This window comes from Phyllostomus discolor, chromosome 10 (genome assembly GCF_004126475.2).
Source record: "Phyllostomus discolor isolate MPI-MPIP mPhyDis1 chromosome 10, mPhyDis1.pri.v3, whole genome shotgun sequence".
In the NCBI taxonomy this organism is placed as follows: domain Eukaryota; kingdom Metazoa; phylum Chordata; class Mammalia; order Chiroptera; family Phyllostomidae; genus Phyllostomus; species Phyllostomus discolor.
In genome coordinates, this window is record NC_040912.2 from 6,687,752 (window position 1) to 6,831,418 (window position 143,667).

The following is a 143,667-nucleotide window of genomic DNA, read 5'->3' on the forward strand; positions in this document are numbered from 1 at the left end:
ATTCTGGGGGTCAGTGAGGAGAGATTGCATCAAAGTCAAGTGGATCCTCAGCGTTCACAAGCTCTACGTTTGGGAACTCATGTGCTTGCTCTAACTGATTTGTAACGCCCCATCCACACTCATGGTGCTTTTTCGGTGGTTCACAGACACATGCCACAAAAACTTCCTGTCACCTTACAGGCACATGTGTTCCCAGACTGCAAAGCAGGGTGACACTCTGTCTTCTTTCAGCTCCCACACTGTAAACAGCATGTGGTCTATTAGTGCCAGTCTTTTCACAATTTTGTGCTTTTTGTTGGTGGTTTTTAGTTGTTGAAAATGTCTCCAAAACATAGTGCTCCAAATCATAGTAAGAAACACAGTTTCTTACTTCCTGAGTGCAAGAAACTGTGACGTGCCTTACAGAGGACCAAAAAAAAAAGCTTTTCTATTTTTAAAAAGTTTATTGACTTTATTGGGATGACATAGGCTAATAAGATTATGTGGGTTTCAGGTGCACAGTTCTGTAACACACCACCTGTGTATGGCACTGTGTGCTCACCACCCCAAGTTGAGCCTCCTTCCGTCACCATATACTTGGCCCCTCCCCCTTTTCTACCTTCCCTGACCCCCTTGCCCTCTGTGAACCATCATACAAAGTAAGCTTTTCTCAATCATGACTTACAGTTCTGTTATGAGTTCAATGTTAATGGATCAACAGAATATTAAATAAGGTGTCTATAAACAGAAACACACACACAACAAGGGTATATATTGATTGGTTGTTGACCAATCAATAATGTTATGACCAGAGGCTCATAGGAACCCCACCCTGCACTTCCCCCAGGTGATTTTAATGGTTCAAAATTAATTAATTCAGGGATCGCAGCAGCTTTACAGAATATAACTAAGACCAGTAAAGAGAATCGACTGTATAACACAAAGAACTTCAGAAGAGATGTTGAACAACTCAGTTACTCAAAGTCTCTCCACCACACATTGCATGGGGAACTTTGGGGAAACTGTCTTGTGTCTCCAGCTTTCAACCCCCAGCTCTCTCCCTGGGCTGATTCTCTCAGACTCTGCCATTGTCCCCGCTCCCACCTCCCTACCCGGGGACTGCTATCCTCCCTCTGGAGACTGTGCTGCAAACCCAAACCTAGATTTGTGAGGCCGAGACGCCTGTTTCTCTCTACCTCACACGCTCTCATGCTGTGCTCTTTGGGGTCTTTTTCCAACCAAACGGTCCTGCAGGGCATCGCATGAAACAGACAGGTTTTCTCCAGGCAAATTCTGCCAACCATAACATTCACTTTTTTCTGCCAGACACACACGTCCGTGCGTGTATCTTCTGACTCTTATCAGATGAGTCCTCTGGTGGTGCTGTAGGCACAATTGCACTGTGGGTTTTGCTGGGAAATAAACTTCCAAGAAACACATTCAACCGACTTCATACTTTTGCCAGTGCGAAGGGTAAAGGCAGTGAGGAGGTAAGAGTGAGAGTCCTAATTTCCTCGTCAATGCCTGTTTTTCAAGGAGGCAGAGGGAGGTGATTTAGACAAGGTGATTTTGCCCCAGGCAAGCAGGGGAGGGGCTGATTGGATAGTTTTGTTTTGTTTTTCTGAACTAGTCCTAAGAAAAAGTTGACAGTCTCCTCTGAGGGCCCCCTTATGTCATCACCAAACCACTCCTGCCTCCGTGGGGAACTTAAGCAGGATTCCAATCTGCTGCACAGACGTGAGCTCACAGGGTTGCAGATACAGGGCCTCCCTCTTTTCCTTTTGTCTTGCCATGTGAGAAGTCTGTTCTTAGAATGCCTGGCTGAAGATCCTTGGCTACTCCTTATTACCGTGGCTTCTCAGAGACCTGAGAAAACATGATCACAGCCACTGTTCAAACAAAGAAAAACATCAGATTTAAAAACAGGAAATGCAGTAGTTTAGACCCTGGTAACTGCTTTTCAAGAAGTAAAAAGAGGGCGAAGAGAATGGATCAATAAGAGAGCAGCTAAATGGGAATGAAAAATGTATCACTATATACAGCTGTGGCTTCTGCTTATTTTTTTTAAATGGGCATTTCTCTGCCGGTGGTTCTGTAGCCGATGGAGGGCCCACAGCTTTGATTTTTCAGCTGTGAAGGGAGGCGCTTTGGGATGGTTGAGGTCAGGGTGTAAGACAGGATGATGGCAGATGGTAAGCCAGAGTTTTCTGATGTTTGGCAGGATTCTGTCCTGGGAGGAAAATACACACTTATCTACAATGTGTTTATCAGTTTTTGTTTTGAAAATAAATTCTTTGACATGTAAGAACTGCAAAAAATTCCAGTGGGAGGAACCGCAGCCTAGAAATAGATTGTGCTGGACTTGGAGCTCAGCAAGTGCTGTGACAGATAGTGTAATGAAAGACGGGGGGCGGGGGGAGGGGGGTTGCTAATTGGACTGGGGATTCACGAGGGGGTGGGGTTGGTAACTCTGGAGTGAGCTGGGAGAGAACAACATGTTAGCTTTGGAGTAGGATGAACATATGAGTCAGCATAAAGTGATTTTGGAGATCATCGGCTATGAATATGCTTAGCTGGGATGTTACTTTTGGCAACAGCTGCTATTATTTTGCTGTAATAAATATTTATAAATCGTTTCAAAAACCCTTTATCAGCTCTCCGTGGCGAGTGCACAGCGTATTCCGTTTGGGCGAGTTTGTGTGTGAGAGTGTGCGGGAGGAGGCGCACGCCACCCAGAAAACCCGCGCTGTGCCCTCATTCAAAGCGAATGCCCTAGATGCCAGCTGGATTTTTAAAAAAATTCTAATACTTTAAAAATATACTGGAAATGGAGTTCTAGCTCAAAATGGTGTTGGCCAATAGCTCTGTGTTTAATATGGTCTAACTCCTCGGTAAATTAAATAGGAATCCCAGAAAAGTGACGAAGTGACACTGGGAGAATGGAAAAATGATACTGCATTTTACACCGCCCCCGACTCAGAGACCTCGGTACGTTCCACCCAGAGAGCTGGGCGTAAGTCTTTCCTTCGGTGACCGAACACAGGTGGGCTAGTGTTCCCATCTGCCCACAGACCTCTCTGCTCCGCCTGATGCTTCCCAACAGTCAAAGAGCAAATGCCGAGCACCACCCGGGTAGAAGGCGCAGGTGGGAAACCCCTACGTGGGCATTGTGCGTGAGATAGGTACCCACCCCGAGAAACCATCGTGGATGTGCACAGACCTAGGGGGAAAGTGGACAGCGTGGGAATGATGCCTGTTCGCGCATCTCATAAGTTCAGGGCACCAGACAGGCGGACATCGGACACCGGGAATGGTGTCAGCTTAGTAGAAAAGAGACGCGTTAACTAAAACCCCGGGAATTAGATGGAAATCTCTGCATCTCACTTAGTACGATCTGAAAAGGGAATCAGACTATCACACAAGCAGGGGAAAAGCAGGGCCAGGAGCCATTCACACACCCAGATCCAGGAAGATGTCGCCTTCCTCACAATTCATTCATTAAACAAATGTCCGTGAATTCCCTGTTGGGGGCCAGGCCCTGTTCTAGGAAGTGACTGAGCAAGAGAAGAAAATCAATATTTTTTTAAAAAGCACTGTACAACAAAGGGAAAAGGACAATGTAATAAAGACTCAGAAGAAAAGTATGAACCTAGGAAATATCTACTGTAAGTTTCAGGGGAAACATTCAGAAAATGAATTGGCATATTCAGAGGAGCACAAGGGGAGATCGCCTCAGTAAGTAAAAACAAATCTCTTTCAGAAAAATCCGAAGTCAGGAAAAGATGGAATTAAAAAGTAGTAAAATCAGGTATTACAGATTGCAGAGAAGGAAGTAAGAAAAAAACGATGGAAACAAATGCAAGTCAATAGAAATACAGAACAGGGAATCACAAATCACCATTTTAATAATAGTATTTACAAGGGAGAAAACAGCACTATTACATGATCAAAAAAGTCACAGAAGGCAATAATCAAATGTATGTGTCATTGAATACAACTTTTCTGAGCTAAAGAAAGACCTGGAAGTGTCCCAGGTTCGATTCCCAGCCAGGGTACATGCCTGGGTTGCAGGCCATAACCCCCAGCAACCGCACATTGATGTTTCTCTCTCTCTCTCTATCTCCCTCCCTTCCCTCTCTAAAAATAAGTAAATAAAATCTTAAAAAAAAAAAAAAGAAAGACCTGGAGATTAAATGAACTGACTACCACCCAGGTAAAAAGGATCAGTTGACCCCATACTGCTTGCAAAATTAAACAACAAAAATAAAAAAAAAACTATGATTATCAGGAGAAAAAAATCAGTTTCCTGTGGTAGAAGACAAACAAGGCCAGCCTCAGACGCTTCTACATTTCTAATCCTGGATGACATGAAACCACATCAACAGATTTTCAAAGGAAAAATGTTGTAACCTAAGGATTTTATACCTAGTTAAGTTGGCTTTCTTGTATAACCAGAGAGAGACGTTTCCATGGGTACAGGGCTTCAAAAATTATATGACATATGTAGTATTTTTCTTGAAAATAATTGGTTGGAGACAAACTACCAACATTCAAGCCTTGAAACAAAAATAGGTGATTAAGTATTGAGATGTGATAGCATAACAATTAAAATTAGTGGTGCCTGAGTAGAGGAAAGACAACAATTAAGACAAAAGCAGAAATTAATATAAGTGAAAAGAGAGAAACATTAGAGAAGATCAATAAAAGCTTTGAAACAATAATTGTGTTTATAAAGCTACAGGCAGTTTGACAAAATAAAGAAAACACTAATTACTAACATTAGAAATGAAGAAGAGAGTATCACCATAGACCTAATGACATTAAAAAGATAATACAACAATATTATAACAAGCCCTGGCTGGTGTAGCTCAGTGGATTGAGCACAGGCTACAAACCAAAGTATCACAGGTTCGATTCCCAGTCAGGGCACATGCCTGGGTTGCAGGCCATGACACCTAACAATCACACATTGATGTTTCTCTCTCTCTCTCTCCCTCTCTCTCTCTCCCCCTCCCTTCCCTCTCTAAAAATAAATAAATAAAATATAAAAAAGAATATTATAACAGTCCTATGAATAACGTAGGTGAGATGGTCCAATTCCTTGGGAGATAAAAACTACCAACATTCACCTGCAGGGAAATAGGTAATCTGACTAGTCTTATATTTATTCAAAAAATTGAACATTTAGTTTAAAGCCTTTCCAGAATGAAAGCTCCAGCCCACATGACTCTGTTGGCATATTCTAACGAAGACTGAAAGGGGTTCTACACACTGTCTCCTGGAGGTAGAAGAAAACCCGTCTGAGTCAGTTCATGCAGCAGCAGCAGCGTCACGATGCCGACAAGACAGAGAGAGCCCAGGTGGAGAGAGACCTATGTCGGTCCCCTATGAATACAGGCAGAAACCCCTAAGAAAACATGATCAAGTCAATCCTAGCAATCTATGAAAGAACTAGTATATCACAACAAACGGATCTCATCACAGAAGTACAAGACTGGTTCAACATTAAAAAATCAGTCTATGTCATCTACCATATAAACTGACTAAAGAATAAAAAACACATGATCACATATCAACTGATGTGGAAAAAGCATTTGACAAAATTCAAAACAAAAAAATACCAGGACTAACAAGTGTGTTTAGCAAGATCACAGGATACCACTCAGGATACAAAATCAACCGTGTTTCTATGTATTAGTAATCAATGCCTGGGAAGTAGAAAAAAATTGATTGTCATTTTAGGAGCTTGAAAAAAGAGAAACACTTAGGTATAAGACTAACAAAACATGTGTAGGACCCATATCTTAAAACCAACAGAGTCCTGATAAAATATCAAAAGAGACTTAAGATAAAAAAAAATCTACCTGAAATTTATAGCAAACATTTTATATAATAATGAACAAGAAAGATTTCTCTCAAAGTTAGAAGTAAGACAGTAATGCTCATTATTACCAATATTAATGTTGTACTCAAAATTACAGCCTGTCAAAGGCTGGGTTCTCCGGAAGCAGGTGCCCAGGTGTAGGGTGTGGGGTACAAGATGTTTCTTAGGGGTCACTCTTATGCTGGACATCTTGTCTGTCCACACAAAGGGCTCTGGATGGCACATTTTCCAGTCTATAGCAGGGGTCATCAAACTCGTTCAGTCAAGAGCCAGAGGGTAAATACCGTAGGCTTTGTCTGCTAAGAGGCAACATGGCAGATACTGTGCAGGCACTTACATGACAACTGTTCTGAAGTGTAGAAACCAGTCTTAGCTCATGGGCCACACAAAAACAGGTGTAGCTGAATTAAGACTGTGGGCCCTAGCTTGCCAATCCTTATTCAAAAACAAAGCAATAAGAGAAGAAAAATAATAATCACAAAGTAGAAAGAAGGAGGAAAATTATATTTCTGATGATATGATTATCCTTCAGGAAAACTCAAGGAACTAACTATTCAAATTTTAGAATTCAGAAATAAAGGTAATTATTAGGTACTCACACATTATAAAACACCACTAAACATGGACCTAGGTCCATTTAAAGCCAGTGGATTGCAAATTTTAAACAGCATCTTCCGGAAGGCTTCTTACATGCAGGCTCTGGGGCTCCCACTCCAGATTCTTTCATTCAAGAGTTCTGGGTTGAGGCCCGAGGACCGATATCAAAAACAAGCCCTCTGGTTGATCCTACTGTAAACAGCCTACATTTCTGTTTTAAATCTTCATATTAATCTCTTCTAAATTGATATTTCCCACCTCTTGGGGGGGTGCTTAAAATGACTGTGAGAATAATATAAAAGTTATGAACACCCCCATTCACCTACATATTGTACAGGAGGGAAGGAAAAGTCTCCTACCGCAATGGAATCTTCAGAAGGCAGCTCTAGCCCGGCTTCCCTTACACAGGGGACTTGGGCTAAAGAACTGGGTTACACTTGCTCAAACTCTAAAAAACTATTAGGAAAAATTTTGGAGGGCGGCAGAGAGTAAACAGAGAGAGCTGGTCCACGGTAGAGTTGGTCTCTGTGCAGACAAATTTGGGTCATCAGGAGGCAACTTTCTCTGCTGTTGCGCCTCAACACCCTACCTAGTCACCCACCCACCAACGCACCGCCACCGCCATCCATAACCACAGGATCTCTGTCCGTCTTGGATCTTACAGGTATCTTCCTCTCTGCGTACCTGAGGGCACGTTCGGCCTGTGAGCGGAAGGTCCAGAAGGAGGAGAAAGTGGCAGATACAGCCGGAAATCGTATATGGGTGGGGATGAGAGTCAGGGGGGAAAGTTTTGAACTTTATCCTAAAAGTGATGGAGAACAGTTCAATGAGGGGGGGAAAGTAGGGTGATGAGGAGAGAGTTTTCATGTCACTGTAATGTCTTTTTAAATGAGTAATGGGACGTTTGCATGTTTTTGATGATTATTACTTGGGCCTTCGTTCACATCATCTCACAGTTGACTGAACACTCCCCTCTGACCTCTCCCTCCTCAGGGACCCACTCAGGTTTAATGGAAGCTTTTGTCTCTATCTGCGCCTTTGACAGCTGGGAGATTAGCAGGGACTTGGCTAATTAGGATTTAACTGTTCGCTAATGTTCCCGTGGGTTTGTCGATCACAATCTCGTTTCAAATGGATTCAAAAGTTTTCGGAATCTTGAGAAAGGATGCTGTGTCAGGACTGATTCGATTTTCTTACAGCATTAAAGCCAGAATCGGACTCACCGGATGGTCCTCTCAGCCACATTCCCTAACAAAACGATAGTCTGGACTGAAAAGAGGCCTCAGTCCTCTTTAGGCGCGGGGGCCACGGAGTGAGAGGAAAGTGAATTGAAAGGTCTCCATGGAGACACGAGATTCTCATGGGTCTCTGTTTAAAGCAACCCTCCAGTGACATGCTCCCACATGCTCCCAGGTGGCTTAGGGGACACATGAGGAGATAAGCCTCATGATGTGACCTTTAGCCCCTGAAATTCACTGAAAGGTACCATTCAGCTCGACTGCCTACTTTTTATTCATTCAGGCAGTCCGTCTTTCCATGAAATTTTCCTTTTTGGGGCGGGGGGCAGGCAGTGAGCTGGGGCTGAGAAGAAAGATGGTAAGGTCCCTCGGGCGGCTGACGTGTTAGGCTGGCAGTCGGGCATGGGGACAGTGGGCGTGCTATGTGTGACACACGTCTTAGTAAGGTGCAGCATGGCACAACAGGGGCACAGAAGGGAGACCTACGTCATGAAACCACCATTCAGGAAAGACTTCAGAGGAGGTAACACTTTGACGGGGTCTTGAAGGGTGAGCAAAGCTTCCCAGAGGAAAGTAGGGACGGAGAATCCCAGGTGGGGGAACAGTGTTTTCAAAGAGTAAATCATGGGTGTTTTTTATGCCAGGTAAAAAGTGAAGAAATTTAGATTTGTGTTGTATTATAGCAATATGCTCTAAAGTCAAGACATGCCGCTCTACTAGCTCTGTGATCCTAAATTAATGATGTAACATTTCTGAATCCTGGGGTCTTCATCTGAAACAGGGCAACCAAACGTTCATGTGCCGGAGGGGTCTCACGTGTACCAGGTGCTTGAATCGTATTATATATAAGATTAGTTCGAATAAAATAGTCATTTATCTCTCTTCCACATAAAAGTCCAGATGCAGGCATCCCGGAACGGATTCAAGGGCCCAGGCCCCTCCGCCTGGAATGTAGCTTCTATCTGCAGGTTCTTCTCCTGTCCAGGGTGGTCACCAGAGCTGCGCCTGCGCCCTCAGCAGCAGGAAGAGGGAAAGGGGGGACCTCCCAGCAGGATCAGCCTGAACCTCAAAGCAGCCTTCCTCGAAGCCCACATGAACCTTCCACTTGAATCCTATTGGCTGTCACGTGCCCTCATACATTGCTTCAGGAAGCCTGGGGTATAGAGTCTTTAAGGGGGTCCCTTCTCCATACAAGTGAAATCAGGGGTTTGCTATTAAGAACGACGGGGAGAGTAGACATGGAGTGGCCGCTGAAGGTCACGGCCACAGTGCTCAACCAGTGTTGGTTCTATTCCAACTTTGGCAAGTCCACACGGTTTAAGAGGCAAAAGCAAGTTTCAAAATCAAACACAGTTGGGTTCACACCCCAGATCTGCCTCTCGTTCGCTGGATAAACTCAGGCAAGTCACTGTATGCGCTCTGAGCTTTATCGTGTATGTAATGAAGGCAGTAAGGCTGGCCTCCCAGGCGTCAGGGCAGCTGATGCAGGGAGGCTACTCGGCAGATAGAGGCCCTGCCTCCCGCGCGTCCCCTCTTGCCCACCTGCAGAAATGCAGAGTGCCAGGCACCAGTCCTGCCTGCCAGCCAGCTGCCCTCTTCCATCCCTGGGACAGAGACACCAGGGGCAGGGTTCTGTGAGTTGGTCAAAAGCACAGTCAGATGGAGAGCTCAGGTTCAACATCTGAAAGGGGAAAGGCAGAGAAGGCGCAGAGAAGGAAGGTCAAGGTGTAAGTCAAGGGAAAGCAACCCATAAAAACAAGAGCATGGCGAGGGGGTGTGGAGATAGAATCTAGGGATATTTGTGCCCCTAGAGAAGCAAGAAAGGACATCCCACAGGCTGAGGAAACTCTGAGTTTGAAATATTAAGGGGGCAGTGTTAAGCAATAGATAATGGTTTAGAAAGCCTGGACCCCATATGAAATGATCTGATATTACATGTAATTAGTAGGTGTATGGTGTGTGATCCGTCCAGTGTGAGCTCCCCGGGAGATGGCTGAGTGGCCCGAGCACAAAAGCATCTCACAGTGGTGTCTAGAATCTGGTGACCTGGAAGAAGTCTGCCCACAGCACGGACAACAAGCAATTCACTTTGCAAACATACTAATTTCTGATATTTGGTTGCAAAGAACAGCAACCCACAGAAAGTAATTCAAATAAAAGGGGGGGTTTCTGGAAAGAACAAGACTGGCCATTTCATGGCCATCTGAGATCAGAGACGTGGATGGTCTCTCTGGACCTTTTCAGCTGGGAAGGAGGTTGCTGGCTGCCTCGTCTTGCATTTCTATGGCCCTGCTTCATTTCCTGTCTCCCTTGGCATGCTCTCTTTTCCCGCCTTCTCCTCACTCGCGAGCTCCTGCTTCCCCTGCACCCTCCGCAGCATTTCATTGACGTGGTGATGACTCAGACTCGGGCTCCACAAGTCTGTGCAGTTCAACTGTCCATTCCTCATAACAATGATTTACCAGTCTCCCATTTAAATTTAGAGGCTGGAAATCTCACTCAGCCCAGCCAAGCATTGTTTCCCTGAAGGAGATGTCCACGTGTCACCTAATCAGCTGTCACTGCAAGCAGGGCAGAATTACGGAGCTCCATGCATAGCTGAACCTTCTCCTACTCTCCTGAATTCATGAGGAGAGAAACAAGAGTAAGCTCAAGACGCACAGTTGCATAGCCACCGTCATCATCACCACCACCACTGTTACTCCCGCCACGACTGCTCCCCTCATCACTTCAGCCACCCCCACCGCCAGCACCACTACAGTCATAGTGTCACCGCCACCTCCGTCCTCATCATCACTGGTACCGCCACCACCAGCGTCCCCACCTCTGTCCCACCAAAATCATTTGCCACTGTCACCACCACTCCCTTCATCGTTAAAACCAGCCACACCTTCAGCACCATCATCGCACAACCATGAACACCACCCCCATCACCAGCATTTCGACCACCTCCATCGCCATCCCCTCCATAATGGCCATCGTTAACACCATTGCCACCCACTACTGCTGCCACTAGCACCACCTCCGTCACCACCACTACAATGACAACACCACCACCACCGCCGCCACCTCCACCACTTTGCCGCACCCCCACCACAGCCTTCACCTCTGTCACCATTTCTACCAGCACTGCCACCACCGTCAACATCCCCATCGGCACTATCAGCACCCCCACCCCCGCCACCGTCTCTGCTGCTTCCGCCATCACCGCTACCAGCACCGTCGTTGCCGTCATCACCGTCACTATCTTTGCCATGGTCACTGCCACCGTCACCACCGCTAGCACTACCTAGACTGGGGAACAAGGACTCTACTGTGGACAACCTACTCTTACTAGAAAGGGGGTCAAAGGAGGATAGGTGCCTATGAGTTTTCCAGCTACAGCTATGCCCACAGTTATCCATAGTTATTTAGCCCTGAAACCATATAGCCGTCTTGTCCTCCCTACCCTACTGCTCACCAGCTACTACAGATTCTTCCAATTCACCCACATCTCCTCCTGCTCTCCCGTTTCTGCTGCCATCACCCCTCATTTCACAAATGGATGAGCACGGCTGTTTCCTAACTGGCCCTCTGCCGCCAGTCCCTCTCCCTCCAAAGCATAGCTCGTGTCCTGCCAAATGAATCTTTCTAAAATATTGATTTCATCGCTTTTCAACTCTTCTCAAAACAGCCAGTTTTTTTTTTTTTTTTTTTTCATCCAGAACGAAAAGCCCTGGACCCAGAGGAGTTTTTCCATCTCATTTCCTGTGACTGCCCCCTGGCACTTAGGGTCCTGCTTGGCCGACACGCTCGTTACTCTCCCAACCTCACCTGGTCACCCCCATCCCCACACGGCCGCCCCAACTGGCCCTTGGCTCTGTCTGCTACAGCCCCCTGTGTCTGTACGGATTCTACGTATTCCCGAAACTGGGCTTAAGTCCGTCATCTTCCATGGCATTTAAGGAATTCCTCTTAAGTATTGGTACAGTACAGGACTCGGCTTCAGGATGACAGACTAAATCCCCACCTTCATCTCCTTAGCCCTGAGAAAAATGATGGTAAAGCCACAAAAAGGCATAAACCTACAACGGCCTGTGACTAGAAAGAGGCTAGCTAACAGACCCAGGATTTTAACAAGTTCCCAGGCGACAGAGAGTGAACGCAGAGGCACCAGCAGTGGCTTGAGGCTGAGCAGGGGGAACAGCGCATGTGCAGAACGAGGGGGCTAGAAGCAACAGAGCCAGAGCCTCCGGGCTCTGGGGGAACCACAGACACACCAGCGTGGGACTAAGAAGCAGGGCTGAGACCAGGGAGTGAATGAAAGGACTATAAACAAAACAGCAAATGCCTCCCTCCTTGCGGGAAACTCAGGCAAGCGGGCATTTCTCCTCGGCCCCAAATCAAGGGCATTTTCCTTAAAAAGGAAAGAAAAAAGTTATATGTACTTGAAGTACATTGAGGCTATGACTGAGGTGTTAGTGCCTAAAGGTGGAGCAGCCCTCACCCTGGCTTCTGGACGGCTGTCAGCATAATAGTTAGCTCCCTATTTTCCACCTTAAAGCGATGGCTGCTTCCAATAACAAGCCTGCCCAGGGCACGGAGAATTCCCATTCGCCTTCCTGATCCACACTCTTGGATATCAAGGTACGCTCCAAGGTGTTCAAAACACGTTAAGGTGTTTATTAGGACATTACAGGCAAAATGGCAGTTTGAAAGAGACAGCCCAAGCTCAACATGCACATAATTCAAATTCAGTGATTTTTTTTTTTGAAAAAATCTAATCAGTAGCTACTGTGACATTTGAGGAGCTATTTAACCCACAAAACAAGAGTAGGAAACAATGCAAAGGAATGGTGAAGGGTACAAGAAAGTCGTTTTGGAAATAAAAAATATAATTGGTGAAATAAAAGTTTAATAGAAGCCTTAGAGGGAAAGTCTGGAAGACCTCTCGGAGCATCAAAGTAAAAAGGCACAGAGGTGAAAAGCAAGAGCAGGAAAGGCAACAGACACAGAGCATCCAAGCTGGAGGCCTGACATCCAGCTGAGAGAAGCGCGAAATGAGGTATCACAGGTAAATGCAGAGGACACCGTAATCGAAGGAATAACCGAAGACATTTTCCAGAGCGAAACAGGGACCTGAACTGCAAAACAAAAAGGTTTGCAGCATGCAAAATGGAATGACTGAGGAAAAACTCACACCTAACACCCCATTGTCAAAAATAGTTGTTTTCATTTATAAAGCCAGATAGACAGGGCTATATAACTTTTGAGAAAATATATACATATATAATGCTTAGTCTTTATAGTCATATATATCTTTAATAAAATATAAAATATATATTACACATCCCGTCAATAAAAATAAAAACAAAGACGATGGTGGGAAATGGAGGCTTAAGAGAATGCAGGACTAATACTAATTATGATGACAAATGACACTGGTCACTTTGATGTCTATCAGGGTAAGTTCTCTAGCTTTGTTCTTCAGGATTGCTTTTTCTGTCTTTATGTCGTTCTTGGCATTTCTTTATAAACTTTAGAGCTATCTTACAATTTCCAAAGGGAAAAAACATGGAAAAGCTGGAATTTTGCTTGGGATGGCATTGGATCTGTGGGTCCGCTGGACGGGTGCACACGCCTTCCAACAATGCCTGGTTTTCCAGTCCACAGACATAGTACAGTTCCGTCTGCTAGGTCCTGTCTAATTTCTTGCAATAATAGATTATAGTTTTCTCAGTAATAACCCTGAATATCTCATATCAGACATAACTCCAGGTATCCAATGTTATTTTTACTCTATTGTAAATGCTAGATTTTAAAAGTTCATTGTCTGCCCTGGCTGGTGTGGCTCAGTGGATATAGCACAGGTCTGTGAACTAAAAGATCGCCAGTTCGATTCCCAGTCAGGGCACATGCCTAGGGTGCAGGCCAGGTCCCCAGTAGGGGTTGTGCAAGATGCAACTACACATTGATGTCTCTCTCCCTCTCTTTCTCCTTCCCTTCCCTCGCCTGTAAAAATAAATAAAATCTTTTTAAAAATAATAAAATTTTATTGTCTAACAATCTATTCAACTGACATTTATAATGTTTTGTAATATTGACATTGTAAACCACCTTACTAAATAGATTATTGATTAATTCAAAGCTATAGATTCTTCTGCATTTTCTATACACAGTAGTATAGCCTCTTGCTAATAATGGTAGTTTTAAATCATTTCACCTTTCATTTCCTTTTCTTGCTTATTATACTAACTTGAAACCCTAGAACAATGTTGAATAGAGGTGAGAATGGTAGTATTTTTGTCTGCTTCCTAATCTCAAGGGAAATAATTTTTCAACATTTTACCATTTAGATATAATTTTGCTGCAATTTTTGTGGGTATCATTTTATAATATTAAAATGATAAGAATACTTCTTATTCTCAGGTTGCTAAGAGTTTTTATCTGTGTGTTTTGTTGTTGTTTATCATGAAAGGGTAGTGAACTTACATGATTTTTTTGTGCCTGTCGAAATAATCATGATTTTCTTCTTTTATGCATTGATTTTGGAGTGATAAACTAAACCTGACTCGGTGGAAATGTATTATCCTTTTATTTATTGTTGGATTCAGTTTGCTAGCATTTAGTTTGCATCTATTTCTATTTTTTAATGTATTTATTACAGGGAGATTAATGTACGATTTTCCATCTGCACTGCAGCTCATCTGGTTTCCATTTTCACGCTGGCTGCTAGGAAGCTTAGAGCTAATCCGGAACAGCACAGCAGATGGGAAGAAAGCAAGGGCGTGTAGCTCCAGAGGGCGGCGGCTCCACTACTTCCCAGATTAAATGGTTTCATCCCCCTACAGAGCTTAGAACGGCGGTGGCTGGTACACATCAGAGTTTAACACAGAAAGTTCTTCAACATCCATCTTTGTGTTAACCTCACTCACAGCTCCAACTCATGTTCTTACCTTCATTCTATCCTTTTTCCACATCATCTGATTTCACTGCTTCAATGGTTAGTGTGCCATTGCAAATGCATGGTGATCTTTAAAAAATATCTCTAGTGTTGGATCTTTGGGTTGTTAGTAACGCTTTCCTATTGCATATTTCACTGCAGTTGGTGTCTTTGTGTGTCATGCCTTGATATTTCTGGTATTTCCTGGGAATAGGGTGTGCAGGGTTAGGATTACTGTGTCAAAGGGAATGAATGTATAGAAAGTTTTTTTGCTTTAAATCTTCCAGCAATAAATAAAAGTGCTGATGTTATCATATTCTCAACACTGTTGAGAATTACCTTTTAAAAATCGTATAAATATCATAAGTTATTTTTAAATAAGACTTGTATCCACTGTGGTTAGTGTTGGTCTTCAACTTTGGAAATGCTGAAGTTCCAGAACTTTCTTTTGCTCACCTAGAAGATACGTGTCATGCAAGAGTACTTCCAAAGAGATGGAAACCCAAAGGGTGTTGTTATCAGTTGGCTGTTTATACTGTTACATAACTTCTGTGTACTGCTACTTTCTAACATTACTGTATTAGCATTTGCCCAGATGCTTATAAGCACTTTGAAGAGAAAAAATCGGCATTAATGGTATAATACTCCACCAGGTGGATATGTCATATTTTACTTAGTCATTCCCATGCTCTTAGTCGGTTTATTCAAACTGTTGCTATTATAAATAATGCTTCGATAGACATCTTTGTGCATCAAGTTCTTCCACCATTTGTATAGTTTTCTTAGGCTAGGTTGCCAAAAGTAGACTTACTGGGACAAAATGGGAGGATTTTCAGGCTCTTGATACACTGTCAAATTGAGCAAAGGTCATTTGGAAAGCAATTTTAGAAATGTCACCCTGGCTGGTATAGCTCAGTAGATTGAGCATCGGCCTATGAACCAAAGGGTTGCCAGTTCGATTCCCAGTCAGGGCACATGCCTGGGTTGCACGCCAGGTCCCCAGTAGGGGGCATGTGAGAGGCAACCACACATTGATGTTTCCCTCTCTCTAAAAATAAATATATAAAATCTTATTTTTAAAAGCCAGATAAATAAGGTTTAGGGGAAGGGAAGGACGGGTTTTCATTGTCTTAGGGAGAAAATATTCCTGCAGAGGCCAATTCGCAGGAGGCTGCTGAAGCGTGAGCCACTGGCCCCTCACTGGCGTGGGCTCCTGCCAGGCCCGGGCCCGCGGTCAGTGATGTGCGCACAGGGGCAGAGGCTGTGTGTTTGCTTCCCAGGTCACTAAAGCGGACGCTGCGACCCAGTTTGCAGGACTGCTGTCCCTTCCTCTCCGTCTTCTACTTCATCATGCCTCCCATCACCTTGGTGGTTTTGACATGTCATGGGCGTTTCGGGGACATGCCTAAGAGGACGTTACATGGTTTTTCTTAACAGGAGCCCCCCCAAATTGTACAAATTTTCAAGCTTCCCAAAACTCACATCTGCTCTTGAATTTCTGCTTAAGGTAGAGATGTGGAAAATGCCAGGATCCGTACACTGAACTTGGGAGTTCACATTCCCAGCCTAGCAACGCTGTTGGTTTTGAGAAAAGTCAAGAGCTGTGCTGGGGGCCAGCTCTTGGATACGAGAGCAGGATACATGCTCTTAAAACTGTTTGTTGAAAGCTGGCTTTCCTGGACAGAGGGAAAAGAAGCCTGCCAGAGGCGGGGCCTCTCTGAGAGGAAGGAAAGGGCTCCATCAGGATCCTTGCTCCGGATTCCAAGAATGGGATCCAAGTTCCTTTCATCTGGGTGGCTGTGCTCACAGCCCTCGACACCGCTCCAGCGATCAGCCAGAAGGCAGGGCTCACCAAGGCACGGCGGCAGGGCCAGGGCCCAGTGGCACCAAGATGCCAAACAGACATCAGGCAACTGCCCTAAGGTGGCTGGGATGCTCAAGGCCCAGGATTTGTCTACTGGCACCCACCAACTCCACCCTTCTGGCCTTAATTAGGGAAAGGGAGGGAATACGAGACAAAAATATGTTCTCACACACAACTCTAGCCTCCAGCCAAAGTCGTTTATTTTTCCTTTGCTCTTGTAAAAAAAGTAGATACGGCAATAATGACAGACTGAAGAAGAGAAACTGAGGCCCCCCAGAAGTGGGGGGCAGGAGAGAGGTCCTTACAGCTGGCCAAGGGGCAAACGTAGGTCCTCGATGTGGAGGGGATCTGTCTCATTTCTCGGTGTCCCCACCTCCTGTTTGGATTCGGGGTTCTGGACTGATGGGTCAGGCCTTGCTCCCTCTCAGAGCCCGTCTTTGCTGTTGGAAAGCAGGGCTGTGCAAGACAGACACGGGGTCGGAGGTGCGGGGGGAAGAGCGGTGAGGGGAGTGGGACGAGGCTGAGGGCTTGGGGGCGGGGTCACCGTCCTCACAAAGTGCAGTCAGAAAGCCACTGCTCCTAACTCCTGAATTTCGATTCTCACATGAAAGCAAAAGGGACTTTGAGTCTTTAGGAGAGAGCTTGGTGTGTACAAGAAGAGTCAGTAAAGAGTCCCCCCGTGCCCGCCCGCCTGCTCTGTCCACAGGGGCCCGCTGCAACACCCCAACGCCACGTCCGAGGGAGACCCTCCGCCCCGACGCTGCGTTCCTCCTGGCCCTTGGAGTGGAATCACCATTAAGGTTGAAAAACGAGGGCGATGAGCAGTCATGGCAGGCTTGTCCAAGTTTACGTAAACACTGGCCGCGGAGAGCCAGCTGGGACATCGGAATCAAAGCCTCCTTGTCACATCAGTGCTTTAAATCTCGAAGCAACTCCTGAGGGTCATCTGGCCTCTGTGAGCACAGCAGCTGATAAAGGGCCCCTCTGAGCTCATGTCTTATCTGCTCCCACGGCACAGGCCGCCCCAGAGCTGCCTGCTGGGGAGCCTGGCCAGCGGTGCACGTGGCGAGTGCCTTCGAGTCCTGAGACGAGATGGGGAGACAGGGCGGCCTTCCAGGGCGGAGTGGGGGGGTCCTGCAGGTGTATGGGGCTCGGGAGGGACTGCGGACTGCAGACTGTGAGGTTCCCCCGTGGTGGTGTTGATCCCCCGCGGGGCCACATTTGTTACATGCTGTCAGATGCGCTCCCCAGGCTGCAGGAGGGCAGCGGGCTGCCTGTGGAGACTGCGGAGGACGAAGAGGGATGAGTCTGTGGGCTTTGTCTTAAACACCCGGGATCCGTGACTCGGGCCCAGCAAAAACTGGGCCCAGGAGGTCTTCCCCGGGTCTTGTCCACCGAGGAGTTCTCCGAAGTGCTTTCGCTTTTGAACAGTGGATGTTGACGGGAGCCCGGCACCCGCCGTGGGCCTCGCTGGCTGCTCTGCTCTTGAGCAGGACGCTGAATCATGGACACAGATATGCAAGGGGGGGCAGCGTTCCTTAGCTTCCCACCAGCAAGCCGTGAGTAGCCATGGAGAGGGTTCCACGGCGGGATTTCAGTCCCCAAACCAAGTGTCCTCACCTGGAGGCCATTCCAGACAAAAGCCACCTATGTGGATTGCCTAGGACAGTGCCAAACATGTCATAGTCCATCAGTAAAGGTTGGGCACTGTTTAACACCCGCCCTGTGTTTCTTCAGGGTGGGTGGCTCTGAACCACCTGTGCTCCAAGGAAGGTGTAACATCCAGGAAAAGGTGGGCCAAGAGGCCGGGTCTCATTCCAGCTCTCGAGATGGCAGTGTTAGGTCAGTGCCTAAAATAATCCTTGGGGAATTTTCTAAAAATGAGAGAAAGTAAAAATGAGAAACAATTTCTTTACAATGATGCGACCTCTATTATTTCTAATTGAAAAAAAAATGTGAAAAGTTCCTGGTGACACTGGCAAAGCAGAATGCAGATGGCATTAGGTTTTTCCAGGAAGCTGCGATTGCAACTTGGTAGATTCTGTTTCCACACGGTGACATCCATCCTTGCCTTTGAGGCCTGAAATCTGAAATCGTGTATGGGACTTCACCTGGGCCATCTTCTTACCTTCTTTAGGCACTACACCAAACCCACACCAGTCGTGAGGTCTGCAAACATCCTTAAGCAAAGCAATCAGTGTAATGTAACCTACCAAACTAATCCAAAAGCAACGATCACAAAATGATCACCAGTTTTGAGCTCATTTATCCAGCCTAAGCAGGCGAGCATTGGTTCATGTGTGCATCCACTGATCTGTTCATTCAGTATGTTCTAGGAACTGCCTCAGGTCTTGGACACAGAGGTAAATAAGACCCAGTCAATACTCACTGTGTCCCACCACCACACCAGCAAACACACATATGCAGGATCCGACAGTCAAAAGGGGAGACATTCAGTCAAAGGAAGAAGCCACAGCACCAATCTGACAAGTAGCCCAGCAGAGGGCTGCCCACAGTGTTGCAAGATCGCAGAGACAGGATTGTCCCCCTCTATCAGAGAAGGCTTTCCGGGAGAGGGGCGCTTTGTGCGGGTCCTTCACTGAGGCTGGCACGTCTCAACGCCAGTGAGCCAACCAGACAGGGGAGGCCTGGTGTCCGGGGGCAAACTCACCTGATGAGAACCTCACCTGATGATGGCAGAAAGAGAAAGAAACCGAGAGGGAGGGAAATCAGAGAAAATGTCTTGTCATTTTAAAAGTACCTTCTAAAAACACACTAATGGCCGCAACTTCCTTGGAGATATGTTTTTTAAAAAATAAGAATTTATTGATGAGAAAAGGAATGCTAAACAGGACACATAGCAAATGAAGTTCAACGTAATTGTCAAAACTAAGTATGTGTGTATGTGGGGTTGCTGTATAATTCTGTCAACTTTTCTGTGTGTTTAAATTTCTCAGAATATAATGCTGGGGAAAAGTCACTTTGCATGAAGTTTCCCTGAATGGCATGTGCATTTATATTTTATTTATCTATTTTCAGTTGTTCATTGTCATTTTAAGTAGAACATGAAAAATGTTTTTGAAGGGCTTTATTCTGAAACACACTAAAGAATAGATTGGGACCTATTTAGGAGCACAGGAATTCATTGATCCCTAGGATGCAAATTCCTACCTTAGAGATTTTATGTTGAAGCTAAGAGATAATTGAAGTAAAATCTGAAGAGCCCGTAGAACCTTAACTGGATCAAAACTAGGTGAAGACTTTCATATCAATATGGCGGGCTGAGCACACACATTCACCTCCTCTCTCTGCCAGACTCTGGTGGAAATGGCACAAAGTATATCATTAAAGATAAATTCAGAACAACCTGAGAAACAGAAAGGAGTATCGCTAATAGATCATATATATTTTCCGGGATTCCTAGAAGTTAGAGAACCAATAAGGTCAGATTAATCGGAACCCTGGAGTAGAACAAACTGCAGCACAAAAGAGGGGGGTGGGGGGAAGGCTATTTCAGAGGAGAGAGCTGTTCTTTCCCAGAGTTCTAGAATCTCCCACTCAGAAAACACAGATATGGAACTGGTGGCAACCCTGGCCACGGGTCACCCTCAGGACAAGTAAGAAAGAAACCACCTGCTGGGAGGCTGGGTCTGCTTTCCCCTGTTGCCCCCACCCCCCAGCACACAGGCGTGGTGATGCCCCCAGGGCAAAGCCTGGAGAACACTTCCAATGGAGGTCAGTCCCCCTTTGGGGCCCCAGGGAGAGGGTGCACTACTATTTTTTTTTTTAGTTTGGAAAGAGAAAAGCAGAATAGCACTCTAGAAAATTTTGGTCCTCCATAATAGCCCTGTGGGAGACGTGGGTGGGGGAAAAAGGTGGCTCTTCCAGAAGCAAAAACACTGAAATACTCTAGGAGCAAGGTCAAGTCTAAGTCACTTGATGAGCTGTGGGACCCCAGACTGTCTTCTGCGATGAAGAGAAACATACCCATCAGCAGGCTCAACCTGCAGCTGTGTCTTCTAGACAGGGAGAAACCTATTATGAAAAGAGACTCTCATGAAACAGAAGTGCACACCAGCCTCCAACACCCATCACCATGGTCCTTCATGCACGAGTACCAATGAGCAGTTAAAGATCATCAGACGTTTGAGAAAAAACCCAGAGTAACCAAGAAAGCCAAGATAAACAGACAGGATGATCAATGTTGAAGAACACCAAAGTTACGAAACATGGAAATTGAAAAATTTTAATTAGTGTCCTCCAACACTTTCAGGAGCCTATTTCATCCATGAAACAAGAGCAAGAACAAGGTGCTGTGGAGAGCACGGCTCTGCGATCTCTTTAGAACATCCACAGTTGCAAAGAATAGCCTCGTTCGTGCCCCCATGGGTTTGGCTCTTCGTGTCATTTTATTTGTACAAATGCTTTCCCTTGCCAGGAGGTCGACCCAATGGTCATCCTTGACTCCTTTAGTGATGGGACTCTGATAGATATTTGAGGATCCCGGAGTCCCATCCTGTAAAACATCAAGTGCCTTGTCCCCGTCCTGCCCGTGACTCATCACAAGTATTATTACCCCAACGAGCTCATGATCGATGCGGACATCTTCCTGTGTGTGTAAATGACATCCGTCTTCTGGGGCCTGTGCTTTCTCTCACTCCTACACCTGCAGGGACTTAAGGAGATTAAGTGGGTCTTCTCCGAGCAGCCCGTGAAATATTGATTAAAGGTCTGGTTGAAATAAGTGTATTAATAGAGACTTAGAGCACTCAAGTGAGGAAGAACACCCCGGGGGGAAACGTTCCTACCGAGCGGGTGAGACGAGAATTGGATACTTTGGAAATGGTGAGAATGTTCCTGGGTACACAGATCCTTTTTGCAGTGTCACACGGCCAAGGCAGACTTTTATCAAACGACCCCTGTGATAAAAGCCTGGCTCTTGGAGGGGCAACCAGGGTGCAGGAGGGGAGGGGATGTTAAAAATGAAATAAACGGGATGCGAGCGATGACATCGTAAATTATTTCTCATCAAACTCGGCTAAAGTCACGAAACTTTTCCTCTCCCTTTTTATTGGACCTCCTTCCCATTCCCACCCAATATCAGTAAAAACGAGCCACGGTTTCCTGGGGGGAAAAGTAAGGAGGAAAAAGATCCGCACACGTCCCCAGGGCCTGAAACACCTGCCATTCACTGCCTACGTTTTGTTTCTTTGGGAAAAAAATCCTCTCAAACTTAGCTTTTTGGTGTGGTTTTGTGGGTAAACTTCGTCTCTTTTTTAGACTCCAGGGAAGCTGGTTATATTTCTTTTACTTAAAATTATGGATGTAGTGAATGTAATAGCGGAAAGAGATCTTAAAGAATGTCTGATCCTTTTAGTCCTTCAGATCCACATAAAAAGCCTTGTGTGAGGGCCCACAGTGGGGCAGGAGCCAAGCCCAGGCTAGATGCTGGGTTTCAGCACATCTACCAGTGGCCGCCTGCAGTCGGGGACAGTGTCGTCCCCCTAGGAAGCATGTAGAAGAATGCAGGAGCCTATTTGATGATTGCGCCCTGGCCAGGGGTGCCAGCGGCCTGAGAGGTAGGTGGCTAAAGGTCCCACACTGTTCGGGGCACTGCCCCTGAGAGGGCCTGTCCTCCCGGAGATGCCCACGGGGGTCTCAGTGGGGAGAACAATGACACGTGTAACCTTACCTTCATCACCCCGTGCTGATTTCCTGTGACCATGGTCCCTGGGTACACCCATGGGCACTGGGCTTACAATGTCCTTGCTAGCCTGCTGCTTCTCTGTAACGCTCTCTTAATGTCTCAGGGCCCAAGAGCAGGTCCCTTCTCCTCCTCCTCCACCCCAGGAATGAACTCCCTGCCTCTAACCGCCAGGAGAGAACTGACTCCAAAATAGTTCCCGTGGCTCACAGAGCCTTAGACCCCTACCGGGCAGGCCAGCCCTGAGGATGTTTCTGAACTTTATCCAAGACGTCAGTTTCTGTCCTGAAGGAATAAAAATACAGGCTATGGTGAGAGAGATGGACAACTTGAACATGACCGTGGCCACAGCTTGTCCCTTCAGCTTTGAAAAGTGAAACTGCCCCTCTCCTGCAGGTATTTAATAAGAAATCATTTGGGGTGGGGGTCTGTGAAGATAAATATTTTCTGCCTCAAAGATGATGTATAATTAAGAGCAAGGACAGAATATTAGAAATCTTGTTTTCGGCTTTGTCGCCACCAAATTACAGCATCAGTGTATTAGAATAGTTCCGCTAGCCGCTGTAACAAGCAACTCCCCAAACGTCATTGGCCTAACACTGTATTTCTCACCCATGCCCCAGTCCAGTCAGGTATCTCACCATCAATGTGGTACTTCAAGGATGCCAGTTCTCCCATGTTCTGGGATTTCCCAAGTCCACCACAGGACCCTTTGCATTCAGAGAATGAGTGAGAGAAGAGGACTTTCCCAGGCTTAGGGCGGGCACATCTCTTGTGCTCACTTCCCACGGGGCAGTCACAGAACTCTGACCCACCAACAAGTTTGGGAAATGCAGTCTTCCCAGGGACCCAGGACAAAGACAGGAGACCGAGGAGCACCTAGGCAGCCTACTGTCCTTCAAGCTCTCTGCCACTCATGGATAGAGCAGCAGGATCTCCAAGTTCACACCCAGTCTGTGACTCTGGACTAGGAGAATGGCCCTAGCAGGGCCCACAGACATGGTCTGCCCATACAGGGTGCACTGCCTACTGCTCTGCTCTAAGACTTTTCTTCTTGTTATGGCATTTTATTTATCTTTTTTAGATTTTATTTATTTATTTTTAGAGAGGGAAGGGAGGAAGAAAGAGAGAGAAATATCAATGTGTGGTTGCTGAGGGCCGTGGCCTGCAACCCAGGCATGTGCCCTGACTGGGAATCGAACCTGCGATGCTTTGGTTTGAAGCCCGCACTCAATCCACTGAGCTATACCAGCCAGGGCACATTTTATTTATCTTTTGCGCTTTCAGTGGTGCCCCCAAACAGGGAAGGGCAGCCCTTGATAAAGCTGCCCGAGCAATCGTTAGCAAATCAGGGTCCCTTCTAGCCCTGATATCCTGTGACCCACTGAGTTGTGCCCTTCTGTCAGCAGAAGGGCTGTCTCAGAATTCCCCGGGTTGGAGGAACCACGCAGGTGTCTCTTCATGGTTTCGGCTTTCACGCGGGCTGAGCACCGTGGTCATCGCTCCGGTTGTCAGAGAAATTGAGACGCTAACATTGTTCCTGAACTTCATGCATGTGTTTTCCTGAAGGTTCCAAAGCCTGGTTGGCAAACATTGCTGAAATGAGCATAAATTAATAATCCATCACTGATGTGTATCTGAGCATTACTATCAAGATTCGAGTAAGCATTTAAATCAACAATAAATTTGAAATAAGCTGATTAACTGTCAAATAAATCAGCCCCGTGCCATTTCCCTTGGTGTCTTACTTTCTCTGCTTTGTTTTACATTAAGATAAGAGATATAGAATATCAGTCCTCATGATTTTTTCCACTTTATCGTAATAATTAGTCCAGCTCTGTCGTTAACATATTCCAAAAGTCAATCTGAGAAAAAGTTCAGATAAGATACCACATTTTTCAGCTAGTATCTTGTGACAAGGAACAGGTACATGCACTTGTTAATGGAGATCAGATGTGATGTTTTCACAGCTATGGCTGTAAATGTGTGTCGGAAAAAGAATTTTTATGTATAAATACTTTATTAAGTGGTTAGTAAAGAATTCGCAAAAGGTAATCGCTAACATGCCTTTTAAAAAATCCCTCTTCCATGGCCTCATTTTATAATTCGACTCTAAAAAACAACTCTTTTTGTAACATTTGTTGTTCCTACAACTAATATATCTAGACAGATGTGCATGGCAGAATTTTTCTCTAGAAGACCCTCTCTGGAGACTGTGCATGGTTCATCATCCTCTGTGTATGCTCACCGAACATTCCAGTAGATTAACAGTTGACTGGTATCGCCTTGAACCAGAGCTGGGCAGCTCAGGTATGTAAACAAACCAAAGGATGCTGGCATAATGTGGTGAAATAATCAATAGCACAAATCTGTTTTGTTTTAAGTGTTTTTGTCATATATGCATCTAATTACAGTCAGCTGAAAGCCAGCAATTATATTCAGCTGACATTCTAAAATAAATTAACGCATCACACTAGATCATTCATGACCAAGTTACCATTACCCTAAGATGTAAGGGTAATTTCATCAATGAATGCCATTTATTAAATTAATCAGTCAAAGCTAAAAGATGGCATAACTATCCCCAGAGAAGCCAAAAAAGATTTTGTTAAAAGTTACTAGCTCTTCATGTTAAAAAAAAGTCTTTAAGAACTAGAAATGAAAAGGTGTTTCCTTAACATGCAAAAGGGCAGCTTTCTTAAATCAACAGCGAACACCCATTTAATGGTGAAATACTCCAGCATCTGCATTCAAGTCAAAAGCAAGCCGTGGATCCCCACTATCACCACAATTACTCAACATTGTCCTGTTACTTTGTGCTAAGGAAAGAGGACAAGAAAAAAAACTAGATTTAAATATTACAAAAGAAGAGAAAAATATCAAGCGGGGGGACATAAACCCAATAAGCGCATCTCTTTTCCACTTGTCTCTGGTGCTAGAACGACCCCTCCGGGTCGGCAGTTTCTTTAAGTGGCAGGTCTCACCCCTAACCCCTGGAGGTTTCACACCTGAGATTTTTAAATACTCTTTGTATTTATTTGGTCACTAAGTGTCAGAGTTGAAAAACAAAGAGATGGGGCACTTGGACCTAAGTCACCCAAAATGGGTTCTTGGGAGATGTAGGACCGATAAGTGTGCCGTGGAAATGGAGTTTTATGCCTGAATAAGGGGGGTGAATTCTACATAAAACACCTTTTTGCTGCAGGACCTTGCAGGTCCTCCAATGTGCGGCTCTGTGTTCTGAGTCCCCAAGAGGAAGGCTTGCGTGGTGTCCCCGAATGTGCCTGAGTCCCCCCTTTTCTGGGAAGTGTCTGAAGGGATCAAAACTCCACGAAACATATTTTGGGAAACACTCTTCCAGGCTTAGCCCCTCGTTTCACAGAGGCGTAAACGGATGTCCAGAGAGAGGAGGGGACTTGTGCAGGGTACTCAGTGACTCCGTAGCCAAGGAGGGACTAGAGGCCATGAGAGCCGTGTCTCCTGCTCTCAGGACGGTGTTCGTGCCCCTGCCTCCGGCCGCCGCTCTGTTCCATGTGCTCCTGTGTGACAGCTTCCTCCTGACCCCACTCGGCAGGGGTGGGTGCTGTGTTAGTGCACCCAGCCTGCAAATATCACACAAATCATCACACATGGGGTAGCTTAAGCAACAGATTTCTTTCCCCACAGTTCTGGAGGCCAGAAGTTCGAGATCCAGGTGTCGGCAGATCTGGTGTCTCCCGAGGCCTCTCTCCTCGGCTTGCAGACGGCCACCCTCTCACCGTGTTTTCACACGGTCTCCCCGCTGTGTCTGTGGCCGGCCTTCTCTCCTTGTAAGGGTGCAAGTCATTTTGGATTAGAACCCGACCACAGGACCTTATTTTCCCTTAACTACTTCTCTGAAGGCCCTACCTCTAACTACAGTCACATCTGAAGTGATGGTAGTTAGAACTGTAACGTATGAATGTGGGGAGGATGCGGTTCAGCCCGTAAAAGGTGCCACGACTGTGTCTACAGTGCCCCGTGCCTCCCTTGGTCGTAGCACGCATGTCCCTGAGAGTATGCAAATGTGATGTGTCTCCCCTACCGATCTGTGGACAATTTGAGAACAGGAGCTGTGTTTGTATTACCGTCAAACAGCACAGCTCCCAGACTACCGTAGCTGTGCAATGAATGTTTGCTGAGCACGTGAGTTATGAAGTCAGAGGACCCCACCGGGCGCCTATGGTCCCATTACCAGCAGTGCGGTTGCTGAGACAAATGGGGGTGACAGGCACCTGCCTGGGTTTTGGTGCGAATTCAGTGAGCTCTGTCCTTGGCAAAGTGCCTGGCCCATCAAGAAGCTCCATAAATGTTAATTGAATCTGAGGTTGTATCTTCATCCAAGATATCTATAAAAAGCCAATTAATAGCAGTGATTACAAAGGCTTAGTAATTAAATTGCTTTATGAAAACAATAATAATGAGGCATGCTAATCGAGGCCACATATTATGTAAAGGATTTGCCATCAACAACAAGAGCCCATAAATTTTTTCTCACAGGCTGAAGCCAATTGCGAATCTAGGTAATTAAAAGCCTGTTAGCCAAGGACTCTGTTTCCTCCTGGCATGCCACGGAGGACACCGTGTGACATTATTTTGCTTCTTGGGCAAAATAATGAATAAAATAATGCCCTCTAAGGGGGTAGGTCTGTTGCAATTTTCTTAGGACACTCGAACCCTACACGCTGCAGTTGGCCAAGAGCATTTTAGAACGTCAATGCTGTTCAAGGAAAAGATTCCACTCTAGTTTTACTCAAAGAGACGTGTTTAGGGTGGTGACAGGTCCAGCTCAGGGCACGACAAAAATCTCTGGAGGCACCAAAATCGATTTGCCCCACATGTATCAGTTACCTGTTGCCCTGCCAATGCTGCGTAACGAACCAACCTGTGCCCCTCAGACCCCGGCTCTGGGGAGTGTAACTGATTTACGTCCCCAGGTGCTGCCCTTCTGGACCCATCCCTGAGTCAGTGACGCCCACACTTCACTCACTGACCATGGTGGGGGTACTACACAGGCCTGCTTCTGTGGGAGGTGGGGTTCCTTTCCCAATGTCTTCGGTGCCAAGGCTCCCCCCATCAGGTGGGCCAGAACTTCCTTAGCCTTGCACTGCAGTCTGAGACTCTCCCTAGTCAATCCTCCCCCTTTCTTCCATGGAGGTCAGACCTGTGTCTCAGTCTGAGGGCTCTCCCTGCCTCCTCTGTCTCCCTCCTCTTTGTTCTTCAACGGTGTTTCATCGGGTGAATCTCCAGGACGTCTCATGCCATCTGGGCATCTGCTTCTCATAGGACCTGAACTAACACACACACATCCAAAGTTTAATCACTTAAAAGAATGAGCTTTTTTTCCCCTCATAAATTTACAGAGTGGTACTTCCAGCCTGAGCCAGGCTAGGCTGACCCGGACACAGGTGGGTCTTCCAATGTGTCACCGTCAGGTGGCGGGCCAGCTGGGCCCAGAATGATCCAGGATGTCTTCCAGTGAGATGCTTCAGCTTTGCTCATGCAACCTCTCTTCCTTCCATGTGGGCTCATGGCCTTCTCTCAACAATGCAAGTGCTCAGGCCTCTGGCGATCTGGGCTTGGAACTGATATAAACTCACTTCCGCTACGTTCAGTTAGTCGATGCCACAAGGAGCCCAGAGTTCAGGGCAGGGAAACAGAGCCCACCTCTTGATAGGAGGAAGGGCACGGCGGTGGGGAGGGGTAAAGAATTGCAGCATTTCTTGCAATCAGTCTCTTGCATCCCATCTCCTGGGGGTCATCCCCGTTAACACATTGCCGCATCTGGCCAATAACTGCCTTGGCCTTTGGAGAACCACCCAGGCCGACTTGGCCAATAGGCATCCCTGGTCTCTTCACCAGCGCTTAGCCGCCCCTCACAGAGGCCAGTGCTCTCCTGGGCAGAGCCCCAGCTGCCGTGAGCCGGGCAGCTGCTCCCAGCAGTCCAGTCCTCCTCGTGGGGAGCTTGAAAAGGTTTACCCTGAGTGCAAGGAGGGGTCCCTTTCCCGTCTGTTCCCTGTCGCCCCGCATCAGTTTCAGGTCAGGAATGCTAAAAGAAAACAGGGCACGTAAGCATTTGAACTCAACCTCACTTTTCCAAGGAGCAAACTGACAATTAGGACCAGGACCCGCATCAAAAAAGAGCAACCCAGCGTGAAGTCCATCTAATTAGTCATATGAACGGAGAGCTTCCCCTCCGCTTCCTCCGGAGCGTACGCTTGTCAGATCTCGTTAGGGAGGCTGTGCCTCCTGACATGCTATTGAAAGGGGACCGGGTCCAGGTAGCTTCCCATGAACACCAGGAGCGCCTCTCTCCGGGCCACACGTGTCCCTCTGAAAGTCCCTTTCAGACTTCCTTTTGGCCTCTTCAGCTGCACACGGAGCCGTGGGGTGAGGCCTCTAATTGCCCCGCAGTGATGGGCCCGTACAGAAAAGCAAGCACACGGTCTTTGGTTCAAAACCCTGACCTGCTTAATACCTTGTCTCGTGTTAATGGGAAACTGAACACGATGAAGGATTCAAGGTGAAGGCTGGACATGGTCTGCTAATCCTGGGAACTGGATTGTTCAGGCTCCTGCACTTTATACTTTTCTCTCCTTAAAGAGTCGGCGTGCCATGGAAGGTCACCAGGCCTGTCATCAGAACAGATTAGAGGAGACATCCACACAGCACCTTGCTCCAGGCATGGAGGAACCCCCTCCCCCGCAGAGGGATTGTCCAGGCCCAGACCTGGAGGAAGACAGGCTCGGCTAGGCTGCTGCCCGGATTCGCGCCGTGGGACGGCCTGGCCTTCCGCTCTGCGTCTGCCTTCCCTTCTGCTCCACGCCGGCTCTCTGGGCACGCCATGTCTCTCTCTGCAGGCGGCTCCTGGCCCGAGCCACTGTGGCCACGTGACGAGGAACGTCATCTGAGTCCCTCATTTTCCCGTTCGGAGTCCCTGACCGTGTGTGTGAAGTGACTGTCTCTACTGTAGCTGCGTCCACAGAGCCCTGCCTTCACTTTCTCAGAAACGGGTGGTGCAGAGCTGCGTCCGGCACGTCCGATGGCGTGGGGAACGCCCCTCACTTCCCTAACTCTCTCTCTCTCTCTCACCTAAGAAGGGAACTCGTGTTTCATCCACTAGCCGGCTTCATTCCTCAGCTGGGTTATGAACTCCTCTCCACTGCTCCAGAGCTTCTCTAGGGAGCCTTCCCAAACCACGTTCCCACGCCACCTCCCCCACCCTCTAGGACGTGCCACCGTGCTGTGACCGTTCCCTTTAGTGCCCGGCTCATCTGTGTTCTTTTTAATGTGTTGTCTATCACTGTTAATTATTATGTTCTGCGTTATAATATGTGAGCGTATGGACTATGAGGGTGATCAGGCTGGAGTTTTTATTGCCCTATTGATCCATAAGATTGATTCCCATAAATAAATTATGTCATCACTTAACACAAGCTTGTTTTACAAAATACCTTTCCTGACCACTGGTGTTGACTAAAAGTATGTGTTGGCCATGACCACGACATTAAACCAAACATATCAGTCTGCCTTGGGTCAGTTTACGAGTCAGATTAAGGTAATAATAATTCCTTTATTTCATAAGTTTTCCATTTATTAATTCTTACTGTTGGTTATAGAAGGGAGATCTGGATCCAAATTGGTAGACTTACTATAGCAACAAGACTTGCCTTTGAATGATTTTTTTTAATTGGAAGTATAACACACATATAGTACAGTGCACAAATCACAGGTGTACAGCTCACGTGACTTTACCTGATTATGCATCCGTGTCATCGCCACCCACACCCATACATCATGTGTACAGGGAAACCTCGTCTTATTGCACTTCGCTTTGCTGCACTTTGCAGAGACTGTGTTTTGTTTTGTTTCTGTCCTCACCCAAGGATGTTTTTTCATTGCTTTTAGAGAGAGTGAAAGGGAGAGAGAATGTGGAGAGGGGAGAGAGAGACAGAGAGAGACATGGGTGAGAGAGAGAAACATCAATGGGTTGCTCCCTGTTCTCACCCAGACCGGGGATGGTTCGTACCAAGACTGGGGATCGAACCCGCAACCTAGGATATTCCCTGACAGGGAATTGAACCTACAACCTTTTGGTGAATGGGATGACACTTCATTCAACTGGCCGGGTCCAGATACTCTGTCTTTTTCACAAATTGAAGGCAGGACCCTCCAGCAGCAATAAGATTACAACTCTCTGAAGCTCAGCCGATGATAGCACTTTTTTAGCAGTAAAAATATTTGTTAATTAAGGTCTGTATCTTGTTTTTTTTACACAAATGCTATTGCACACCTAATGTAATACAGCATAGTGTAAACATAACTTTTTAAAAAAGATTTTATATATTTATTTTTTTAGAGGGGAAGGGAGGGAGAAAGAGAGGGAAACATCAGTGTGTGGTTGCCTCTCATGCGCCCCCTACTGGGGACTTGGCCCACAACCTAGGCATGTGCCCTGACTGGGGATCAAAACCGCAACCCTTTGGAAACAGATTCACAGGCCAGCGCTCAGTCCACTGAGCCACACCAGCTAGGGCTAAACATAACTTTTTTATATGTTTTGGGAAACCAAAAAATTCGTGTGAATCATTACATTGTGATACTGGCTTTATTGCGGTGGTCTGAAACCAAACCTCCAACAGCTCCAAGGTCTGCCTGTAGAACATTTCTAGTTGGTCGTGACTGAAATCATCTAGAAGCTTGACTTGGATTTCTGCTTCTAAGCTTAGTTGTTGGCAGAAGAGTTCACTTCTTCCCAGCCACATGGGCTTGTGTATAAGTCTACTTAGAACACGGTGGCTTGCCTCTCCCAGAGAGAGAGAGGCAGAGGGATCAGAGAGAGAGAAACACAAAGAGAGACACACACACACACACACAAAAGCTTCCTACTTTATCACCCAATCGTGGAAGTGATGCGCCCTCGCCTGGGTTGTATTTGGGGGTCACGCAGACCAACCACGACATAGTACAGGGGGGCGCTACACGAGAGCGTGATACCAGGAGTGGGGCTCCCTGGGGACGGTCTTGGGGACCGGCTATCCCAGGATTCTAGAATCAGTCGTCAAGAAAGATCAGTTTCCTTCCCTTTCTAATGTTGTGTATATAATTTTCACCAAGAAGACCGAGGCTAGGAGGGGAGAGAGGAAAATGGAACATGGCATGATGTTAAAGTAACCGTGTAAGTATGACAGCCTCCATACGCCTACTTCGACTTTCCAAGGTACTTTTTGTTAGAATTTATTATTTTCAAAGGGGGGATTTTATATCCTCTCTTTTATTTGTATCTCACAAAAGCCCCAGGAGTAACTAGAAGGAAAAACAATACCACGGAGAATGCAGGGCACACATTTTTCTCTGTTTTCCGAGGGTGAGCATGTCGGCCGCTCACAGACCCGCTGAGCTGACTCAGGAGTCAGGAGAATGTGCTCTTCTGATTCCTGGTCTGGCAGGCTCTTCACGACACTTTGCTGCCTTATCTTTGAAATGTAAACAGATCCCGAATTCGTGTGGTTTTTGCTCTGAAGCAACACCTTGTGAAGGGCCCAAGCTTGGTTATTTTTACCAGCGTAGAAATCACTAATGTGTAATAAGACTCGCCATTGGCCTCATGGATTCTCTTTCCAAAGCAACAGTTAAGTGGTCATCTCCCTTTTAAGAGGGCCGGTCTGTGTACTTAGCAAATCCACGTAATTTATTCTAAGAGGTCTAGGGGGATTTCCATTTTCGGGTTTCTTTTACTCTGGGGCCTTTTAAGCTAGAAAGCTAATCATGCTGCATTATGGTAAGCCCTGAGTCAAGGGTGGAAGGCTCTGCGTATCCACCAGCCCCAGCCCTGACAAGTTAGGCATTTGGGGTGGTTGTCATGGGATTTTTTTTTAAGGAAAATATTGCTTTTCTCTATCACCATGACTTGGTTAAATAAGAGTTTCACTATTTAAGAACATTCGAGATATCCCTTCAAAAAAATCGTCATCATTCGCTTTGATCTACTGGTTAAATAGTCGGTCAAGACCGATGTCTTCTAGCAGCTTGACTTGGATGGGGGGATCCACTTGTAAGCTTAAATTTCTTAGGAAAAGAGAACGTCTTTTAATGAGAATAAAAATTTTAATTTTCAGCCCTGGCTGGTGTAGCTCAGTGGATTGAGCACAGGCTGTGAACCAAAGTGTCGCAGGTTCGATTCCCAGTCAGGGTACCTGCCTGGGTTGCAGGCCATGACCCCCAGCAACCACACATTGATGTTTCTCTCTCTCTCTCTCTCTCTCTCTCTCTATCTCCCTCCCTTCCCTCTCTAAAAATAAATTTTAAAAAGTTTTAATTTTAATGAAAAGAACATTTTATGCTAATTTTAACGAAAACAAAAATACCCATCAGGGTGCAACGTGAAGCAGCTACAACTTAAATTAATCATATATCAGGCACTCCTCCAGGTGCCCGGGACTTCTGGGCAGGCTTTGAATGGAGAGTTCCCCGCCACCCACCTTCTCATTCACGGGGCCCATCCCTCTCCCAGCAGCCGGCGGCACTACCTGGCCTGGACGATATGACCAAGTACACAGATTGGATTATGAAGCCGGCTTTGAGTCACCGGAAGGTACGGAAAAGAAGAAAACGAATGGTGCTGTTTCGCTCAGGTGACCCACGCCTCGTGCATGCTGTTTGAACAAACAGGAATGGTCCCGTTTCCACAGCTGCCCAGGCCCCACCTTCCTGGGCTCCCAGGTGAGCTGCTCCCTGCTGTCTAGCACCTGAGCTCTGACTCCCATCCTGTAAGCCCCGAAGCCCGCATCTGCTAAAGATTCCCCATTCCTCAGTTTTTTTTCCTCGGCTCGAATATAAAAGCTGCTTGTGTTTGGGAGGTTCATTCTTTGGAAGTTTACTCAAATTAGGAACCAAAATAAAAAATTCAACATGGATGGCGGTCAAGGAAAGAGTGAAGGGAAGAAGTAAAAAGGAAGTCAACAGAGAAAGGGTGGAATGGAGTTTTCTAGAAAGTTTGCCTTGCTACTATACGCAGAATAGATAAAAACCCAATCCTGCTCTTTAGCCCTATCTGTGCGCAGTTAGCTCCTGCAGGTCGTAAATGCACAGCTAAAGTGGGGGAGGGGGATGGTACCAGTTTGCTCGCAATCAGTATCCCTTACATCACTGCCTTCAGGTGAAATCAAGATGCTGTAAACAGCATTCACTCCCTGGAGATTAACCAACAACAACAACAACAACAACAAGTCTTTATGCTAAATAGTTAGATGGTTCATGGCATCTTAAAAAACACAGTACTCAAGCCCTGGCTGGAGTAGCTCAGTGGATTGATCTCGGGCTGCGAACCAAAGTGACGCAGGTTCGATTCCCAGTCAGGGCACATACCTGGGTTGCAGGCCATGACCCCCAGCAACCGCACATTGATGTTTCTCTCTCTCTCTCTCTTTCTCCCTCCCTTCCCTCTCTGAAAATAAATAAGTAAAATCTTTAAAAAACAACAAAAAACACAGTACTCATCCTCTGTTGGACAAACCCCACGGAAGTTCCGCCAGCTCTGAGGTCAATGGCTTGGCTGCTACTCAGTCCTCGGTGAATCGGTCCCTGAATCTCTGTTAGATCCCCTACATCAAAGGTTCTCAGAAAGAATCTGCTTATTTAATAATGCAAATCCCGCTGCAGAAATGATCCTAGTTCCAGTGCAGGTGGGGCAAGAGAGGAGATCCTCTGACGTTTCTGATGGAGACCAACCAGAGAAAAATGGCTGAAAAAGCCACCTCGGAAACTGTTCAGATGCAGACCCTCTGGATGGACCCAGACTTCCAGGGTCAGATTCTGCATTTTAATAAGATCTCCGGGTGCTCTGTGTGCAAATGAAAGCTGGAGAAGCACCATTCTAGAGTAAGCGGCAGCAACCCTTGTCTGCAAACAACCGACTAGTAAACATGTTGGCCTTGGTGGGCCACGTGGTTTCCGTCACAGCTACCTAGCTCTGCCCGGGTACTGCAGACACAGCCGGCCAGCCTGGGGTCTGCCGAGGATGGTCCTCGGGGCAGATCTGGCCACTCACCCATTTTTTATACAGCCCACTCGCTGAGAATGATCTTTACATTTTTAAGTGGCTCAAAAATATCAAAGCAAATATTTTGTGACACGAACATGATGTGAAATTCAAATTTCCGTGTGCCTAAACAAAATTGTATCAGAACCCAGCCAAAGTCATTTGTTTACATCTTGTTGACGGCTGTTAGGGTGTCACAGTGGCCACGCCAAATGATTGTGACGGAGACCACATGGCCTGCAAGCCTAAATATTTACTGTCTGACCCTGTGCAGAAAACGTTCGCCAACCCCTGCCACAAAACTTTGCGGACACTGAAATTAGAATTTCAAGTAACTTCCGTGTTACAAAACATGATCCTTCTTTTGTTTTTTTTTTCTCCCAAGCATTTGAAAATGCGAACACCACTTTTAGCTCTCAGAATGCACGAGAACAGGCCGCGTCAGAAGCAACCTGTGCTCTGCACAGCCTCATTTGGGAAACACAATCCAGGTTTCCTGAAAAGAAAAAAAAAAGTGTCCTGAGCAAAGGTTTCCCAAGCCCGTGCATGGCCAATAGGAATCTCATTTTTCCTCAGTGAAGTCACCCTTTCCCTGGTCTCAGTCATCTGGTTTGGGAGGGCTTCCGCTAGCCCCAAACTCAGGGGGTGGAGCCCTGAGTTGGCTAAGCCAGTGTGCCCTAATCATTGGATCACGGTTTTGGGGTCAAGGCACATGATCCTAAACCAGGGCCAATGAGATGTAAAGACAGTTCCCGGACTCCTTTCTCCGCAGGTGCAAGGGAAGGAGAGAGACTATTTCCTAACGGAGGAAAGCAAGGAAGGATGTAGCCATGAGACCTGCTGATGCTGACGGCCCTCTTGTGACCCCAGGGGCAAGCTTGCCCAAAAATAGAGACAACACCAAGAAGCCAGAGACGAGACATAAAGATTTCCTTCGCATCTTGGATCACATGTCACCTGAAACTAACCCTAAACTATTGAAGTGGGTGGGCCAACAAACTCCTTTACGTTTAAAGTAGATCGAAGAGAATTTCCGATTATTCACAACGTAAAATCTTAATTGATGCACACATTATCTCAACTTCACTCCCTTACAATTTTGTTTCTAATCCTTGCATGTTACCAGGTCATGGGTAAACTCTACCCCTACCCCCAAAATAAAACAGCAAATCAATCCTGCCGGTCGGTCCACCTTCAGGTCCAAAGACGACTCAAGCCCATTCTTAGCATCGCTGTGTAGGCACCGTGACTGTCACCGAAGAGCCCAACCTGTATGGGTCACGACTCTGAGGGTGTGTTTGCGTAAATCAGGGCGCCAGCTTTAGATAACGAGACTGCGCTCCCACCCCTAAGGAGAGGCCCTGAAAAAGAGGCCCGTGTTCACTCCAAGTCAGGCAAACTGGGTTCGAACCTGACCAGCGGCGTGAGTTTGGGTACGTCACTCTGGACCCAGGCTTCGACGTTCAGTTTGAGGGGGTGAGTTTTAGGGACCCTGCTCATCTTTTCAAACACTTTGAAATGTCTTGGTCTCCGCTGTAATACTTCAAGCTAAGGACCTCGCTCCGACAGTGCCCTCAGTATGATGGGTTTGTGTGGGGTGAGGGTGGGTTGGGTGGGGGGGACTTGCTGGCGGCTTTTGTCTTTTCCAGTCATACATGTCGGTCATGCCGTCCCCATATTCACCCTTGAAAGCAACAACAGACACGTCAGATCCGGAAGCCACACTTCCAGGTAAGGGTATGGTAGGGAATTATGAAAGTCACAGGTTTCAGTGTGGGGCTTTTTGATTAATCACTGATGGCTTCTCAGAAGAGGTGGGAAGTTCTTGTTTCTCTTTGCTCTGGTCAAGTCCAAAGCTAAATGCGGCCACCAGGAAGACCGCAGTGCCACGAGGACTCGGGGGGAGCTCAGGGGTTGCTGGGAACAGAGGCACACTCCTCCCCAGCGCCGCCACCCCTGTTGGGCACCAGGGGCCCTGCGTGCAGTCACTCTGGATGGGGCCCAGAAATACCCAGAATTCCTCAGCACTCTGGAACCAAGTAAGTAGACTTGGAACCACACATTGAAAACTTACTGTTTGAAGCTATCATTTTTTTTCCCAGAATGTTTCAAATAAATAATAGTCATTTCTAACAAAGTCTCGTTTCTTTAATATTTCCAAATAATTCGGCTTGCTGAATCATCACAAAAGCCCTGTGAAGTAGACAGTATTTATTATAAAATAAAATGTATCAAATTTATTTTACAATGAAATGACATATATTCAAGTACCTACCAATTGGACATATACAGACAGGTCTCACTGAATGTTATACAACACAGGATGGGTCCAAAGTCGGTTTACAGGTGTGAGTATGTGAAACACAGGGTTCGTTCTTATACAAGCATTTATTAATTATTGTGTTATTTCCCATACGAACAACTACCAACCTAACTTTGTCCAATCCTGTACCACTCACAGTTACACGATGTAAAGGAGCACGCAGGCCTTGTGCAGAGAGTGAACTGTGGCGTAGAGGAGGCGTGGCTGGCGAGAAGGGACCCTCAGCAGTGACGGTCCTCAGACCCCTGGTCCTCAGACCCCTGCCAGGAATTTATCGTGGCCTCTACTGCTGGGTGCGTCCCCTGCTAGAAGCAGAGAGTTTTCTCAAAAGTCTTCTCTTTGCTTTCCTCTGGGCAGGGGCATAGGGGCCTTGGAAAAAGGTGGACAAGAGTTCAAGCCTACCCTCCACCACCTATTAGCTGTGTGATTTACAGTAAGTTACGTGACCTCTTTGTGCCTTACTCCCTCATCTGGAAAAGGAGGATAATCAAATAAAGTGCACAGGTAGGGTGCTCCGGCTGTGTGACCAGGCAGACACAAACACTGGAAATCAGTTAACCATTATTATGAGCCATTTGCTTTATTTGTTAGAGGAAGAAAGTCATTCCAGAAGTCAGACTAGGCTTTTGGGGGAGACTGGAGAGCCAGGGCCAGAGCTGGCTGACTTTGAACGCAGTCCTTCAGGGTCGGGCTATGTGCCCGGCACATCCCACTTAAGGACCCTTCGCAGACACTCTCTACTTCGAAGGTCGCTTTAATAATGAGTTTTGCTTTGCTAATTACTCGGCACTGATTAGAAAGGACCGCTAACAATGAAGCGGGGGGGGGGGGGGGGGGGCGGGGTTGCTGGAGCACTAATCTTTTCGCAGCCATCGGAAAACAATGGTGACTGATTTCGCTGTTGAGCTTTTATCTTTCAATGGTTGTGTCAATAGCGCGTTGTGATGGGAACGCGGGGAGGACGCGCTGGAGCCGGAAGCCGCCGCTGGGCCTTCCCCGCTCCGCCCTCCCCCACCTCCCGCCCCTCTGCATTGAGCTCTGAGCCTGAGCCCCTCACCTCTAGAAGACCCCTTAGGATCGGGACGCAGGAGGCTGCTCCTAGGGAGATTTTTGTTTTTCAATCTAAAGTCTGTGGTTTGTAAAAAAAGTCTTTGCTAATAAGAATTAGCCTGTGCTTCCAGGGAGCCTGCCCTGAGCTCAGTGTCTCCAAGAAGCGGCTCATGGACGCGCAGGAGAGTGGGTCAGTGCGGGAGCTGGGGTTTTGCCCGCTTCACAGCCGAGGCCGGCGAGGCACGGAGAGGCCGCGAAACGCCCAGAGCCACGCAGGTGGCCACTGGCCGAGGTGAAACAGAGTCAGGAAGGCATAGAACCAGCAGGTCCGTGAGTAATCTCTGGACTTCTTTTCTGAACTATTCAAACTTGGGTCCCTCGCTTCACCTCCTTTTCAATAATAATTTTTTAAAAAGCAGAATAACGGTAGTAATAACACCGTTTGTGCGAGTTAGCTCATCCTGGGAACACTGAATGTGCATCATTTTAGTTCATTTTCACGACACTCTAGAGTTAAGTCCCCATTTTACAGATCAGAAACTGAGGCTCGGAGAAGTTCGGTGACTCGCCCCAACGCCACAGCGCTAGTAAGGGTCGAATTGGTAGCCAGAAAATAAAAGTCTAGTAAACTGTCGGCCTGGGAAAGGCTGGGTGGAAACGGCCCGAGCCGCCGCCGCTAGCCAGACAGCGCGCCTTGACTTTTCCCCCAAAGCGCTCCTGAAGCGCCGCAGCTGCGGCCCCGGCAGGCGGCGGCCTGGGGACCCAGCCCCCACCCTGCCCCGCGCTAATGGGGGTAAAGCTCGGACGGCGCCATCCTGCAAGCCCAGTCTGATAATAGCCCTGATTAAATGGCAGCACAGCCAAGAGAGGGCCCCGCCGCCGCCAGCATCCCGGCCACCGCGCCGACTAAGCAGGGACCGGCAGTGGCGAGGGCTTTAACTTGGACATCTGCGTCCCAGTCCCCGGGAGGGCGGGCCGGAGCCGAGGGCACCGTCCCTGCCTGGCCTCAGGTCCTGGGCGAGGGTCGCGTGTGTCCCGGGTTGTGGGGGAGAGGGGGGGAGCCGAGTGCCCCGAGCGGAGAAAAGGGTTTGGGTCTGCCTCTCCAAAAATGCTGTGTTTCGCAGGGACCACGATAGCGTCACCCTGGGAAGTGTTCAGGGGTCGGAATCTCCCATCTGGAGCCACCAAGTGGGGGAACTAGGTGGAGCCCGGCTACTGCGCCGTCGTCCCCAAGGTGAAGGTCTGGGGCCCACGGCGGCTACTAAGGATGGGGTGGGTTGTTGGGAGAGAACCAGCGGGTGCCAGAGGGGAGAACGCCTGGCAGACCCCTGGGCTCCACGCTTCCGCGCCTCCTGATCGCTGGAAGAATCCGCTTCCTGCCGTGGCAGCGCCCCGGCTGGCGCCGCGGCTCCCAAGGCACTGCGCACGCCCAGGGCGCGGTTCAAGCCACGCTCTTCACAGCTGGGGAAACTAAAGGCTCAGAGCAGCGCAGACAGCTCAGGGTCAGGCGGCCAGCAAAGGACGAGTCTGACTTCGAACCTAGAAAACGTGGCCGTCTGGCAGCCTGTCTCCAAAACTTGCGGGTTCGCGGGCAGTGAGCCGTGCAGACTCCCTCCAAGCCACATGTGACCCCCAGGCCGACCGCCTAGACGCCTCCCGCGCCTCTGCGGAACCTGCAGATTACTGGGTAATTACACCCATGGAAGAAGAAACAATTATAAAGGCCACGGGGCCCGCGCTCCAAGTGCGACACTGAAATAAACTTTATTTGGCTGGCCTTTCGGCTTTGCGAGCCAGGAGGGTGGACATCTGCCCATGTTGAGAAGAATAAGGTCCCTGCTTCCGGGGCACAGACAACAAAGACAGGCACGTGTTCCCGGGTGACCCTGTCTTGACAAACAGACCAGAGAAACCCAGCCCTCTCTGAGCTGCCTCCGCCTCCAGAACAGGAAACCGACCAAGTTAGCGCTAGACTCCCATAGAGGGTGGGGCTTAAGGTTGAGGAGCAAAAAGACGTGGGTTACAGGGCCCAGGGTCGCCCCTGCTCCGCCATGAAACTATCCATGTGCCTTTGAGCAAGTGAATTAGCCTCCAGAGTCTCATTTTCCACAGCTTTAAAATGCACATGCTAATGCTACCCAACCGATACTATTATCAACATCACATACTTCTTGGAACGCCCAAATGCGGCGCCTGGCACACATTAAATGCGCAATAGCTCTTTTTTGCGATGCGTTGAAAAACTAGCATCCAGAGCTTGAAATGTGCTCAAAGCGCCTTCCAACTACGTGAGCTGGGAGGAGACAATGCAGTGGAGAGGCCCCTTGTGGGCCTTTAGCCTTTCCAGCGAGCTGGTCTCGGCAGAGAGGCACATGGTCCAGCATCTGTGGGGACGGCCCCCTCCTCGTGGTGGCACGTGAGCCCCAGAGTGAGACCCCTAGCATCTCACTGACCCCAGAGAGAAAGCTGTTCCTTACATCCCCTGACTGTGGAATCTGGGGCTCTTGAAGACACCCCTTGATCGGCTCTCATTTGTATCCCCCCTAAACTGAAAAGGAGGATTTCCCCCCAGGTTTCACAGCTGGCTGACAGCAATGCCTATGAAGTCCTTTGCTCTCACTGGGATGTTACTCCACTTAATCTCCACAACAGACGCCTGTCGTAGGCATTGTCACCAGGAACCGTATTTTACAGACGTGGAAACTGAGGCAACACGACTTGCTCCAAACCCACGTTTCTGCTGTCAGACCTCACACCGTCCTCTGCAAGGGTTTTTATTAGTTATTTGTTCTGTCTGATTTGCATTGAACATTAAGTCATTCTGCCCCTACATCTTAAGAGTTACTTTAGGTCAATGCTGAGGGGAATGAATGTGCATTTTTTTATGTCCCTGGTCTTTGATCCGTCTCTGGCTGGACTTGGAATCCTTGATGGGCAGAGATCATATGCAAATGATGTAGCCACACCCCTACCAATAAGCCAGTGCCTGGTCCAGGATGAAGGAATGCCCCACATAGGCTGAGCTTGCCATCTCCACTCCTTGTTCCTCCCATCTTTGTCATAAGGTCTATTTCTTGTGGTGTTTGCATGCCCATTCAAGTGTGTCCCACCAGAATGGGGGTTGTCCCAGGCACGAGTTTTAGGGTTCTGATTGCTGGTCTGTTTCTGGGAACCTGCAACGTACCCAGCCCAGAGTGAGGACCGGACACCACCGGACAAATGAGCAAACACTTGGCATTCCACCTTCTGTCAGACGCTTATGTCTTTGTCCCCTGGTGTGACGTGTGCTCCAAGTTGTCTGGAGCAGTGTGCTCCAAGTTGTCTGGAGCACGTTGACGCTTGGGAAGAGGCACCCAAGCCCTTACTGGGTATATCTTGCCCTCGGCAGGAAATAAGATGAGCTTCCATGGGTGGCTTCTGGGGTGACTCACAATGAGAACTGGTGGCAGAGACCTCGGATGGCCACCTCTCCCCTGTGTCTCCCTCACCTTCATCTTCCAAACCTCCGCATACCACACGGAATAGGTTACAACCAGAGGGCTCCACTCTGGCTCCTGAAGAGCAAAGGCGGGGGGCAGACGTACCCCAGCAATCACCAGAGAGGACAGGGTGCAGTCGGTTGGCGGATCCTCTCCCCAGGTGCTGCCGTTGCTGTATGTTTAGCTGGGTGGCATCTCCAACGCTGGAGCCACTTTGTGGGGGGAAGGGCGCTGCTGGCAAGATGGCTGTGGTTGCTCATCTATGGAAGTTGTCTCATTTAGTTTTGAATTTCTTTTTTAAAAAAATATTTTATTTATTTATTTTTAGAGACGGGAAGGGAGGGAGAAAGAGAGAGAGAGAAACATCAATGTGTGGTTGTCTCTCATGTGGTCCCCACTGTGGGGAACCTGGCCCACAACCCAGGCATGTGCCCTGACTGGGAATCAAACCTGTGATGCTTTGGCTCGAAGCCCTTGCTCAATCCACTGAGATACACCAGCCAGGCTGAATTTCTTTTTAAACACCTAAGAAATTGCAGCTCCAGAAGCATGCTGGGGCCGCCTGCCTGGCTGTATGGTGCCCTGTCCATGCAGGCCCCATGAGTTTGCACCCGAGGGCTGGGCCCCTGTCTACAGGGCATTCACCGGAAGCCGAGGACCGTCCTCTGTCTGCTTTCTTCCTCCTCCAGGGAGTTCCCACTTAAGCAGGGTAGTGCCTGAGGTGATGGCAGGAGCCACGCTGCTTTCGAAGCTAGCGATTTACCTTGGAATCCTCGCTCTACTGCTTAGCACCAACGTCATGTCGATCAACTTCTTAACCCTCTGACAGGCGGGGACTAGGGTGAGAGCCCAACATTTAAGGGGAGGCAAAAAAAAAAAAAAAACTCTTCAGTAATCAAAAAACAATATTTTAATGCAGTAACTTTAAAAAAAGCAAAACTCATGCAACAAAATTCACGATGGACAAAATATCTGAGCTTTAAAGAGGGATGGGGTCCGTGGGCAGCCTGGCGTGGGGAGGAGGAGGCAGCGGCGTCCCAAGAGCTGGGTTGGAGAAGGAAGGCGGGAGCACGCAGGGAAAAGGAGGAAGGAGGGCAAGCGGCGGCGGAGAGCGGTCTGCACCCCGGGCTCACTCGGTCAGAGGCGATCTTTCTTCGCGGTTCTCGGGGTCACGCTGAGTTTTGCACCCAGCTGTAGCGCACGGGTTCTTCCCGGATCCCAAGGCGTAGGGAGCCGAGGGCAGGTCCCTGCATTTGAGAGCTCTTGGAGGAAGAACCGGGAAGCTTGCGGTCGCGGGGTGGAGCGGGAGGGCCACAGCCTAGAGGGGGCATCCTGGGAGGAGGCTTTGGGGCCTGGCGCCTGACCTCTGCCCCCAGGCCAAGCACTGCCTCCGGTGGGAGCCGGAGGAGGCCCAGGGCACGGAATGTCGCAGTGCCCAGGCTCCGGTCTGAGTGACCCTTTCCCTTCACCACCTGAGGACAGGGCTCTGGAAACGGGTGCGACCTGCTCTACCCACACGATGTCCCGGTTCTCGGTCCGACAGCTGGGCGTGAAGCTGAGGTCCCGGGCGGAACGCGCGCGCACAGACCACCCGGATCGTCAGGTGATGCATTCGGGCGGTGCCCGCAAGGAGCTGATCTTTGCCTCGTCCTTGCAGCTGGCATTGGGCGGGGACACCTCGAGAGACCCCACCCGGGGCCTCCCTTCTGCGCCAGTGCTTGCTGCCTGCGCTGGAAGGGGCGCATCTCGGGGACCACTTTGGGGGTCAAGGCAACTTAACTAACCCCGCTAGCTTTTGCATTTGAGCCTTGGCCTCGGCTCCTCAGAGGCAAGGCTGGGACCCGCCCTCTCCGCCAGCGCTGAAATCCGAGGCCGCGCCGCGCGCTCCCTGCTGGACCCGGCGACGCGCGCCGCTCTCTCTGCGCGCCACGGGGACCCGCAGCAGCAGCAGCAGCAGCAGCCTGCGGACCCTTGCGGCCTCCCTCCCACGCCGCTTCGGCAGTCTTTCCGTGCGGCAAACCGAATATAGAAATCCAAAGACCCCCGAGGCCCATCACTCTGGCTTTAAATCGTTTACCGGAAAGAGTGAAAGAGAGGATGGGGACGGGGATGTCCCTCCACGACCCGGAGCAGCTAGCTACCCGCGTGCTGGGAAGCTGGTCTTCTCTCCCACCTTCTGTCCGGCGCTCACCGTCGGGTTCCGGACGGTGCTCTGGATCCCGCACCGGGTCCCACCGCCGAGCACGGCTCCCGCTCCCAGCCGGGGACTGGCCCCTGCCGCTGTCAGCGAAGGGTTCCGCTTTAGCCATCGTTAAGCTAGGGACCATTGGCCAAAAGCGGGAAAACTGTTGCTTCTTGGACCGTTTTCGGGGCCGAGGAAGCTTTGAGTTCCGGATGCTACAAATGAGAACTTGAAAGGGTGGCGTGTATAGGACATCCTGCAGTCCTCCGTAAAATCGAAGTCGGTGTAATCAAACTCAGACGCATGCCCCAAATTTTAAATTTCCAGGCTGCAAAGTTGAACAGGATTTAAACCATGGCCCGTTTTACCACCCCGTGACCCCAGTCTTCTGAGCACATTTCAAAATTGTCTTCGGCTCTGTGGTCGCAAAGTGGCAGTTCAAAAATTTAACAGAACAAAATCCCGTACTTAGCGTGCTACTTATATCGGGGTGACTTAAGGCTGCTAACGGTTTTGGGCGCTTTCTGCCTGTTCCCTCGTTAATCTATAGAACCGTTTTCCAGGCAGGAGTAAATGGTTGGCCCTATTTCAGTGTGGATGGTGAAGCCGAGGCTTTGGGGAGTTTAGGGGGCCCACCTGAGGTCTCCAGGCTAACCCCGGGCGAAAGTCAAGATTCAGAGTCTTCTGGAGTCGAAGGCACTTTCTGGCGTAGCGGGAAGCGTCACCGGCCTGTCCGCCGTCAGCCCGCGCAGGGCCCGGAGGGAAGTGTTAACGGGGTTGCTTTATTTCCCGCCTCTTCCGTGGCTTTACCTGCTAACCCCCCCTAACGCAGGGGGTGCACGGGACCTCAGAATTCCGCGTCCTCCTCTTGGGGATGTCTCGAAAGCACCTTTTGACAGCCTTTCTCGGCTAAGCTCCGTTTCCCTAGTTGTTGCTGGTTTTTTTTTTTTTTTTAATATATGGCACTACCGATATATTGATTGGCAAAGGCAATAAATCTAAGCGAAGGGGCACTGTGCCCTTGATAATTACGTTGTAGTATACATTCTACTGCTGCCGTTTCAACACCGGAAAGATGCATCGCTTGTCAGGCGTCCCCGAACCGCTCACCGCCGGAGCCCGGATCTGCGCGGCCTTTGCCGCCTGCTCGCTTAGCTTTTTTTTTTTTTTTTCCTCTCACCTGTAATAGGATGAACAGCCAGAAGTTCCCTACCCACGAGAGACTCAGAGCTGGGCTAAGGCCCGGTGGGCGGTGAGAAAAGAAAGTGGAAACAGACTGGGGGCCAGTCAGCCCCACCCGCTGCTCTGCCAGTTCTCCTACAAACGTCCTCACGGCATTCTTAAAGGCCCAGCTGGACCATTACGACAATTAAGAAAAGGCACAGCATGCCCTCTGTGTAGAAAAGCAATGACAATTTTTTAAATTGAGGTACAATCCCAGGGTAAGTTTCCGATAACCCAAACCTGCAGACAAGACCTTCGACACCCAGCTAAAGCATGCATAGTTCTAGATTAACTGTGACATTTCCCCATCACACCCCCCCAAAAACCCAAACACATACCACCACCACAACTCCCCCTCCCCCAAAAAACCCAAAAAACTCTTGACATCCATCCTCCTTCCCGGCCAAACTCTAAGCATCTGCGGCAGGAGAGGAACCAGCCTCGCCCGCGCAAGAATGTCGCTGCTGCGTTGAGGGGGAGTCAGCAGGGAGTGGGGAGGGAGGTGGGAGGTTTTAGCAACCGAAGGGTTGGGTCGCGGTCCTCCAAAAACAGCAAAGGACGAAAAACTAAAGGAAGGAAACTGACCCTCCAGTCTTCACCGCGGTGCGATGGGAAAGCCCTCTGCTGTCAGCGGGCGTTGGCTCTGCCATCGCCCTCGCGGGAGCAGCCCCGAGTCGCTGCCGGGTCAGGCGGGGACCAGGACAGCGGCCCGGGGTGCCGGCCTGAGCGCCAGTCTGCCTTTAGCCGGCTGGGCGCCCTGCAGAGGGGCACGCGCCCTCCGCCGCGCCAGATCGGGTTATTCTCTCTCAAAAGAAAGCAGAGATGGGCCAGACGGCGGCATACACCCCTTCCCGGGCAAGAGTCCACGACTTCATGAACCTCCCCAAACATCTGCACAGACACAGGGCGCAGGGAGGCGAGTCACAGAACGGGTTTCTTGGTCACCTCCAGGCAGCGCCGTGTTAGAAGCTATTGATAGGCGATGACGAGGCGGGTTTGAATCGCGACTCTGCCCCATGACACCGTTTTCCTTAATAAATGTCCTCAACCTTAGGCTCTCAGCTTTCCCCCGTGAGTTCAGTGCAGGAGCCAGGGAGGGCTCCTGGAAAGGAAAGTAAAAGTCTGGTGGGAGATGGGGGCTGCTGTCTTTCCTTCTCCCCCACGCCGCCCATGTAAGACCCACCAAGAGGCTCCTTCATCGCCAGACCGACTGGCTGAGAAGGAGCGCAAATATTTACATGTACAGCTCGAGTGCGTGTGTCCGCCTGAGTTTACACCGCTCAGAGCGAAGCGGATTACCCTGCGAATTCGGAGAATGTGAGTTATTCAAGCTGAACGCGGCCAACAGGACGACCCCCACCAGGCCGTGGGAAGTCCCGGTCGCCGCCCAGGCTGCGAGGGCAGAGGGCTCCGTGTCCGCCGAGCCCAGGCGCTGCAAGGCTCCCACTTCCCCACTGCGCGTCGCGTGTCCCTGCAGGGTGCCGCGCCCCCCCACCCCACCCCACCCCCGCACTGCGCCCGCCCCTCGCCTTCCCTGTGGTCGGAGCCCCACCTTCCCGAGTCCCTCTCGGGAACACGAACCCCGGGTGAGAGGCACGCCGGTGTGCAGCAGAAACCTTGGTTGCGAGGGCAGCGTCCTTTGCCCGATGCTCGCAGCACCGCCTTGGAGCATCTTTTGAGGGGCTGCGCCTCTCAGTGCCACAGTCAAGCAGGTAGATAGTGGAGCCCCCCTCCCCCCCGCCCCAGTATGGGGACTCAGCCCAGGGGGCTACGCGGAGCATGGGATCTGGCCCTTGGGCACCAGCGCTGCTGCGCCGCTCTCCTCTCTACTTAGCGCTTCCCAACTTTCTTTTGGAACTTTGAGCGCCGGTAAGAAAAACACTGGACGAAGCAAAAACTCCAGTTTTCCTCCAGTCGAGGTTCACGCACTGCGCCACTCCCGGGATCCTGGATTTTAGGTTGCGACAGAAATGCCCCCTCCCGACAGTGCTCACCACCCTCCCGCCCCGGGACTGCAAGGCCAAGAGGGAGGCGTCCCAGGCGGCTGCGCCAGTCTGACGGTGACACCCCTTTCCCCCAGCGGGTGCCAGGTTTGCAGCCGATTGCGGCAGGAGGCCACGAGGGCGCAGCGCCCCGGGCGCAGGCCCCCCCTCCCGCGCCCAGCCCAAGGCCCCGCCCCCGGCGGCGGAATCAGGAAGCGGTGACGTGGGGCGGCGCTGACTGGCTGGTGGCCGCGGGGTTCGGCGCCGCCAGCAAATTAAGGCGCGGGGCTGGGAGCACCCGGGCGCAGTGTCCTCGGTGCTGCGCCGCTCCGCGATCGACCTGCCTGCGGTGGGTCCGCGCCCTCTCAGCGGCGCTCCGCGGATCCCCACCTCCCTGCCTCTTGGGCCACTCCACGCGGAGGGGATGCTGCCGGACCCCTGGGCTTTGCGCAGCTGATGCTCGCCAGCAGCTTCCAGCGGCGCAGCCTGTGGTCTTGCGGCGCGCCCTGGTGCTTGCGCACCCGGTGGAGCCCGCAGTTGGTCTTCTCCGGTCCTCTCCGGCTGGTTCGAAGTCTCTCCGGCTCCAGGGCTGTGCGGTGGGGTAGTGGAGAGGCCCGTGTGGAGCTCTTGGGAGGCTGGGGCTGACTCATCTGGAGTCCCCGGCTGCTGCGCTGTGATTGCATTCGGAAACTTTGCGCTGTGTTTCGGTTTTGTCTCCCTTGGGGAAACTGGACGGCACTTCGGCAGGCCCGGTCCCTGGCCAGGACCGCGTACTGGGGGTCATGGAGTTTACCGCGTCGCCCAAACCCCAGCTCTCCTCCCGGGCCAACGCCTTCTCCATCGCCGCGCTCATGTCAAGCGGCGGCTCCAAGGAGAAGGAGGCCGCGGAGAACACCATCAAACCCCTGGGTAAGTCGGGCTGCCTGAGTGTCCTGGGTGGGCAGAGGCGGGGCGCTGCCTGTCCCTGTGCCCCTCTGTCCCTTGGCTGCGGGAGGCTCCTGAGTGCGGCCTCCCTTCCCAGCTCGCGCACCGCAGCTTCTGACCTTAAGGCCACGGACTTTACGTCGTGGGGAGGGGGAGATTTTTTTCCTTTAAGGCCCACTTTTTCTTTTTGGAGGGGGACGCTCCACAATCTGCTAATACAACCGGTTTCGCATCCCACATACGCGGTAGGCGCTCTCTGTACTTGTCTGGACTCCCAGGGTGTGTGGGTGTGTAACTTTGTTGGGAAAGAAACTTTCAAGGATAAATAATAATAAAGCCCCCTCCTAAGCCTCAACGGGATTTATGATGCGTATAATACCTGCTTGTGCAGTGGAAACCAAGGCCACTCCCAGTGACATAACAAGAAACTAGTTAAATGTCGTCTTCCCCCGATTTGATAGGCCACACAGGGCCAGCTCTTGAAAAACACCGTCAAGGGCTGTGGAACGAGCCAGCTCTCCCCGCGCGAATCGCTGGCCTCACAGAAGCACTGGACGTATCAATAAGACATCATTGTATAACTGCCGTCCTTTTCAGTAGAGGTTGGCAAAAACATCAGCCAGCAACCATTTCCCAAATTCCTCAACTTTTAGCTATACTGTTTATTTAACAACCTTTACCATTTATAGAAGACTCCAAGGCTCGGAGTAAAGGGAGGAAAGGGATTATGTTCCCCGTAGCACGAGTGAATTATGTGGGAAAGAAACTGCCGGAAATGTGTTTCAGCGTCCCCTTACCACGGAGAAGTCGTCCCCTCGTCACCACCTCTTGGGGCCCCAGGAAATAGTTATTTCATATCCTGATCAGCTGGAAACCCTGAAACAGTGAAAAACATCACAAAAGCAAACAGGGTAATGTTTATTTTGAACTCTCCCCAACTTTTCCTTCCTTCTCCCGGTCCTTCCCCATAATTTAATATCCCACATCCAGAACAACAATAATAATGCGAGAGACGAAGCCCTGGAGATGGAGGGAAAAAAAAATGAGCTGGGCAGAGAGAGAACCGGGAATTAAAATCCCCGCGGCAACTCAGAGCCGGGGAAAGAGAACGTGGAAGGTTTCTAGAAAACGTGAAGTCGAAAGTCTCCCCTTCGAGACTTTCACTCCCTGCCCTGGCTCCCCCCACCTGCCCTGTGGTCTAAATCTAAACCCGCCAGAGAAATGGAAACAACCTCAACTGTGCAGGAAAAAAAAGTTAGCCACCTATTTCAAAGTTATGTTCCGGGGGGACCTCCCTACATCATCCGCTTCTGTCCTGGGGGCTTCCTGATTCTTTGCAGATGTCCCCTGTCGGGTGGGAGCCCACAGGGAAGGCCAGCTGCAGGTTGTGATTCCTGACCCCCGTACAGCCAGCGGGCTGGGACCCAAGCCAGCTTCAGCGCCACTGTCATTTCAGTGTTGCTTCCTTGCCTGTTGATTTTCCTGAGAAAAAAAAAACCACCTACCTAAATTCTAAGCTGTGGACCGGCCCCCAGCTCGGAGCCACCGGCCCCCCTTCCTCAGCACACATGCAGTCTGGAAGTCTGGAAGTAAGCACCCGTCCGGAAGGACCAGAAGGCCTTCCTGTCCCTTTTAGGGGTCGGTCCGAGAGAGCACGATTAGTAACCGTAGGCCGGGGGGGAGACACACCTAGAGGTTCTGTGAAGAGCGGGTGGGGTGTGAAACCCCAGTGAGACGTCCAAGCGAAGTAGGGCGTCCCCTGACTGCGTGCTGGAACACACTAAGTCGGTTCAGAGGGACAGCCTGAGACCCCTAGAGCGTTTCTCTAAAAACTTGATTTGAGATGTATTTGACACGTCACCTCGTGTTAGAGCACTTCTGAATCACTTTCTTCTTCCGGTGGCTTGGGGCTTAGAGAGTTTGCATTTTTCTTTTTGATGGTCAGAAAATAATATTCCCAAGGCTCCTTGTTAATTCCTTAGGAAGACAGTGTGTGAACGTGCTTCTGAAAATAGTAGTAGAAAATACGCTGCGGCCAGGGCATGGGTCTCTTGCTTTGAACTGAAAAATAGAAGGGTGAGATAATTAATGTGACAATTCTTCATTTAAAACACTTCCGGGAGCTGGATTGTTATTGTAAAAGTAGAAAAGGTGAAAATCCTCTATTTCCTGACCTAAGTCAAGGAGAACTACAGAAAGAAAACCATTTCGTATGAGATATATATATATATATATATAGTAAATATATAATATATACACACATCCCTACATTGAGAACTTGTTTCAGTTCCTTGGGGGCACTCAGAATAGAGTTGTTTGGAGGTCAGTTTCACATTGCAGATTCAAGTAGTTTCTTTTTTAAGGGATGCGAGATAATTGGGATAATTACAGAAGTCCCCCTGTATTCCATCAAAGTGACTGGTGGAGTCCCGGGCCCTTATCAGCCACACTGCAGCCTCCTGCTGGATGGCAAAGCTGCCTTCCTGCTTCAGTACGCCTGCTAGCCTGGTTTTCCCATTGTTTTCCTCGCTTCTGGGACCTTTTTGTCTCAAAATGGCCCAGAGCTTGCACTCCTGTGGTTTAACAAGCTAAATGCTAGTCTTTTTTTAAAGATCTCAGGCTGGGAGGTGCGTTGGACAAAACCCCTAGGCTAGCCTCTTTAAAGCCTAGGACACGGACAGCCAGGCAGAGAGGAGAACGAGAAGTGACTTGATTTTTTTAGCTGCCTGTCTACTCTCTCTGGCCCACGGTTCATTTTCTCTCTGGAGAGGGGGCTCATCTCCCCACTTCCCTGGCTTTCAAAGAGGCAGGACCGGCTCCAGATCCTAGGAGATCCCAGGAGTCTAGACCCTGGGAGGGATAAAAACAGGAACGCTGGCTTTTTGTCCATCACGATCACCGCCTTTCCAGTCCGCACGGGCTTGTTCCCCCGCGCGGGGTTCAGAAGCAGTGGTCAGGAGCCACGGCTCTGGAACTCACTCGTGTGGCTCAGCCAGCGAGCGGTGGATACGTGTCTCTCCGTGGGAGTCGCACGCTTGATTTAGAACACGGCACGCTCTCAGCTGCCTCCCTGGAGTTTCTGAGCCCAACTTTTCCAAGGTCAAACCAGGTACCTATCTATGTTCGCCGTGGTGCTCTTCCCGTGGCTTCGCCGGACGGCGCTGGCTGTCACTGCCCCTTCTCTTGCAGAACAATTTGTGGAGAAGTCACCCTGCGCTCAGCCCCTGGGCGAGCTGACCAGCCTGGATGCTCACGGGGAGTTCGGGGGCAGCGGGGGCGGCAGCAGCCCACCGTCCTCCTCGCTGTGCACCGAGCCGCTGATCCCCACCACCCCCATCATCCCCAGCGAGGAAATGGCCAAAATCGCCTGCAGCCTGGAGACCAAGGAGCTCTGGGACAAGTTCCACGAACTGGGCACGGAGATGATCATCACCAAGTCTGGCAGGTAGCGGGGCCGTGGCGGGGAGAGGCAGAGGGTGGGAACGCGCCCTGGGTGGCGTGGGTCATTTGGGGGAATCGGGGGAATCCCTGCTGGTCCTGGGACGCAGCGGCAGCTTTGCTCAAGGGGGGCTTGTTTCCACCGGTTCACTTTGGAAACCGCTGCTGGTCTTTTTAATTTCTTGAGCTCTGGCGGTGGGAAAGCTCACCTCGGTCTTGATGAGAAAGGCACAGGGACCAGGGGCCTCTGTCCCCTGTAGCCCCGGAGGGTTTGGGGGTTCAGGCTTGGCACCTGGAGGGTAGGAGGGACTCGAGCCCAGGAGTACAGGGCCGAGGCTGGGTGCTTGGAGAAAAGCCGGTAGCTTCCTTTCTGTGGGCCTCAATCCGCAGAAGCCTCCAGCTCCCATTAAAACTAAAAGTCAAACCTGAGTGGCAGAATGCAATTCCCAGTGACCACGCTCTAGGGAGGAGGGGGTACTGGCTCCGAGGGCCCCCTGGCGCCGCAGCTGGGCGGGCTCAGGGCTCGCGGGAAGCCAGGGTGCCGGCACTCCCAGGGCCTGGGGCAGAGGCTCCGGAGGTCGGTGGCCCTGGGTGCCTGGTCTCTCCCTCCAGCTCTCAGGGACTCCAGGAAATACCTTGAGAGTCCCCTGAACTGAACCCTAGAGTCCCCCCACCCCCTCCCGCTTTCTGGGGAGGGAGCGAGTTTCCTCCCAGCAAGGCCAGGAAGTTGCTGCTCGGGGAGCTAATGGGCTTGCTGATGCGGGTAGGCTTTTCCGCAATCGCAGACCTGCAGGTGTTCTCATCGCAAGGAAAACACAACTTGCCCCCAGCCACGAGGACGCTTGTAAGGCGACACTTAAAATTATCTAGACCGTCGGTCTCTAAATTCCCATCTCCGTGGCTTTCCAAGACACAGAAAGGGCCGGGCAGGGAGGGGAGGCCAACCCTCGCTTCCCTCTCTCCGGCGGGCGTGTGAGCTCAGGCCGACTCTCCTTGTCTCCCTGTGTCAGGAGGATGTTCCCTACCATCCGCGTGTCGTTTTCCGGCGTGGATCCCGAGGCCAAGTACATAGTCCTGATGGACATCGTCCCCGTGGACAACAAGAGGTACCGCTACGCCTACCACCGGTCCTCCTGGCTGGTGGCTGGTAAGGCGGACCCGCCGCTGCCGGCCAGGTTTGTGCCCCCAGACCTCTCTCTGCCTGACCAACGTGCCTGCGAGCCCTGCTGGTGGGAACCCTCGGGGGTCTGTTTTTAAGGCTACGAGCTCTGGTGGGACCCCAGGGCCAGATGCTCCGGCACTGACCACACAAACCTCGGGCGGGTCTCCGAGAAGGGTGGGGGGTGTGCCCAGACCCGGCCTCGTCTTTCTCTTCCCTCTCAGTCCATTTCCAAGGTTCAGGGCTCCCTTAAACGGCAGGTAGAATGTTGGCTAGGGACCGGGACCCATTTCGCAGGGCATTCATATGCATTTCCAGTTGGCTGCCTGACACCGGGCCTTATAAATCTACCGACCAAGTGGTTGCCCTAAAGTCCTTCTTAAAAAGTGCCTTTTGGTGCAGTGCTTGCTTGTAGTAAATATTCGTTAACAGTGTGCTTAAAGCTGCACATAATAAATATCATTTTGGTAAAATGTGCTTTTTTTTTTTTTGGCCAGAAAGGGCTCAGAGATTTTTAAGTTTAATTTTTAAATGGATGAATGTATTAGTCAACATCAGGTTAACACTTTTTTTTTTACATGAAACATTACTCAATGAGTATCGTAGGGATCATATATGTTTACTTTTGTGCTATTCGTTGGTAATAATGTTTTTCTAGTAGAACCCCGTTTAAAATCCCACCTGTAGACCTTGAGTATTGCTGCTTTGCCCAGTTGAGCGTGGGGAGGGTGCAGCAGGGGGAGGACATGTATTTTATTTATTTATTTATTTATTTATTTATTTATTTATTTATTTATGTGAACGGGAACAGCTGTCGTTGTGGGAATCTAAGGGCGAACTTTAATGCAAGGAATATTAGCACTCAGGGTTCTACAGCCGAGTCTCACAGCTTTTAAGTTGTCTTACAACCAATTTTTGTAAGCGACCGAAAGGCCATCTCAGAGCTGAAAACTGATTTAGATGTAGAGTTCTAGGAGCTTTGGGGTTGCAGCTGGTTGTGTGTAAGGGGGCGGTCTGGAGTCTTAGTGGCCGCGCAGGACCCACACCGACAATCTGCACACACAGTTCAGAGGGAGCGTAGGGCTTGTTTGGTGGTGGATCGCGTTACCGAGCCCAGGGTGTGCTGGAAGCGCTGGGGAGGAGAAGGCAGAAGCCTCTCCCAGGTTCCCACTCCCGCAGGGGACCAGGAAGGACATCCTCCCGGCCCTGCCGAGCCAGTGCATGGAACACATACTCAATGACTGAGACAAAAGACTGTTACTTACGTTTTAATTGAGCGAGCAAGAGTCACCAGTGCCCAATAGCGATTAAAATGAGTATAATTCGTGTTTGCTACGATTTACTACTAAATAGCTGCTTCGCATTACTCTCCAGCTTTTTAAGGAAGGGGGGATGTTAGCAGACTCCTAAGCATTTTTACAAACAAACCCTCTTTTTTTTTCTCCTTTAAAGTCTTTCCTCTAAGAAGTTAATCAATCTTACTTAGCGTGTGTTTTGTTCCTATCTGAAGGTATGGGGGACTGGTGCAGGCCAGCAGACCTTTGGAAATATGACAGTCTTTGTTTATGTTACTAATCTCTTCTGGTTGCAGAAAGAAAACACGTACCAATACGCTATCTTAACTGAAGCATGTGTAAGCTATTGCTGGAATTTTAAGTCCCCGGGACCGTGAGAGGGGAGGGGCTTCCTGTAGCCTTCTTCATTCATCTTAGCTCGGCTTATTTATGTGGATATTAGATAAAAGTGTTTAGCGTGTTATAGGATGGAAATGTTCTGGATAATTTAAGCCACTGTCCTTTATTATTATTAAAAAAGAAACAGTGCCATGTATTTTCTAGCTCCGTGAAGGAGAAGGTGGGAGCCGCGGCAGGGTGATCGTTTCTGTATTGACGGTGCGGATTCCTTGGGCTCTAGTCCTCGGACACATTTCGTTGCAGACTGAGCTTCGCCAGTCGGTTGTGCCTAATCAGACGCAGTAATGCTTGACCACATGGTTTGATCACAATAATGGGCAAGACATCATGCAGGATCTAAAATAATGCTCTTTTCACAGAGGACGTTTTCTTTTCCTTAGAGTAATTGATATTTAATAAATGTGTTCGTCTTTATTAATGTGGTTACACCTGGTGAATTGATACTTAGAGAGCGTTTCAGCAGCGTCCGGGACATTAAGTATTCTCGAAACCTTTTTGGCAGGGCGGGTCGGACGGGGTGCCGGCAGGTAAAACAGCTGCAGCTATGAAGCTATAGCCCTGGAGGGGTGGCTCGTGAAAGGCCATTATCATCGTGTTATCAAAGAATACTTCAGTGGAAAGGCAATTTTGAGCACTCGTCCTGGAAAGAAAAAGCACGCAAACAGGCAGGAGAACAAACACCGCAAGCCCGCCTGGTTCTTGCGCGGGCCTAGTAAGAGTCTCCGTGGCTGCCAGCCTTTGCTGTGCTTTGCTTCTGCTGGGCGTTGCTTGAGCTCCTGCCCCTGGGTCTTCTGTTTCTCCGCCCTCTGTGTGACAAACCACAGCACAGACTTCTGGTTCTCCATGTGAACATTGCAAGGAAAGGTTCCGTGTCTTCTTTTCTTGCCTTGGCCCCCAATGTAATATTTATGTTTGGTTAGAGTTACAAGGGTCCTATACAAAGTTCAGATATGAATTACCTGTTAACCTGTGGAATCGAGCACAGTTCCTTCCCCTCTCATTGGCTCTGGGATCGCCCCCCAGCTTCAGAACAGCTTCTGTCGTGTGGAAACCAGGACTGGGAGTCACCAAGAGCTGTGCTTAGTGGGGTACTCACAGGTGGGACACATGGCCTGCGTCTAACTGAAAATATTGTTTTGCACGTAGCACCTGATCAACAGATGATACATGCTTGACAAATATACCTTTTGACTTAGGTTGTTTACAAATAAATACATTGAATAACTGAAGCTTACTCAGCTTATTTTCATTCTCGTGATTTAACAAGATGATGAGGGAATAAATAGCATTGATGGTGGAGCAACCAGTTATAATGTGTGGGCTATTAAGTTTCCAGCTCACTGTATTCAAGTCACTCTGTCCTGTATTTATTAAGGCCATAAACTTGACACTCAGTCACCTTCCACTTTAAATGAATGGATTCTCTAGAACCGTTTCCTCTTTTGAATTCCGTATGTCTTCATTGCTTTAGAGCAATGCCTGACCTAGAACCTCATTATGCAATTAGTATATAACCTAATCTTTCTTTTGAGAATTCCTTTACCAATGAGATTTTATGTTTTATAGAAGTGGCCCAGTAGCCTATTATGCAGGAAAAAAAACCCATCTTTAAAAATGGTTTGCTCAACAGATAGTAGAAAGTTTATTAAGTATTTTCCCTTTTGTATCACTGACACATAAAGGAACACTTAGAGGTTTTAGAGTTATTTTGGTATTGTCATATTATGAAATTTGAAATTATATGGAGCAAATAAAATTCACCACTTATACGGGGGTTTTGTGTCCCTTTAGAATCAGAATATTTTATAACCCACAGAGAACGGATTTTTAAGAAATGCCTCAATAAAATCTCCCAATTTTCTCAGGCTGTACGTGCACCCAGACTCTCCTTTCACGGGCGAGCAGCTACTCAAACAGATGGTGTCTTTCGAGAAGGTGAAACTCACCAACAACGAGCTGGACCAACACGGCCACGTAAGTGCAGCACCTTGGAGTGAGTGCACTCGGGGTGCAATGGGGAAGCCCCCCGGCGCTGCCTTCCCCCTCTCCCTCCGCCTCTCCCACCCTCTAGCTCTGAATCATCCTATGAGGACCTTCCTGTATTCATGTATTTCTATGCAAGAGGGTTTGGGGCCCTTAGCACCGTGGATTTCCTGAGACTTCAGCAACGGCTTTGCACCCACGCCAGTTAAACGAAGAGAGCATGCGTGGTGGAGGCGACTCCAGCCCGATCGTGGGTTAGACATCCGAATTCTGTCGGGGGTCTATCAGACAACACAGCATAAGAGGAACGGGGCTGAGGTGCCCCCACGGGGGTTGCTAAAGCGTGTTCTATGGACACACGCACGTGAGATGCAAAAGAACAAAAGGGTGTTATGTCCAAATAAGTTTGGAACCCGGCCAGCTACTCCCAGCATCGGAACAGCGCGCCAGCAGAGTCCAGAGTGGACCCGGTTACGCCGTCCTGGTCGTGATAAACGGGGGCCCTGTGGGCGTGTGGAGATTGGCCAGGCCTGAAGGGGTTGATTTGGTTTCGGGTTCAAGCCAACCATTGGAAATGATATCTAAATAAGTTTGGGACGGTGCTGTGTACTCGGTATACACCCCCTTATGGAGAGTCTTATGAAAAGTGAGCCACAGAGGAGTCTTGCAATTAAAAACAAAACCATTTGGTGCATCTGAGTTCATCAAAAGGTAGAAAAGGAGAAACGGGAGTTCTGAGCTCTTACCAATAGTTAATAGAACAAAAGCTACTGGCGAGGGCCTTTGCACATTGGATAAGATTGCTTTTTAAGGAACTACCTGTACTCTTAAAGATTGCAAGTCTAAGAAAATTTGGACAGACTTGCATACTTCTTTTTGATGAGAAGACTGACTTTTTTTTGGGGGGGGCCTTAATCGACACAAAGCACATTGGTGTTTCCCTAGCTGCTTTTTGGGTCTTAGACATTCTGATGCAATTATTTGCTCTCTCATCCCCTTACTTTAGGCTCTTGTGACATTAGGGTTTTGTCTCTGTTGGATCTGTGCAATTTTGAAGAATTTCAAAACATTTTCCTAGAAAAGACGGTTATATGTAGATAATAAATAGAGGTTCTAGACGTGGTTTCAGGTGGTTGGCTTGAACCTGAAACTAAAGAAGTCGCTTCAGGCCTGGCCGACCTCCCCATGCCCACAGGGGCCTGGCTTATCACGGCTGAGCGAGAGTGAGCAGGTCAACCCGTGACTCACCTGCGGCTGCCGTTCAGATGCTGGGAGAAGGTGGACCGGTTTCTGTTACTTCACATGTTGGAAAACATAGCTGACCTAAGGATGTTGGCATAATTGCCCCCTTTTTTTTTCAAAGATTGTCTCCATTCACATATTTTTTTTCAGTATTGAAAAAGTATTCACATATTTTTCAGTATTCACATATTTTTAATTCATTTTAAAATTTATAACGTATCTGAGAGACATTTCCTGTAGGCTCATGATCCCTCTTCATGTTAGCCATGTTGACATTTCTTGGGCTCTACCGAAATCTTTGCAGGGAGACATGAAAAATCTTAACGGTTCTAGTCTTGTCCTTATGCGAAGCTTTTTGAAGCCCTGGGTCTTTCCGGGAAGACTCGAAAGTTCTTGCTGAGAGCAGTGTCCAGAACTGGACACGTTTTCCTTGAGCTTCAGCCTCACGGGTGAGCATTGGCGAGCACTCAGCCGTATTTCTGGAGCTCTGGGTTCTCGTCTGATTACGAGATTGGACTTCAACAAATTGCTTAGTTTTAGGTTGTTGTTAATATCCACTTTGACTTTAAAATCTTGTTATTTAATATAACCCATTGCCACCAGCCACAGTGTGCTCTGGAGAAGACGAGGGGGCATTTTTAGGTCCTGGGCTGCTTGGCCACATCCTCTGAATGAGCCCTGACGAGGCCCCTCTTACCGACGCACTTTGAGTTTTGCAACAGGAAAAACCCTTACTTCCAGCAGTTTGTTTGGAAACACGAGGAAGCAGAGTCCACATTTTTATGGGTGTTCCTCGGCCCCGTGGGGGCTTGAGCGGAGAGTCAAGGAGCCCGGAGTCTGAGGCTCACTCTGAGGTCGGAGTGTATCTGTGTCTTTCCCAGAGGGAATTGACCTCGGGGTGGCGTGAGAAGGGGAGCCAGGACCTTCTTTAAAGGTTAGGCTTTTCCCGCTGTGTGTGGGGTTTGAAAATTCTGTCTTCTTCGTAGGGCATACGTATCATGAACGCTCAGGTATTTTCTTGAACCAGTATTTTGTCGCATTAAGGTTATTCCAGGTTTATGACTGAGCACAGATATCCTGAACTCCTTAGGATACACGCAGTGTACAAAGAGAAGACTTTTTCTTTTTAACGTTTATGTCAATGTGTCTAAAGCTCTCATAGGTTTCCATTATGCCTACTTGGGTTTAGGACCATGGAAAGGTGGCGGGCACAAAATTCAGTCCCAGTGGATGCGCTGGAACGTGGAGTTGGCTTGCGTCTCAGCACCGAGAGAGGTCGATTCCGTGTCGGTTTTCCCACCGTGACTAGCGAAGTCAACCAGCAGGAGCCCTCCCGCGCCACACCCATGCTGGCCAGGCCAACAGGGGAACCAACCATGGGTTGCAGCAGCGCTGTGTGCATTTGAACTGGGTCCTGCCATAGTGTTTGTAAAACGCCTCCCTTGAGAGCCTGCCTCTCTGCTGGGCCCTTGGGGTAGAGGGCCTACCACGTGAGGCCTGGTATGCCGGGAAAGACATGATGAATTTTGGAGATTTAGGTAGCTCGCTGGGTGTGGGGGCTGGAGTAGAGGTGGGGGGCGATGTGGAAAACCTTTCATATCCGAAAGTCAATTTTGTCACGCAGATTTCATAGTGGCAAATTAATGTATTTTATTTAAAAGTTACATGAAAAAAAATACTGCCTTGTTGACCAGGGTAGGCTATGATTTCTAAACACGGGACAACTTTTATGAGCTACGGAATGGAAGATGGCCATCACTATCACTCGTGTTTCCTTTATAACCGGAAGTCAGGAATCAGCCACATCAACAATAATAATAGACAGAGTTCACGTTTTTTGAGGACTTCCTATTTGCTATGTGATTTATAAGGGTTACATCATCGAATCCTCACCACACCCAGTGAGGTTAATACTGGTTTTGCGTTTGAGAAGCTGAGGTTGGAGAGAGGTGAGGTCACCCGCCCCAAGATTAAAGAGCTTGGAAGTAGCAGATTCAGTGTTCTAACCTAGATCTGTTTAATATCGCATCGCCTTTCTAAACTGTTTAATCCACCCCTCCCCCTGTCCCCAGTAAATAGCAATCTGTCCTCCTAGCATATAAAATTCCTTGCTTCAGAAAATGTGCACATACATCCTTTGGTCTAATGAGACTAACACACAAAAAAATGTTTTAAAAACTTGATTTAAAAATAAATAAACTTATTCTCCCGACAACCTTCCCTGCATCCCTTTAGAAAAGATACTTGAAACCCCCTGTATCATCTGCCCTTGTTTTGGTAAAATGTGACTTACAAGGATGGCTCTGCAGTATCTTGGGGAAGGGATTTGCTGTAAGAATGGGACAGGGTAGGTCCTGCTGCAAACCTGAACTTGAAACTGCAGACTTTCCAGTTCCTTCTCCCCGGATTGTAATCTGGCCCGCTGAGCAATGTCAATACCTAAACGTCAGTACTCCCCTGCCCCCTTCTTCCCGGCAGATCATTTTGAACTCGATGCACAAGTACCAGCCGCGGGTGCACATCATTAAGAAGAAGGACCACACGGCCTCGTTGCTCAACCTGAAGTCGGAAGAGTTCCGCACGTTCATCTTCCCGGAGACCGTCTTCACGGCGGTGACCGCCTATCAGAACCAGCTGGTGAGTGCTCCGTTCACGAGTTCTGTCCCAACTCAGATAAGGGCTTAGGAGGCCCTTTCATTTCCTTGGAGAGAACAGCTATCCCGGCACTTAAAATAGAAGTTCACTTTGGAGAGGGCTATTGAGCACCAGCCCCTGGGGCCTCTGTGAGCGCTGGATGACACCGTCTGGTCTGGAAGCTTCGTGCTCCGAGGCCGGCTCTCCGAGGTCCGCTGTTCGCTCTCTCACTCCAACCCGCCTCTCTTTGGCTTCTCGAGTTTCTGCTCGAGAAAGTACCTGCTTCCTTTTCCTCTTCCTGATAGAGTCTCGTAATGTACGTAATCATCCACGCACTGTTTGCTCCACAAAATGTAGGACTTGTGTTTTTCTGCTAAATTAGGACACATATTCCAGCCAACTGCCCACAGCGCTGACGCTTGGGGTAGCTTTGTGAGGCTCATTCAGCTGGAAGTTGGGGCACGTTCATTCTAGTAGCATGATTTTAAATGTCTCTTGAGAGAAACGGTAGTATGTAAGCAGTGTGTGTTTAATTGCCATCAAGAAATGCAGTTGATAACATTGAGTGATATAGTTTCTAATCTCTGTTGTACATCCCATTGAAAATGTACGCATTTTTTTAATCCATAAGGGTTAGTTCAATTCCATAAATATCAAAGTCTTAGTGAGGGCTGGGAGCCGTTCGGCGCTTCCCCGCATATTTCCTTCATTCCCGGTGGGCGTAGCCGTGGGGGCTGGGGTGACAGGAGCCTCCTGCAGTGAGGATGCCACGTTCAGAGCGGATAAGCGGTCCTTCCGCAGTCGGCAAAGACCAGGAGCAGGACTTCTTTTCCGTCAAAGACACTCCCACCGCCAGTTTGCTCGCCAAGTTCAGGTGTCCACAGCCTCTCTGGTAGGGGACGGCCCTCTGTGTCTGCCTCTCATTTGATTGGTTATGGGCAGCGGGAGTACTGCTCCCCACCTGTCCTGTTGCAGTTTGGGTTGCGAGGGAACAACTGTTGGGTGCTCTCAGGTCCAGGGTGGGCTGGCCAGCCAGAGGAGCCAGGGTGCTGGGCCTCTCAGGAAAAGCAATGCCATGACGCCGGAAGCCCAGGGAGCTCTGCTCAGATAAGGAGGTGGGACCCAGAGCAGGGCCGTGGGCAAATGCCGGGGCAGACCCCTGTTGTGTCTGTAGGGCCCTGAGTAGGTTTCCCTGTGGCTGCTGTTCTCCTTCCCTGGGAGCCGGGGCGGAGACTGCCCAGACCGGCTTCGGGGATGCCGGGGAGAACCAGACGAGATGCCGCAGGGAAACGCACCTTCGGAAACCGTGAGGTGCTCTGAGTAAGGCGTGTGGTTATTGTTGGACCATCCCTGGACTGTCCAGGGAGGATCTGTCACCATTTGCATGTTGAAATGTTAGTGGCTTATTTTTTAATGATACACGAATGCCCAAATGCTACCACACTGATTATCTTAAAGAATGAAAGCAAAATGAAAGGAGGTTTCACAGAATAACATCTAGATGCAGTTTGCCAGGAGGTAAAGGAGCCACGCTGAGTAACTGTTAGCAGGGCCTCTCACATCCCGGTTCACGGGCCAAGGGGTCATCATCTACGTGATTACACTAATAGCTAGCTAATATTGGGTCCCTGCTGTGCACGAGGAACCCTTTACAGTACGCTGTTTTATTTCATCTTCACAGTGCTTTTATGTGATAGGGACAACGGTATTTCTGTGCCACCCATACAGCTGGAAAACTGAGGCACGGAGTTAAATAGCTCATCCAGGGTGACCGTCCTGCACCCATCGGGTTTGACCCCAGGTGGTCAGTGTCCTTAACTTCTCTCTGCCTGGTGTCCTCCTGGCTTGTGACCCTGATGGACTGACTCCACGACATCCTTTTCAGAGGATTTCAACTCTTTAGGTTCATGTCATGTTCATTTTTTTCTTCTTTTCAACAAGGGCTCCCGCTTGCCCGCCAGTGTGACGAGGTGGCAGTCGTCCTAAACTAGCCGTCAGCATGGCCACTGGCACCGGCTGTGTCCAGCAGGGGCCACACGTTCTCATGGCATGACCTCTCTTGATGCTTTTTGTCCCGCTCCACTTTCTATTTAGAAGACCTTCAAATATGTAAGAGCTGCACAGATGGTACAATGAATACCATGTACTCCATCCAGATAAAAAAATTAACATCGTGCCACTTGGCCGTCTCCGCCCCAGGTCTCCCTCCGCACGGACCCATTCCCCCCTCCCTGTCATCATCTGATACTCACTCACTCGTGCTCACCGTGATGCTTTCCCTGGGGAGGCTCCCACCAGTGCATACGGACAACGAGAATACTGTTTTTGCAGCCACAGTGTCTTTATCACAGTGAAGGAAAGCAATAAGACATTCCTTAGGGTCATCTAACATTCAGTTTATGTTAACATCTTCAGGATAGACCAACAAATGTCTTTCACAACCCCTTTTCCCCGCTGAACTAGGAGCCGACTGAAGTTCATGGTTGGATGTATTCATTTTTTTTAAAGATTTTATTTATTTATTTTTAGGGAGGGAAGGGAGGGAGAAAGAGAGAGAGAGAGAGAAACATCAATATGCGGTTGCTGGGGGTCATGGCCTGCAACCCAGGCATGTGCCCTGACTGGGAATCGAACCTGCGACACTTTGGTTCGCAGCCCGCGCTCAATCCACTGAGCTATGCCAGCCAGGGCTGGATGTATTAGTTTTAATTTAGAAAAATCTCTCCACATTTTTTCTCACGATCCTATTTAATGCTGACACTAATCGCCTGCAGAAGGCTCCCTCGGGCCCCATTCTGTAGACAAAGAAACAGGGTCAGGGGAGTTAATACCGTCGCCTGGGGTCACACAAATCTGGTAAGTGGCAGGACCGTCTGCGGGGCCTGAGCTCCTCCTCGCTGGTGGCCTCATGCTGGACAGCAGGGCCGAGGAGGAAGGGACCACTGTCAGTGTTGAGGTCTAGGAACTGAAGTGGCAGCGCTGCCAGGTTCAAACAGCCCGTTTATTTCTATGCGTCTACTTTTAAAACCTTGACCGCTAGCACAGTGCCACGTGTACAATGAAATTCAAGTAAGAATTGAGCCAAAGACAGAAAAATGTAATAAAGATTGGATTTGGGTTTCAAGTCAGTTTTGAAGTCGTTTACAAATTTCATGAGACCAATCAAAATTCATGTTTAATAAACATATACGGGGTGAATAGATCCTTTGGGGGTTAGTATTTTCTTCAGTCCTATACCGTTTTTCTGAAGTCATCCTTGATTCTTTCTAGGCCTCTCTGCATCGGCTGCTTTTTCCTTATTATACCGTGTTTGTGTCCTGCTTATCTTATGGCAAACATAGAATAAAATAAATATATAGGAAGTAAATTAAACGTGTACTAAGGATGGCAGAACTATTAGAATTTTTCTATGCACGGAGTAGAGAGAAGAGAGAGGAAGAATATTTTAAAACTCAGGATCACCTTCATATCTCTGAAACTTTAGATAGGACTGTTATTTTTATATCTGTTAAAGGCCAATCCAAGTTTCCAATAGAGTTGTGAAAAAGCTTCTAATTTATTGTGGCTGGTAGTTTTATTTATGAGTAATGAAAATGGGACCTTTTTTCTTTTTTTTTTACTATTTTTTCCCTCTGGTTTTGGCGAGGAAATGATTGCATTTGTCTACATTATTAGATAAAAGCTAAATACGTTATACTTTCAACAAACTATTTTATAATTTAAGACTTAAAGGTCATACCTGGTTTTTGAGCAGGCAGGCCACTGCGGTAGAGTTGAAGTGTAGGTCAGGTTTCATTTTTAAATGCCTTTGGCCGGATCTGCTCCTGATAATTGGAGAAATGGTCTCGGAGGGCCCATTCCTCCTTGCGGCTGGGAGCCCCGCCTGGGAGCCCCGGCTGGACTCAGAGACTCGTGATGTCATGGGGAATGCCAGCCACGGGGAAGGTCCCCTTCTCTCTGGCACAGCTGCCTTGCTGTCACGCACACCTTCATCTACGGGTACAGGAGATGCTGAAAGAGTTTTTTGGTTAGGACCTGCATTGTTTTCTGCATTGTCAATTCAATGCATGAAATAAGGGGTGCTTTTTGGCCTGAATTAGCGACGTGCATGTGTGTGCATTGACACTAAACGACAGGGTTTCTTCCGTGCAAGTGCTGTCCTTGTCTATTAGTGCTTTTTCCTCGCCCGGTGGAAGACCTTGCAGCTTTTATAACGTGGTTTCGAATTCTAGGCCACACCTGTGCTTCAGATGATCAAGACTATACGTGTTGTGTTTGGTGTTGGACTGGTTTGGGGGTCCTTACCTTTGACGGGGGTGACATTGCTCAACGGTGTCACAAGCGGCAGGTATTCTAAGTATTTAAATATCCCTGGGAAAATAAAACATAATGCCTGACCTTGAAAAAGGCATGATTACCTAGAATGTTAAGATTTTGCTAAAAATTATTTTATCTTAAGACAGAAAACCAAGTGAAAATGCTTTCCATGGGGACTGAAGCTGAGTTTCCTTCGGTCTGTAACTAGAAAGAAGGAGTCAAGTTGCAACTGCTCTCTCCGGGAGCAAAGGTCAGCCAGTGTTTCCCGGTGACCATCGTTAGCACCGCAGTGGATTCCGAGCCTAGTGATAGCACGGGGGCCACCCTAGGCTCGTTGAGGACTTGAACCCGTGGCCCCTGTGCTGCCGATCCATGCTCCATAAAACCTGTTCGAGGTTGGAGGTTAATCCAGGCCCCCACACCATTTTAGTAATAAGAACTCCATTCAGCGTTTTTTCTCCAACTTTCAAAAGCAATTGCTTTCCCTGGAATTAGATCAACGGTCCATAGAGAAAGCGGATACCTGGTTATCTTCTTGCACTCCTTTTGTAAGCGGTGCACTCAAGTTACATCATTGCTGCGGCCCACTGGGGAGCCAGGTGTAGGACTTGGTGCCAGTCTCCAGACTTGCCTGTGGTTGGAAGTCGTATCAACACGTAAAGAAGAAAGTTACCACTGCTACTCCGCGGGCTTATGAAGGAGGTATTTAGGATAGAGGAAGTAGAAAATTTTCATAATGAAAATTCCAATGAAATCGGAAAACGGGTGTTGGATTTAATTTGCCTCCTAATTCAGAGTGAAGGCAGCGAGGCGTGGTGACGCCAGAGGGGCCCCCACGTGTGGGGTGTTCATTCTGCACGGCAGCTCTACCAGCAACGAGTGCAGTTGCCACAGTTTCTTTCCAGGGACAGGGTGGGTCAGAGGTCGCTCTCCAATTACAACAGAGAGATAATACCTTCTATCCTTTTAGTTTGTATGTATACTCCAACAAAGCTTCACACGGTTCACATTTTAGAGGGATGATGTAAAAGGACTTCTTTCCAAGTCCTTGGTTTTTCTTTATTTGTATTTTATTCTGTTATGTACCGGTTTGGGGTGTACAGTGTAGTGGTGAGACAGTCGTACCCCCTACATGGTGTTCCCCTCGGCACTTCCAGTCCCCAGCGGGCACCATCCACGGTGATGTTACTATAATATCATCGACTATACTCGCTTTCCCGTGACTGTTTTGTAACCACCAATCCGTCCCTCACAGTCCTTCCCCCTCCTCCACCCAGCGCTCCCACCCCCCACCCAGCTCCCACCAGTTTTCTCTCTGTGTCTGTGAGTCTATTTCAATTTTTTTGTTTAGTTAGTTCTTGAGATTCTGTATAAAAGTGAAATCGTATGGCATTTGTCTTTCTCTGACTGCAGAGTCCTTAGGTTTTCCAGCAGATGCATTTATTATCTGCCATTGTCTGCAGAAAATGTTATTCATTGGTAAATCCATTTACTTTTTAACTTTGCAAATGAGCTCGTGATGAGTAATTGAGCTTAAAAGAGGCCTTCACTTGATTGCTTCATCTCCCAGCTCCAGCTGGAGATTTCCATCTGGGTTTGGCTCACCCAGAACATCTGGACCACTCCCGGAATGGGATGGCACCCTCCTCCCTGGAGCCCACCACCTCAGCTGTGGCCAGCCGAGTGTCCCTCTGCCTGCTCCCTGCGATCTGAGGCCCATCAGGGCAGGGACTGTGTGTCCCTTATTTTTGTCCCACCCGACGTTTCCCAGAGGGTGTGATAAGTAAGTAACCGGTCTCTCTTAACAATCTGTCCCTGAGTTATGGCGAAAGCTGTTTCATGAACTATAAAGCACTTTAAAAACATATTTTACCTTATAATTATCCAGTAGAAGGAAGCACAGCTCCTGTCTTTGAATTGAAAGTCTTGGTGGTGTCAGTAATCTTGGAATATAATGGTTGCTTGGGCTCTAGAAGATGTTTATAAATTTATTTCAAACAAATAAAACTTTTCCCCTTCATCTCAAAAATGGACCTTCAGAAGTAAGTCCTACTCTGAAAGGGCGGCTCCCACCGGCTCCCACCCCTCTGGGCTCCGTGGCTGCGTGTGAGGGGAGGTTCTGGACAAACTCCTGATGGTCACACCTTAGAGGCCACCACCAGGGTCCCCGCCTGTTCCTTTTCTGCGTCCGCCCAGTGGCTGTTGCTGTCAGTTAAGAACAGATTTCTGACTTACCTAGTTTTGTTCCTTCCCTGCGTTCCATTTTCCATGAACTGAGCTGCAAAGGAAAGTAGCAAATTTCTTTTTGGCTGCTCTAGAGTGAGTGTTCATGGGCTGAACACGAGCACTTCTCAGGCGCTATCAGGTGCCCTCAATATTAATGTTATCAAAGCATCGACCTTGTAACTCTCCAGTGGTCCCGGCAGAGAAATGCCAGTGTGGGAATTTCCGCTGTCGGGGAGGTAAGTAGCTTCTTTGCAGCCTGTACCAAAGTTAGCTGACATCAAGAAAACTTGAAAGAGGAAATAAACGCCTTTCTTTTGTGTTAACAAAAGCCATTCTTTAGGTGTTAATGGCTTAAAGTGAACAATAGATACACTGAGATCCGAGGAAGAGTCGCTTTCGGTGAAACAGCACATGAGAATGTTTTGCCTTGTGCGCTCCCCACCTCGAAAGAGAGGGACACGCCTGGACCTGCCACCTTTTTCCCAGGCCGAGACCGTTCCGTGCACCCCTGTAAAGATTAATGCGGGCTCTCTTACTGATGTGAACGAGCTACGACTCTCTGTAAAGGCGTCTGTGGTTCTTTTCGTCAGTTCTCCTAGGTGCCTCTCAGCTCTAACACTCAGAAGTTCACCAGCCAAGTGTCATTTCATCAGTGCTCCCTTTATTTGTTTGTTTGTTTTTCTTCGTTACCTGATTTGTTATTCTTGGACATGCAATGCGTGTGATGTAATGGAGCTTTCCCCATTAATATTAATACTGTGGGCACCATGGCTAGTGCAGTATAGATACTCAATACTTCAGACCGTGGTTCTTATTAGCACGTAATTTTTTTCCATGTAACTGAGAGTCTGTAAATAACATCGCAGGGGTGGACAGCGAAAGGCCGACTCATCTGAGTCTAATTCAGTAAATAGGAAGGGCGTACTGGGGTGCATTTATATTCTGAAAGCTCTGTAGCCTTTATTTATGCCATGTATCTCAAGATAGCATTGAACGTGAAGCTGTTCTTGGCCGTTTAATCTTCCTTAACCATCATGGTGTCCACATGTGCCTATGGTATTAACGGATGATGTTGCCAAGTCAGCGTGAGGCAACGGTCTCGGTTTTATTCCCCGTGCCCCACCGATGCTGGCCCTCTGGACAGCTCCCCCACTGCCCATGGTGCCCCAGCGTGCCGTGACTCCCCAACACACTTCACACGGCAGCCACGCTGTGCGTGAAAGGCCCCCACGCCTAATTGTCTCTACCCACTGTCCTCCAGCCTATTCTCAGACACCTCCTTCTCTCTGAGGCCTTCCCCGGCCATCCCAGCCCATGCCTTCCCCGGCCATCCCAGCCCACCCCGCCCACCCTTCCTGTGAACTCTCTAGCCAGTGCGACCTTTCTCACGATCCTGAGAGACACTGGGTATTCTTGGGGTGCCACCGCGGAAAATGAGCACGCTGTCTATTTCTGATTTTATTTCCTGGACCTCAGAAATGATAATTGTTGTGTTACGCATTCTTCCCCTTCCAGATAACCAAGCTGAAAATAGACAGCAACCCTTTTGCCAAAGGATTTCGAGACTCCTCCAGGCTTACTGACATTGAGAGGTAATGAGAATTTTTCTGTTTACTTTCTTTGTCCAGATAAGATAAAGAGAAGAGCGAGTTTGTAAGAACACACTCCTTTCAACGCCAACGAACTGTAACCTCACTGTATATAATCTCCGTGTCTCTGCCCCTTCCCTTCTCCTTGTGAACCCTGTAGCTACGCCCGTGCTTAAGTTCTGACAGCTGCTGCGGCTGGTCGGTCCTGTGCCGTTTCTGAGTGAAGTGGTCCCTTTGGTCGGGACATTTATCCCGCTGTAAAAAGCGGGGCCTCTTTGTTATCAAAGACTCAGTCCTCTTGAGGATACTAAGCACCATGTCTTGAGTGGCAATCTGCAGAGGAATGGAGTCCTGACAGCCTTTGCCTCTGAGCTGGAGGTACTTGCTAACACGGAGAAAGGCAGTCCGGGATTTTGAAATAAAAGGAGATGGAATTTAATTTGAGGCACATGTCTGACCGGGCACTTGGACTGCTCCTGCTTAATGGGAGAGATGTCAGATCTCGGGACGTTTATGTGGACGAGTGACAGTCCTGTGCCTGGGACTTGCCCCGCTTTTCACTTGATTCGAATGGTCCAGTGTGAGGCCGTCTCTGTGTCCAGTCCTGACTGTGTTGGGATCCGTGGTTGGCCCAACAGGAGGGTCAAAAAGTGTGCTTTTCAGAGACAAGGCATTTTTTTAGCATGATCATTGGCATCTCTTATACATACTGTGTAACTTACTAGATCTGTGTTGTGTATGTAGGAGAACATTTCTGTTCTACTCTGTTAGCCAATTTCAGTTATGCAATAGTATCATCAACTCTGATCACCCTGGTATACATTGGGTTCTCAGACCTTATCCATCTTCTGTGCTTATTCTTTTGTGTGGCCTGAAGTCCCTATGGGGGGGCGGGGTACCGAGCACCAGCCCTCTGTCTGGTCTTACCTCCAGATCTTTATATGACTTTCCTACCAGCTGCCACACTTGGCCATACTCTTCGCTCGCTAGCTTCCACGTGATCCCTTCTTCCCAACCTGTCTCGGTAGCTCAAATTTTTAAAAAATCACATGTTTTAGCAACACCTGTCTGATCCTCCCTTCAGCCTTCCCACGTGGCAGAGCATGGTGGGGTGGCTTTGATTTGGGCGAGCAGATATAGAGAGGCTCAGTGGGGAGACAGAGAAGCCAGCAGGAGAGGCTGAAAGTTGGGTGGGAACTGTGGGATTTGAGTAGAAAAAAAAGATTCCGTGGTTGGAAGGCTTCACGAGTACTTGGGAGGTGTTCAGATTGTGGGGAGAAACGAGCTTGCGGTTGAAGATCCGTCACAGAAGCGGAAAAGGCAGGTGGGCAGCTCCCTCATTAGCTGGGTCATGGCCGCGCACATCAGCCTGGAGACCCAGCTCGGGGAGAATGTGGTACCAGCGGTGTGAATAACCAGTGAGTCCGTGTATGGTCTGCTATCGAGAGGCATGACCTTTTCCAGCTATTTCTGGAGTGCCGGAGGCTCTGCTTCAGACAGGGCTCGTGGTGCAGACGGGATCAGAAACAGTGAACCCTCCTCAGCATTAGTCAGGCGTCACGCAAGAATGAAGACGGTGGCTCAGTGGGGGCGGGGGGGGGGGTGTGCGCCTTCATAGTGGACATCATACCTCCTCTCTCAGCTCCAGGGTGCCTGTGTTCTATTGGGAGACAAAGTCAAGGGTTCGAGTCCCAGCTCTGCCTTTTGCTGGCAGAGGGATCCTGGAGAAGTCATCGAACCTCTGAGTCCGTGGCCCTCATTCTAGAAAATAGAGAAAATACCCCTGCTTGCTCCACAGGTTTATTATGAGAACCAAGGAAGGTGGCATTCACGAAAGGAGTTGTAAATGCAGGCTCCTCTTGTTAGGAGACGAGCATAGTTTTCGTCCCATCCAAGTCTCCTTCTAAGAGCCTGCATAAACTACACCAGGAGTAACACTAGCCCTGTGACTGCGCATGTGCTCCAGAGACAGGAGTGCCCAGGCCGACTGCCCGTTTAGAATGACAGATGGGACGAGGCCTGCGACACACTCCCACTTAGTGAAGCAGCATCCTGATTTCGGGGGCCACATGCGTGCACCCCACGCCGAGTGGCTTCCCGCGGTTGGAGGGCCAGGAGAGCATCTTACGTCTTGGCTGAGTGTCTGCAACGTGACCCGAGTCGTGTGAAATCGGCCAGGGTTTGGGATTTCATTCCCAGGTATTGAAGTCTGAATTTTTCCCTAAACAGCCTTTGGGGATGGGACAAATCAGATCAATTGATCTTTAGAGACCTGCAGAAATTAAATTAGTCTGGAGTCAGTTACTGCACTAAACCATCTGGTAATTGAATTGCTCCTTGTAGCTGATTGAAAGCAGCCCCGTCTGTAACAGTACAGGGACGTCGTCTCCAGCAGGGAGCTGAGGGGAAAGCACACGTTTTTATGACACGATGACAGAATTGGCACTTTTCTAACCTAATTGAATAGGACGTTCGAAGTATGTGACCTCAGCGATCTCCAGTTTCCGGGGCCAGATTTACACCGACCTCGGGGCACCCAAAACTAACATGCTTGTGGGGGGTCTGCCTTCCTCCTCCAAGCTCATCCCTCTGAGTTCTGCGACCGCACCAGCTGGTGGGAGACCCCGAAAAGGCACGACGGTAGTGCTCCTGCTCGTGCCCGACTGGGCTCCGTGTGGACACTGAATGTCCCACCTGCTCCGTGGGTGGCCTTGCTCCCCAGCGACAGCCTCTCCCTCGTTTGTGAAAGGAAGTCGTTCACCAACCACAGTAGAAAGAACAGTACTGGAGTTTTGATTGCTCTTGTGTTGAATGTATAATAGTGATCTGGGGGAGGCATCTTCCCAGAGTGGAGATTTCCTTCCAGAAATCTGCCACGTATTTGTCTTTTTACTGAAATCGATTCTTAAGTTCTCTAGAAGTTTTGGGATTTTCCCGTGTGTAAGCCCCCTGCACATATTTTCTTAGGCACACAGTGAGGTCTGTTAGAGCCGCACTGTCCAGTTCGACGGCCACCGGCCATCATCCGTGGCCAGTGAGGGCTTGCAGTGCAGCCACTCGGTGTTGAGATGTGCTGTGTCCGCACACCAACGCCCCTGATGTCGAAGGCTTCATGTGAAAAAAGAACAAAAATATCTCAGTAATTGTTTAAACATATTGATGAGATGTTGAACTCATAATATTTTGGGCAGGTATTAGGTTAAATAAAATATATTAAAATTAATTTCACCTTTAAAACATGTGGCAACTAGACCATTTACAATTGTGTGTGGCTCACATCACCTTTCTGTTGGATGGCGCTGCGCTAAGAGGGCTTTTTGGGGGAGAGTGGAGAGGATTTGCTTTTGAAAATGGAATTTTTTAATTAGAAATCTACCCGGTTTAGCCTGTGAAAAGCTATTGATTCCTATATGTCTTTGGCATCCTGCCATTTTACTGAGCTTAGAAATATTACTTTAAAGAATTTTTCACTTTAGCCTGTTGAGTTATGCTTTTAAAAATGTCTTTTTCTTGTTTTATTCCGCGGAGTAAAGTTTCCAGGACACTGTTGGAAAGTGATGACGATGGCAGTTGCCCTTGTTTGGGGCACATTTAGCCATGCCTCCCGGGTCCTATCATCATACATGGTTTCCACTGGCTCTCGATCCCAGATGGGTGTCTTTATCATATTGAGGTCATACCCTTCTATGCCTAAATTAAGAGTTTTTTGTTATCTTGAGTGTTACTTGGATTTATATTAAATGCTCTTTTAATATCCAATGAGACCATTTAAATTACTTTTGCACTTTTAAAGGACAATATTACTAATTGTAGTCCTGTCATCTGTGTTGAGCCATCCTTGTACTCCTGGAGTAAGTTCTGCTCGGTCTGTATCTGTTTTTCTTTCGTTTTTTCATTTGTTCTAGACTTTTTATTTATTTATTTTCAGAGAGGGAAGGGAGGGAGAAAGAGAGGGGAGAGAGAGAGAGAGAGAGAGGGAGAGAAACATCAATGTGCGGTTGCTGGGGGTCATGGCCTGCAACCCAGGCGTGTACCCTGACTGGGAATCGAACCTGCGACACTTTGGTTCGCAGCCCGGGCTCAATCCACTGAGCTACGCCAGCCAGGGCTTGTATCTGTTTTTCCATAACACTGTTGCCAGCTTTAATTTGCTCACTTTATTTTAGGCTTTTTGTATCAATCTCCTTAACAGAGATTTGACTTTGTTTCTTTTTTGCCTTCCCTGTTAGTTTTTGGTATCTGGTTTCTGCCCATTTGTTCAGATGAACTAAAGCATTTTCCTTCTTTTTGTTGTCTGGATGAGTTTAGTAGCAAAGATGTGATCCTCTCCCTGAAGATTTTACCGTCTTGCCCACACATTCACCTGGGCGCAGTCTTCTTCTGGGGAATTCTTCTTCACATTCTTAGTTTGTCCCGTTGTTGATCAAATATACATTTAACTTCTATCCCACTTAATGCTTTTTGTCTTAAGTCTACTTTGTCTACTCTTTCATTGCTATGCTCATAAAATGTTCCCTTCCTTTTATTTGCTTTTTCATTTAAAAAAACGATCTGTTACCACAGCAATCTGATCTCTCTCTTGCATCAGCCGATATTCTGAGATTGCTGTCTTTCTTTTAAATGTTTCTTCAGTATCATTTTGTATGTGTTTTGGGTATATGGCATAGGAATTAGACAACTGTATACCAGTATTCCCGCTAATACTTCCAGTGCCCACCCAGCTCCATACGTAGTGATGTGCCCCGTGCTCTACTTCACATCCCCAGGTCTGTTTTGTAACCGCTGGTCTGCACTTCTCAGCCCCCTCACCCCATCACCCAGCCCCCTCCACCATGCCCTCCCCTCTGGCAGTGACCCGCCTGGTCTCTGTGTCTCTGTGTCTGTTGCAATTTTGTTTGTTTGTTTATTGTATCAAGGACAAACAACCTTCTGTTGATTCCATTTGTCTCTTGAGTTACTGACCCTCCCAGTTTTTGCTCCTTCTGGTAGGAAAGCTCCTTCAACAGGGTGGTGTGTGTTCTCTTCTCCAATCCCCCTCTTCCCTTTAGCTCTCCCGCCCGCCTCTCAGGCGCTCACCCCCACTCCTCACCAGCCCGCCCTTGTCCGGGTCACCGCGGCCTCCCCATGGCTAGACCCAGTGGTCAGTTCTCAGTCCCCATCTTACCTGACCTGTCCGCAGGGTTTGACACAGTTATCCATTCCCTCCCTCCTTTCTCGTGGCTTCCAAGACCCCCTTCTCTTCTGGTTTTTATCCTGCCTCATGGTGGAGCCCAGCTGTGGAGGTCTCGGTCGAGGAAGGACATGGGGCCATTCTCTCTATGGGTCTTGCATGTCTGAGAGGGTCTGTTGCCACTGCGTTTGAACGGGACAGTGCCAGTGTCTTTTTCCTCAGAACTCTGTCAGCTTCCTTTGCCATCCACCCTAGAAGCATCGTGGAAGAAAAGCTGATGCCAACTGTCATCAATGGCATAAAAAGCTCATTGTCTCTCTATTATTGGAAACTTACATTTTTTTTTTTGGTCTGGATAAAATGCTTTTCAAAGGTTGTCTTTGAAACTCAGCACCTTTTACCGGCATTTATTTAGCTGTAAATGATTCTTATTAGTATTTATAACACAATCAAGCCCTTTGAATTGAAAACTCAAGTCATTATTGAGCTCGAGAAAATTTTCTTCCTTTTTTTCCTCCTCCTCCTCGCTTCTAATTTGCCCCATCTATTCAGACCGCATGCAACTCCAATTGTACATGTGTTGCATCTCCTAAATCTATTCCCCTTTTCTCTTATTTATTCTTTAACACTTTTCACCTCTTTAACTTTTTACTGATTTGGGGAGACTTCTTACATGGGTCTTCTCACGTGCTGGTTTCGTCTCCTGCCGCATCCAGTGCTCTGTTTACTGAGTTCCCGTGGACCGTGGTGACGAGGATCCCGTCGTTTCCAACTCTGCTTTTACATTTCCAGGCTCTTCCCTTTTCGTGACTACTAGTCCCTGCTCTAACAACGCAGTGTCTTTTTACATCCACTGAAAACTTGAAACTATAAATTACAGGCTTATGACATTTCTCCCTATTTCTTGCAACAAGTCTGTTTCAAAAGAGATCACTTGTCCTGCTTTGTACAACCTAGTCTTCTTTTGGCTTTTGCTGAATGCTTTGTAGTGTCCACGTATTTTTCTCTAGCTCATCTACAGAATGCGATGTTATCTGTATAGTGTTAGAAGCTGAGATTAATGTCAAATAAAAGCATGTGGATCTTTGTGAAACGTCTCTTAGGTGCAGACCGAAGAAGAGGTAATAATTGAGACCTGTAATTTTGCCACTCTGGAAATACGATTATTCTGACTATTCTGTTCGGTCTGGGGAGCTGCCCGGGGTGGAGGGACACAGCCTTGGAAGGGGGTTTTAACTTTGCACCGACTGAGCTGCTCTCTCTGATGGTAGCCAGGAACCACCTGCTCTCTCCCCACACGCAGCACAGCAACCTCAGGGCCCTCCTCTAGAGGGGGTCACGGTCAGGGCCTCGCACCCTCCTGGGTACCCGAGTCACCGCGTCCTGGCGAGAGTGCCGCCCTAGGTTCCTCCTTCCCATCCTCCGGCAGGGCGTGAGCCTTCTCCCTGTCAGCTGCTCCAAGGTCTGCCTTTATCATCAACCTCCGCTGCGCTCAGGTGGGGCTCGGGGAAGCCCTGGCACAGGCCTTGTCGCCTCTTCCCTCCCCAGGGTCCCCTCCTCCTCATCCACTGATGACTGACATGCTGGTTGGTGATTCCCCCACCCCTTTCCTGTTGGGGCGAGCACATCCAAATAAGCAGTCGGCACTCGCCCAAAGTTCCCGAGTTCCCCTTGTTTTCTCAGTCATATCAGTGAGGCGGAGAATTAGATACACAGGCTTATCTCAGCATATTGGTTCAGAATTCCTACTGAGAGTCTCTACAAAATGTGTTTAAACCGCGCTGGCGCTGAGTAGAACTTTCAGACACATGACATTTGGACACACGCCCAGTGGGACTCAGGCCTTTCTGCTCAGGGCTCAGAAACACTCTATTAGTTTAGACGAGGAAGGGGACTTCAAGAAAGAAAGTTGCACATCTAATATTCTGGGAAATTATGGAAATTTTATCTCCGTCAGGGCCACGGGAGCAGCAAGCATTTTTGGCAGATTTGCTAATGAGGTTCACAGTTGATGGATGATTGTTAGGTCTTTCATCATGATGTAGAGGGCTAGAGAGTAGGACGTGTTTGGTCCTTACGCAGCTCTCAGCGGCTTGCAGAGCGTCTGTGGAAGCGAGGTTTCAGGAGCGGGGAGGGGCCGCGGGGCCCACCTCTGCGCAGGCACAGGGCGTGCAGCCAGGTTGGCGCACCGCCGCCTGCCACCCGCTTGCTGTAGCCCATGAGCGCAGATTGGTCTTTGCGTTTATAAGTGGCTGAGAAAGCTATAACATTATTAAGACAGTCATTATAAAGGAAGAGGTGATGTGCAAAAGGCACACGAAGTTAAATTTCATTGTCTGTAAGGATTTGCGAGCACACAGCTGCAGTTTTCAGCTTACAGGTTGCACGTGGCCGCCTTCGTGCCGCCCAGGCGGAGCTGCGTGCACCTGGCCCAGGCCCCCGGGCCTGCAAAGTGTCACACGTTTGCTCCCCGGCCTTGACAGAAGCGCTGTGCTGACCCCCGGCTTAGAGCTTTAAGGGGCCGTGCAGCTGTCGGCGGCCAGGGAATTGCCTGCCTGGAAATGTTACCTCCTTGGAATGATTCTTCCTCTTTCTGGGTTGAGATGAAGACACTTAGAATTTCATTCTGAGGCAGGGATGCGAGCTGACAGAGCTGGTGGGGTCGGATATCTGCCAGCACGTCATCCTTCCTGACTGTACTGTGAAGGCTGAGACGGACTCAGGGTGGTGCGGCACCCATAGGTCCAGCCAGCAGGACGAGGACCGAATAGGATGACAAGTGACGGCCTGGAGATGCACACTTTTGAAGGGTCTCTGCAGATTTCAGTGATCTGTGCTATTTTTGTCCATCTTCTAATCTAGCATGAATGCTTGAAAAGTAGGTGGAATGTTTTTTCTCCTTCGGGTTACCAGACACTCGAGAGACCTGTAGAGAGCCGTGTAAAAGGCATTTGGGAAAGGAGGTGTTTAGCAACGCCTAAAACATCACCAAGTGTGTTGTTAAGGACCTAGACAATACTTTTTTGACTACTTCCCAAATTTGCATTTTAAAATGGCAGGGTAATGTAATATTGGAAATATGTAAGAAGCACGGACTCAAACTTTAAGGAAAATGGGAGCCTCCCCCTCCCAGAATCCTCCTCTGCAACCATCCTCTGCTCTGCATGGGCATGCGCACTTGCAGATACAATCTAACAAGAGTTCACACGATTACTTTCCATTAAGTTCAGGATGACTCCGACCTGACCTCTGTACCCCTTTCCTCTCATGCTAGGAGTCCAGTTCCCAGTCACAGTGGCAATGGTGAACTAGTCCATCCTTACTCATTTGCTCTATTTCACAGCGTACAGGTGCACAACAATCTTGGAATATGCCTAGTCGACATAGCTCCCAAAACGTGGTGCCTCGAAACTGAAAAAAAAAAATCATTTTTGTGGTTCTTTTTTCTTGAGTGTAGTTTCTACTAGCGATTCTGCGGGAGTGTTTGTTTCTTTCCGATTTTCTCCCTTGTTTTACTGCTAGAGCCTTTTAAAGTCACTTGGGATCACTCCTTTGCGTAGCTATGCCACTAACCCAATGGTACACATTTAGATTCATTTGTTTCATTATATTTTCCATATTTTAGAGTTTAAACATATGTATTTTTTCTTATATGATTATTTAATGTATGGTTTATGGGATTTCAAGACAAATGTGCAGAACATGGCTTATTCAAGGGCATGGAGATTCCACCCCTATCACCCCTACCCATATTCTCCCTCTCCTTCCAAACCATTAAAAAGAGTATTATTTGTTCTTCCATTGGGCTTCCTAATATAAGCAGATACATGTTATATATTCTTATTCCTCTTTTTATTAGATACATTTTAACATTCTCTATACATATTTTATATTTTTACATAATAGTGTACATTATATGTATTTGTACATCCGTGTTATATGAGTATATAATTTACATGTAATACACATGGTTATGTTTGGCTCAGTTATGTCATTGCTTTGTTATAGATAAATAGAGATACAAGTCTTTTATATAAATGATTTTTTTACTATGTGGCCTTTTTACTAACAACCTTTTTGGGTACTATTTTTGGAGATAAATATCAAAATTCTTACTCTTGTTCTGATGTTTTCCTCTTACCCTAAGCTCTTTTAAAAACTCCTACTCACCCCTTTGTCATGTTCTGTGGGTTCTCCACTGTGAAGCATATTGAAACCAACTAGTAACTAGCAACTTATTTTTCCTTCCTTCTGCCCTCTTTCTTTTTCAGCATCTGATTTAAAACCACATCCCTGTAATCCCAGTTAATAAATATAATCACAACCTCCTTATCATCTTCTCTCCTCCTTTGCCCCCGGTTTTTGAGAATTGTTCATCTCCTTGACAGCGTATAGATGTCATTACACACTGTATTCTTTCCTAGAGGCAGGGCTTAGTCTCAGTTCTACAAGTATATATATATTCAATGCTCTTTATCGTATCTTATACCGATTCACTGCTAGATTCTGCCAGAAAGGCTCGTGGGCCCAGTCTTCCTGTCTTTTGCATGAACGTGACAGTTTTTCCTTGACCTTGATCGGCAAACATTGGTGTGACTTGGTATGCAGTCCTTGCCTCCCACGTTCCTTCCTGCTGAATTTGAAATGTCGTTACTTCACTGTCTCCTCGAGAGGCTGTTAAACTCTGACGACCATCCAATATGCTTTCCCACGTGAGTCACGTAGTCCTTTTTTCTGGAATGACCGAAAGATTTCCTTCTTCTTCTTTTGTTCCCATTGTTCCCGATCCAAGGGCAGAGAGGGACATCCAGTTCCCAGGGGATGGTTATCTGTAGTTGTTTCCCTCCCAGGGAGGGACAGAAAGAGGGTGGCATCTGTCCTTTGGAACATTACCCATTTGCTCCTCTGCTGCCACACGTGCCCTTCTGGTGAGTGGTCTTTGGAGGACAATCCGAGACTCTTCTACACTCAGCTCTAGCGAGCTTCCCCACGGAACCCCTTCCTTCTGAGCTGCCCACAGCTCTGCTGACAATGCCAAGGCCAAGTGGAGGGAGTCCGTGGGCGAGGTGAAATGTGAACGTTTCAAGGACTTTCCCCCTCTCCATTGGGGGGCACCTCTTTGGAGTGGCTGTCGCACATGCTCAGGACTCTCTCCAGATGCCCCATAGTAGGGACGCTTCTTGAAAAATCCTTCCTCGCCATCGGATTTTGGACGTATTAGTCACATTGTTCTTCAGGTTTGCTCCAGAGCGAGACTGTCTGCGGGATGCTTTTGCGCCCTCATTTCATCCTCCTCTGTCCTCACCTCCCCACACGGAGGTCTGCTGGGACCTGGGCTGGCTCTGCAGCGTGCGGGCTGCCTTTGGGGAGAGAAAGCCCAGACACCCGGGCATCCTGAGGGCGTCATGCAATCCAATAGTCGTTGCGTAGTTAGCCGACAACTGAAGTTCTCATGTGGCTCTTCTAGTCTATCTTTAGAAGACACCAGTAGAGGATGTGTGTGGGGGGGTGGGGGTGGGGAACTGTCCTGGCTGTGTGAGTAAACAGATTAAACTTCAGCCTAGTGGACGCTGAAATGGTCATGGCTCATAACCTAGCTGGCCGATTTCCTCCATCTTGCCAAAATACAGCTATCTCTGAGTGTTGGGGAGACTCTTACAATGCAGATTATACAGTGTCTGTATAAAGTAAAAGTGAAATATGATTTCAATGAAATCTGCTAACAACCCCCCCCCAGAAACTAAAAAAATCACATATAGAGCAGCCACTATATGAGAGGCAAGCTGCTGGGAAGGAAAAACATTAAGAACAGCAAATGAGAAAAGCTACTGACAACAGCCTCCAGCCTTGAGATCGGCCTGCTCCTGGTGACCCACAGGGCTCCCTGGGGACCCATGTTCTGTGATGGGAGCCACAGAGCAGGCCACCGCCTCGGAGACAGAGAGGACGGAGGGGTGGGCCTCCCCTCTGCTCAGAGGGACGGGCCTCGGGGACCCACGTCACTCAGAGTGAAGACACGGAAGTCGAGGAGTTTAAAATCGAGTTTTATCTCTGGGATTATTGAGCGACATATGATATCCCAGTCTTGTAGAAAGAAAAATAACTTTAATTACTGGTATACAGTTTATTCTTTCTTACATCTAGACTAAAACATAAGCAGAATATTTTACATTATATTCAGGGCATGCTAAAGTGTGCCCTGACCTATTAGGTGTAAACTTTCCAAGGAAAGTGAAACGTCACTTTCTAGGGGGCATTTGCTTTGAGGCTGGAGGGATTTGGGGAGCCACCCAGCACCTCCATCATGACACCAACGAGGCACCTGGGGCCCACGGGTGCAAGTGCTTTGCCCACGTCACAGTGAGTTAGAAGATCTGGAGTTAGAACCCAGGGTTCTTTGCAACTAGTACTAGACTCTTTCAAAATAGCTATTTGAATTTTTAATTTTGGTTTATGTATTTATAGATTCAATCTTAGAGACCATCTAAGCCAGCCCGCCAGCTCCCCCAGTGCATCCCCCTCACTCTACAGAGGCAGTCAAAGCCAAGGTACAGATGAGGATTCTGGATGTGCAGTTTCTTGGGAAAGAAACTTAAAAATTATCCCCGGGCCCTGGCCCAGGTAGCTCAGTTGGTCAGGGCATTGTCCCTTTACACCAAGGTTGTGAGTTTGATCCCTGATGGGGGCCCATACGGGAGCCAACCAGCATAGATAAGAGGAACAACAAGTTGATGTTTCTCTCTCTCTGTCTTCCCCCTCCTTCTTCCTCCCCTCTCTCAAATCAATAAATAAAAACAAAAATTAAAAATCACCTCCAGTGAAGGTAGAGTTAGTATAAAGCCTGCATGCATACAATGAAAGCCATTTGGTGTGGCAACTGGATTACAGCCTGCTTTAAATAAAATCTGTTTTATCGAATAAATTAAAATAATATTCTGACACCAACCACAGAAAAGGAAGGCATAGCTTTTCACAGAACTAATTTTGTTTTCAAATTATAGAAGTACCCACGACCAAATTCCTTTAATAAGCTGTGTTGCTGCCCTTAAAATGTGATCCACTTATCGACAGCTTCTAAGAGGAAGCGCTGAGTTTAGGAAAGTGTCCAACCAACCACCGAGTCTGACAGCCAGAGTAGCAGAGGCCTTCAGAGTGAACTTACAATGGTAAATTACCCTCCTTTCTTTCTTGCGTGTGTGTGTTCCTGTGTAGGAGGGACATTGTCCCCTGTCTCACCATCTACTCCAGCTCATTCAGAAGCTGAGTAAGCTATACTTTGCATGGTGCCTTTCTTCTGTCACAGCCTTAAGACCAAGGAAACTAAACAGAATAGCTTTTGCTTTATTCAGTGGTATAGTTCACTTATCTGAGTTGCTAACGATAATACAAAATCAGAAATGTATATTACTATCGAAAAGAAAAACCAGTAGGACTAAGTCAGATAATGAAAATAAACTCTAGAAGCTTTTTAAAAGATTAATTTAGAGTTATTTTGCTTTTCCAGAATGGATTGCATAATATATTTCCGTTTTCAAATTAAAATAAATGATTTATAATACATTTCAAATTGTATTATCTAAAGTTTTCATTTATTGAGTACTTTGTGGAAGCTATAAATATGGATATGTCTCCCAGTAATTTATAAAATTTTCTGCATAAATCTTTAGAAAAATATTGTGACAAGGAGTTATTTACTGAGGCCCAGAAAGACAGGATGTAAACAAGAACAAACTGATGAGCAAGGACAACTTTAAATACTTTGTTTCCTACAAGCTAGATTTCATTTTAATGGATCTGGCATTTTCCTCCTGGACACAGTTTCATTGTTGTTATTTTTAGGTTTTTATTTAGGAGAGAAAGTTAAAATATAAATTGAAATTACTTTTTCTTGAATTTCCTCTCTGACATGTGTAGGTTAAAAGATGGTTCCAACTAAAGTAGGGCTCTATTCTTAATTTCACCTAAAATGATTATGAGATGTGACCAGCTTTGGGAGCACATCATGGTGATACTCAATAATAACAATTATAATTTAATTTTGTTATCTATAAACATTTACTGAGCATGTATTATATAATAGGTACCAACATATAAGCGTTCCATGTACATCAATCCATAAAATGTCAATAGTAACCCTAAGAGCTGGATCCTGTTAATATCCTCATTTTACCATTCAGAAAATGGAGGCATGGAGAAGCGATTTGCCCACAAGCGCACCACTGGCAAGCAGCAGAGCTGGGGTTTGTGCTAAGTGGGTTCCAGCAGGCAGGCCCCTCCCTACCTGCCAAGCTGGGGCAGGTCTCCCAGTGTGGCCTCCATGTCAGCAGTGGCATCACTGGGAAACATGCTGGGAACTCCATTCTCTGGGCAAACTGCAGACCCCCTGAGCCAGAAACTCGAGGGCAGGGGCGGACTGTCTGTGCCTTGACAAGTCGTCTAGGTGGGTGCACACTCTCTCAGTCTGTTTGGGCTGCTATGACAAAAATGCCATAGACTGAGTGGCTCAGAAACAACAGAGATTTCTTTCTCATAGCTCTGGAATCTGGGAAATCCCGAATCAAGGTGCGGGCAGGTTTGCTGAGGCCCTGCTTCCTAGTTCACGGACAGTCGTCCTCTCGCTGTGTGTCATCACGCGGCTCAGAAGGAGGAAGCCGAGCCCAGCTCCCCGGTCTCTTCCTCGGAGACCAGTCGTCCCACTGATGAGAGCTGTGCCCTCAAGTCCTAACTGTCTACAAAGGCCCTGCCTCCTGATTTCATCACATTAGGGATTAGGGTTTTAACATTGAACTGGGGGGGGGGGGGGGAGGCACAACCATTCAGTCTATCACACACACTACAGTGTGAGAGCCAATGCCCAGATACAGAAAGTACTGCTCTGCCTAGCCAGGTAGCTCAGTTGGTTAGAGCATCATCCTGATACAGCAAGGTTGTGGGTTCAATCTCCGGTCAGGGTACATACAAGAATCAACCAGTAAGTGCATAAATAAGTGGAACAGCAAAAATTAATGTTTCTCTCTCTCTCTCTCCCTCTCTCTAAAATGAATAAATAAAAACTTTAATTGTTTTAAAAAGTAAGAAGCATTGTTCTCTGCCTGGTCCAGAGGCCAGCAGGGCAGAAGTACAGTCACGTGGATACACGATTGCCATCGAGAGAGGAGCGCGTAGGCACCACGCCGGTGCAAGGGAGCACGTGAGGGAAAAGAAGGTTCTGCTTTTTTTTTTTTAAGATTTTATTTATTTATTTATTTTTAGAGAGGGAAGGGAGGGAGAGAGAGAGACAGAGAGAGAGAGAGAGAAACATCAATGTGCGGTTGCTGGGGGCTGTGGCCTGCAACCCAAGTATGTGGCCTGACTGGGAATCGAACCTGCGACACTGGTTCTGCTTTTTTGACCAATGAGAGATTTGTGCTCTAGTTTCAAAGACAGAGGAAGGGCAGTCACTTCCAAAATGGACTGAGTCTATTGGTTTTGCTTATGTGGAGTCTGGACAAATAATTTAAATGACTTTAAATGGTTCCGAACATCTTGGCAGGATCCACATGAGCACTGTAGCTACCCTCGGTCCTGCCCACCTCCTGGCTCTGCGTGTGCCCCGCACGTGCAGTATGTTACTCTTGGAATTGATGGCTACAACGTAGTCAGGAGAAAGCTTTTAAAAATACCTAAGGTCTGATGTCCTCCTCTTTTTGCCTAGAAAAGTAATTCAGTCTTAGATGTTAGAAATGCCAAGTTTCGCAAATAGCACCCATTTCGCCATCTCCGGCTTTGGGATTTAACAGCGCCGAGCTTTATAAGGCACGGTTATAGCTTGCGATAACCTAAATCGCTTAACCCATTAGGTGAATCATCCCTTAATTTTCAGGGTACGGTGTTTTAGAAATCCCCCCACTAGACTTCCAGGCTGAACAAATTCTTTGCACTTTTCATTTGGCTGGAAACAGGGATTAGACACCAGCAGCACGGGCTGTCTACTCTTCGTAACGTCTTTGAAGAGATGGCCCTGATAGGCAGCACGGTCTCCAATCGCTTAAAAGGCAGTAATTCAATTATGCCGCCCTTTATAGAAGAACCGCCGTGGCTCCCCGTTCACTCCCGGGCCTGACACAAGTAAATCACTCCGATACAATCCCCTTTTTTTCCTCCCTCCTGGAGACGGGAATAAGTAATGATACCGGTGATCTACCAAGGACAAAACGAATTAGTGTCCTTCTTATAGAAAAGCAGAAAATTTCACAAGGCAGTGTGATGCATTGTGCTGTTTGGAAAGCGGTTTTTCTTGTGCGTGTCCGCGAAAGCTGCTGAAATGATTTTCCACGAGGGCGCTTGTAGAGCGGATACTACGCTCTGCTTTTGAACATCAGCGCGTGGACTGAGCAGTTTCCGCGCCTGGGGTGGGGAGAGGAAAGCCCCTTAGGGAAACACCATCCCCAGTTCGGGCCGTTGATGGTCATCCCTCTATGACGGTGCAGAGAGAGGGTATTTGCCAGGGTATCTGAAGCAAGTGCCTTCCTCATGTGAAAATAACCACATAATTCTTTTCTAAGTTCATCTCACTAACAGTGTGAACGTGGCTCAGGCTAAAAGGGACATCGGCTTGAATGTCCTATTGTTAAGGGCTGTCATTTTGTTAAGGGGTTACTCAGCTCGCTTGACCTTTTTCTTAATGACCCAGGTTACCCGAAAAGACAGCCCATCACTCTCTGACACTGTAGTGAGTTAAGTCCTTGAATAAGTAACGCCAGCTGTGGAGGCTGCGGAGGGCCCAGTATCACCAGAGTGTGGGCAAAGATGAAAATGCGTGGCACTTGGCAAATCGATCAGGACCCATGTCGTGCCAAAGTATCCTTTCCATTAATATATGTATTTATTATATGTATTCATATATATATTATCCCAGTTGATATATTTATTGATGCCTCTTAGTAAATTATCAAATATTTTTGTTCCGACAAGTCTTTTTAACGGATTTTAATAAATAGGTTGCACTTTTAAACAAATGGTACAGACTCACTTAAGTCGAACATTCTATCTTTTATTATAGATGTAATTTTTTAATAGGACTTCGAAGAACTTTCAAGTTCCCAGCTTACTTTAGCTTTCAATCACTGAGAAAAATCCTCTCATGTGGACCATATTATTCTGAATTAGGATCATTCAGATGGGCAGAATTAAACTGGAGAAACGACAGTCTAAGACAATAACACATTTTTACCTGCTTTAGCTAAACTTTCACTGGTCACTAATATTCACTGAGGATCTCTCACGTGCCAGGCACTATTTTGGGCAATTCAAATAAATGCCTATCTCATGGAATCCTCGCATTCACAGTCCTTGTCACTGTTCCTGCTTTATTTTGTTTTCCTATCATCATCTATCACTATCATCATCATCATCAAATATGCTGCGTGCTTTCTTATTGTCTCTCTCTTCCCTCTGGCCTCCTCCTTCACGAGGCATGGGTTATTAAGTTTTGTTTACCGCCACTTCCACAATTCCTAGAACAGAGGAGACTGGCACTCAGCAAAGACATGTGTTTTGGAAGAATGAATCGCCCTGTGAGGCAGATTTTTCTTAGACCAGCGGTTCTTGTCTCTCTGTTCACTGGTAGGGCATTATTTCTCATAATACTTTATCACTGGTAATTAATTTTGAATAAACAATGCGTATGACCAAAGTGTAGATGGTACCAAGGAATATGTGTTGAGAAGGATCGATCACACACCCCTCTTCCATTCATTCCTTGTCTTGCTTGTGGCCCAGACTCATGCAGGGAGCTTTCTTTGTCCTTCCGTGGTTAATTTGGCATTCGTCTCTAGGCCACGGCTATTCCGGAGATATATACTGTAAGCTAACCTGTCACCTATTTGTGCTTTTTGGCAAAGAAATTAAACTAAATTCATGCCAGCCTTTTTTTTTTTTTTTTTAATTTAATGCATTCTTTAGTGTATAGACTTGGTCCCAAGAGAACAATCACCTTCAAAGACCATGGGCCAATTTATTTGGGGGTCCCAATCCACTAATTTAGGGTACGTATGTGTCCTTCCCAAGTTTTCTATCATTTTCGGTCTTCGAGCTAGGAGGGTGTCAGCGTCGTTCCCCGAGCTGGGCACGTTGTCGTGAACCCCGTGAGCTCGCCAGCTTCAGTAGTTGAACGCTGAGTCTTCTTATGACCAAGGATGCTTTGAAGTTTGGCCAACACTTTATCAGAGGTCAAGTATCCGGCTTTGTATTTGCTGGGAGATCATGTCAGTGAGAAGGTTCTTTGCAGCGCCTCCCGGTGAAGTCACTCACTCTCTCCCCAGAATCGAGCTCCATCTCCCTGGGATCAGGTTTCATGGCGCTGTGTCCTCTGCTTTGAGGGGTTTTGGGCGCTGCCCCCACCCCACCCCACCCCACTCCACCCCACTCCACCCGGTTACGTTTGCTCGCGTCTGCGTGCCCAGGTCGCGTTTCCGAGCTGTCTGCAAGGGGATAAACTACACGTGTTGGCAACGTCACGCTCCCGGGAAGTAGCGGCCTTTCGGCCGAGCAAACGTCACTAGTACAATTCTCGCGAGACCCGCGTCCGGGCCCTGGCGCCCCGCTCACTCCGCGCTGCTCTGTCGCCCAGGGAGAGCGTGGAGAGCCTGATCCAGAAGCATTCCTACGCCCGCTCGCCCATCCGAACCTACGGGGAAGAGGACGTGCTGGGGGACGAGGTGCAGACGGCACAGAGCCGAGGTGAGGCCGCCGCGGGCTGGCCAGCGGAGCCGCTGCGCTGCCGGGAGCCGGAAGGGGACGGGGCCTTGACCTCAGGGTACACGTGGCCCCCCAAGTGTCTCAAGCCCCTGCAGGAAGGGACGGCCCTGAGGCTGATTTTCACAAGGGCCCTAATTTTGCCCTTGCATCTTCAGTGATGAGGCTGCCTGAAGGTGCCCCGCGGTCTTGTTTTGGAGTAAAAGGACCAGGAGCCTCAGAGTCGGGGCTCAGGAGTTACATGCCTGTGACCGACTGACCCCAGGGCTGTAGGACTGGGCTGGGGGGGGGGGGGGGCAGCCCCCTTAGTCTTTCTGGCCCTCAGTTCAGAATCTGCGAATCGGTGCCACTTAGGTCAGGAATACCTTCTTAGGATGATGACCAAAACTGAAAACACGTTACAAAGGGAGGAATAACACAGAGGCAGTGGCCCCAGGGATGAGAGTGGGGGAAAGCCGGAAGGTCCAGGCACAAAGGTCCAGGGAAGAGCCCTCTGCACCCGGGAGGCCAGAGAGAAAAGGCACCAGAGGGCGGCCGACAGGGGTGTTCGCATGCACAGCGAGAGCTCGGTCATATTTTAACGTCCACAGTACACAAAGAGCATATCAGTCACAACAGAGGATATCTCTTATAACAAAATCCAAATTGAGCCCCTAGGAATTATGCAGTGGGAAGATTCCATGTCAGCTCTTGTTTCAGCTTCTGGAGGCCACGATGTAAGAAAAGGTTAGTTTGTACCTTGTGAAATAGTTAATAAAGAATGAACAGAAGCTTAAAAAAGAAAGAGAGAGAAGCCCTGGCTGGCATAGCTCAGTGGATTGAGTGCGGGCTGCGAACCAAAGTGTTGCAGGTTCGATTCCCAGCCAGGGTACATGCCTGGGTTGCAGGCTATAACCCCCAGCAAAACGCACATTGATGTTTCTCTCTCTCTCTATTTCCCTCCCTTCCCTCTCTAAAAATAAATAAATAAAATCTTAAAAAAAAAAAAAAAAAGAAAGAGAGAGAAAGAAAGAAATGAAAAAAAAAAGAAGGACGGGAGGGAGGAAGGAACGAACACTCTTGTGGGTGGTCACAGTGGCTCTGGAAACTCAGTAACTCTGAGGACCCTGTGCCCAGCCTCCCTGCCAGGGATGCCACAGAGGGTAGCACAGGTGCCAGCCACCTGGAAGTCCTCTACAGGGGCCAGTCCGTTACCTTCGGGGAGGGTACCAGGGTTCTGGCCCCTGTCTGGGAGCACGCAGGTCATCTAACGAGTTAAGTCTTTGCTTAGTCAGTTCTCTCTTTCACACGTGGTGTAAATGAGACTTATCTGGAAAGGTGGGTTCGCCTCGGGTCGACAGGTTTGTCTTTTTGAATTGCAGATCTACGACGTATTTCTTAAAATAAGTCGGCCCTTACGGAGCCTGCAGCTCTGGATTTGCATGCGGAAATAGAACTTCCAGCCTAACGAGCTGTTTCCCCCTTCAGGGTCGGCCTTTACCACCTCCGATAACCTGTCTCTCAGCTCCTGGGTGTCGTCTTCGTCCAGTTTCCCTGGATTCCAGCACCCGCAGTCCCTCACCGCTCTCGGCACCAGCACAGCTTCCATCGCGACGCCCATCCCTCACCCCATCCAGGGCTCGCTGCCGCCCTACGGCCGACTCGGGATGCCTCTGACGCCCTCGGCCATCGCCAGTCCCATGCAGGGGAGCGGCCCGACCTTCCCGTCCTTCCACATGGCCCGGTACCATCACTACTTCCAGCAGGGGCCCTACGCGGCTATCCAGGGACTGCGCCACTCCTCCGCCGTGATGACGCCGTTCGTATGACTCTTGTAAAACCAGGAGACTCCAATCCAGAATGTGCAAGTGGGTATGGAAACACAGGGCAGCGCTGGGGTGGGGGGGATGTGGGGCGTTGGAGCAAGGGCTCTGCAGGAGACGTGGGGTCTGAGATCGAGGACACCTGGACTCAAGTGAAGCCTACTGCGGAGAGCATGCACCATGGACCAGGATGCACCTGGAGCTGTGGGGTGGCTCCTGGGTTCGGGAAGGAACCCGTGGAGAGGCCTGAGTCCCGCAACTAACAGGACATCAATGGACCCAGGAAGCTGAATAGCACGAGGCAGATGAATCTTAAAGTGCATTACTCCTCGCGGTTAAAAAACGCTGTGTTGGCGCGGTAACGCATACAATCAGCGTGCGGGGGTGTTCTTCCTGCTTTCCGCAGGTTAAAAGAATCTTCAGAGAGGCAATACCACATACCACACCAACCGTAATGCGTAATGACTAGCTGAAGCCCACTTCTCCCTGTGGGGAACGAGAGCCAATAGAGACGTATTTGTAGTGCTGTAGCTTAAGCATGTTTAGTTCTCCTTTGTGTTGCTTTGCTGGGGGAGGAGCCGAGATAACGCTAATGCATCCTGTTCCGTGGCTGGACACTGGGTCAAGACTTCACGAGTTCTTTTTGGTACCGTCGAAGGGCCAGTTCCCACCGAGCTCTTTTTCACAGTCTTCTTAATTCTCTTTCTTGCAATTATTTGCCACGAATGCAGGGAAAATCTCCTATATACAGTGTGGAAGTGGGAGGCTCTGTGTGTTACATGGTGAAACCGAGGGTTTATTTTCCTGGGCTGCATTCTCAATCCACGGCTGATGTGCCCACTGAGGCACGCTCTCCAGCCACCCCGGGGCGGCATGTGGGGCTCGCTCCCACCCGCAGCTGCGGTGGAGAGGCGGCTGCCCGGTTCTGACAGGCATCTCCCGGCCCTGGGTGCCGAAGGGCTCTTCATTGTTACTTCAGCCTTGGGAGACCTGCTGGTTGTTCAAGGGCACTAGGCCCAATTCTCATTTTTGGAAAATCTGCGTGGTTGTTAGATTAGCTGCTCCCGCTGATTGACAAGGATTAGCGAATGACCCTTCTCAGCGCCCGCACAGCCACCATCAGAGCTGCGCTGCTCATGAGGAGCTGTGTGTCCATGCTCCCTGATCTGTCCTTTTTGCTTCCTGTTACTTTCAGTGACTCCTTGACCGGTTTCTAGCCTGTGATATGTGATGACATGTTAACTCAAGGGCACCCTGACTGAAACATGGCTTATAAGTAAATCTGAACATTTACCCACTTATTTTCAGCTTTTGCTATCTTCTTCTTAATCCCTTTAATGGTGTATGGTAATTAATTATATTTTCGTTATATATAATCTCTATTATTTTGGGGCAACATAGTATATGTAAACATTTACTGTCAGGGTAGTGCTTTGGTATGCTGCAAGAGTTCATTACCCTAATAACAGAAATTTAATGAGCCTTATGGTATTTTGACTTTAGATACAATGCAGTCTAATTGTAGGGTATAACCTGCCCTCTTCACAGAGCTCCCTCAAATGGTTTTAATTTAATTTACATGTTCCATGTAATACTCGTTTTACTCTGTCTGGCTGCAAAAATATTGAATCTGTTCAAAGAGATGGGAACTATTGCTCCGGAGAGGAGAGGTGTATTTCAGAGTAAATGCAATATACTTATCACAGCAGACTCCACTGGGATTTTATTGGGTTGTTTTAATGTTAGGCCTTTCCATATCAAGTGCCTTTCTTGGGCATCTCCAGCTTATGAAACAAGGCAAAATGGCGTCGTCCGTCCAGGGGATGCTGTCGTCGGGCTTTGTCATTGCCACTGCCATTCTGCACTGTGTCCCGGGGGTTACGTGTGGGGAAGCAGGGGCTGTGTGAGCCCAGCAGCTCAAGGTCCTGTGGCGGATGCCGTGGGCTCCTCTACAGCTTCTGACACGCAGGGCCATGGCAGTCACAGGTGGTTCTCCTTCCGACACAGCACGGCTGTGCACTTCCTTTAAAAAGCAGTCACGAGTGATGTTTCAATATCCATGGAGCTTAGGAGAGGGATTTAATATTTAATCGCTGGCCTGTTGCCAGGGCTCCTTCTAAGACAGAGTGCGGCTGCTTAACGTGGGGACGACAGAAGCAGACACTGTCTCACGCGGTGCCAGTCGATGCCCCAGGAACGGCTGGTGAACCCCACCTGAGTGTCCTTTTCAACGAGAGCGACAGGGTCATTTTAACACCATCTCGATACTCTGTTCCCAATCCGCGGGACCCCAGAGGAGGGTGTATGCTTTTTGGTAAATATGATTTTGCATCAGTATTTCCTGACTCCTAACTTTACTTTGTGATTGAGCGGTAAGACTAAAAATAAGGAGAGTGCTGAGAGAAAAGGTGAAGATGTCAAAGCATGCTATTGGGAAATCACTCCTGGAGTTTGAAACTGGGTGTATTTTGAAGCAGGTGGCTTTATTTGAACCAGAAAGAAAGAAGCACAACTGTGGAGCCCAACCGCATCGGAGTCCTGCAGCTGTGGGAACTGGGGTAGAAATTTACCCGCTCCCCACGCCCCCTGTCCGGTCCTTATGAGCTATTCGGGGTGTTGATTCTTACTTACTTAACTTCTTGGGTATTTAAGATTTAAAACTGTTATGTCTGTTTTACCAAAAGCAATTGCAACAATTAGATAAATAATTAGCAAAAAAAGCCAAGCGAATAATAAAGAGCATGAGTTACAGCATAACTGGGGTAAATTCAGGGTTCCCCCCCACGTAGGTGACAGTGTGGACAAGCATGGCTAGCAGGCAGGGCTGCTGAGAAACGGCTGTGCCAGAACGACTCTGTTTAACCCGAAGGAATGAATTCGTAGCTGAGCAGGGCCTGTGCGTATGATTTATTTTAAAAGCATTTACTAATAATTCTAAGTTCTATTATCTCTTTGACTTAGTAAAATCTTCTCCCCTTTCTGCCCACCCTTAGCAGTGTACAGATAAATATATCCAGCTCGTGTGTAACGTATCACAAACGGTGAGGTGGCAAGGTTTGCATTAATGAATGCGTGCCGCATTGGGGGTCCTTCTGAGTGGGTAACGGGGTTCTGGGGTCCGGAAGGGCTGCCGCCATTCCTGGTGGGGGGGCCCGGAGGAGCGGCGATCGGGAAGCTTCCCGATGGTGATTCTTCACCTGGCAAAACCCCCGGGGTGTGGGAGTCACGCTGACATCCGGGGCGTCCCAGGGTCTCTCCTCTGCCGCCCTCACCCACATCCCTGTCATTGCACAACCTCCCATGCCCCCGAAAGGGAAAAGGAAACCCCGTAAAAGCCCAGGAAATAAGTATTCTTGGGAGTAAAGCATCCTCACCCCACCCCATACTGCCTATGAGTTTTTCAGCAAGAATTTAGGACACTTACCCCGATTCTGAATTTCACATTCGCTCTTCAGGCTGGGCTCCTGACATTTGAGCTGAACTGTAGTGAGAAAATAAGCCTCTGGTAAAGGGGGTGAGGTGACTACCCGCCCCCCAGTAAATACGCGGTTAAGTTTAGCCATGACTCAGAAACTAAAGTTCAAAATTCAGTTATGTAATTGACAGGACCCCTACTGTGAGGAAAACAGTATTTTTACTCAGTCTCCCAGTCACTGGGTAAGGAAAACTGCTCTCGTTGCGGAACGTGTGTGCAGTTGATAACTATTACAGGTGAAACCACGTTACACCCTGAATCTAGCCTGCACGGGCAGTGCAGAAAGCACTGGGCAGGAGAGGTTTGCAGCTGGCTGTTGGAGAGACTCACACTGGATAGACTGTGGATTTTAAACATTTCCGTATTATTTCAGAATCCAAGGGTTTTATGTAAATGAGCAAAGGGAAGGTCATAATCGCTTAAAACCCAAGAAAATCAATATCCTTTCTTCACTACTGTTCATTCCATCCCAGTTACCAATATTCCAACACCTCACGTTCTTCGGCACACTTAAGTATGCAGGGGCTCCTTTGTAGCTGTTCGGTAGGCAGATAGTCCCAGAGCATTTTCTGGCCCTCCTCTCTCTGTCCATGCCTTAACTGCTTCCAATTCCCTCCCCCCAGTACTAAAATAAAAACATTTTGGTGACATAATACCTCTGGACAAAAAATACGATTTGTTGTATTTTACTTCTGGTACATTAAAATACTGTATTTAGTTGCTTTTTTTTTCTTCTTCTTAGTTGCAGACACCTGAAAGAAGGTCTTTGATTTCCTAAAGGAAAAAAAAAAATTTGTATTAGCCTTTTAGTAGACTCGCTCACCGCTCTGTCGTTTGCTGTGTTCATGTGCTTGACGACCTGCGTGCGCGCAGTCACCGGAACGAAGTGTGTGTGTCGGGGGCTGGGGGACGGGCGTGGGAAATGTTTTATGAGAAAAGAAGTTATAAGCCTGAGACTATGAAGTAACATCTAATGAAGTTCTTTTTAAGTGCAATATATTTATTTCTGCTAGAAATGTATTATCGACATTATGTAATATCGGAAGCATTACCTGTTATTTGTAAACAGCTTAAAATTATATATTACCCAAAGTTGTACAGAAGTACGAACGTGTGCATATCAATTTCTTTCATTAAAAATGGTGTGGTTTTGATACATACAGACACACATTTACACCTTTCCTTATGTGACACCGTTTGCTCCGTGACTCTTGCCACCTGTTTCCTCATCTGAAATAAAAGAGGGGGAGTGGGCAAGGTCAAAGGTCGCCACTGGCCACTCCCAGGCCAGGTGCAGCCCACTGGATCACTACTCAGGGTTTTGACCTTGCCTTTGAAAACCCAGAGAGAAGATACTGCTCTCAAGTCCCCACTAGTGCCACCTTTCCTGCACCCAGGCCCCTTCCCTCACTGACTCCCCAGTGAACGTGTAGAATGCTGGGGCCTTGACCTCTGCACGGAGCGACGTGAAGACTCCATAGTGCTCGAAGGACTCCTACCTCTCGTTCCGGCCCGAGCTCTGGGACGCGAGGTAATGACATTACCCAGCAGGCTGACACAAAACAAGATTAGCCAAATTCGGTCTCCATCCTCCTTCCGCATGGCAGTCCTCCAGCGTATCTGACGTTACCGCGCCTGCTGCTCTCAGAGGTCTGCCCTCTTACCCTTCATTCCTCGTGCACGCCGGACACCACTCTTGTAAAAATCTTTCAGCGGGAGTAATTTTAAGCTTACCGAGTTGTCGCAAGAATTGCATTAAAAAAACCCTGCATGCTCTTTACCCAGGTTCACCTACCATTAACTTTCTTCCCCATTTCATTTGCCATTTGTGCTCACACTGAGCAGTGCAAACACACACACACATGCACATACTATATGTATATACAAATTGTTTTTCTGAACCATTTGAGAGTAAGTTTCACATGCCACGCCCTACTGTTCCGCAGTAATTCAAAGGGTATTTCCTATAACAAAGGAGATTCCATGAAAAATCCATGGCAGAGTTAGCAACTTCGGGAAACTCGGCAATGGCACAGTACTGTGATCGGCTGTCTGCCCTCCAGTTTTGTAGCACATGTAATGTCCTTTGTAGCACATTTTCCCTTCAGTACAGACCCAGTTCAGGGTCACATACTGCATTTTGTTATGTTTCTTCAGTCTCCTGTATTTGAGTTAGTTCCTCGGACCTTCTTTGTCTCTCCTGGAAAAAAAAAAAACAAAAATAAAACCCTGTTGTTCAATGGCTGACAATGACTATCCCTAGTTATCCTGATGCAATCCCAGATTTGGCCATTGGGAGCCCCTGGCGCTGGCTCCCGTGTCCTTGGGACATGCCCTAAGGTACTTTTGAGCACTTCTCTGATGTCTGGCATAATACGCTTTCCCGGGCTCATCTGGTATCTCTTCTGCCCCAGCCCCGGCACCAGCCATTTCTACAAGGAGCCTGGGACTCGTTTTTGTCAGGGAACTGGATTAGGAACCAAGATCTGGGTGTAGACATGCCCAACGGGGTGTGTTCGCTGCCAGGCCCTTGCAGCTCACAGGCACACACAGACGCGTACAAACACACATTCAAGTATACATATGTGTGCGTGTGTACAAAAGGCCTTAGAAATCACGAGTGTATGCCGATATCTCCAATGCCAAGGTGTCCCACAGAGTCCTCCTTTCCGCATCCATGCCTGCCTTCTCCCACTGCGAGAGCCCTGGCGTCCGACAACATCCACGCACCGTTTACTCATCTGTCAGACATGCCAGCTGGTTTCATGTCGCTTCCCTCAAACACCCACGATAAATACACCTTCTACCCAGACTTGGGATTTGAAGCTGTTTCCCTCCTTCTCAGCTCAGGGTCTACGGTTAAATGACATGTTTTGCAGTTACGTGGGTTAGCTCCTTTCTTGTTCTTCTGTGTGGCTATGTCATTCATTTGCAATACAACTGAGTTCATTTGTTCAGCTTGCTTAGTTTTAAGGTTCTTTTCTTCCTTCTCATTCTTACTGATATTTTTTAAGAAAACAAAGAACATTAACATGTTTCCAAAAAAACCTCATAGAACTACTAAGTGCTTGTAGCAAACTTATAGGATAGAAGGTTAATATGAATGAGTCAATTGCTTTCCTACCAGCAATGAACAATTGGAATTTGAAATAAAAATACAACACCATTTACAGGAGCACCAAAAAAGGGGAAACAAAAATACTTAGGTATAAATATAATAAAATAGTGTGTGCACGATCTATAGGAGGAAAGCTATAAAATTCTGATGAAAGAAATCAAAGGAGGTGTAATAAATAATGGAGAGATACTCCATTTTTGTGGCTAGATAGACTCGATATTGTCAACATGCCAGCTCTCCTTCACTTGACCTAGAAATTCATTCCATTCCCAACCAAAATCCCAGCCAGTTATGTGGCTCTCAGCAAACTGGCTCCAAAGTTTACACGGAGAGGCAAAAGACCCAGAATACCCAACGCAATCTTGAAACAGAACAAAGGTGGAGGACTGACAGAACCCAACTTCAAAACTTACTACAAAGCTACGGTAATAAAGACAATATGATCCCGGTGAAGGAACAGACAAGAAGATCAACCAAGCAGCAGAGAGCCCGGAAAACACACCCACATAAATACAGTCCACTGATCTCTGAGAAAGGAGCAAAAGATCTAGCTCAACAGACACCTCACCAAAGAAGATAAACAGATGGCGAACGAACATGAAAAGATGCTCAGCACCGTATTTCATTTGGGAAATGCAAATGAAAACAACAAGGAGATACCACTATGGGAATGTGGCATTAGTTGCACAACCTTGTGAGTATACTAAAGTCAGTAGATGCTACACTTAAAAGAATGCAAGTTATGGTATGTGAATTACATCTCACTAAAGCTGCTTCTTTAAAATGTGAAAGAAAAAGATATCCCACAAATCTTTTATTTTCATTCCTTAGGGCCCAACTTGTCAACTTTGAGGACTTCCAGGGGAGCGAATCTTGTGTACTTTCGAGTTAACAGTCAGTGGTCATGAGCCTTCTCTCTGCTTCAGTTTATTTTATCTGTAAAAAGAAGATAATGTTGCCTATTGGATAGCATTGTATGGCCTGAGGCTCTCAATTTATATTAGTTTGTTTTTACCTCTTTATTTTTTTTTCCAGGAAGAATTATAGCTGGTTGTTTGGATTCCCTGGGCATGAAAAAATTACTGTAAATAATCCTTCTCCATCCTGTGCCTTGATTTGATAATGACTGTACCTTTCATAAAACATTTACTATATCTCTATGCTCTGTATACATCATTCTACTCAGCCTTTGCAACCACTCTATGATGTCAATGGCTATTATTATTCCCATTCGAAGTATGAGAAAACTGAGGCCGAGAGTGATTAAGGGGCCTACAGTAAGTGGGAAAGCCGGGATGCAAGTCCTGTCTGTACTTGTGACTAACACGCTGCACCAACCCCTTGCACAAATAGTTCTAAATTCTAAGAATTAAAAAGCAACTTTATCTTGCCTTTTCTTAACTCAGATATACGGCCTTAACTAGCAAGCAAAAACTGCATAACTCAACAGTTTTTCTCCTAATGGATTATACATTGTCACTGGAAAGTGTCTCAAGAAGAGTTTGAACAGATTGCAGAAGAGGATTTTTGAGTTCCACACGTACCTCGTGTGGGTGGGCGACATCCATATGGAAGCAGGACTCTGCCGTCCCCAACAACAGTCTCCTGGTCTGGATGTAAACGCTGACTACTTATGGGTTGTTTCACAAAACATGCATGTGCAAAGACATTTCTTTCAGTGGAGGTCATTTAACTGAAGAAGAATTTGAAAAATATCTTTTAAACAAAGCAACAAACAACAAGTGTTGGAGAGGTTGTGGAGAAACGGGGTCCCTAGTGCACTGTTGGTGGGACTGCAGACTGGTACAACCATTATGGAAAGCAGTTTGGAACTTCCTCAGAAAACTAAAAATGGATCTGCCTTTTGACCCAGCAATTCCACTGCTGGGACTATATCCTAAGAACACTAAAACACCAATACAAAAGAACCTTTGCACCCCGACGTTCATAGCAGCACAATTTACAATAGCTAGGTGCTGGAAGCAACCTAGATGCCCATCAGTAAATGAATGGATCAAAAAACTATGGTACATTTACACAATGGAATTCTCTGCAGCAGAGAGAAAGAAGGAGCTCCTACCCTTTGCAACAGCGTGGATGGAGCTGGAAAGCATTATGCTAAGTGAAACAGGCCAGGCAGTGAAAGACAAATACCACATGGTCTCACCTTTAACAGGAATCTAAACAACAAAACAAAACAAAACAAAAAACGAGCAAAATATAACCAAAGACACTGAAATAGGGGGTAGCCTGACAGTGACCAGAGGGGAGAGAAGAGGGAATTTCAGGGGGGAAGGGGTAGGGATTACAGGAACAAATTTGGAGGACACATGGACAAAAACTAAGGGTGGGGGGTAATGGGGGGAAGGGGGGAGGGTTGGGTGGAGGGGCTGGAACGGGAGTAGGGGGGAGAAAACTGTACTTGAACAATGATTGAAATAAAAAAAAAAAAAGAAAAATATCTTTTAACATGTGAACACAGACCAATCGGAAAATACATAGCCACCAAGAAGCACACACCCATGGCTCTCCCATTTTTTTTGGAGACAAAAGTAGAGATTATATATATATATATATATATATATATGAAATATATATATATATGAAATATATATATATATATGAAATATATATATATATATTTCAGCAAGAGGGTTTTTTCATTTTTGTGAATTTATGGGAAATCTTGCAAAAGTATAAAATATGAATCTCATTTGGTTTACCTTTATACAATTTCTTGATTGAAATGAATAAAGTTACTAAATCAAACTCCTCTAAGAGAAATCTTGGATATGTGGTTCAGTTATAGCTAACAAAATGAGGAGATCCTGAGAATTCTGTTACCGTCTTTGGGACTGATGGTGGCAGAATAGAGATGAACGCTTGGATGCCAATTCCAACTCCTTGCACCATAAAAAGGGAAAAAATACATTACTGCAAAAGAAACTGTGAAACAGCACAAATAAAAACCCACCTTTTATGCAGAAGAGTATCAATGAAAGTGAAATTAGTATTTTAAATTATCAAATTTTAAATTTTGAAAATGATGTCGATTGAACTATGAGCTTTCTTGTTCCATAAAACCAAGCTAGACAGAGATATAACTGGGCTATTCAAGTGAAATTTATATCTATGTATTTGTGCAAAGTTAAAACATTAAAATTTGATTAAAAATTATCCGAATCAATTCAAGCAAAGCCATTACTGTATTAAATGGAAAACCAAACATTGCCCGTGATGAATATCTTAATTACTTTGATATACGAAATATACAAAGAAATTATTTTTATGCAGGGTTACATTTGGAATTTCCCTAAATTTCGTATTTAGTAAACTGATTTATTATAAGAACAGTGATTTTTCTGTTTTAAAATAAACTTTAAAACTACCTAAAATATCAAATTCTGATTTACAAGCCATTATTGCCATCTGCTGGTTATATAGTTTCATTGCTTTCTTTTTTTGGCAAATTACCACTTCACTAAAAGGCAAAAGGAAAAACGGGTGAGTTTTGGATATGGAAGATTGCATTCAAAATCTCTAAGTAAAAGGAGTACATAACTTGCTAAAACACAAGGCACAGTCATTTCAAAGAGGATAGGATACTGTGAGAATTTATTTGTATTATACCAAATTGTAATGTATCATTTTAATTCAGTTCATCACAGAATAAGTATCAGACACACTATTTTAAGTTACTGTCATTAATAAGCATACAGCTAAAACATGACTCACACCACTGTCCATTCACAACCAGAGCAAAATAAGTGTCCACTGTCAGAGAAGTCATAAAAAGATGAAATCACGCCACAATTCTATTCAACTGAATGAAACTAGCGCCACGTTTTCCCTTATATAAGTGCAAATCAATCTCTCCTTAGTTGGAGAATGCATATTATTTAGTTTGTCAGCTTCCTGAGTTACCAAATGAAACTAGAACTTATATAACTTTAATAACAGAACTAACAAATACCGTAATGACAAAGAATCTGAGCAAAAACTTAATATTCATCATTATACTCTGAATATGACCAATCTAGAGCAAGATACAGGATTTTTTTTTTTTAATTAGGCATGTACTATGTTTTAGATACTTCGGCGTTTTTTCGGATGAGGAAATAGTTATTTAAGTCACACACTAGTAAAAGATTTAGACTGCAGCCTAACATAAATTCTGTATTTAGTATATATCTGAATTATATGCATATATTCTGCCTTTTTTCCCTTTAACACTATATAATGAGTATTTTCCCATATCATTACATATTCATTCAAAATGACTTCAGTCAATTTAGTAATGAAAGTTGCATTGTACTGAGTGTTCTATGTTGCTGTTTGACGTTGAGGTTATTTCTAGTTTTAAGTGATACAAATAGCCTAGTCTTCTTATAAAACTGTTTTTAAAGGATAAAAACGACCATATTTGCTCTTACAAGGGCTTGACCAAGGTAAGACTCCGCTGAGTTCTGTTACGACACTGATTGATCCAAAGTCCTTTGGAAACGCCCGGAAACACCCAATTGAATGAAAAGGGAACCTGGGAACCCGCGGCGCTGCGCGCGGGCGGGCTGCTGCGCACGTGCCGCTGCGCGCGCGGAGGGCGCGCCGGTGCCGGACTTCACGCCCCGCCCCCAGGTTCCTCGGTCGCCCTGACGACCCGGGCCGCCCGCAACGGCGGCGGGGCGGAGTCGTTGAGGCTGCGAGGCCGCGGACTCGACGGACCGGGAGGGGCCCGTGCAGCGGACAGACTCTGCTCCACGGGAACAGGGACTATGAGAAAATGGTCGGGCAAAGGAGGAACAAGCCCAGAGAAGCGGCTCCGGAGCCGCTGCACTCTCCGCGCTGCGTGCAGGCGAGGCGGCGGCGGCGGCGGGCCACCGGGGCGGGGGAGCCGCTGCTGGAGGAGGAGCCGCGGGAGGAGGCGGAAAGGCCGGAGCTGCCCAGGGCCGTAGGCTTCGGGCGCCTGCCGGGGGGCTCCCGGCCCTGCTCTCCGCGGAGGCCCCGAAAACTGAAGGCGCAGACATGCATGCAAATGGAACTGGTCTCCAAGACCCTGTCTCTCCGCCGCTTCCAATTCTTCAACTCTTTCCTGGAGCAGCTGCGCGACAAGGTGCATCTCTTGCGGAGACGTCAGTTCTCGTTCCGGACCACTGTCGGCGTAGGTGAGCACCACAGACTCGGGAGAGCCATTGGGTTTGAAGTGGTTTGGAAGAATAGCAGCCCAACAGCAATAACGATGAGGTCCGAGCTCTGCAAAATCGCTGGCCCCTTCGTTCTTGTGTTAACACATTTTCCAGGGTTTGGGGGCATGGGGATCATCCGGGCGGCACCAGCAAAATATTTTAACCGGAGCATCTCCGTTTATATCACAGGTTGTGAACATGAGAGCTTAGCGCTTGAAATGCAGGTATTGTTAATTGAGGGTTAATTAAGGGAATTAAAGGCATCCACTTGAAAAGCTGTGGAAAAGAGAAGAGAGAGTTATTATTCTTAGATGGGAGGGAATAGAAAAGTAAGGATTACTGCACAGAGAAACATTGAAGTGGGCAGGAGAGACATTTGCGATGCTTGTGTCAAATGATTGTTGTTTCAGTCAAGTATAAGGCTGGGCCACTTTTAGAGGTGAGGTTGGTGGACAGGATACAGGGCACCCGGACACCTGCTTTTTCTCATGCCTTCTGCGTTTAGGGTGTTGGCATTAGTACCCTGCATCATTTTACCAGGTGTGGAATGTGGGGCACTGGGAGAGGGTGAGAGGCACAGAGTATTTTGAGGATTTTTGGAAAGCCAGGTGGATTTAGTAGGATAGTCTTATTTTTTCCCTCTTTCGTAAATATAACTTTTAAGAGTTTTCACCAGTATATATAATTGTCTGGAGAATAAGAAGGAGGATACAAATGTAGTTGAATAGGACTGTGTATTTGAAAGTTAATGTCGTCGTATCAGAGGGGCATCTGTTTCAAGTTGACAAAGAAGATACAGGTTTAATTTCAAAGTGGTTCAGAGTATGTTATATATTGGTAGGAAGAGTTAACATATCTAGTGAAATTTTTTTCTGTAAAGAGCCACTTAGTACATATTTTAAGCTTCACGGACCATTTGCAATCTCCCTTGTGTATTCTTCTTCCTAATTTTTATAGCCTTAAAAAAGTGTAACAGCCATTTTTAGCTATGGACAAGAACAGACGGTGGGTTGTAGTTTGCTGTTCGTGGTGTAAAACCACGAAATCTCCTGAGAAGTATTGAACAGTCATAGGAACGAGCCCAAGGTGGTTAGGAATATGGAAAAAGACCTGGAGAAGCATGATTGAGAGTCTTCAGCATTGCAGTGTTTATTATTGTTGTTGTTGTTGTTATTAATTGAGTTATTGATTAACTTGCACTTATTTTGTTAGCCAAGTTGAGTTATTCTTGAATTTTTAAGAGGCTAACGTTGGTGGTGTGAAAAATAACTTGCCAAGTATAATTGGAACAACCATAAGAAATATTGGGGTGGTCAAAAAGTCCGTTTAGTTTTTTCTGTGAAATGAAAGACACATTTTTCATTTTCACCAGTAACTTTATTGATTTGGATATTTGAGTATGTCAGCTCTCTCCTGCTATTGGCTTCTAGTGGGTAGAGGCCAGGGGTGCTGCTAAACATCTTTCAATGCATCAGACAGCCCCACAGCAGAGAATTATTTGGTCAAAATGTCAATAGTACAAGAAATTTTGCAAATCACTTATGACATGTTCAGTCAGTCTCAGCACCTTCTCCATGCACTGCACAAATCTTTTTTTTTAATTTCAGTTGTGTTTTTACCTTTCTTGAAACAATAAAGCATAGTATACCAAAAATATTGCATATTTTCTTCCATCTCTGATATTAAAATGGCTGCACAAAATTCACCAATTTTGATAAGCTTTTTAAATGCATACTGATATGACAGCTGTCACAATACAGTGTTACAAAATTGTTTCGAATGGAGTTAAAGACAACTAACTGCTACTTAAGAGCCACCGTGTGGACAAAACTGAACGAACTTTTTGGCCAACTGGTACTATTATAAAATCTTGGAGGGGAGGCAGGACATCAGGAATAACTAAGTAAATTCACTCCCCTGTGACAGTAACGAAAATACTTGAAATATTATGGAATCAACTTTTTCAGATCTTTGCAAATGAACCAAAGGTTCACATCAATCTAGAGTGCATTCGTTCAAGAAAAGCGACTGAAACTCTGTAAGAACAGTGGGGTTGCTGGTGTTTTCAGTTGGCCCCCTCCCATCCCTTTTCCCCAGCTCCATGAGGCCCTTGAAAGGAGACAGAGTCCCCGCTCCCAGAAGGGACAGTCAGTGTTTGGAGCCCCTCCAACAGCCCATCCCCACAGCTGCCTCCCGGTTGGACAAGTCTGGCAGCTCCCTGATGAAGCCTCCTCCCTAGGGCGTTGGCCTGAGGACTCTAGATGAGCCTCCTGGGAGTGGAGTCTGGGAGCTGTCAAGGCTCTGAAGGCTTGAGTTGCCCTCAGGGGCTTTTGGGGGGGGTGTGGGGAGAGGGGCTACCCAGGAAGCTTTTCCCTGCACTGCCACGTTGTGATGAGCCCAGGGACCGTGGGTTCCAGTGGCTTCTGGTGGCTGGAGTCCCTGCGGAGAGGACTGAGCTGCTCTGACTGCGTATATGATTCTTTTTAAAACTTGATGTACAGAAACAGAGAATAGCAGAGATAATAAGAGAGAACGAAACTGAAAAATCACAGAAAGGTCTAAATGTCATCAGTAATTTCATCACTCTTTTGCAAATGAGTGATGAAATCACTCTTGAAACAATAAAGCATAGCATACCAAAAAGATTGCATATTTTCTTCCATCTCTGATATTAAAATGGCTGCACAAAATTCACCAATTTTGATAAGCTTTTTAAATGCATACTGATATGACAGCTGTCACAATACAATGTTACAAAATTGTTTCAAATGGAGTTAAAGACAACTAAGTCTTTATCAATGGGACAAATGAGACGTGGCCTTCCATGTCTCTCCCTTTGCTCCTCCAGCCCCCCCTGCAGAGGAAAGCACTCTTCACAATTTGTGTTATGAGCTTCTGGAGTGTTGCCTGGGTCACCCAGGCAGGATTGGCTAGCCACCTGGCTTGTGTGTGCTCTCTGCAGACACATAGGGGGGGATACATTTGAAATAGTTATATAACGGGTGTGTTATAATGACCATCACACATAATTAAGCAGCTTTTAACCACTTTTCTCTTTTTTTTCTTTTTCCAGCTGCCTTTATAGGAGTTTTGCACTGGTAAGATTAGCTTCAGTCTGAAATAAATAAAAGCACTTGAATTAGAAATTACCATCGCTGTTTGCATTACAATAAAACCATAGCCTCTTGGCATGCGTGGAGAGCATCTGTACATGCGTCTGTATCAGCGGACACATACAGATTCCTTTAGAAGAAGCCTCATATGGAAGCATCTACAAAATGGGTGCATTAGGGGAATAGTAGCCTATGCCTTAAAATAATTTTGCATTACCAAAGGATTCACTACTATATTTCTTAAAAATCCAGATTTCCTAGTATTCTTTGCTTATTTATTTCATCTAAAAAACTACCTTACTTTACAGTAATGTTAAAGAACGTTAGTTGACAGAAGCTTAGAACTAAAGCTTAGTAACACCCGGCACTTGGAAACCCGGTGGAAATGAAGCTAGAGACCGCAGTGGCAGTGCAGAGTTAAATGAGGCTTCAGTGCGCATGTACCTCACTTTGCACAAGTGATTTTGTTGGTAAAAGTTGCATGTAAAATTACACTACTTTCCCCTTACCTATTTCATTTCTCCCTGAGCCCAGGGATTTATTTCCCTTGGGGAGAATGGGCTGTGCCCCATGTCCTTGGGGACAGCACTGTTGTGGCCATTTGGTCTGCAGGGAGACTTGATGTTAGAACTGAGGCTGTGCTGGTGTTTCCTACAGCTCTTGGCCCTGCGCCTTTGTCCCACACGTAAGTGAAGGTGAGTGGGAGCTGGGTTCATAGAGGAGCTTGGCTGTTTCCTCGGCTTCGCTGGGGAGCACCTGCAGCAGCTGAAGGGCAGCAGCCTGCTCCGGTCGCTGACTGAGCTCTGCCCACGGGCGTCGGTCTTCACTGCCCGCGGCTGTTTTCCCCGGTCGCACTGATGAAGCAGCTTGAAGGACAGGGCTGTGTTGACACTTGAAAGCTGATTCCTCGTGTGGAATTAGCCTTATTTATCATTGCTCTAATGTCGAGTAGTTTTATTTAAAATTATATTCCGAATGCTCTTCAGCAGCTACAGAGGCATTTCCCAGACTGGGCAGATTAGGAGCTCTTGGGGGACTGAACACATGAACCGGAAGTCACCTCTGTTCTGGTTTGGGGGCCCGGAGTTAAAGCAGTTCCGCTGTGCGTGCAGCACCAGATTGTAAATGCCGGGCAGTATACACGTTAGAGAGCAAATCATAAAGCTATCTCAATGTTGGTTATCAAAACGTATTTTTCTTCTTCTTCATGGTTTTCGTGCTCTGTTTATCTGTAACTAGGCTATTTTACAACTTGTTTGAAACATGTTCTTATTGTAAAATGGTGCTTTATTTTTTTTTTTTCTAGGATGCATTTAGTAACACTTTTTGAAAATGATCGTCATTTTTCTCACCTCTCGTCTTTGGAGCGGGAGATGACTTTTCGCACTGAAATGGTGAGGTTCCTTCTTCTCATGAACTGATTTGTAGTGTAGTCACACTAAGACTGCAGGGTGGACGTTTCAGAACCGAAATGTGTTTTTGGTGAACTCGGCTGTTTCTCGAGCTATAACTTAAGTTTATTATGGAAATAGAAAGGGTTGTAGGGCTTTTCTGTTTCATGTATCTCACTGTCCTCTTTGTCCAATACAGACTTTTCTTTGATTTTTCCTTTTTTTTCCCCGTTCTCCTAACTTCAAGATAATTTCTTTTAAGAGGCCACTTTATACTCTCTTCAGTAGTTTTCCTGTCATTTTGATGCCCAGCCTGTAGGACGGAGACAGTGCCACCTGCTGGGCACGTGTGGCATCGTTAGCGGGAGGGAGAAGTGGGACAGCAGAGGCCCGAACCGCAGACTCTGCAGCTGAGGGACCAGGACAGGCCCCAGATCAGCTGGTCAGGGGCTGAGGGAAGAACGCAGCCAAACTGGCCTCCCGATTGATTCTGTAGCCATTGCTTTTTTGTGGCTCAATTAAAATAAAAAAAAGACTAAATTTATATTAACGAATTTTAAGTAGCGAAATTCACCATTTCAATTATTGTTATACGCACCGTTCTGTGGCGTCGCATACATTTATATTGTGCAACCGTCACCGCCATCCGTCTCCAGAACGTCTTCATTACCCCAGAGAGAAACTCGGCCCGTTGCCCACTAACTCCGCCCATTGCCCACTAACTCCGCCCCCGCCCCGCCCCCCGGAGGCCTGCATTCTGCCTTCCGCCCGCCTCTGTACTTTCGCCACTGCTCTTTGAATCTCCCCCTCACAGCCCTTTGAAAGCTTTGTAGAATCGGCTACATTAGCATTTGTATGGCGTTCAAAGTTTTAATGTTTTATAGGTATTATCTCAAAGGAAGGATGAACATGTCATTAAATAACGAGTGTAGTGGTGGCAGAGCACTGGATTCGGATGTCGGGTCCCTGGTCCTTGAGTGACGGCCAGTCAGTGGCCCTCCCTCCCTCTCGGTGGCCTCGTCTGTGAACTAGAAATAAGGCCGGCCTTACGGGGCTTTATGTGACGTGAAGGGAGACAGTGGGCGAAGCACCAAGCACAGCACCTGGTGCAAAAGCCACAGCTGCTATTAGCCCTGGCTGGTGTGGCTCAATGGTTGAGTGCCAGCTTGTGAACCAAAGGGTTGCCAGTTCGATTCCCAGTCAGGGCACATGCCTGGGTTGCAGGCCAGGTCCCCAGTAGGGGGCACATGAGAGGCAGCCACACATTGATGTTTCTCTCCCGCTCTTTTTCTCTCCTTCCCCTCTCTCTAAAAGCAATAAATAACATCTTTTTTTAAAAAAGCCATAGTTGCTATTAATGAAAACCTGTGTATCTGTTTTCTCTAAATATGGCCTTATACATGTTAGGTATCCTGTCGTTGTAGTAGTGCCCATTGCCCCCCTCAGCAGAAGTAACAGTCCCGGTATGAACTCGTGTGTCGCCAGTCCCGGCCGTGAGGACGTGCTCTCTCAGGCGTCAGCTGGACACGTCTGCGGTTCAGCCACTGCGGTTGCTTGCTTACTCCCCGCAGGACGATGTGGTTGTATGAGGCCGAGTGAGTGGAGAGCTGAAGATTATTTTTAATGTTTTTGGGGGGAGAGAGTATTACAAACAATGTGGCCCTTTACTTGCTTGTATTTTTTCCTTTTTATTGAGTGTATTGGGGTGACACTGTAACATCAGGTGCACAGTTCCGCAGCGCACCATCGGTACACTGTGTCGTGTGTTCACCCCAAGTCTCCCTCCATCACCGTTGATTCCCCCCATGCCCTCCTTCACCCCCCTCCAGCCCCCACTCCGCCTGCTTTTAGAGTTTAGGAAGGAAAGCAAGCAATCGATGAGGGAAGTAATACGAGACAACACGCTCCTGTTCTGTTCACCTCTGGCTGGTAACTAGCCCAGTGTGATGTCGCCGTTGCAGATGCCGGAATCGTGCACTGAGCCAACCCCTTCGCAGGACAGAGCATCTGTGTCGGGGGCAGCAGTCCACTGGCGTCTGGTCAGCAGGACTTTGTGCTGAGTTGTTAGGTGGGTGGGGCCAGGAAGTAAGGTGAAAGCATAAAGTTCCATCTGATGGCGTTTATGGTCATTTATGGTGTTTCATAAAGAGCTGGGAGGAAAGAATGGAGGTACAGTCAGGCAGGGTAGAAATAAAAATATATTGTATATATATTTTAAGGTGTGGTCGGCAAAGCTCCTTAAAACATTTAACCACCCTCCGGCGCTTCTTCAAACCTACAGGACTCGCCAAAGAATAGTACCGTGATAACCTACAGTGTCTGCCTTTTGAGTCAAAGAATGCAGTAGTAGCCGGGAAAAATTAAAAAGTCTTCTTATTAACCTTTTCCTACTGAAAAATTGCTCTAAAAGAGTTGTAAAAGTAATTTTTTTGCACATTTGACTTACATTAACAACATGTGCCTTTTGAAGGGACTCTATTATTCCTACTTCAAGACCATTATCGAAGCTCCTTCGTTTTTGGAAGGGCTGTGGATGATTATGAACGACAGGCTCACGGAGTACCCCCTCGTCATTAACACGGTGAAGCGCTTCCACCTTTACCCCGAGGTGAGTGAGGTCCCGGTCAGCGCTCCTGGAGCGGTTCTTTTCAGTAGACAAAGTAGCGGGTAAATGCAATGATGTTATATTAAAAGGAGGGACCTTGAAGGTTTATTGATTGTATGTGTCCTCACAGTTGAGCAGGGTATCAGAAGTTCCCCTGCTGAATTTGTGTTAATTTGCACTTCCCTTATTATTGGTGGAGTTAAGGATATTTTCATGTTTACCAGATATTTGGATTTATTCCATCAATAACCTGTATAAATATTTGTCACCTAGTTGATGGTTGCTTTCTTATTCATTTGTTGGAATAATTTATGTGTTTTATAGCATAATCCCTAGTGATACACGCTGATATCTTCTCTTGATCTGGTTGCTTTCCCTTAATGAGCTCTGTTGAGGTATAACTCACATGCAATAAAATGCACCATTTTGAGCATACAGTCCTTTGAGTTATACATTTGTCAGATGTATAAAACTGTATAACCAAACCACAATTGAGTTATGAAACATGAAAATAATGCCAGAAAGTTGCCATGTGCTTCTTTGTGGTAACTGTCCTTTCCCTGTTGAATTATCTTGGCATGTATGTTGAAAATTGATTGGGTATATTACGTATGAATCTGTTTCTGGATTCTCTACCACTCTGTTGTTCTGTGTATCTATATATATACGCCGGTACCACACTGCTTTGATGACTGTAGCTTTATAATAAAGTTTAAAATAAGGTAGTTCTCCAACTTTGTTTCTCCTTTTCAAATTGTTTTTCTACGTAAATATTAGAGTCAGTTTATCAGTTTCTCCAAGAATCTTACCGAGAGTTGGATTGGGGTTGCACTGGGTTCGTGCATCTGTGCGGGGAGAACTGGCATCTCAGTGTCTTCCCGTCCATGACGCTGGAACAGTCTCCACTTTGTTCGTCATTTTTTCTCAGCAGTGTTTCGCATTTTCAACCTACAGTCTTCTATGAGCACTATTTTACTATTGTACGTGGTATTATTTTTAAATTTTAGTTTTCCATTTTTGTTGCTTTTGTATAGAAATTAGTTAATTTTGAATATTGAGCCAGCACCTGCATCTTGATGAAGTGACTTAATTATTCTCAACAAGAAGTTTTACAGATGTTCCCTACTCTGTCAAACAGAACTTTAGTTTATAGTGTGTGCATGCATAATTTTAAAATGACTGTTTCCCAGGTGACATGATTTAAAGGAATTTGTCCAAGTTTATAACGTCAAAGGCAACCATCACGAAATGGTATTTTGGAAGAGTTCCTGTGAAGATAATGTACTTTCCTTCACTCTCTCTCTCTTCATTTTTATCTCGTGCAGGTGATTCTGGCCTTCCTGTACCGCACGGTGGTGGGGCTCACGAATTTACTTGGGATAGAAACCAAGACCTGCTGGAATGTCACCAGAGTAGAGCCTCTAAATGAAGTTCAAAGCTGTGAAGGCACGTTTGTTTCCAATGCCGATGCCGGGTTGCCATTAATGTTCACATGAACAGCTTATGCTGTTGGGACTTATTTCAAGAATTATTGTAAACTAGGGATTGATTTTTTTAAACACGATGACTGGTTCCCATAAAAGTATTTGCCTTTACAGCAGTTTTTCTGAGAAGGCTATGTACTTCCTGATAGGAGTATTAATTTAGAATTTGGGTATAATGTACACCAGTGTACGGCAGTCCCGACTATAAGTTTTGGGGTAGCTTGAAAATATAAATGGGAGGATAAATTAAATAGTCAAATATTTACCTGTAATAGTTCATGGAAACATAAAATCAGATAGGCAACAATAGAGTGAGTTAGGAAAACTTCACATTCTTCATATGTGCTACCTTGTATATTCATATCTTAGATAAAGAACCACTTTTGGGATCAGCGGACAGTTTTCCAGGAGTCTGTATTCGTTACAACTGCTTAAGATGTTTGCAGTTTAGCGCTTTTACAGTCTAAGTATGATGCTCTCCCTTGAGACTGCTATTCAAAGTCACAAATATCTACTTGCGTAGCATTTACAGAGTTGGCACAGTCTTTATTTCTTCACGTTCTCCACAACGTGAACACAGTGTATCTTACAAGTATATTTTTATAGACTTGTTTGCAATAACATTTAACTCTCAGAATATACGAGGTCTTTCCAAAGGTATCCAGCCATGTAATATGAAAGACAGATATTTATGGAAGAAGATACGAGATACAAAAATCATTGTACATAGGGCAGTGACGCCTCATTCCCCTCAAAGTAGGTACCTTGGGACCTCACACAGTTCCCCCAGTCCCCATCAGCTGCCCCATTGTATTTTCCTGAATCTCATCGACAGCTTAAAATCTGTTCCCTTTCAAAGGTGATTTTAATTTTGGGAAAAGCCAGAAGTCACAGGGCGTCACATCTGGGCTGTAGGGGGGCTGAGTCACCTGGGTAATTCGATGTTTCGCTGAAAAACTCTGCACGAGATGTGATGGATGAGCAGGCGAGTTTCATAATGAAGCTGCCAGTCACTAGTTACCTGTAGCTGGGGGCGTCTAAGTCGTCAGAATACTGTCCACAGAGGAATGGTCAAGCTCGGTGCAAAATGTGATGCACATTTGCTGCTCTACTCACTCCGTCATTTTGAATGGGACGCACAGCGCACATGCTCACTCAGTGTCATCTACCACCCCCACTGACTAGTACAGTGGAGTCGTCACTGTTCACGCATGTGCATTCCAGTCCGCTCTCCCTGGCTGCCAGGATACATGGATGTTGTTCAACCCATTCTCGTTATATTAACAATGGCTGGACTTTTTGTGGATAGACCTCATATTCCAAATCTGTATTCCCATCTTTCCCTACATTTTTACTAGTCCTTCAGGTGATCTTTATAACATCTAAAATAGCATTGATAGAGGATTTTGAGACATAATTAGGTTTTTCTTAGCAAAATAAAGGAATGGAGAAAATACCTCATAAAATGAGAGACTCTGTAACGACTCAATCAGCTTAGAAGGTATAGCCATTTCTGAGAGATGGAAAAAATCGCCTTATATATGTACATTTATGATGTTTATTAAGTTGCCACTAGGTGACAGGTTAGTGCCAGGCCTGAGGTCCCCAAGGTGCGCCAGCCAACGTGGCACCTTATAACTGTGGTCACTGTTCCCAACAGGAACACAAGTTCGCCCGGGTCAGGAGTGGGGTGGGGGAGTGTTTTGGGAGCAGGGCCAGCGTGGTCAGAACTCCTGGGGCAACAGGGGGCTGGAAGAAGGGCTCCCGGAGCAGCGCGATGGGGAGGAAGGAATGGTGTGACGCAGTGTCGGGCCCATCTGTGAGCCCGGGCCAGGCCGTGGCGGGCCGGCTGCTGACCACGGACTCTGTACTTTGCTCTTGGGAGAATGCTAACAGATTTGCATTTTAAAACCACTGGTCTGGCAGCTGTGTGGAAGAGGTGTTAGTGCAGGACAACAGTGGGCTCGCTGAGACCAGGCAGGAGAGGGCAGTAGCAAATGCACGGATTTGAGAGGGGGGGTGGAAGCTGGTTGGCAAGGTTCGGTCCCTGGTTGATGGGAAAGGGGAGGGAGGGTGAAGTCGTGCGGGTGAGTGTTTGGTCTCCGTCTTCCTCGAGTCCCTTGGAATGGTGGCAGGCGTTAGTGAGGCACAGGTGCGGGTGCCCGAGAGGCCTCAGATGGAGTGCGGAGGTCGGGTGTCTGCCCTGCAGGTGGACACGGGGCGATGGGGAGACGTCGTGGGCTGAATACAGATGCGGAGTCATCTGTGCGGAGGTGACACCCGGGACCACAGAAGCGGAAGGACTTCCTTGAGGAAAGCACGGAGACTGGGGAAAGAAGAGGGCTTGTGTCGGAGCCCCGGGCGGCCCAGTGTCCAAGGGGGCGTGCGGGGAGGGAGGCCGGTAGGATGGACCGGAGAGGGATGGTCCGAGAAGTAGGGGGATGAGGGTGGCCGGCCGTCTGGCCTTGGTGCCAGCAAAAACTTTGAAAACTAGATAACTTGACATGTTCTGTATTCTGTTGGCTCAACCACTGAAAGTTATTTTTGTGCCAACTAACCTCGTAGATTTGTTCTGAGGACCGTGTGACACAAAGACTATAGAGCACCTCGTAGGAGACCATGTGTGCACTGACATATTTTACGCGTGTCCGTCCGCCTCTCCAGCGACCTGGCCTTGTGCACGGATGTACATCTGTGTGTGAAGGTCTGAGGTTCGGGCTGTGCATCATAGGGGACCGAAGGACTAGATTATCTCCTACCGGCCAAAGCTGTTCCCTGGGCCCAGAGCCCACGTCTTACTCTTCCCAGAACCAAGCAAAGGATGATAACGCCATGGATTTTCTCCCGTGACTCATCAGGTGACCCCCAGGCAGTTCTAGGTCCTGAACGATAGCAGCGTCTCCTGAATAACGGGAGGCACCCACTGTTTCAGTATAATGATACTTAATCGGGGGAAAGTATGAAGGTCACTGCAGTAAAGTATAAAATCTGAGTGTGACTGATAGTGTCTCACGTAAGGGAAAGTGCCACGTAACTATTAAATGAAGCAGCTATCTGCAAAGCAAATGCTTTCTGTGAATTCACGAGCGCTTACATCCTGTTACTTTATAATCACTTGTTCACTAAATACTGAATAATCTGTGTCTTTTTAAAGGAATTGGAGACCCCGCTTGCTTCTACGTCGGTATGATTTTTATCTTAAATGGAATGATGATGGCGTTGTTCTTCGTGTATGGTGCGTACCTGAGGTAAGACTGCACATTGGAAGGTCTCTCGGTGCCCTCACAAGGACTGGCTGGTGCTTGTTGATTATATGAGAAGGATAATTAATGAGATTCATTGAGTAATAGCAGGAACATTTTTAGCTCTATTTTATTGTTTTTCAGAAGCCTAGCCAGTATCATGCAGCCTCCAACTGGAGCTGTCACTCAAATAACACCATAGAGGCCTTCCTTTTATTCTTGCGGGGAGTTTGTTTTAGTTACTTAAGATGCCTTAACAGATTCTAAATGAAAACACCCCTGGGTCCTGTGTGACATTACAATGACAGTAATGCAATGAGGCGATCTTGAGCTGGTGTTAGCTGCGCAGGGCTTCTCGTTTCGGTCTCTGTCCGTGCGAAATTAAGCAAGTAGTGAAGAGACTGTTGACCTCCCCGGCAGACACCCGCGAGACAGCCTGCCTTTCCTGGTAACCGGGCTGCACAGCTCAGCGGGGGGCAGCGGTGTGCTCGGTCACAGGCAGGCGGTAGGTTGAAGTCAACTATGGCATACACTTGACCCTGGAACCATGCAGGGGTTAGAGGTGCCACCTACCACCCCCTGCCCCCCTCTTACAGTTAAACATCCATGTATAACTTGGACTCCCCCCGAACTTAACTACTGACAGCCTACTGTTGACCAGGAGTCTACTAATAACATAAACAGCTGCTTAATATATATTTTGTGTGTTATAGATATTAGTTGCATTCTTATAATGAAGTAAGATAGAGAAAAGAATGTTATTAACAAAATCTTGAGGAATAGTTCAATGTGTTTACAGTATTGATTAAAACAATTCCACGTAAAAGTGGACCCTCACCGTTCAAACCTTCGTTGTTATTGGATAGTGCTGCTTACTATCCAATAAAGCTGGGATAGCCCTTTGAGCTTGCTTTGTCAGTGAAAAATAAGGTGAAGTCCACCTTGGTTACACCTAGGAAAGCCTTTGCCTTCCTCACAAAAGGAGGGACTCAGCTGCCCCTTCTCTGTTTCGTCCTGCATTCACTTGGATGTGATGCCTGGGGCTGCAGCAGTCACATTGCAGCCATGAGGGGAGGACTGTAAACAGGGCACACGTGTCTGCCCTTGCAGCTTTGCACTGCCGACTGGTGGCGACAAGCGCATCTTCCGTGCTCCTTGTTGGCTTAGCACACAGCCGTATTTTAGGCCACGTCTGTCAGATTTTCTGTCTTACAGCAGAATGCATTCCTCACTGAATCATCAGCTTCCTTTACAATGAACTGCATAACATTTAAAGTGAAACATCTAGATTTGATCTTTAAATAGTATTTTATTGTCTTCATAGGGTTTTTGTCTAGGTACAGGTCAGTGCCTATACACCCCTTGTTTGAGGAAGTTTTCAGTATAAAAATACTAGCCTAGAATCAACAAAAAATGTATATAACATTGTACCATATATCCTATTCAACATAGTAAGTTAAGAAAAAGTAGTGAGTACAAGGATTGGAAAACTTGAGAAAAAGAAACAAGTATCCTTATAAGCAGATCACATGATTTTATGTAGGAAAATCCAGAAAGAAATCCATGGGTAAAGTATTAAAATAAGAAAATTTATAATGTTATTGGAAACAAAATTAATACACATATATTGTAAACTTATACTCTAGCATCAAAAAATGAAATTTTAAAAGGATTCCATTTAGAATAGTCTTGAAAAAGAAATTTTTAAGAATAAATCTAGCAAAAACTATATATGATCTCTTTTGGAGAATTGTAAAGCTTTGGGAGACATTTAGGAATATTCAGTAAATGGAGAGGTGTGCCATGTTCATGGGTTGGAAGACTCAAGAGACGAGTTACTCCACTTGATTGGTGGATTCAGTGCACGGCCAGCTTTGTTCACCTTGGTAAGCTGACCTTGAAGTTTCTCAGACGTGTGGAAGGCCTACCCACCATAGTTGACGAGGATGGAGCACTGGCTTCATTAACTGTTTCCCTACGATTAAGCTACAGTCACAGGGCAGTGCGGCCTCGGCGCAGGGACCTAGCGCCGGAAGCAAGCGGAGCCCAGAGACAGAAAGGTGCCATTAAAGACCCCTGATGTGATTAAAGACCGGCAGAGCTGCCGGTGCAGGCCTGTGGGCACAGACAGGGTCTTGAGAGATCATGGAGAAAAAAAGAGAAGTTGGAACCAAATGAAATACAAAGTGTAGTTGGATTAAAAACTCAAATATGAAAGACAAAATTGCAGAATACTGAGAATGTTATATAGGAGAATATCATCAGTAGCTTGGGATAAGAAAGAATTTCTTAAATGAGGTGTGAAAGTTTAGCCACAAAGGAAAAAACTGATACGTTTGATAAAAAGAATTTAAGTTTCTTTAGACATTTTAGAATGAAAAGATAAGCCACAAACTGGGAAAAAATATTGCCAAGCATATACCCAACATAGTATCCATATATTACATTAATTAATTTGGTAAACTTATATTGAATGCCTAGATATTCAATAGCTGAGACCAAGGGCACTATGTTAGGTGCTGGAATTAAAAAGGGCAATTTCTGTCCTTATGGAGTTTATATTCTAGGGGGCAAACACTAAAATGATATACAACCCAACAGAAGAATGGACAAAATGTTTATGAACACATATTCCCAGAAGAAGAATTCCAAATTGCCAAACAAAATATGTAAAGTTGACCACCATTATTAATTGCTGATATCAGGAAAATACAGATTTAAACTACAACGAGCTATGATATTACATCCCCTAGATTAGCAAAAGGAATTTTTACCCACACAGGCGGACGTGTGCATTAGTACAACTGTTTTGGCGAAGCAGTGCACATTACCTGGTCAAGCTGAAGGCGTAGATCACTCAGCAGTTCCCATTTAGAGTGCGTATGCCCAGGGCACCCCTGCACAGGTACGCCAGGAGACAGTATGTACAGAATATAGCAGTGTCGTTTGTAATAGTTCCCGACTGGGAACAGCTCCCGTGTCCATCAGCAGGAAACGTGCACGGCGTAGGTCAGTGCAGGGGAATCTGCCCAGCAGTGAGACGGAGTGAGCTGGAGCGGCCCCCACTGCCACGGGTGAATCTTGCCATGTTGAGTGAATGAGGGCAGGCACAAAGGAAAAAGAAATCCTGTGGACTTTCATTGTTCAAAGTTTAAAAACAGATTAAATGACAGTAGGATACGTATGTAGAAGTAAGTGGCTGTGTTGATAGTCGCAAAAATGAGGGCAATGGCTGTCTCAAGGGGCGGCAAGTGGGGGCTTGGGTGGGATCAGTTTTCTGTCTCAGTGACGTGGTGGTTACCAGGATGTTCACTTTATGCTCATTCCATGAACGGTCTAGAAGTTTTACGTACTTTTAGATATGTGTGTCATACAGGCAGAATATATCTAAGCTCATCACAGTGTTACTTCATTACTTTACGGTGTTGGGCTTAAAAAAATGCTCTGTTTTAGAAAATAGTTTGCAGAGCTTACGCTTTTTTAAGTGCGGAAAGTGTTGCACAGGACTAAAACTTTGTACAATGAACACGGTGCGTTGCTAGAGCGGCCCCCGAGGCTCCGTCTTCTGTGAACTGGTGACAGGGCTCTGGAGGGTCAGGCGAGGCCCCGGGCGTTGAGGACGGTGTGTAGGCACGGCGCAGGTGACTGTGGGAGTTCACGGAGACCGGGTAGGATTCTGTGGGAAGTGTTAGCATTTCTGCTGTGGCGGCCAAGTAGGTGCCTCTTCATGTCCCGTGGGTGGTTAACGGTAAAGCGTTAACGTGCACATCTAACTTCATCAAGTCCGAAGTTAACTGATGTTTTTCCTGTTGTTCTGATCAGTACCGGGAGTTTGGAACGCTTGGCTTCAGCACAGCCCCTTGGATCCTGCAATTGTTTCCGCAGTTCGGTGCTCCGATTGCCCCCCCTCCCCCCGCCCCCGCCCACAGTGGTCACTGTTCTCTGTGCCTTACTTTGTTGTTCGGGCTGTCAGCCCACACGGTCCCTGTGTCTGGATGCAGTGCCGCTCTTGCTCCCCAGACATGCCTCTCCCTTCCATACTTTTCCAAGTGCATCCTTCGAATTTCCTTTCCTGAAAATTTATTCATGATAAATCACTTCCCGTTTGCTTTCCTCCGCTTATTTTTTTTTTTTAAACTAGTCCTTCCTTTTTGAATCATCCCGCCAGTACTTACTGTCTTCTGTGTGTGGAGCTGTGGATATAAGTGATGAACAGCGTACAAAGAAAAGGCAACTTTAAGAAACGGTTCTCAGCCTTTGATGGTTGTCCTGGATCTAAGTTTCATTTTCTGCCTTCTTGTTTCTCTGGGGCTCAAGGAAAGGATATTGCAGTAGTTCAGACTGTTGAAAGTCATTGCTAAGTGAGACGGTTCGACTCTTGCTTTCATCCCTTGATCAGAAGAGAGAAATTGGCCTCCATTCCGAACATTCAGGAAATGTCATGTAGACTCTGAAGTGCTGGCCTGTTTGTTAAGTAGTATCTTATGTTCACACCTTATGTATTTTATTTAGAAAATAAATATAAAAATCAGATTATTTTACATGTCCATTTTATATGCTCGCACATTCAAGATTAAAACAACAACAACATGGGTACTTTTGAAATGTTTATGATTATTTCATGTGGTTTAGTACTGTAACATTTTAAATATGATTGTAAATTCTAAGATAATTTTGTGAAAAACTCTATAGTTTGCGTGGATTGTGATTGTGTGCTTTTTTTTTTTTTTACAGTGGGACTCACCTGGGAGGTCTAATTACAGTATTATGCTGCTTTTTCAACCATGGAGAGGTTCGTTTTCTAGCAAATAATTGTTAAATAGAGGGGACTATCTAGGAACAAGGAAATATATTCATCAAAACATATATATATAATTGCATATTACTTAGGACTTTGCAATATTTTAAAGCACCTTGTGTTGTAAGTTGATATTTAATTATGTTGATCTGCAGTTTTGCATAATAATTAGAAGTAATGACAGAAAGTATCTTGCGTGGTTTTTACTGTGTAGATTCATTCATGCGCGTCTATTTTGTAGAGAAAGGAAGTGCTGTGCTTGTTGAGTTCAGCACTGGGAAGTGGTCGTTACCCACACAGGAGCTGCGAAATGGAAATCTAGAGAGGTTAAGTCACTTATCCACGACTTCACATTCACGACACGGTGAAGCTGGGTTTCCCGTCACACCTGTCTGACCCAGGGGCGTCCAGCCTTTTGGCATCTCTGGGCCACACTGGAAACAGAAGAGTGGTCTTGGACCACACATAAAACACACAGACACTAACAAACACTGATGAGCAAAAAAAAGGTTTTAAGTAAACTTACGCTTTTCTGTTGGGCCACATTCGTAGCCATCCCAGGACACATGTAGCCCCTGGGTCCGGATTGGGCTCCCTGCTCGTAAAGCCTCATGCCTTCTGTTACATTAGGCTGACGTTTCAACACTACCAAATGCTGAAGCCAACTAACTGATTCAGCCCAGCAGGACATGGGCCACCTAATAAAAGTTCTTAGAAACTTACGTATAACAGGATAAATTCATCCAGCAAAATCCCGAGCACGAACTGTGTACCAGACTCTGTCACACGCTGAGGAGCCGGCAGAGAGACGTGAGGGGACCTGCGGGTCCGTGGAGCGCAGTGTGTCAGACGCTGCGTCACAGCTTGTGTGCGGTCTGGTCTGCGTTCATGCCTGTTGGGGAGGGTAGGTGTTTGGTTGACTTAAAAAAATCTGCTAGACGAAGGAGTCATAAAAATTACAGGTAGACACATTAACTTGGAGCGAACAAATGCACTGTCAGTCCCGGTGTGTCCACGTGGAGGCGAGACATGTTCTCCGAGTGTGCGGCCTGGCTGGCATTACGGCTTCTGAAGCGGGCCACGCAGCCAGGATCTTCCAGGATCTTCCAAGGTTCATGATTTTGGTTTCTTGGAAGAGGAGCGATAGCTTTTAAGACTCTTGCCAGGTTATAAGAAATTAGATGCTTTCTATAGTTTTAGAATTTTTGATATAAAACTTTTATAATACTCTCACCCATATGTCTTAAAACAGTTTTAAAGTCTATTTAAATGTAATGAATACTTTTATTATGTGCATCACTTGAGTGATTTCCAGTTGTTTTTAGAAAGGTATAGTTAACTTTTTAAAAGGTATATTTCACAGATTCAGAGACAATCTTAATTGCTTGTAATGTGTATCTGTACTCATTAAACTGGTTATATGCGAACTCCCTGGATGTCTGTGAGTCTGGTGGGTGACGTTTGTTAGATATTTTCCCGGCACATGGGCATCTCCGAGCCTGGGGACTCCAGGGTCACAGGGCAGCGCTGGAATGTGGGTCTGTCTTTCAGCCCTGGGTTCCTTACAGCCGGCACCGGTCCCGCCCTCCTGCCTGTCCTTCGTGATTGCCTCCCCTGGTTTCTGGACGTGCTCGTGGAGGGCTCCCTGCCTAGCAGCTGGGTGTCCGTCAGGAGAGCTCCCAAAACTGAAAGCTCCCCAGGCACGCAGCAGTGAACCGGCCTACTGTGAAAACGCTTAGAACCAGCCCATTTGTGATTTCGAGATGAGTCGTGTTTGTTGCAACGGAATGTGAGAAGTTAGCATCTCCTTGATTTCAGGCGACCCGTGTGATGTGGACCCCGCCTCTCCGGGAAAGCTTTTCCTACCCGTTCCTTGTGCTTCAGATGTTCATTCTGACTTTGATTCTCAGGTAATTTTCATTAATAAAACAAACCGACATAAACTGTAAGTTACGTTTCTTAAAATATACTTCCACCTATTGTTACAATTCAAATTCAGGTGCTATTTTAATTACTTTTAAAATAAGTTGAATGTCCAGTTGAGAAAATAATGTAAAATACTATGTAAAATTTTTTCCCACCTTAAGAGTCTAGGCTACAGGTGTGAGAGAACTACATTGTGTTTCAGTAAATCAGAATTTAAGGTTTCATGTGTATTTGGTAAAGATTCAAAGGTGTGTAAGAAACTATTACTTCTTCCCCTCAAAGATTATGTCATCGGGTCCCTTGTTTCCCACCTGTGGTTCCGGGCGCGCATTCCTGTGTATTCCAGGAAAGAGGTGTGCAGTGCTCAGGTGACCTGGGGAGATGCCAGGTTAGATAGACAGGAAACAGTCATCTATTCATGAAATATTCATGTATTCATGAAAATTTCTTGACTGATGTTTCTAGCAGTTCAATCAGAATTTCACCTCAATTGCTTTCCTTGGACACTTTTATTTGGAATTAATTTTATAAGCCTTCCATATTTGAAGAGGCCTGAGAAGCAGCAGCAACAAAAACACGAAGAGCAGAGTGCTGTAGCTAACTCGGCCACAGGAACAGGTTTCCCCGATGCTGGCGGCCCTCTCAGAGAGGGCCATAGTGGTCCCAGCCCCAGACTCCCGGGAACCTGCCTCTCCCCGTCTTACCAGCACCCGCCAGCGTCTGCCCGTGTTGAAATCTGTTGTGTACAGGTGTTTTTTCTTTCTTAGAGCTGTGAGGTTGTTAACCGAGCACACACACACGCCAAGGGCTGCCTACGCACTCCCCGTATTAAAATTCCGCCCCAGACAGGAACCCGCTGCGTTGCTCTCCTTCACCGCGGAGCGCTGCGCCCACTGCCTGCCTGCAGTTCCGCGCCGACCCCCATTCGTCAGCTCACCGCAGGGGACGAGTGGCAGCCGGCGGCCCCCCACCCGAGGGCGGTGCAGCCCGACCCGGCTCCTGGCCTGTGGGACACGTTCATTTTGAATTTGGGAATCAGCTTCCCCCCAGATTCCTCTGTCTTTGCTCGTTACTTTTTCTCAAAGACTATGATGGAGGAAGCTGCTCGTTTATCCTGCTCCTTCCCACAGAAACTGAAGAAGATGGTTTATTTTCCATTTTTTTAGGTGGTATTACTCTGATCAGTCGGGGGTTTTATGGAGCAAAATGTGTTAACTGGAATATTTAGGGTTGTCCCCTTGAGTGCATGCGCTAAGCCCTGTACCTTTGCCCAAAGTAATTTTTGTTTGAAATATATATAAGAAAATTGAGTACTTAATGAAGACTATGTTGCGATAATATGAGTAAACAATATGAGCATTTAAATCTTGCTTTTGAAAACTTACGTACCGTGATACAAGGAGTTATCACAATCCAACACAGCCTTCACAAAAAGAACAGTTACAGTCTTATTACTTACACAAAATGTTTGCATTTATTTTTTCGTGTTCTAAAATACACTGAAGTCTTCTCTGGTGAAAGATTAGTGACTGATGTACCTTATAATTGCAGAATGGGCAGCTTAAACTTCAATAGGCAGGAGTTTAACTGTGTTCCAGAATTATTCTTTTAACATCATCTGAATTTCTTTCTTTAAAATTTCCTCACAGTCGCTAATCTATTGCTCCACCGGCGCTCAGACTTCCCCGCGCTGCTTTTTAAAACCTGGACGTGGCGGCACAGGGCAGGCATCGCTGCCCCCACGGCCAGCGCCCAGGGAGCGCGTCCGTCTGTCCACTCACCTGCCGCTCCGGACCTCGCTGGGGCGGGGCCCGCTCCTCCACTGCAGGCTGGGTCAGGGGACCATGAGCTCTTACATTGTTCGAAACATTTCACTTACTGATAAACTAGGTGCGATGTTCCCCTAAAGCTCCAGTTCTCACTGTTTTATGCTCCGAGTTTCTACAACCCAAGTAGTAGTTGGAGTCCTTCCCGATGAGCGCTGGAAAGTTGGCTGTACTTTGTGGCCTTACATCGGAGATGAGGGAACCGCCAGCCTGGGTCATTCTGCAGCTCCTCTCCCCTCCGGCGGCGAGAGGCCCCTCTGGGGGCGACACTGACCGCTGTCCGTTCTCTCCCTCAAGGACCTCGAACAGCAGCGGCAGGCACTTCATGGCGCTCGGCCTCGCCAGCGTGGCCTTCATGCTGCCCTGGCAGTTCGCGCAGTTCATCCTCTTCACGCAGGTGAGGTGGCCTCGGGCGGGTCTGGGTCGACCACAAGACGCGCTTTGTTGTTTCTGTATCGGTTTTAAAGTGTGATTACATTTGTGTCCCAACAGATTTTCAAAATATGGAATAATGGTGAAGTTTACGTACATGTGTGATTTAAAAAAAAATAAAAACCATGTATCCTATAGTCTATGAATGTATTGCTTAGTTAGGCAGATGCTAATGATCAACACACAAAAGCCTTTTTTCCATCATCTTAATTCATATCTTGTCTCGTTGGTATTTGAAATGAGCTCCGTAGATCTGCCTGTGGGTTTTCCTCTTGCCTCAGGAGTTATGTTGGGTGCCAAGCCACACAACATAGTGAGGGCCCACCCTGTTCTTCTTGGTAGGGGGCTTCTGCTTCTAACGCAGCTTAAGTATTGGCGGTTTTGTCCTAAGAGCTGAGTCTCACCAGACACCATTTCTCCACTTGGTCATCACGACGTTTTTGAGTGCATCGAGGCAGTGTCCTGTTTCCCCCAAGGAACTCAGTAATTGGTGGCAGGAAACTGAGCTGGGGAAGCAGAGGGTGAAAGGTCGATTATGACGCACCTTCGTGATACTCACATTTTGCAGGAGAGCTCCGTATAGTCATGTTCTTTAACGGCAGTGAGAGACCCTGCCGAGGAGCCTGTGCTGCCGGTTGTCTACAAAGAGTGACATTAAAACCTCAACCTAATCGGTGCTGCAGAGTTAAAGCCTGTTTCAAGTGTTCTCTCCACTCCCTGCGAGTTGGCCCGTTCAGGCCCTAACGCAAAAAGTCTGTGGTTTTCATTATTTGCACCTGCCAACGTGGTGGCGTAGATTTCCCATGTGCATCACCTCCTTGCAAGCAAATCTATTAATCCAGTGGTGCTGATGGAACTATTTAAGTAGCTCTTTTGGTAATTTTGATACTGCCTTAATGATTGTCTAACCATTCAAAAGATGTACTGTGTTTTTAGTGTCCTTTTGACTGCGATGTGATTGCCATCACATTATGTAAGTTTATGGTGCAAACGTGTTGACTTGATACACTGTTCCTCGATACATTGCAGTATGATCACCACCTTATTATCACCACAGTGTTAATTCACACCTCTATCAAGTCACGTAATTATTTTTTGTGGGGGGAGGGTAAGAGCATTTAAGACACAGCCTCTTAAGCAACTTCAAAGTATGTAATACAGTATTGATTGGAATCAGTATGCTGGGCATTAGATCTCCAGAATTCATTCATCTCGTTGCAAGGCTGTACCTTAAGTCAACAGGTAACTCGGGTATCTTCTCACCTCCCAGCCCCTGCTGCCCACCATCCTACTCTGTTCACACCAGTCAGGCTGTCTCAGATCCCACGGATAAGCGAGAGCATCCAGTGTCTGTCTTTCCCTGTCTGCCTGTCCTCACGCAGCCCTTGAGGTCCACTGTGTTGGTCGCTCCCTCTGTTCTCACCCGAATAGTGCAGCTTCTGCCTAAGTCCTTCACTCATTTCGGAGATGTAAAGTAGGCTATGTTGGATCTTTACACCATGTATTCTATGTCTCTCGTGTCCTTTCGTGTATTTTTTTTACTCCTTTCTCATTTTATGCTTTCTTCTAGATGTTTTCTCTTGACCTATCTTTCAGTTTGTCATGTCTTTGTTTTGCTGTGTTCGACCTGCTTTTAAACCATCTTTGACTTCTTCACATTGGCTGCTGTAATAGTTGTATGTTTTCCGTTTCTTTTTAAGTGGCTTTCAGCATGCTCCTGGAATTTTCAATCCTATCTGTTACTTCCTTGCACTTACCAAACATAAGTCCATGTCCGATGATGCCAAACATGTTTTTGAGTGATTTGCAAGCTAAGAGTCATTTTTACATTTTAGAAGTGTTATTCAAAAAAAAAATACAGCAGGTCCTCAAATATCATCATTTTGTTCAATATTCTTTTGTTATAACATTGATGAGATTTCATAAGAACTTAACTTTTTTATATCAGGTAGCCTATGATAAAAGTATTTCACATAGTGTTTTTTGCTAAAGTTGCTTAACTTTCTCACTATGTTAAGTGAGAACTTACTGTACACAATCAAGACTATATGTGGCCCACAAAGTGTAACGTATTTACTGTCTGACACCTGAACTAGATTCTTTATGGATCTGTTTCCGTTGTAATAATGTCTTGTTTCTTCCTTTATCTGTTTAATTCTGATGTGGTGTTGGGCATTGCACACAAATAATGATACAGTTAATTTGAGGCTATGTTGCTATTAACATCTCCCAGAGAAGATTAAATGTGTTGCCAGCAGGCAAATAAAGACACTAAGAGCCTTGAATCACCCTCGAGCAATCAGGGAATGAGATAATTCAAAGGTGGCTTTAATCTTTCTGAGGACTGTTTGGGTTTCTGATTCTCTCTTTTCGCATAGCCCTTTGAAGCCCCAAGTCCAAGCCTGAGGACGTAGCAGGGACCCCATTCTTGGCGTGGCCTCCCTGCGGAGTCTGTGGACCCTCTCCATGGCCCCCCAGGCCCTGGCAGGCACCTGGGGAGAAAAGTGACCTAAAACGTCAGGCCCTTCACTGCACATTTCCATCTTTCCTCTGGTCCCAGCTTCCTGACTCTTTTCTGCCTTGTTGGTGATCCGTGGCTTACATGCAGGCCTTTCCCCAGCTGTTCCAACTCCCGGTGAGGACACGGGTTGCAATTACTTAGGTGTCGTTATTAGAGATGTAACTCCTCTCGAGTTTACTTTGCTTCTGAATAGTGAAGTATCTGTTTTCTACATATTTTTCACTTTGGTCTTTAATATTTTTATTTCAGATAGCCTCGTTATTTCCTATGTATGTCGTGGGGTACATTGAGCCAAATAAATTCAAGAAGATCATTTATGTGAACATGGTAACACATTTCATATTTCTAAGTCAAACATTAAAATAAGATATTGGGGTGGCCTGCTTTCAAGTTGTTTTAATACATGTGATTTTGATAATATCCAGAAGGCAAACAGGAAGTGTACACTATAGATAGCATATTATAACATAGTTTCAACCACAGTGTAGATGCTTTTTCTCTCTGAAACTTTTATTTTTATGTTTTATTTATTAGGAGTCACTACTTTTGAAACTGCCTTTTCCCTCCGAGACCTGACATTTTTAACACTGTGCATGAATGTGACACACTGCAGATTTTGTTTTCATATTTTTGTTTTTAATCTTCATTTCCAAACACATCTCCCTTAAGAACATAAAATAAATATGTTCTAGCTAAGAACATAAAATAGATCTTCCTTAGTGATAGAAATCCTCAAGTAGTTCAGCAAAAAATAAGATTAAAAGATTAATACTTATAGCTAAGTCTTTTTTTATTATGTAACTCCATTATTGAATCAATAAAAATGATAGTTTTTCCCATTTTCTTTGCACCAAATAGCAGATAGAGAAAAAATTAAATTTTCCTATGTAGAATTTATGGTGTTGAAAATACTTAGAACCTAACAGTGTGTTGAAATTCTATTATCATTTGGCCAAGATCTATTTATTAATCTTATTTATGCATGTCAAGTTTGTATTAGAATGGCTATTTGCCTACCAACAAAATCTGCATTATGCTATATAACTAGTGATGATAAAACACATGTTTCCTTTCTTCAATTTTTAGATTTCAGTCCTCCTTTGTTTTGTATTGATGTTTGGAAATCCAATGTATTTATCTTCTTACTATTCTTCATCTTTGTTGATGACATGGGTAAGTATTGTTAAGCTCATTTAAGTTTTGTTTTGTTTTTTTTTTACCAGTGAAATAGCAGGTTTAGCCCACCGGCTAGAGGTTCAGGAGAACAAATAGGGCCCTTTCCTGATTATTACTCACCTGAAAAAGGTTTTCCCAAGTAATGCCTCTTCCCTGTCCAACCCTTGGCAAATAACATGGTACAAACTTTGCCATTTTAAGGCAGTGCCCAAGTAAATATTTTATAAAACAATTAGATGGTAACAAGACTTACTTTTAAAATATGCAAAAACTCGTGATAAAGTCGTTATTTCCTCCTAAGTCACTTTGGTAGGCTAAGTGCCTGCCCCAGGGACCCGCCGCTGCCCAGACGCGTTTTTGGAGCTCTTCTGAGTTGCCTTCACAGGCTGTGGTGCGTTCTTTTGAGGGTCCTCATGGGTGACAAAACTTCGTCTTTCCAGGGTGGGTTTGATTTTTGGGAACGACCAAAGTCTTGTGAAAAAGGTGCGTGATTGGGCTGGGTAATATATAGATCTGGGTCAAAATACAACGTGACATTAAAGTGATAAGACCTATTTTCTTGCACCGATAACTAAATCACCTTTGCAGGAAGTTCAGAAAACAGAGTTCCAAACTGTCTTGAGCAATGGTAACATAATCAGAATAAGTGTATTGTTTTCTCACGTGACTTCCTGTCATTGAATAACACTCATTTGGATATGCATGTGGAACTGTGGTTCAGTAAGTTGGTCTTATCCCTTTCCAGTCACACTTGTGACGTTCGTGAGCCAGAACCTGTCGTGTTCCCCTCCACTGGAACGTGCCTGGGACGGGCTCTTCCCCAGCTCCCAGCTCAGACTCGGGGCCGCGCACAGCAGCAGCACCAAATGGAGCACGTTTCCGTGCACGGTGCATCAATCAACTCTTTCGGGATTGCTCTTACGTCGTAGCGTCCTTGCTCCCCATGTCTCTCTTCCCTCACAATGAGGAGTCCCTTCTCTTTCTCATCCCCCAGTACATGGCCTTTTCAGTTTCCATTTTGTGGAACTTTCTCAGCGTGACAAGGTAGAGGACTTGGAACGGCGTGCTCATCCCCCCATTTCTAGGAAAACCCACTTTGTTTTGAAACACAGACACACAGAAGGCCACATAAAGCCAATGTGTTACATGCGGACAGCACTCACTGACACAAGTGCTGACCGATGAGCTGTCAGTCGGCAAGGACACTTAAATGACCATAAGTCACAGTCCAAACTCTCCCAGCCACCCCGCCCCGTTGCCATCCCCTTGCGCCGCTCTGAAGCAGTGGTGACTTGTGTGTGGCAGTCGCTCCCAGCTTCCCTGTACAGTTGTGTCGCTGGAGTTCCCCTGTTCGTCTGTAGGTGCCCCACACACCTGCCTGCCTTCCTTCCCGGGGAATGTGTGTGTTGCAGAGCACAGGTCATGCATGGGACATGGAGAGGACCGCATGGTCTGGATTCTGCTCTTTGAACCCTCATGCTGTCGCTTTACGCCCTCCTGTGCCTTCTGGATTTGTGGCACGTGAAGAATTGCGTCTGAAGCTTGGGCAGGAGAAGGTTTGACCCGTCCAGCACAGCATCGTTCCCTCACCAGGAGAGACCTGACACCCAGCGCCTCTCTCTGCGCAGGCGGCCGTCAGGGCTTAGCGCCAGGCTCCTTCATTTGATAGGGATCAAGAACCGGAGCTGTTCCCGTCCCTCCTCACAGTGAATGTGGGGACGGTGAAGTGCGGGTCTAAGTCAGGGGACCTGGGAAGACGTGGAAAAATATTTGAAGAAATAATGGCCAAAATTTTTCCAATTGGTTGAAAATGATTAACGCAAAGAATTTCAGTAAATCCCAAATATAAGAAAGCTGTAATAAGGCATATTATAATCAAATTGCTCGAAATCAGTGATAAAGGTACAATATTAATAACAGTCAAAGAAGTAAGACGAGTTAAATATAGAGAGAGGAACAAAAGGTAAGGGTGTTAGCCAGCACTTCATAAGAAAAAAATACGGGCAATATGGCAATTAAGCAACAGCTTCCAAACACTTAAAGAAGAAACACTGTTGGACAAAGGTGTAGTGATTGCTGGAAGGTGAGGTTTAAACGCTTTAAACGGTAGTGGAAAAAATAACAGTTAAAGAAGAAAAAAATGCTATCCATCTGCAGTTCTGTAACTAGCAACATGTGGCTCAGAGACAGAGGCAAAACAAAGACTGCATGAGCGCATTAGCGCTGCCAGGGGTGTTAACGGAGGGCCTGCAGGTGGAAGGGGTGTACCGCACGGGTATGTCAGTACGGCGCCGCATGAATGGAGCCCTGCAAACGGAAGCTATGGGTGCGTTAGAACAACCCCACCGCAGACGGCGTGGCTTCTTTCTCGTAGCACCAGAGGTTGGGAAGTCCACGCTCAAGGTGCCAGCCGGTCTGGCTCTCGGTGAGGGCTCTCGTGTGCATTCGTAAGCAGGTGCCTTCCCTGTGTCCACACACGTGGGGAGAGAGATCGTCTCTCTCACGTGACTTCTCGTGTCTTTCTTTCTAAAGGCATTGCCATACTTTGCCTATATTATATAATGCACACTTTTCTTACCCAAATTTATGAAGGAAAAGTAAGGATGCACATTATACAAGAATAGTACTAATTTCCATGTGTAATGTGAATTCTCCCGTGTATAATGCAAATTATACATGGGAATTAGCATTAAAGTCTGGCTGCGCATTATACATGGTAAAGTGTGGTAATTCCATCCATTAGGGATTTAATTACCTCACAAAGGTTGCACCTCCAGCGTGTCACATGGGAGATTAGGGTTTCACCACATGAGTTGGGTGGGGGACTAAAGAGTTTGTTGACAGCACTGAGGGTGGGTGTGTGTTTGAGGACGTGGCTCCACGTGGAGGTCTCAGTTCCAGGTTCCTGCCTCTCCGAGTTCCGAGCCCCCTCCCGCTCCACCCAGGCCTGTAGCTGCCCCCCTTCCACGCCCCCCCCGGAACAAGGCCGCAGGTGCTCCCCTGGTTAACGCTCTAGTTTTCAAAATCGCCGTTTTGGGTCTGGCATCTAGAAGGTCCCTTCTTTTTCTTAAAAGTTCAATTAGGTTTTTAGGAAAAAAATTTAAATATCTTATGTGGGAGTTTGGAAAGGAAAGGTTTTCCCGTTAACTCAAAGCGCTAACTTTGCTGGATAACGCCCATGCCCGTTTGCATGGACACAGCACCCACACGCCACCCGCCCCGTCAGAGGGGTTGTCCTGCACGTGCAACACCCAAGTGATGCAGGGAGGGGTCGACTTGGGTCGAGAGGCAACGTTTAGCACACAAAGCACTTAGCTCTCACCCCAAGAAGGTTTTGTCACGTTCCAGTTTTGAAAAGTCATCAATTAAGAAGTCAAATGGCTGGTGGTAGGCAAGATGGAATGAGGAATGGCTGTGTAATTTTCGAAACTTATAATTCATATAAAATATGAATGTTTATTTTATTTTGTATTGTGCATTTTAGGTGATAATTCTGAAGAGAAATAACATTCAAAGATTGGGAGTGTCTGAACTCAACTTTTGGGTAAGAGTCAACATTTTTAACACAACTTCTTCAGACTACTTCTATAAACTAAAGAAGATAATTATTCACATATATTTATTCATTTATGTACTTAAAAATGGAATGATTTAGAGTTAATAAATCTTATAAATAGCTACTTGCTTAAGGTGGGAAGCAGACCTTAGCAACATCTACAAGTCGTTTTTAAGAAACTTGTTGATTGCCCTTACTGGTGTGGCTCAGTGGGTTGGGCACCGTCGCACAGACTGAAAGGTCGCTGGTTCAATTCCTTGTCAGGACACAGCCTGGGTTGCGGGCCAGGGCCCCAGGTGGGGACGTGCAAAAGGCAACTGATCAGTGTTTCTCTTTCACATCGGTGTTTCTCTTCTTCTCTCCCTCCCTTCCCCTCTCTCTAAAAATAGTCAGTGATTTTTCTTAAAAAAGACACTTGATTTATTTCAATACTGTCTTCTTTCTTCTTCCACTGTTCATTCTGCTGCACACTCACTGCCTTACTTTTAAAATTTCTATTTGCCTTGAGTTTTTCTCTATAGATGAACTCTCTTCTCTTCAAAATAAGTTTCTAGTTCTGTTCCCACTTTCCCTTTTGATTTTTCTCCACATCTGTCTATTATCTCTTTTTCCTGCTTCCAACTTTACATTCTAGTATTTTTGTCCTTTTAGCATTTCTTTACAATCTCCCAGCCTCTTCTTATTTCACCTTAGACGCTGCTTAATCTTTGTTTGACCTCCTGCCAAATACACGCACGGATGGCCCATGTCGCCTCCAGGTCTGTGTTTCGTTTCCCGGTAAAGTTAGTGTATTATTAGGTGGGTGCTGCAGTTCCTAATTATCACACTACCGGCAGATGGCATCCATTCTTTTTCTCTGATGTGCTGCTATTAAAAAATAAAACCTGCCATAGTGAAGAAGTATGTGATTGTATATTACATATTGATAGGGTAACACTGGGAATGTTAGGGTAAGATAAGAAAGTACTTTTATACTCAGGATATAAAACAACCAAACGGAAGGCATCGCCAGTCTCATTGCTTGAGGCAGTCTCTCGTCCCTCACAGAGAACATGGAAGGTATTTGTGCACTTAAGTTACTGGATGGCATGACTCTTCTTCTAATACATGGTTTTCTTTTACTTCAGAGAAAATAGTAATGGTTGTGTTTTAAAGATTAAATTGAGAAATCAACAGAAAATTTGAAGATTTTTATTTAATAACTGTACTCAAAAGAGACTGAAAATTTCAGTCACAAACTATTGAAAAATGGCAATAAATACAACAGTGTCCACAGACATTCAGAGAATTCCATCAAAGCTGTTCTCAGGCAAATTTATTGTTTGAAACATTTTCAGATCTAGACTAGAAAGAATGAAAATTAACCTAAGGTTTCATTTCAATAATTTCCAGAGACAAAATTCTAAGGAAAGAAAAGTTGAGATATAATGACTATTCAGCTTATATTTATGTTTTGAAACTTGTATAATTCTCTTGCAAAAAGGAAAAACAAATAGTAGTAGTCATCTAAATAATACAATAGATATCTCGGCTGTTGGAGTGTCTGTTGCTATTCTTGTTTTATAGAAGACAGTCAAAAAGAAAAGCAGATATTTTTTGAACTAACACTTTTTCTTACAAAAAAACCCATTTTATTTCTCAAGTAATTCTTTAATGGTAGTGGATTAAAGATTGTATTGCATATCTTACTCTGTTTTAATTAAAAATGGTGAACACAAGGAAATTATTATTTTTATACTGAGTGACAGGAAAATATACACAGAAAAGTTGTTACTCATAATTGGGCAAAATCTATTTTTTAAAGAGTTTATTCTTTTAAAATATTTTATTTATTTATATTTAGAAAGAGGTGAAGGGAAGGAGAAAGAGGGAGAGAAACATCAATGTGTGGTTGCCTCTCACATGAGATCCCCAATGGGGACCTGGCCTGCAACCCAGGAATGTGCCCTGACTGGGGATTGAACCGGTGACCCTTTGGTTTGCGGCACTCAATCCACTGAGCCAAATCAGTCAGGGCTATTTTTTTTTAATTTTTTGAGAGAGGGGAAAGGAGGGAGAAAAAGAGGGAGAGAAACATCAATGTGCAAGAGAAACATTGATTGGTTGCCTCTGCATGCCCCCAAGTGGGGATGGGGACCTGGCCCTCTACCCAGACATGTTCCTGGACCGGAAGTCGAACCAGCTCCCTTTCAGTCTCTGGGACAAGGCCCGACCCACTGAGCTACACTAGTCAGGGCCAAAATCTATTTTTAATATTCTTTACCATCATGTGGCAACTTGGAGAAAATGTGAGCAACTCAAGAACAGGTATATGGATCTCCTTAGTCTGGTCAAATTGGGTTCATTCCAGACGTGTGAAGTGTCACACTAACAGATTAAAGGAGGAAAAAAACTTACGACCATCCCCTCATATGCAGAAAATGAATTTTATAAAATCGAACCCCCATTTATTGAGCACAGTGGGAACAGCAGGGAGTTTTCTTCATTTAATAAAATTCTTCATCATTCACTGGTCCTCTAGGTGGGGTATTTGGAGTGTTTTATTTAAAATAAAAATCCAGATAAATGTTTTTTCACTTTTCGTTAAAGGTTTGAGTGAGCACATTAAAGCAAGAAAGAATACAGTAGTAGGGAAGAATCAAGAGTCATTATAACATCATTATTTACATAGAAAACACTAAATAATTTTTCTTAGAAATTGTAACAATTCAGTAGCATGGCTAGATAAAAGCTTATACAAAAGTCAGTTATATTTCTCTTTTCTGGCAACAAAAAGAAAACATATTTTGTAAATTTGTCATATATTTTAGGAATTAAAAATAAACAGTATCTGAATAAATTTAACAAAGTGCAGTCAGTATTTTGGAAAGTTATTTTTGTGTGTTAACACATAAATAATATCAAAATAAAAGGAAAAAATTTCATGTTTCTGCATAGGAAGACTCTATACAATATCAATCCCCCCAGTTGATGTTTAGAGTCAAGGCAATTAAAACAGTTATCTTTCAGGTCACTTTTCAATGAGAGGCTGGAATAATTTGTTTTACACATACGGGAAAAATTATATCATACCCAAATATCAGTTTCAGACTTGGCCGTTGTGAATCTTTTCCAGCTGAGTTTTCCCCCATTTGATATATCTTCATAGTTCTTTATGCAGTCTCTTACATTATGGTTCGAGATGCTGTGGGCACTTCTCGTATTTTCCTTCCCCAAACTCTGGAATCAGGCATTTCTCCCAGGACCTATAGTTCCTTTAGGTGTAGAATGGTATTTAGAAAGCAAGATCTGAGTGCCAGGTGTTCTCATTTCTACCAGCGTGTCCTTGCTTCTAGAACCTTCCATTGTATGTATCTGTATGTACACCCACATGCATATGTATTTATATGTATGAAATCTGTATGTATGAAATAATTTCATAACTATACCCTCAATTCCAGTCCAGTGCTGTAGAAAGATAGAGCAATAGAAAGAAATTATCCAATCTAAATAACAAAGGAAAAACAGACTGGAAAAATTATGGAGGTTTAGGGTCCTATGGGACAATAACAAATGATCTAATATTTATATCAATAAAGAGGGGGAAAAGAGAATGGGATTGAAAAAGTATTTGAAGAAATAGTGACTAAAAAATTTTTAAATTTGGTAAAATACATAAGTTTACAGAGTCAAGAAAATGAATCCCAAGTAGGGTAACCCAACAAAATCCATGGCTGGACATATCATAGTGAAACTTTCAAAAACGACAGAAAAAGACAGAATTTTGAAAGCAGGCAGAGAGAAATGATGCATGACCTGTAGAGTAAAACTGGTTTGAACTACAGCACACTTGTCACGTGAAACTATGGGGGCCAGAATAGTGGCACCATTTTCTGTCAAGCATCTAGTTTCCTATAGAAGCGTCCTTTCTTAGACTTTGTCACTCACATGCCTCACGTGGTTAAAATTTCCCTGTGCCATTTGTTGATATAATTAAATATTTTAACTGGGTAATTTTTTTAGTGCCTGACTTATATCTATTTTATTTATTCTTTAGCTAATTCAAGGTTGTGGTTGGTTGTGTGGAACAATCATTTTGAAGTTTCTGACATCCAAAATCTTAGGCGTTTCAGACCATGTAAGTACTGCCTGGCTAAAATGTAAGAAGCTTCCTAACTGTGTATACCTGGGTAAGAACTTCGGGACCATCTGCTTTTACCTCTTACGTTCAGAGAGGTGAAATGCCTTCCCCAGGGTCTCCAGGCCGGTCACTGGCGGAGTCAGCACCACAGCCCCGCCGTTCAGTGACCGTTTTAATCACCCAAGATAAATGTGCATCGGCCAGCACTTCCTTAGCCTTCTGGGAAAATTAAGAATGTGTTAACTAGTTGTTTGTTTATATTTCAGTGAACGCACAAGTGAGTGTTTGTGTAAATAGTTATTCATTTATTGCAGATGTTAAGTATGAACAGCCTGTTCTCAGCTTTGAAATATACAACCCCTAAAATCTCAGTATAGTTTTGTTTATAATCATGGATCAAATTTAAGATATGATTTGAAATTTTTTAAGATTTTTCTTATAATATCAAAAGAAAATGTTAAAGGTTTTCTGTCTTTAGATCTTCCAGAAACTGTGTGGGCCACGAATCCCTTGTGTGTGGCATTTCTGTCTGTTCTAAGGCCAAGCCCTTAGATGACCGCCCTGTTTACAGTGCATGTCCCTCAGAACGAATTACTCTAAGGAACAGAAAGCAGTGCATGGATTTACTTTTGATTTTCAGCACTTTCTGTGTAGATATGAGCATACATGGTTGTATCGTACAATAATCTACTCCAAAATTTACCTTATCTAGTACTGTCCATTTAGGACCCTGTCTAATGTGGGAGTTACTGCAGCTTTAACAGGGGAGTATACTTCTTACTCCCTGAAAAGTCAAGTGTTATCACTATTTAGAATTGAACTCGCGTGCATGTTCATATTAGATAAAATTTCAAAATGTAAGGATTTATTTGCTATTTACTGCTAGCTTTGCATGGTAGTTTATTAGGTTTATTTGTTGCTGTTGTTCTATGGTATGTCTGACACATTTTCCTTGTTTTTCTTTCCCCTTTTATTGGTCTTGCCTTTTAATTCTATAGGGAGTATGCATTTTATTATCAACTTTACTTAGGTCTCCGAAGTTATTTACTTATCTATCAAGTTAGTCTGTGTGCTTTTTTCTCGCCTTGCTCCGCATGGTCACCCAATCTGCAAACCTCACACAAGCACATGTGTGCACGCACGCAAATGCACACGAATGCACATGCCTGTAAGTGACCGCCTCTGTGTGACAGCAGTGAGAAAGACTGGAAACTACAGCATTTTGGTTAAATTACCATTAGTCACCAGACCTACTGTAAACTAGAAAAATAAAGGAAACCCTGAATTCTCCTGGTAGGTAGATAATGGGAGCCATGCATGCAAGAAAACCACAGATAATTGTATCAACTTGATATAAAATAGTTTCTGTCCGTGTCAAACATTATGAATTTAGGTTTAATATACCAAATATTTTCCTTTTTTTCTGGCCTCCGGAGAATGCTGTGGGAAAAGTGGTGTCCCCCCGGCAGTAGGTAACGCACACTCAGTGGGAAACAGGAGTTTCTCCCTCGGGTCTGTGTGGCGGTGTTTGTTTTAAAGGCCGTGATGGTCATGTGACTCCATGCACGCAGTACATGTACATGTTGTGACTCTCGTGGATAATAGCTCTCGCACTGAATGGCTCGAACGTGTGCCCCGAAAGTCCAAGAAGCACCACAAATTGTAATTGATCTTGGAGCCTTTGTAAAAATGACAACGCAGAGAAAAATTATTCGTGATTTACAACACGTGGTGATAGGGCTTAACTCAAGATTGTTTTTTTTTTCTTGATAAACAGTGCGATTAGACAATCTCCTAGTTAACTGCACGGTGGTTTCCGCCCAGCCAGGACTGGTGTCAGCTCACCCTTTACACTGCCGCCCCTGCTTGTTTTCCTGACCTCCATCAGCTTTCCATTTCCCTTGTGTTCTCTCGGTTCCCGTGCCCCAGCACAGAGCGTGCATTGTCCCCTGTGGGTCTTCCCTTCGAGGGGCGTCCGTGCGCCTGGGGCTTATGCGCTCTCTCCAGCTCACTGCCGTTCCATCACCAGCCGTCGCTGAGACCGTGTCGTTTCACTTCGCTTTACGCTCTGTCCTCCCAGATCCGCCTGAGTGACCTCATAGCTGCGAGGATCTTGGGGTACACAGACTTCGACACCTTGATCTACACCTGTGCTCCCGAGTTTGACTTTATGGAAAAAGCGGTATGTTTGTTTTCCTTTTCTACAGGTGTGGCATTTTTTTTTCAGCTCTTATGTTTTCTTTTGAATCTGAAACTCAAAATTTGCATTTAGAAACATCCAACTTACCCTATCATTTTTTTTTACTGTAATGTTTGCTGACCATACAGCCTTTCTTGCCTGCTTTCTTATGTGCAAAGCAGTAAAGGATGGGTCCTGCCTCGAAGAGTTACTGATGATGGTTGAAGGAGATGGTCCAGGGAGGTGCTTATAACATATCACATGGTCCCCAGTGAATGACTGTGATGATAGTCAGTGACGATACTTGTCATGACCTAGGTCAGTGGGAGGCGTGGCAGCACTCTGGAAAAGTCAATCCAAAGTCTCAGTCAGGTTTTTAAAAAATTCAGTTTTATTTCATGTAATACCCCAAATATTATAAGCATTCTGAACAAGATGTTTGCAGGAAAGGTACACAACCAACCACACGTTATTCTCGTATCTATCCAACCAGTCCTGCGTTCATTCAAAAACGCTCCCCGGCCCCTAGTCCCCTGGGAGGCAGCCTGTTGCAGGGCCACACACGGGGACGTGACTCCGTTCTGCGTTCAGACGGCAGACGCTGTCGTCACGGGGCGGACCACTCCCACGCAGCAGCAGGTCACGGGGCGGACCACTCCCCACACAGCAGCAGGTCACGGGGCGGACCACTCCCACACAGCAGCAGGTCACGGGGCGGACCACTCCCACACAGCAGCAGGTCACGGGGCGGACCACTCCCCACACAGCAGCAGGTCACGGGGCGGACCACTCCCACACAGCAGCAGGTCACGGGGCGGACCACTCCCCACACAGCAGCAGGTCACGGGGCGGACCACTCCCCACACAGCAGCAGGCCGTGAGCACTGTCTGGCTGCCGCTGTGGCCCCAGGGCTTATGCTCACAGTAAGTGCTGTGGCCAGTGCTCTGCTTGTTGGTTCTGGTTTCATAAATGAAAACAATGGGACTTCGCAGCCCGGGAAATGATAATGTAGGGCCCAGGGGTCAGCAAATACACATTACAAAACCTAATATTATGTAAATAGAGAAAGGATAGACCCCCAAAAAGGGAAAAATAATGGACATATCTAATTTTTGGTGTGATGCTTTTATCATTAATTTTTTTGATAAATTTGTATAACTATTTTTAAATGTTGGTCTTTATATTAGAGCACAAAGGTTGGTAAATGTATATATATCCTGTTAATGACAAAGATAGTTCTACCTTTAAGAGATTTCTTTGTGACACTCCGTTTAACATGGATTTTTACTCATTTAATGTAAAATTTAATAAGTGACTATTTGGAATAATTTGTTTTATTTCAGACTCCGCTGAGATACACAAAGACATTATTGCTTCCACTCGTAATGGTGATCACTTACTTCATCTTTAAAAAGGTAATTTTTAAAAAATGTGTTACTTTGGGTTCAAGACAAGGACTTACAATACGTTAATGATATAGCTCAGAATTCCGTCTTATTTTTAGAAGGAACTCTTTCCCTCTCTAAAATTTTTTTATTGAAATCTTTTATTATCTAGCATTACATGGCTTTTTTAGAAAGCCATGTTAGAAAAGGTACCCTTAAGTATTCCCTGAAAAGAAATATCTCAGCTACCCTCCCTGTGCCTAGAAGCACGTTAACACCCAAGCGGTGTGCTCGGAAGCCGCCTGCAGCGTGAGTTCGGGCTGCGACAGCGCGGGGAAGCAGACGCGCCACGGCTAACCCCGAGACCACCGGGAGTGTGCCAAGGGCCCACACAGACTTCGAAGCTGGACTGAGAGGGTCGGAGGGAGGGCATGTGCATTAGCTCCCTGGTTGGCCTGGAAGGGGAAGGTAGCAAGGCTTCTGAAAGTACCCGGAGGCCACTGCCAACCTCCACGCTCAGTCCGCCCACCTCCCGGGAAATGCAGGCTGAACTCCTGCAAGGAGTTGCCCCCATATGAAAGCTTAGCATTTTAGAGCCGAAATAGACCCTGAGGGTTTACCCCAACGCTCTTTTGTTAATTAGAGGAAGTTAAGACTTCGAGATACTATTTGCCTGTGGCATGGCTGACCCTAAACTGTTCCCAAGGACCCACTTGAACTGTAAAAATGCTGCTTTCTACTGGGTGTGTTTATGTTCGTGAACCAGGGCATTTTAAATGTTGCGTGGTTTCTTAGAAAAGTTTCATTGATCTGATTCTATTCGCAGACCTTTCGTGATGTTTTATGTGTCTTATCTGCAAACACTTATCTAAGGTAATTATATCATTAAATCATGCTATAGTCAGTTATTAAATAACTTACTGACAATATCAGTTTTCCAAATGAGTGGATGTTAAACTTCAGCGTTATGATTAAGAAAGGAGATATGAACCAAACTTATATGTTTTCTAAAAACAAAATACAATGGATTAGTCTCAGGGATCACTTTTATGTATTTGGATATGTTTTAGAGATATGTATATTTGTGAATTAACTCAAAACCTAAATCGATTTAGTTTAATTTGAATACCTGACTAGAATTTAAAGTCGATAAACAGAAGAATGCTAATGTTTTATTTGGGCAATTCTTTTTTAACTTTCAGAGAAAGTGTAATTGTTTTTCTGAATATTCATGAAATAGGTTTTTTCTCCATTTACGGTTGAAACTATTCCATTACATTTTTGTGGTTTTAGTAAAGTCGCTACATTTATGACATAAACATATGTAAGGAAAATATAACATGAAGGTAAATTGCTGAAGAAATTTCCCTCTGAGGCAAATCTTAACTCACACTCTATGTACGTAGCTATGTCATTAGATTTGCTGTATTTAAGGAAATACAGCTTTAGGTTTCCAGAACAGTGGGGACGATGGCAGGAGAGTGCTCATGACCCCTCACCCTGTGCTTATGTTTCAGCAAAGTTTTGCCTGGTTTCCAGAAGTACTAATTAGGGTTTTATGGGTGAAACTGTTGAAATGGTAGAATCCTATTTGTTGAAATCATCTCTGAAACAAGAGAGCGGATAGACCCTCAAGTGGAGCTCTTGGCATTCTAGAAAGAGTGTATGCAGAGCCCTGAAAACTGTTCACATAAGGAGTGTGTGAAGGGGCCTGGGTTTTTCAATGAGAAAGTAGAGGCTTCAGGGGTCTTCAAATATTTGAGAGGGTGCAGTGTGGGAGAGGGCACACTAGAGGGAGCCAGGGAGTGGGAGACACTCAGCTCAACATGAGGAGGTCTTCGGGATCACACACCTGAAGGTGCCGGCCTTGCGGGTGTGTGGGCACCAGAATGGGACACGGTTATGGTAGTGCGTTCAGACGAAACAGTGTATCAGGAAAAGAGGGAGGCCGCCCACCTCTCCCTCCGGCCCTGACTGCCTAAGTGAGGAAGGTGCCAAAATGGAGACCAAGTAATGGGGTGATTTCACTAATATCCAGAGAGACCTTCTCCCAATTACCCATTTTTTTAAAACCTCTGGATCTGTGTGTGCCTTTCAAGTTCTCACTTTTCTACTTCTGTCTCCCACTCCACCATCCATAGTAGAAGGGCTCTGCATCCTGTAGAACTCTGTCAAAGCGTAGGTGGTCTTTGTAGTGGAACATGAGCACAGGCAGTCTCACACCCACACACGCATCTAGAACAAGCTCCGTGGGGATAAAACCAGTGTCAGAGCTGTTCGTGCTGTGTCCACTGCACAGTACCTCGGACACCGCAGGGGCGCCATGCAAACGCAGCCCATTTTCAGCCATAAATGTTTAGTAAATTTGTCGGACAGCCTCTCTGGAACTAAAAATGTGTATAGACTTTACTCAGCAACTTTTCTTCTAGAAGTTTATCCTGAGGAAATAGAGATGCTCACAGTTCGGTGTACCGAGGTGTTCCTGGTACTTACAACTGTGAAAAATCAGAACCATTCAGCCGTGCTTATTTAAAGCGTTGTTTATGCTGCCCACGGCTGGCTATGTAACAGACATTCTTTTTGTTACTCTACCCTTTCACAGCCACAGTCTCCGGCAGTTAGTAAAACACCTCTTTTGTCTTAAGAAAGAATGGCTTTTCCAGATGCCTTAAGAAGAAGGATCATTATAAATCACGCCTTTTAAATTACTGTAACTTTTAATGGTGTTATCTAATATTCGTATTTTTCTTTACACTTCTAAGTAGTTTAGAGAATCAAATGTTTAGCATCTAAGAAGAAATGAAGTTTATTTTGATGCGACCATAGTATAATGGACGTTTAGTAAATAGAGAATGTTTTTGTTTTATTCCAGAAAACAGCTCCTTGAACATGGTGAGGTAAAGGCTTGTTTTAATCACTGGTAGATTGTGGGTTAAGATCTAGTTCAAGGCCAGTTTACAAGGGAGCAGCCTTGCTGCTCACAGCCCCCAGCAGTGCTTGCGTGGGTCAGCCGCGCTGGTCTGTTTCTGCCGATCCTTCCACAGTTTCGTCTGCTCTGTTTTGATCAGAGCAAGGAATGGAAAGCTCGAAGGCTGTTGTATGACCAGAGAGCATAATTAAATTGAATTACCTTCATTCATTCATTCTTTCTTTCACTTATTCAACAAAAACAAACATTAATGTCTGACCTGCTGAGCTAGCCAGCCATGCAGACAGGCACCTGCCTCAGGCGCCCCCTGCGCTGCCCCCGTTCCGGCCCTCTCCCATCGCTCCCGCCTCTTCCTGGGACGCCACGCCAGGCTTTGTGTTCACGTTGTCTGTCTGTTTTTCTCTCTTTGACGAACACACAGAAGCAGAAGCCTCTCCAGGGCGAGAATCGCTCGCTGCTGTTTTGTTCACCCTTGAAAATCTGCAGCGCCCAGGACGGCACCTGGCCGATAGCAGGCATTCGGTTGATCTTTGTTGAATAAGTGAATAACCGGGAATAGGCTTCTTACTAAGTTAAAATGACCCTCGTCCTCATGAATAATCATAGTTTTATACACGTCATGTTACGTTTGTTCATTTAAAAGTCAAGCTAACCGGCCGTTTCGTCCTGCGTCTGCAGCTGATCTTCCACACGCTGCAGCTGTTCGCGTTTTCCGCCCTGGCCGTCCTCATCATGCGGCTGAAGCTGTTCCTGACCCCGCACATGTGCCTGATGGCGTCCCTCATCTGCAGCCGGCGGGTAAGGCGCTCACTCACCCTGGTGCGGCCCCGCGGGGCAGCCGTGACCGCTGAGTCACCCGCAATGTAAAAGCACTGGTGTTGCCTTACATGTGTTACGTGTCAGTTGGTGACTCACTGCAGAGCAAGAGAAGCACCTTCAAGTGGCTGTGAAAATTATTCCCAGTGTTTAACGGATCTCTCCAGGACGAGTGGTGAGGCACGCCCTCCCCTCTGCCCATCCACAGACACAGGTTTTGGGAGCGTGTGTCTGCGCGAGGCTGTCGTGGCCCATCAAGGCTGCCCTCCGCCGCTCCTCTGATTCCAGAGCAGACGCTCGCTCTGCTGCTGCCCCCTCGGCTCGGAGAGTCCCTGGGAGACGTTGTCCATTCTGTGGTTCTATTACTGCAGCTGCCATGCAGGGACCTGGACAAAGTAGGGAGGATATGGGGACCTAGGTGCTTCTAGAAACACCTGACTTAGTTCCGATCATGAGAGTCTTGTCTTAGAATGTCAGGTGCTAATTTTCCCGAGAGCCGCGTCCGTGTGCGTGCCAGTGCCGTGTCCCTCGCTGTTCAAGGTGGCCGTAAAGAGCAGCCAGGTGTCACAGGGTTTAGTTCTAGGATGTTGCAGAACTGTGATTGGCTGATCTTAATCCCTGGTGACAAATCAGTATAGAAGGATCGGGTGTGTTCCTCAGTTATAAACTTCGTTTATAACTGGACCCTGTAATTCCCCCCAAATATTTGCTCTTTTTGAACAATAGGTGAGGATAGTTCTGTGAGTGATTAGTGTACTTGATGATACCAAACAGCAGTCCACCTTGGTTCAGGTAGCAAGGTGAGAATTTATTACTGACTCTGTAGCATTCTTCGTATAAGAATTATAAATAAATGGTTTCTTTCATTTCAGCTCTTTGGCTGGCTTTTTTGCAGAGTTCGATTTGAGAATGTTATCTTTAGCCTCCTAACCGTCATGTCACTGCAAGGTTGTGCGAACCTCCATAATCAGTGGAGCATAATAGGAGAGTTTAATAACTTGCCCCAGGAAGAACTGATTCAGTGGATCAAACACAACACCAGAACAGGTATGTAGTAGCTGCTCAGTTGCATGTATCGCTGGTTTTATACAGACACACTTAACATACCCACATACTCCTAGTCATTTACACTTCCACAGGTTTCGAGAGTGCTAATTGCGACGTCCACCCAGTCAAAGCTTTTCCAAAGGTGATTTTGTGTCCTCTTTTAAGTCCTCCTAGGTAACCATCAAAAAGAATTTTCATTAACACCAGGAATTAAGGATTGTTCACAGTTATGTGCTGCAGCTCTGAGATTGTTATTGTATTTTAACCCTAACAAACGATAAATCGAATAAATCTTTAGCAACAGAATTTCTCACCTGGTGACAGACCACTGAAGCAGCATCAACACCCCTCTTCCCCACCCCTCTGGCTGCCTCAGCCCCTCCTACACAGCCCCCTCCCTCACAGCCCCTCCCACACAGCCCCCTCCCGCACAGAGGGCAAGCAGAAGGGCTCCAGAGGTGGGCCTGTCCCCTGGTTGAAAGCCACCGCCCCAGCCTGAGAGCTTCTCTGAATAATTTTCGGATCTTGCAATAATAAGTACACATTTCTACTTCAACTGACTTCGATATTTTCAAGTTTAAGGCATATAAAGATAATTTAATTCAAAATTACATTTAGAATAGTTCTAGTTGAAAGTAAACATTTAGTTATTTACAATGGATCTAAATAACATGCCTGTTATTAATTTTAGTATGCTAATATAAAATTAAATATTATTAGTATAATAATTGTATAATAATTTTTATACAAAAATGCCAGGAGGTAAGCATGTGGTCTTTTTGTCTTCCAAGAGACAAAACCGAAAGTGAAGTCAGATGACAGATTTCGGTGAATCCGATTTATACAAAAGACGATACATTTACATGTGCCATTACTGCAAAAAGTACGAGTAGCAAGGAATCACATATTTTGATTCAATATGTAACTTACAGACTCAAACAGGAACGAAGGCACCTGGGTTATGAGTGTTTAGAGAGGATCTGAGGACGAAAGCAGGGCGTGGCTCTGGCTGGTGGTCGGGACGCCAGTTCACAGTCCACACAAGTACCCACGGGCCCCTGGCTCCCAGCGTTCAAGATCGCCGGGACAGGGTGTGACCTGGGACGACTCTGTGTCTCAGCACAGGGCTGATGGGGCCGGAGCTGTAGCGCGGGTGGGGCTGGCGGTCCTGGCGGAGTCACTCACGTTGCGGAGCCTCAGCACTGCTCCTCGTTACGGACTGAGAACACAGAACGCGTCCTGTCCAGTTGTGCGCGTTCAAGCGTGTAATGCTGTAACGACACTAGCACAGTTCCTGGCACCGAGACGGCACGTGGCAAAGGCCGCGGTTGTGCTGGTGGACGATCAACCAATACCGGGTGCGGAAAACAGTGGTGCCAGCAGGCATTGTTTAAATGCACTGCGGCGTCCCAATCCGGACTCCCGTAGGGAGGGTCAGTAACTTCTGGTTTTCTGTCCAACGCGTTACTAAGGACCATCATCTCTTCCAGACGCGGTGTTCGCGGGGGCCATGCCGACCATGGCGAGTGTGAAGCTGTCCACCCTGCGCCCCATTGTGAATCACCCGCACTACGAGGACGCAGACCTGAGGTTGGCCTCTGGTGGAACCTCCCGACCGGGCACACTCGCGACTCACCCGGACTCTTGGGGAAATGTTTGCACACAGGGGCACGTGCGCACACACGCGTTCTCCCCCTCGTGTCCGCGCTGGAGGTTCAAAATGCATACCCACCACCCGACATTACGGGCCTCCCCACCCCCAGAGAGCTTAGTAAGCTCTGGCAACTGAAAAAAGCAAAGCCAATCTCGCCAAAGTGAAACTCGTGTCACAGAGTTATCGCTGCTCTCAGTGCACATCCGTGCGCATGCGTGCGACCGCGCGTCCCTGCGAAGCTCCGGGGCCCCAGTAGGGGCGCGTGGTTTGGCCCGTGGCCGTGCCGTCCTGTGCCGTCCCCCCGCCCCCGCCCCGCCTCGTTTCAGAAACCTTTTCCCCGTCTCACTGGCGGCCAGTGACTGGCCTGTCTTCAAACAGAGCAAGTGCGGGGAGCCTGCTGTGGCCCGCGCTGTAGCCAGGGTGTAGGGTGTGCGTTGGCTAGGCGGTTAGGAGAACTCGAGTTTCCACTGAAGTCTGAAAATTGTTTTTCTTAAGTGACTGACTTTAAAAAATCATTCTAATTCCAGTAATTGTCAGAGTTAACCATTTCCTTTGCATTTAATGTTTGGCATTTTGTTAACAGGCAAAATTTTAAATTATTTAAAGTTCTACGTCTGGTGGTGGAGTTTGGGCATCCCACGTGCTCAGACTCCTAAGGAATGTCTGTAATACACACAAATTCATCCGGGGTTTCATAAAAACCCCCACTCAGGGCCACGCCACGCACCGGGCTGTGTCTCGGTGAGCACCCGTTTCTCAGCTTCTCTGAAGGTGCCTCACCGGGCCGCTGCCTGGGTGCCACTGTCGGGAGCTTCCGTTTCCTGCATTTACCTTTGACTCCTGTGCTCTCTGGGGCCTCTGTGGATGAAGCTGTCTGCTGAGACCCGTGCTTCCACTGCGTTCAGTCTCTGCCTGCCTGTGTTCACGAGCAGATTAGTTACTTTACAAATCGTACATTCTGGATGATTATCCTGCTGTCCAACTCTAGGTTCTGAACTGGTTAGTAAGCAATGCATGCAGAATTCACACTGCTGTACGTTTTAGCATGGGTAGAAAATAAGGAGTGTGGAAACTGTTGTCCCCCAAAATAATTTGTGTCATTTGAGATCTTATGTATCCATGTTCTATCCAGGGAGCATTCGGATTTTAATTTGCTAGAAAAATGTCTTGACTCCGTTCTGTCATCACATATTAAAATTTCTTTAACCTGTCTTTAAATTTAAAGGGCCCGGACAAAAATAGTGTATTCTATGTATAGTCGAAAATCTACAAAAGAAGTAAGAGACAAGTTGTTGGAGTTACATGTGAATTATTTTGTTTTAGAAGAGGCATGGTGTGTTGTGAGAACCAAGTGAGTATGAGCCCTGTGATGGTTTTTAGCAACACTGTTTTACTTTATTAAACGTAGTCCTAATTCCTAAAGAATTTTTTTGTGAATAAATTTCATTAAAATATTTTACTTAAAATTATTTCATGTAGGAAGGTAAAATTATACTACCATTTAAGCAGAATTTAATTTCAAAGAATTATAGTACATGTTAGTTTCCTGATTTTTAAATTTTAATGTATTATTTTAAATGTAACTTTTTCATACTTTTCCAAGTTTTTACGATAATTTTTATTAGATATGTGAAATGCAGATTTGAATTTACAGCTGAGTAAGATATTAACATTCTGCTACTATAGCTGAATTACACTGGATTTATAAGAACTATGAGAAAATTTCACATAACTCAAAAGGATATAAAACAGTTTTTTTAATTTCTAAATTTTGAATCTCTAAAAATCATCAAGTTCAAAAATGTTTAGTTGGTATCTTGAGGGCTTTTTTAGACTCTTTCATCTACGGGGTACTAAGTTGATTGGGCCTAATGTCGAACATTTTCATTTCACCTGTGGACCATTAGGAATTAGGTTTTCAGACGGTGGCAAAAAGCTAAGTTCAGAAATCTTAGTAGCTTGTTCTTCTATATAATTTTAGTATCTGACAAATGTACCCAGGAAGTGATGGCATCTTGCAAAAGAAGAGAAAGGAACATCATTTTGTTCATGTGTGTGCATCATGTTCATCTAACTCAAAATTTAGTAAAACACAGCAGACCTCAGCTAAGGGGAAGAGTGGGCAGAACCTGGTCTCAGGAGGCCCAGATGTTGGACTTCAAGGTCAAAATCTGCACAGCGGCTATTGTAGGCACTTTCAAATAATTAAGGAAAACATTCTTTAGCGAGAAATATTCCTTCTCCCGGTCCACTCGTAGAGCCACCCAGTGGGGAGGGCTGAGGAGAAGAAA

General features: G+C 46.6%; 2 protein-coding genes across 2 annotated transcripts in view; both read left to right on the plus strand.

Moving 5' to 3' along the window:
• The first annotated feature begins 46,752 nt into the window (after positions 1 to 46,752).
• On the plus strand, positions 46,753 to 92,028 carry TBX20 (T-box transcription factor 20). The gene is made up of 8 exons (XM_028526048.2): positions 46,753 to 47,395; positions 50,600 to 50,855; positions 51,859 to 52,023; positions 55,567 to 55,675; positions 59,405 to 59,563; positions 67,619 to 67,695; positions 85,473 to 85,582; positions 87,065 to 92,028. Exons 1-8 carry the CDS (start codon positions 47,269 to 47,271, stop codon positions 87,403 to 87,405), a joined length of 1,344 nt encoding a protein of 447 aa, XP_028381849.1. The 5' UTR covers positions 46,753 to 47,268; the 3' UTR covers positions 87,406 to 92,028.
• Positions 92,029 to 98,641: 6,613 nt separating this feature from the next.
• Positions 98,642 to 143,667, plus strand: part of DPY19L2 (dpy-19 like 2) — a 47,131-nt gene continuing 2,105 nt past the window's right edge. Inside the window, exons 1-21 of the mRNA XM_028525931.2 lie at positions 98,642 to 99,154; positions 102,249 to 102,273; positions 103,595 to 103,682; positions 106,150 to 106,287; positions 107,610 to 107,730; positions 110,923 to 111,016; positions 115,745 to 115,802; positions 117,627 to 117,718; positions 119,858 to 119,957; positions 122,763 to 122,840; positions 123,600 to 123,686; positions 127,174 to 127,233; positions 131,282 to 131,362; positions 133,446 to 133,547; positions 134,889 to 134,960; positions 135,757 to 135,803; positions 137,803 to 137,827; positions 138,538 to 138,657; positions 139,548 to 139,722; positions 141,213 to 141,312; positions 142,602 to 142,727. Coding sequence (XP_028381732.1) covers positions 98,773 to 99,154; positions 102,249 to 102,273; positions 103,595 to 103,682; positions 106,150 to 106,287; positions 107,610 to 107,730; positions 110,923 to 111,016; positions 115,745 to 115,802; positions 117,627 to 117,718; positions 119,858 to 119,957; positions 122,763 to 122,840; positions 123,600 to 123,686; positions 127,174 to 127,233; positions 131,282 to 131,362; positions 133,446 to 133,547; positions 134,889 to 134,960; positions 135,757 to 135,803; positions 137,803 to 137,827; positions 138,538 to 138,657; positions 139,548 to 139,722; positions 141,213 to 141,312; positions 142,602 to 142,727 — 2,171 coding nt within the window. The 5' untranslated portion in view covers positions 98,642 to 98,772. The remainder of the gene's footprint in view (positions 99,155 to 102,248; positions 102,274 to 103,594; positions 103,683 to 106,149; positions 106,288 to 107,609; positions 107,731 to 110,922; positions 111,017 to 115,744; positions 115,803 to 117,626; positions 117,719 to 119,857; positions 119,958 to 122,762; positions 122,841 to 123,599; positions 123,687 to 127,173; positions 127,234 to 131,281; positions 131,363 to 133,445; positions 133,548 to 134,888; positions 134,961 to 135,756; positions 135,804 to 137,802; positions 137,828 to 138,537; positions 138,658 to 139,547; positions 139,723 to 141,212; positions 141,313 to 142,601; positions 142,728 to 143,667) is intronic.

Excerpts from the sequence above, each read along its gene's own strand:
- TBX20 (XM_028526048.2), top strand. The coding sequence starts at position 47,269 with ATGGAGTTTACCGCGTCGCCCAAACCCCAGCTCTCCTCCCGGGCCAAC. Across the intron at positions 50,856-51,858 it reads ATCATCACCAAGTCTGGCAG|GAGGATGTTCCCTACCATCC; the intron begins GTAGCGGGGCCG and ends TCCCTGTGTCAG. Across the intron at positions 59,564-67,618 it reads CCGCCTATCAGAACCAGCTG|ATAACCAAGCTGAAAATAGA; the intron begins GTGAGTGCTCCG and ends TTCCCCTTCCAG.